Raw genomic sequence first — 136,331 nt, 5'->3', positions numbered from 1 at the left:
TTCTCTTTTTCCCTTTTATTTCTCCTTTCCCCCCTCTATTTCCTCCTTTATTTCTCTATTTTCCCTTCTTTCCCTATTTTATCTTTCTTTTCCTGTATTCCCCCTTTTTTATTCCTTCCTTTTATGTCTGTTTTTTCCTCTGTTCCCCTTTATCTTCTCTATTCCCTTCCTTTATTTCTCTATTTTCCTTTGTTGCCCTCCTTTATGTCTTCTTTTTCCTGTTTCCCCTTTTATTGCTCTATTTTGACCTCTACTTACCTTTATTTCTGTTTTTCCTTATTCCTTCCCTTTAGGTTTCTGTTTCTCCTTATTCCATCCTTTCATTTCTCCACTTTTTGTCAATTTCCCCTCCTCTACTCCTCTATTTTTGCCTTATTTCCCTCTGTCTCTGTTTCTCCCTATTTTACCACTTTCTCAGTTTTCCTTTCTTTCCCATTTATTCCTCTACTACATCCTAATTCCTTCCCTTTCTCTATTTTTCCTGTGCTCTTCCTTTATGTCTCTGTTTTCTCTATTGCTCTTTTTATTGCCCATCTATTTCTCCATTTCCTATTTAGCCTTTTTTTCCTCTATTATTTCCTCATTTCTCCCTTTTATCCTTTTTCCTTATTCCCTTTATTTCTCACTTTTCTATTTTCTGTTCCTTTTCCCTTATTCCCTTCTCTTTTCCCCTCTATTTTCTGTTCCTCTTATCCCCTTCTATTCCCCCCTCTATTTTCTGTTCCTTCTCCCTTATCCCCTCCTCTTTCCCCCCTCTATTTTCAGTTCCTTTTCCCTTATTCCTTTCCCCCCTCTATTTTCAGTTCCTTTTCCCTTATTCCTTTCCCCCCTCTATTTTCTGTTCATTTTCCCTTATTCCTTTTCCCCTTCTATTTTCAATTCCTTTTCCCTTATTCCTTTTTCCCCTCTATTTTCAATTCCTTTCTCCTTATTCCTTTCCTCCCTATTTTCTATTCCTTTTCCCTTATTCCTTTTCCCCCTCTATTTTCTATTCCTTTTCCGTTATTCCTTTCCCCCTCTTTTTTCTCTTCCTTTCCCCTTATTCCTTCTTTTTCCTCTACTTCCCCCCTTATTCCTTTTTCCCTCCTTTTTTTCTTCCCCTTATTCCTCTATTTTCCCTATCCCTTCATCCTATTTTTCCCTTCATCCTCTTTTTCCTTATCTCCTCCATTTCTTTTCCCCTTCTAGTCCCTCCCTTATTCCTCTATTTTCCTTTTTTCCTCTTTTTCCTCTACTTCCCCCTTATTCCTTTTTCCTTATTCCCTCCTTCCCCCCCTTATTCCTCTATTTTCCATATCCCCTAATATATTTTGCCCTTAATCCTCTTTTTCCTTATCTCCATTTCTTTTCCCCCTTTATTCCCTTCCTTATTTTCCTTTTTCCCCCTCTTTTCCCTCTATTTCCCCCTTATTCCTCTATTTTTCCTTATTCCCTTCTTCCCCCCCTCCCCTTTTCCCTTCATCTCTCCCTTATTTCCCCTTTTTTCCTCCCTTCCCCTCCTTTCTTTCTCTCTTTCCCCCTCTTCCTTCTTCCCCCCCAGCTCCACAAAACCACACAAACAATTTCTTTATTTTTTCAGCTCAAGTGTTTTGTTTTCTTTTTCTCTTTATTTTAAAACAATGAAACAGTGGAGCAAAGAGGTTTGTGGCCAAAAAAAAAACCCCACCAACCAAAACTAAAATAAGAATAAACCAAATCCCTCCCCCAAAAAATATCAACCTGGCCTGAAGAGCAACAGAGCCCAAACTCCACATCCAAGCCTCACGCCGGGGGTAGAACACAGATGAAAAGAGGCAAAGAGGAGAAGGAGGAGAAGAAAAAGGGCAGAAAGAAATTAGCTGAAAAGGAGGAGGAGAGGGGAACCCCAAACATCATCACAGGAAAGTACAATTAGGTTTTTTTTCCCCCCTCTGAACAGCCTGAAATTGTATCAAGGGAGCTGCAGGGAGAAGCAGCACCCTTGGGTGCACCCAGGTGCTGGGTGCTCACCACAATCCTCAAGCTCAATCCCTCCTTCCTATTTGTGCTGCCCCTAACCTGCTGCCACCATCCTGCCCCCTACATAAAGCTGAAACCAAAAGCAATCAATAACAATTTAAACCCTCTCTCCACTGCAATTCCACCAGCAAAGAAAGAATAAAGAGGGGGGTTGGAGCCCCACTTGGGGCTGGGGATATGAGGAAGGTGAAGGGAAGAAGGAAATGGCCAAGCTTAAAAAGAGAAGAAAAGGAAAGAATGGGAGATTTGAGAGTGAAAAATAGCCACACACACAAAAATCATCAGTCAGAAGCAAAGATGATGGACTGCTGGGGTGTGAAGGGGAAAAAAAATAATGAGGAAGAGGCCATGAATTCTATTTTTTTAAATTTATTTAAGAACATTTTCTTTGGGGAAAAAAAAAGAGTAATTTTAATTTTTTTTTTGGTTAATTATTTATTCTCTTTTAATCTTCCTTTATTTCCCCTCCCCCTCCCCCCCACTAAACTACAGCCTGTGGAGTTGCCACTACCTAGACCTCTTTAAAATCTAGTGTCACTAAGAGGTAGATAAACCAAAACTGAATTGGTTATATAGAAGGTTGTGCCCCCCCACCCCCTGACCCTCCACCCCCACCACCCCCTCACCCCCCCGGCCCCACATCTCCTCTTCCTCCCCAGCTCTGATGGTTGATGACCCCACGGGCACCAACCATACTCAGCCTTCCTGGGGTGGGGGTGGAGAGGGTGATTTCACCTCTGGAGACCCCTGTTTTCAACTCTGAGCTGAAGGAGGTGGCAGGGGGGTGCGGGGGGTGGGTCGTGATTTAGGGCCACATTTCCTCCTGAAAGGGAAGGAATTTGCTCCCGAGGTGAATCCGGACGCGCTCGGAACCAAGCGCCGCGGTTACCTGCTGGGTAAGGCACAGCCGCAACGCTTCTGCCCGGCTGAAGGACGACTTCCTGCCCTGATCCCAGTCAATCCCATCCACTTCCCAGGATGATCCACCCCCAGCAGCAACGGCAGAGCCCAGCACCGTTCCCTACTTCCCATCCCTGCCGCGGGGCAGCTCCAGATTCAAGGCTTCCTCATCCCAAAACATCATCCAACTTCTATCCCACTGGACTTCAGTGTTGCTGTGCAGAGACCATTTCCCACAGCCTGCTCCAGGAGAGTGGTTTCAGTTCTGTTGGGCATCCCAGCAGCATCCTGGGAGGGGGGCTTAAATTAGTCACTGAAACTTGTTGTTCAAGTACAAAAATCCCTTTTGGTGTCGGCTCATGCTGAGCTGCAGTGCCCAAAAGGCACTGCCCACGGCTCAGAAGCCAGCACCCAGCCACACCAGCAGGGATGGGTGGCTGCTGAGGGCTGCCAGAGCATCCCATCCATCACCAGTCTGGTAGAGCATCCCACCCCCATGGGTAGGGCAGAGCACCTGGTGGAGCATCCCAGTGCAGTTTGGCAGAGCATCCCACCACCATGGTCCAGAAGAGCATCCAAATGCCATGGTTTGGCAGAGAATCCCAACCACCTCCTGCCATGGGCCAGCAGAGCAGCCCACCACCACCCCCCCAGATGGGTGGATCTTCCCCACTGCTATGCTCTGGTGGATGATTCCACTGCCATGGCCTGATTAATCATCCCACCCCCATGGTCCAGTAGATGATCCCACTGCCATGCCCCAGCAGAGCATCCCACTGCCATGGTCTGATAAATCACCCCACCATGGCCCAGTTGATGACTCCACTGCCAGGCTCTGGTAGATGACCCAACCACTGTGCCCTGACAAGAGCATCCCTCCAGCACTGTGCCCCACTGCTGCTCAGAGGTATTTGTCCTCAACAAACAAAACTGAAGAATTCTGTAAGGTACAGTAAAGCAGCAGGGATCAAATGCACCCCCAAGTCAGCTGGAGGTCCAACCCAGCCACCATCCCACCCCACCCCACCACCTTCCCAGCATCACCCAGAGCCTTTCTCCTCAACTCTCCTCTTCCTCCACCACGCAGCCCTCCCTCGCTGCAGGACATAAAGCCAGGATGCCAAAACTGCCTCCCCACCAGCCAGGAGGGGCTCTGCTGAGCTCAGGGGTGCTGGGGACCAGATTGTGCTATGGAATGGGGTGAGGAGCCTCTCCTGTCCATCCCTCAGGGCTCCCTGGCAGCTCTGAGGTAGTTTCTACTTGTATGCTTCCAGCTGGCAGCACCTGCATGGTCTCCAAACTGATTCATGATTTGAGAGCCTCTGGCTGTTTTTGCTCTGCTCTGGATCTCACCCCCAATCACAAATGAGTTCCAGAAGAAAGGAAATCATAAACTAAAACCAAGCAACCAAACAAATTAAAAGGAAAAAAGGCAGAAGGCTGAATTGACCCAACAGGGCCACACCTCTCCTCCCCATCCTGTGGAGCCACCATTGGGCATCCCAAATTCATCCTAATCTATTGCCAAGAATCCACTCCCGAGGTTCACAGCCCAAGGTTTGGGTACCCAACCAGCAGATCGAAGCCTCCTGAGCTCAAGCACTGCTTGATCCTGCTCCCAACACCAGCCTCCAACCAGCAGATCGAAGCCTCCTGAGCTCAAGCACTGCTTGATCCTGCTCCCAACACCAGCCTCCAACCAGCAGATCGAAGCCTCCTGAGCTCAAGCACTGCTTGATCCTGCTCCCAACACCAGCCTCCAACCAGCAGATCAAAGCCTCCTGAGCTCAAGCACTGCTTGATCCTGCTCCCAACACCAGCCTCCAACCAGCAGATCGAAGCCTCCTGAGCTCAAGCACTGCTTGATCCTGCTCCCAACACCAGCCTCCAACCAGCAGATCAAAGCCTCCTGAGCTCAAGCACTGCTTGATCCTGCTCCCAACACCAGCCTCCAACCAGCAGATGGAAGCCTCCTGAGCTCAAGCACCACCTGATCCTGATCCCAGCAGGAATCCACAGCCAAATCCTGCACTCTCCATCTGGGCAAGCTGGGCTTACCACGGTGCAAGGCAGAGCAAGCACCTTAGGAGGATGCTGAGAGATTTTTGGGCCCTCTCAGGAGGAATGCAAGGTTCACAGGATTACAGCAACTGCATCCAAACCAAACAAAACTACAACCCCAAAGCAAGCAAACAAAAACAAACCCCAAGACACCAACAAAAAGATAAAATCACAAAGAGTACCAAAAAAGGACACAAAAAGAAAAGAACAAATGGGGGGGGGACCAACAGAAAAGGCCATACCCAAATAAAAATCAAACAAAAAATTCCCCAAGCCAAAAAAAACCCCCACCAAACTCCCAAATAATTTCCAAACCCAAACCAAACCAAGCAAAAACCCCAAAGTAACCAAAACAAACCCACAAAACCCCCCAATCCTCCCCAAAATAAAACCTGCACTAAACCAAAAAGCACGAAAAATAAGCCCGAAAAGAAGCCCAAAGAAATAAGCCCCAAAAGAAGCCCCAAAAGAAATAAAAACTAAGCCAAAACCCAAACAAAAATAAGCCAAAAACATAAACCCAAAAGCACAAAATTTAATACAAAAAATTAAGCCAAAAATAAGCCAAAAAGCACCAAAAAAATAAAGAAAAAAAAAAACAAAAAGCACCAAAAAATAAAGAAAAAATAAGCCAAAAGGCACCACAAAAAAATAAAGAAAAAATAAGCCAAAAGGCACCAAAAAAAAAGAAAAAATAAGCCAAAAGGCAGAAAAAATAAACAAAAAATAAGCCAAAAAGCACAAAAAATAAAGAAAAAATAAGCCAAAAGGCACCAAAAAATAAACAAAAAATAAGCCAAAAGGCACAAAAAATAAACAAAAAATAAGCCAAAAAGCACCAAAAAATTAAACAAATAATAAGCCAAAAAGCACCAAAAAATTAAACAAAAAATAAGCCAAAAGGCACAAAAAATAAACAAAAAATAAGCCAAAAAGAAACCAAAAAGCAGCAAAAAAACCAAACAAAAAAGCACCAAAAACACCCCCCCCCCCAAAAAATAAACCAAAGAAACACCAAACCCAAAAAAGTACCAAAAATGACCCAAAACACACCAAAAATGACCCAAAACACACCAAAAATGACCCAAAAAAGCACCCAAAAAAGCACCCAAAAAAGCACCAAAAGAAGCACCAAAAGAAGCACCAAAAGAAGCACCAAAACCCCAACCCCCAGGCTCAAAGAAAACTCCACCACCACCCCCACCCCCAAAACCCCCAAGGCCCAGAGTTCCCCAGCACAAACCCAAGCAACCAGAAAAGCCATCAAGTAAAGCCAACACAAACCCCAGCCCAGGGTGGGGTGCTGGAGCTGGATGACCTTGAAGCTCCCTTCCAACCCAACTCCGTGCTGTGAATCTCTGCAAGTCCACTGTGCACATGGCATGCAGGTTGGAGCAGATGATCTCTGAGGTCCCTTCCCACCTAAGCCAATCTCTGATGAGGATGATGATGAGGTGAAAGCCCCAAAACCAAGGCTCCTCTGTGGCTCATTTTGATGATGCTTTGCCCAGGACATGGCACTGAGGGGCACCAAATGCTTCTGAGCCATGAATTGGTTCACCCTCACACCAGCCCTATGAGGTAGGAAAAGCAGCATCACCCCCAGGGGGGTGGAAACTGAGGCACAGAGAGGTTTGGGGTTGCTCTCTTTCCCCTGGCTTGCTTTCCTCTTTGCCCCATGGTGGAGCACAAGCCCTGCCTGCAACATCTCCCCAGCACAACCCAGGGAGCAGAATTCCTTGTATGTTATTTTACCCTGGTCCCTAATCCTGCCCCTAAGCTCCCTGCATCCCCCTGCTCCAACTTCCAAACTCCACATCCTCCCTCACCCCATGGGCCAAGGATGATTTCCAGACAGCAGCCAACCCCCTGGATGGGGCAAGGCTTGGGACTGCTCCTTGCTCATGGGTGGGTGGGGGGAAACCAACCAACCAACCCACCCAGAACCAAAACCACATTAAAATGGCAAAATAAACCCAAATTCTTGCTGCTGGGATAAAACCAGGCATGGCTCCTGCTGGGCTGGGTCCTATGCTCCTCACCCATCTGGCTGCTGCTGGGCTGGATCCTATGCTCCTCACCCATCTGGCTGCTGCTGGGTTGGATCCTATGCTCCTCACCCATCTGGCTGCTGCTGGGTTGGATCCTATGCTCCTCACACATCTGGCTGCTGCTGGGTTGGATCCTATGCTCCTCACCCATCTGGCTGCTGCTGGGTTGGGTCTTATGCTCCTCACCCATCTGGCTGCTGCTGGGTTGGATCCTATGCTCCTCACCCATCTGGCTGCTGCTGGGCTGGATCCTATGCTCCTCACCCATCTGGCTGCTGCTGGGCTGGATCCTATGCTCCTCACCCATCTGGCTGCTGCTGGGTTGGATCCTATGCTCCTCACCCATCTGGCTGCTGCTGGGCTGGATCCTATGCTCCTCACCCATCTGGCTGCTGCTGGGCTGGATCCTATGCTCCTCACCCGTCTGGCTGCTGCTGGGTTGGATCCTATGCTCCTCACCCATCTGGCTGCTGCTAGGCTGGATCCTATGCTCCTCACCCATCTGGCTGCTGCTGGGTTGGATCCTATGCTCCTCACCCATCTGGCTGCTGCTGGGTTGGGTCCTATGCTCCTCACCCATCTGGCTGCTGCTGGGCTGGATCCTATGCTCCTTACCCATCTGGCTGCTGCTGGGTTGGATCCTATGCTCCTCACCCATGCCAAAGATTTTTAGGGAGAGGTGGGGATGGGGCTGGCAGCACCCACAAGGGTTAATTCACTTGATCACCACCAAATATCTCAGAGTTTTTTCACCCCCACTCAACAAAAACTCATTTTTTTTTCTGCAGGCAGGATGAAACCTAAGCAAGATGGGGCTTGAAAAACCACCCTCTCAGTGAACCTTTGAGAGCAGCATTCCCAAATCCACTTGACCACCACTTCCATATTGTTTTCAACTACCCATTCAAGCAAAGGTCCTTTTCCTGCAGGCAGGATGAAAACCAAGAGAGATTTGCCCTCATAAACAACCCTTTCCCCCTGCCCACAAGTGAACTTAGTGGAGCAAGGCAGTCGGTGCTCAGGGCTGGACTCCATCCTCTCTCTCCTCCATGTGTGTTTAGAGAGAATAAAACCCAAACAACATAAATGGGAAATTTGCTCCCATTAATTTCCCTCTCCATATTTTTTGTCATTTTTTCCCCCTCCTTTTTTTCCCCCCTCCTTTTTTCTTCCTTTTTTTTTCCCTTCCCCCCCCCCTTTTTTCCTCTTCCTTTCCCCCTCCCCCCCCCCTTTCTTTCCCCCCCTTTTAATCTTCTTTTGCTCTTTTTAAATCCCTTATCCTCAGTAAAACAGAAGCAAAACTCTGGGAGGGAAAAAAATATCTCAACAGCAATCAGAGTGGAGAAGATGGTTGGCCACTGCCTTCCCACCCCACCCTTGCCCCATGGCAAGCTAGGAGGAGGCTGATTCATTTTTGGGTTCTGGGATTTTCTCTCTCTATATATATATAAATATAAAGATCTATAGATTAGATATAGATATATGGCTTCCACAAGTGTTTGAGAGAAGAAAAAAAACCCCAAACAAAATCATTGCCTGAGCTGGTGAGGTTTAAATACCAGCAATAAAACCCCACTGTGCTCCCCCAATTTGCATAGTCAACGCTGCTGCTGCTGTTGCTGCCTCTGCCTAGGAGTCCATCCTTGCATCCATCCCTGGCAGTGGAAGATTTCTGGTCCTAAAGCTCTTTAAAGTTTTTTTTTTCTTGATGGAGTTGGATTGAGGAAAAAACAATTAAAATAAAAGAAGAAAAAAAAAAGGGGGGGAGGGGGAAAGGGAAGGGGGAAAAAAAAAGGGGGATGAAAAAATAAGCCTTGCAGCCAGTGGCAGGTTTTGGTTGGGTTGTTTTGTTTGGTGGGGGGGAAAAAAGGAGGAGCAAAACCAAAGAGGAGGAGGAGGAGGAAAACCAGGGGGAAAAGGAAAATAAGATAAAAACAGAGGGGTGAGGAGGGGAGAAGGGCGAGGAGGGGAGAGGGGTAGGGCAGAGAGGGGCAGGGCAGAGAGGGGCGAGGAGGGGAGAGGGGCGAGGAGGGGAGAGGGGCGAGGAGGGGAGAGGGGCGAGGAGGGGAGAGGGGCGAGGAGGGGAGAGGGGCGAGGAGGGGAGAGGAAAGGGAAAAGAGCAGAGCAGAGAGGAAAGGGAAAAGAGCAGAGCAGAGAGGAAAGGGAAAAGAGCAGAGCAGAGAGGAAAGGGAAAAGAGCAGAGCAGAGAGGAAAGGGAAAAGAGCAGAGCAGAGAGGAAAGGGAGAAGAGCAGAGCAGAGAGGAAAGGGAGAAGAGCAGAGCAGAGAGGAAAGGGAGAAGAGCAGAGCAGAGAGGAAAGGGAGAAGAGCAGAGAGGAAAGGGAAAAGAGCAGAGCGGGGAGGAAAGGGAAAAGAGCAGAGCAGAGAGGAAAATGAAAAGGAGAAAATAAGGGGAGGAAAGTGACAAAAAAAAAAAAAGGAGAGAGAAAAATGGGAGAAAAAAAGGAGAGGAAAAGGGGAGGGGAGAAGAAAAAAAAATGGAAAAAAAAAAAAGACAAGAAAGAAATTCGATATTTTCTAATTGCAAAAAAACCCCAACCCCAACAGAATTGGTGGGCTGCAATTTGGCCAAGGTCTCCGTGAGCTGATGACACCTGACAGCTCTTTGCCCGGCGTCGGGTCCCTCGAAGCGGGCCTTGAAGAGGGCCAACGGGAAACGACATAAGTGAAACCCCCCACCCCCCCCCAAACAAAAACGAACGATCGGCGGCCAAACAAGAACGAAAGCAAAGCCAGAAGCTGCTGCTTGCTGCTGCCGCCGCCATCTGTTCCCCCGGGCCCGACTGCAGTCGCTGCAGCTCTCCACAGAGAGCCGCTAACAACCCCGGGGGGCTGCCCCCCCACCCCCACCCCCGCCACACGCTCCTGGCGCAGAAGAAAACGAAGAACCTTAACTTTTCTCCTCTCGTTTTCCTTTTCTCCTCTCTTTTCTCTCTTTTTTTTTTTAACTATCATTAAAAAAATAAAACTATTCAAGACTCTTCAGCTCTTTTGTTCTTTTTTTTCCTTCTTTTTTTATATATATATATATAAAAAATATCAGCGAGCTCCACCCCTCCCCCCCCCCAAAAAAAAGAGCCCCAAAACAATGACCAAAAAAAAAAAGAAACAAAAAAACCAAACCAAGACCAAAATCAAAAAAAAAGAAAATTTAATTGCTGAGGTAACTTCATACCTTGAGGTAGCTTTTTTTTTTTTTTTGCTTTTCTCTTCTCTTTTAATATTTTCTCTCCTTTTTAAATAATTTGTCTTTTTTTTTCCTCCTCTCTCCATTTATTTTTCTTTCCTTTCCCCCCCCTTTAGTTTTCCTTTTCTCCGCTCGTTTTCTCTTTCCCATTTATTTTTTCCTCTCCTTTTTTTCCCCCCATTTGTTTTTTAACTCTCTTCCATTCGTTTTTCTCTCATGTTTCATTTATTTATCTTCCTCTCCTCTTTTAGTTTTCTCTCCTCTTTTAGTTTTCTCTTCTCTCTTATTTCTCTTTTTTCATTTCTCTTTTCTTCTCTTTTATTCTCAATTTCCTTTTTTCTTCTCGTTTTTCTTTTCTCCTTTCCTCTTCTCTTTTATTTGTCTTTTATTTTTTCTCTTCTCATTTATTTTTAATTTCCTTTTTTCTTCTCTTTTGTTTTTTTCTTTTCTCCTTTTCTTTTCTCTTCTAGTTTTTCTTTTCTCTTCTCTTTTATTTTTAATTTCCTTTTTTCTTCTCTTTTGTTTTTTTCTTTTCTCCTTTTATCTTCTTTTATTTCTTTTATTTTTCCTTTTATCTTATCTTTTATTTTTTTTTTAGATTTCTCCTTTTTCTCTTCTTTTTTTCTTTTCTCCTTTTTATCTTCTTTTTTCTCTTATTTTTTCTTTTCTCCTTTTTCTCTTCTCTTGTTCTCTTATTTTTTCTTTTCTCCTTTTTCTCTTCTATTTCTCTTTTATTTTTTTCTCCTTTTCTCTTCTATTTTTACTTTTGTCCTTTTTGTCTTCTTATTGTAATTTCTTTTCTCCTTTTCTCTTCTCTTGTATTTCTCTTTTATTTTCACTTTTCTCCTTTTCTCTTCTCTCTTTCTCTTTTCTCCTTTTCTATTTCTCTTATTTTTTTCTTTTCTCCTTTTCTCTTCTCTTGTATTCATCTTTTTTTTTAATCTTCTTTTCTCTTTTATCTTCTTTTCGCTTCTCTTTGATTTGCTCTTCCTTTATTTTGTCCTCTTTCCTTATCTTCCTCTCCTTTTCCATTTTCTTTCCTTTTTTTTTTCCTTTACTTTTCTTTTCCCTCTATTTGTTTCCCCTCTCATTACTCAAACACACCACAGTACTTGCCTTTCCCCCACACCTCCCTGCTGTTGCCACACTTTAAAAGACAGTAACTGCTGCTGCATACCCTTTTGACCACCCACCCAACCCTTCCTGAAGATGTTGGAACTCTAAGCCAGGTTTGGTTTACGCAGGATGGAGCCAGGAAAAAACCTCCTTGAGCTGGGGGGGGGGGGGGGGGGGCTGGTCTCCACAACATGAAAAGCATCAGTGCAAGGTTTGGGTGGGGTTTTTTTTGTGCCCCCTCCCCCTAAATTCCATCTTTTTAATCTCAAATCATATTGCTCCCAGCTCTCCTCCCACCACAGTGGGTGTGGGATCTGGAATCACCCTTCTCCCTTCAAATGAATCCCAGTTTGCCTTTGCCACCCCTTCTAATTTGCAGGGAGAATAAAATACATAACAATAATTAAAAGAGCAATGTAAAGCCAATTAGTTTTTTTTTGGGGGGAGGGGTAGGAGGGGGTTGGATTTACAGCAAAATAGTTAAGGTGCTAGGGCTGTCCCCAGCTCCACCATGAAGGCCAACCCTGCCCCAGCCCCACCATGGAGACAAACCCTTCCCCCAAGCCTGGCAGAGGTGGGTGGCAGCAGTTACTGTCCCTTTCCAAATCAGCAAGATGAGAAACCCAAAGCCTCCCCCCCAGAAAAAAAACAAATCGATCCCAAATCTCAAATCCACATAAGAGTGCTGGGAATCAGTGACCATTTTTACATCCTTTTGTGACATTTCCATGTGCTGCCTTCTGCTGAGACCACAGTGAAACCTTGCTGCAGAAAGGAGGGTGGGGGTGGGGGTGGCTGTGGCTTTCTTAAATCATGACCACAAAAATAACAATCATTTGGGGGTTAAATCTTGATAAAGTCACTAAAATTCCAAATTCCATGATTTTCTTTTTCCTTCCCCTCCCCCTCCCCCCCCACCTCAGGAGATTTGAGAGGAAGAATAAGACACAAAGAGGGCCCCCTCCCCCCCAGGGCCTAGCACCTCCCCAGTTTGGTAATCAAAAATCCCTGAAAAAATAATTCAGTCCCTGTGCTCCCCCAGAGCTGAGCCCTGGGAGGCTCCAAGGGGATTCTGGGGGCACAAACTTCTTGCTCTAGGTGGGGAAAGTGAGGCTGAAGGCAGCTGGTAGAGGATGGGGCAAAGGAGCCCGGCACAAAGCCAAGCCTGGAGCCCCCAGTCTTTGGGCAGCAATTTGCTGTGCCCCAGAACCCCTCCAGCTCCCTCTTGACTCCCCCAACCCCTCCCCACTCAGTTCTGCACACACTGAGGTCCAAAACCTGGGCACTAAAGAGGTGAAGGTTAGGAGATGAAGTTGAGACTTTCCTCCAAGCTGGAGTTGCTTTGGTCTGCTGGAAGTGGGGGTTGGGGGTGGTTTATTGCTGGTGCTTAAAGGGAGAAGGAAAAAGTCCTTCCCTGGCTCCTTCCCTTCCCCTCCCCCCCCCCAGGTAATTCCACCTCATCCCTAGGATGGGTTTGTCACCTCCCCAGGGAAGATGAGGGAGGAAAACTCAGTTGCATGTCCTACTCCTGCCATTAATTTGGAGGCTTAATTGAAAAACAAGAACTAAAAATGACCCAGGAAGAAGAAGAGGAAGAAGGAGGAAAAGATCCACAAGCCCAAACAAAACCCAACCCCAAACCACCAACAAATTAAAACCTGAAAATGAAATGAACCCAAAGGATTTGGGAGAAAAACCCTGAAGCAACAAGCAAACCAAAAAGTTAAAATAACAGTTAAAAAAAAACAACCAAACAACACCAAAAAAGACCAAAAAGCACCAAAAAGAACCCCCCCAAAAAAAACACCAAAAAGCACCCCAAAAAAAGCACCAAAAAGGCACCAAAAATCCACCCAAAAAAGCACCAAAAAGGCACCAAAAAGGCACCCAAAAAAGCACCAAAAATCCACCCAAAAAAGCACAAAAAAGGCACCAAAAATCCACCCAAAAAAGCACAAAAAAAGGCACCAAAAAGGCACCCCAAAAAAGCACCAAAAATCCACCCAAAAAAGCACCAAAAAGAACCCCAAAAAGAACCCCCCAAAAAAACCCAAAGCACAAAAAAAAATAAAACCAAAAGCACCACAATATCACCCCAAAAAGCACCAAATAACCCCCCAAAAGCACCAAAAAACCCCAAAATCCCCCCAAAAGGCACCACAAAAAGCCCCCCCAAAGCACCCAAAACCCCCCCAAAAAACCACCCCCAAAAAAGCACCAAAAAACCCTCCAAAAAAGCATGAAATACACCCCCCAAAAAAAGCACAAAACCCCCCCAAAAAAGCACCAAACTCCCCAAAAAAGTCCCCAAATCCCCCCAAAAAGCACCCCAAAACAAGCACCCAAAAAAGCCTCAAAAATCCCCCCCAAAAGCACCCAAAAGAAACCCCCAAAAGGCACCGATAAAACCTCCAAAAGCACCAATAAAACTGCCCAAAAGCACCAAAAAAATCACCCCCAAACAGCACCAAAAAAGACCAAAAGGGGAAGAAAGAAAACAGAAAGCAAAGCAAAATCAAAACAGAAAAAGAAACCCCCCCAAAAAAAAGGGGGGGAAAAAAAAAAGGAGAAATAAACAATAAAAGGGGAAAAAGAAACAAGCAAGGGAAGAGAAAGCAAAGCAAGCAAGCAAACAAACAAGGAGAGGAGGGGAAAAGGAAACTGAAGAAGCAGCAACGAAACCGACAGAAGTTGAACCAAGCAACAGGAAAACCCCAAACAAACCCCCCCAAAAAAATGCAACAAATAAAGCAGGCACCGACAGAAGCAACCCCAAAGAATCCTCTCTTGAACCTGAAATGCAAAGAAACGTTCCAAGGGCTGTGAGAAGCAGGAAAATCCTCCTGGAGCCCCAGGGGTGCTCTGCTGGCTTTAAGGCTTTGCAAGGCACTGCGCTGCAGGCAGCAGGACTCCTGACCTCCTGCTTGCCTGGGGGAGGGAGGCTGGAGGGGTGCAGAGCTCCCGTGGGATCCAAAAAAACCTTCCATTTGGTGCTCAGCTGGAGGGAGGGAGGGCATTTTAATCCTGTTTGGGGTTTGTTTTCCTTGCCCATGATGGGTCTTCCTTCCCAGCAAGGGAGGGTGAGAACCCAGTGGAGCTCATCCTCCAGGGCAAAAAGAAAAGAGAATAAGCCACTGAAATAAAGCAATAAACCCAGCTGAGGTGCTCCCCAAAAAGACAAGGCTTCTCATATGGCTCTGGGAGCATCCTCCAGCCACAAAAAGAGAGAGAGGGGAATGGAAGGGATGGAGAGGCTGGGGAGACACAGCCAAGAAGCTGGGGTGGGGGCCTGAAAATGCTACTTAAACGAGGAGGACAAATCCTGCACCCAGCCACCCGAGGGGAGCCAACGCTGCGGTGGCCTTGGCTTTGCCATGCCACTGTCCCCAGGCACCCAGTGCTGGCTTGGGCTTGGGCAGTACCTCTCACTTCATTTAAGTAGCTGTCCTGGCACATGGAGCTAAACCTGGAGGTTTTAGAGGGGGGGGGATGAGGAGCTTTGTTTGGGGTCTATTTGAATTTGTGGTAGGTTTTGGGGGGGACTTTTGGTTTGGTTTTAGGGGTGGGGGGGGTGGGGGGTTGACCCTAGCCCTCTACCTTGGAAGCCAAATCAAACTGCCTTTGAATCTTGGTCAATGAGAAAGATGAGCATCTGGTCTATGGTAACTGATTCCCAGGCACACTCTTAAGCCCAGCAGGGGCTCGGGGGGGGGGGGGGGGGGGTCCACGTTTCACAGCGCTCCTGGGGGGTTTCCTGCTCTGATCATTTCCTCCGCGCCTGCGCTTGGCCACTCTGCCCCTTCTGGTGCTGCTGCTTCACCTGAGCCAGGATGTCTCGGATCTTGCGCTGAGCCATCTGGAAAGGGAAGGGGGAAATGGAAGGAAGAGGGAAGGAGCAGAGGGAAAAGGGCTTTGACTTGGCCAAGCTGGCAGCCCCTGCCTTGGGCAGCAGCACTCCGCCCTGGGTTAGGAACTGGCTTGGAGGGCTGAGCCCAGAGAGCGGCGGTGAATGGTGCCACAGCCAGCTGGCAGCCAGGCACCAGCGGTGTCCCCCCAGGGATCAGTGCTGGGCTCCAGCCTGGTCAATATCTTTACTGATGATCTGGATGAGGGGATTGAGTCAGTCAGCAGTAAATTTGCAGATGACACCAAGCTGGGGGGGCAGGAGTTGAGCTGTTAGAGGGTAGGAGAGCTCTGCAGAGGGACCTTGCCAGGCTGGGCAGATGGGCAGAGGCCAACAGGATGGCATTCAAGAAGTCCAAGTGCCAGGAGCTGCACTTTGGCCACAACAACCCCAGGCAGAGCTACAGGCTCAGGGCAGAGGGGCTGAGAGCAGCCAGGCAGAAAGGGACCTGGGGGGTACTGATTGACAGAAGCTGAACATGAGGCAGCAGTGTGCCCAGGTGGCCAAGAAGGCCAAGGGCATCCTGGCCTGCATCAGGAATAGTGTGGCCAGCAGGAGCAGGGAGGTCATTGTGCCCTGTGCTCAGCACTGCTCAGGCCACACCTTGAGTCCTGTGTGCAGTTCTGGGCTCCTCAGGTTAGGAAAGAGGTTGAGCTGCTGGAAGGTGTCCAGAGAAGGGCAACAAAGCTGGGGAGGGGTCTGGGGCACAGCCCTGGGAGGAGAGGCTGAGGGAGCTGGGGTTGCTTAGCCTGCAGAAGAGGAGGCTCAGGGGAGACCTTCTTGCTCTCTGCAACTCCCTGCAGGGAGGTTGGAGCCAGGTGGGGGTTGGTCTCTTCTCCCAGGCAAGCAGCTCCAGAACAAGAGGACACAGTCTCCAGCTGTGCCAGGGGAAGTTTAGGCTGGAGGGGAGGAGAATGTTCTTCCCAAAAAGAGTAAGTGGCCATTGGGATGTGCTGCCCAGGGAGGTGGTGGAGTCCCCATCCCTGGAGATGGAGGTTCAGGACATCTTTAATGGCCACGGTGGTGTTGTGCTGATGGCCAGACTCGGTGATCTGAGACGTGGTCTTCAAGCAAAATGATTCTGTGAGCCTATACCCACGTGGACACAACCCCACACAAGCCACCAGAGAACCCACCAGGAGCTGCTGGGGCCATACCTGGCTGGCATAGAAGTGCCCAATGATCTTCACGATGACCTGCTCGTTCTCATCAGGGGTCTGGTCCCGTGGCACCACCACCTCTGCTGCCGTCAGGTTCTGCAGCTCATTGACCTGCAGGGGGAAGGGGCAGTGACCACCCTGTCACTGGGTGCAGGGAGCAGCAGTCCCCTCCAGGAAATCCCTGCCCACTTCCCTGGGTCCCAGAGCACTGGGAACAAGGCTGCCCAGAGAGGTTGTGGAAGTCTCCTTCCCTGGAGACTCTCAAGCCCTGTCTGGATGTGTTCCTGTGTGACCTGCACCTAGATTCCATGGCCCTGCTCTGGCAGGGAGGTTGGACACCTGGAGTCCTGTGCCCAGTTCTGGGCTCCTCAGGTTAGGAAAGATGTTGAGTTGCTGGAAGGTGTCCAGAGAAGGGCAAGGAGGCTGGGGAGGGGTCTGGAGCACAGCCCTGGGAGGAGAGGCTGAGGGAGCTGGGGTTGCTTAGCCTGCAGAAGAGGAGGCTCAGGGGAGACCTTCTTGCTCTCTCCAACTCCCTGAAGGGAGGTTGTAGCCAGGTGGGGGTTGGTCTCTTCTGCCAGGCAAGCAGCACCAGAACAAGAGGCCACAGTCTCAAGCTGTGCCAGGGGAGGTTTAGGCTGGAGGTTAGGAAGAAATTCTTCATAGAGAGAGAGATTGGCCCTTTGAATGTGCTACCCAGGGAGGTGGTGGAGTCACCATCACTGGAGGTGTTCAGGAGGAGACTTGATGAGGCCCTTGGTGCCATGGTTGAGTTGATCAGATGGTGCTGGCTGATAGGTTGGACACAATGATCTCAAAGGTCTCTTCCAACCTGGTTTATTCTGTTCTATCTCCAGAGGTCCCTTCCAACCCCTAACATCCTGTGAGCCTGTGACACCTGTCCCTGGGATGTCCCCAGGCTGTAGCATGAAGCAGCAGCCACCCTCCCAGGGCTGTCCCCAGCCCCTGGTGCTCCCCACCCTCAGCCAAGCACAGGTTCTGCTCACGGTTTTGCCGCCCTTGCCGATGACCCTGCCCGCGGCCGAGGCAGGCACCCGGATGTGAGTCTCCAGCTTCACTTCTTCCTTGGGGCCAAAGAAGTTTTCCTCCTTCAGCTTCCCATAAATCCTGCCCTGTGCCTGCCAAGAGGAGGGAGAACAGTGTCAGGCACCACCCAAAATTGTCCTGCCCCTTACATGTCCCCATCCCTAGGACCCAGTTCCTTGGGGTTTCAAACCAGTTCAAGCCCTGGGAGTGCTCTTGTTGGGTTAACCCAACCACAGATTGGTCTCCAAATCAGGGTCACCCTTCCTGGCTCCTCCCTTCCTGGCTCCATGGAGTGGCAGAAAGGGGCACCCCGAGTGCCCCACAGTGATGGCAGTGCAGGAGGAACCTTGAGCTGAGCTTCCCAACCACAGACTGGTCTCCAAATCAGGGTCACCCCTTCCTGGCTCCATGGAGTGGCAGAGAGGGGCACCCCGAGTGCCCCACAGTGATGGCAGTGCAGGAGGAACCTTGAGCTGAGCTTCCCAACCACAGACTGGTCTCCAAATCAGGGTCACCCCTTCCTGGCTCCATGGAGTGGCAGAAAGGGGCACCCCGAGTGCCCCACAGTGGTGGCAGTGCAGGAGGAACCTTGAGCTGAGCTTCCCAACCACAGACTGGTCTCCAAATCAGGGTCACCCCTTCCTGGCTCCATGGAGTGGCAGAGAGGGGGACCCTGAGTGCCCCACAGTGATGGCAGTGCAGGAGGAACCTTGAGCTGAGCTTCCCAACCACAGACTGGTCTCCCAACCACAGACTGGTCTCCAAATCAGGGTCACCCCTTCCTGGCTCCTCCCTTCCTGGCTCCATGGAGTGGCAGAGAGGGGCACCCCAAGTGCCCCACAGTGATGGCAGTGCAGGAGGAACCTTGAACTGAGCTTCTGGAGGACCAGTGATGACCACCATGCGCACTTTGGAGTCTGGCGTCTCCGGAGGAGCAATCTGGAAGGAGAAGAGAAAGGTGATCAGAGGGCTGCAGAATCTCCCCCTGTGGGGACAGGCTGAGAGCTGGGGCTGTTCAGCCTGGAGAAATCTCCTAGGAGACCTCAGAGCAGCCTTCCAGTGCATGAAAGGAGCTACAGGAGAGCTGGGGAGGGACTTTGGACAAGGGCTGGGAGTGACAGGATGAGGGGAAACAGCTTTGAGCTGGGAGAGGAGAGACTGAGACTGGAGAGGAGGAAGAAGTTCTTGACAGTGAGGAGGGTGAGACACTGCAACAGGTTGCCCAGGGAGGTGTTCAAGGCCAGGCAGGATGAGAGCTTGAGCAACCTGCTCTAGGGGAAGGTGTCCCTGCCCATGGCAGGGGGGTTGGAACTGGAAGACCTTTAAGCTCCCTTCCAACCCAACCCATTCTATGAATCTCTGTTGGCTGTACTGCAGGACTGAGCCCCCAGCCCTACCTCCTGATTTCCCCCACCAGAAGGGTTCCTTCTCAGGGAGGTGCTGGCAGGGGAGGGGTGGGTTCCCAGCAGGCCAACCCTACCTTGATGGAGGCACTTGCAAACCGGGAGAGCTGCTTGATGTGCTGCCCCTTCTTGCCGATGATGGCGCCGACCGCCTGGGCGGGGATGAAGACGTGCACCGTCTCCTGCTCTGGAGGCTGTGGGGAGCAAGGGTCACCCTGGCTCAATGCTACCACAAAGATCAAGGCTCCAAGTTCCCTCCCAAGTGATGCCCACATCCCTCCCAAAGATAGACTTAACCAGGTTGGGAAAGGCCTTCGAGATCATCGACTCCAACCTCCCACCCAACACCATCTGATCAATAAACCATGGCACTGAGTGCCTCATCCAGGCTCTTCTTAAACACCTCCAGGGATGGGGACTCCACCACCTCCCTGAGCAGCACATCCCAGTGGTCAATCTCTCCTGCTGGGAAGAATTTCTGCCTAACACCCAGCCTAAACCTCCCCTGGTATAGCTTGAAGTTGTACCCTCTTGTTCTGTCACTTGAGTACAAGCCCTACAAGGAGAGGCTGAGGGAGCTGGGGTTGTTTAGCCTGGAGAAGAGGAGGCTCAAGGGAGACCTTCTTGCTCTCTCCAACTCCCTGAAGGGAGGTTGGAGCCAGGAGAGAGTTGGTCTCTTCTCCCAGGCAAGAACAAGAAGACCCAGTCTCAAGCTGTGCCAGGGGCGGTTTAGGTTGGACATGAGGAACAATTTATTCCACAAAGGGGTTGTCAAGGCCTGGAAGAGGCTGCCCCAGGGCAGTGGTGGAGTCCTCAGCCCTTGAAGGATCTAAAAGCCACACAGATGTGGTGCTGAGGGACATGGTTTAGCGATGACCTGGCAGTGCTGGGTTAACAGCTGGACCTGATGATTTGAAAGGATCCAACCCAAATGATTGTGTGATCCTCTCCCCACAGGGGAGATGCCCAAGCAGGAGCAGTTTGAGCTACCTGATGTTCACCTACCATGAAGGAGCTGTATGGTGCAGCCCCGGAGACACTGCTTGGTGGAGGAGGTACTGCGTTGGAGGAGGCAGGGAAGAGGCCAACCGCAGCCAGGTTGAGGCCAGGGATGAGGTGAGATTGCAGCTAGGGGAGGGGCAAGAGGAGAGAAATGTTCATTGCTTTTATCAGGGCAACCTCCTAGAGAGCTCCTGAGAGCCCAGAGGCAGGACAGGACCCAACCCCACTCACGCTCATGGCAGCCACATCGTTCTCATAGGCTTCCCTCACTTTCTTCATGATCTCCTGCTCTGCCTTGCAGCAGTTCTCGATGGAGCCCTTCACTGTGATCGTCCTTTCAGGGTTGTACAGGGTCAGGTCCTGCAAGCTGATGAGAAAGCCAAGGTCAGCACCAAGACCCTTGCCCTGCCCAACCACTGCTCCCCACTGCTGGGTTCTGTTGGGGTGCTGAGGACAGAGGGCGTCACTGCCACAGCGTGCTGGGACTGCAGGGTCCAGCCAGGGAGCAGCATCAACATCTGCACTGAGAAGTCCACTCTGCTTTCACCCAAAAACATGGCTTAGTGGCAAATTCCCAGCCCCAGCCATCAAACAGAATAGCATAGAATAGAACTAGAATAGGACCAGACCAGACCAGGTTGGAAGAGACATTCAAGATCGAGTCCAACCTATCATCCAGCACCCTCTAATCAACCAAGGGCCTCATCAAGTCTCCTCCTAAGCACCTCCAGTGATGGGGACTCCACCACCTCCCCAGGCAGCACATCCCAATGGCAACTCTCTCTCTCTATGAAGAATTTCTTCCTCACCTCCAGCCTAAACTTCCCCTGGCACAGCTTGAAACTGTGTTCTCTTGTTCTGGGGCTGCTTGCCTGGGAGAAGAGACCAACCCCCACCTGGCTACAACCTCCCTGCAGGGAGTTGGAGAGAGCAAGAAGGTCTCCCCTGAGCCTCCTCTTCTGCAGGCTAAGCAACCCCAGCTCCCTCAGCCTCTCCTCCCAGGGCTGTGCTCCAGACCCCTCCCCAGCTTTCTTGCCCTTCTCTGGACACCTTCCAACACCTCAACATCTTTCCTAACCTGAGGAGAACTGGACACAGGACTCCAGGTGTGGCCTGAGCAGTGCTGAGCACAGGGCAGAATGACTTCCCTGCTCCTGCTGGCCACACTCTTCCTGCTGCAGGCCAGGATGCCCTTGGCCTTCTTGGCCACCTGGGCACACTGCTGCCTCATGTTCAGCCTACTGTCAACCACTCCCCCCCAGGTCCCTCTCTGCCTGGCTGCTCTCCAGCCACTCCGCCCCCAGCCTGTAAATCAACTGCCCCTGGACTCTGCAGCCATGAAGGGACAGAGAGGGGACACCAAAGGCATGACCCAAGATACTTCAGGAGAGCCTTCAGAAGTAAAGCAGCCACACCCCAAGCCGGCTTCCCAGCTGGGAGAGGCATCCCTGCCCAGCCTCATCACATCACCCAGCCTCTGCTCATCCACCCTGGGCTCCCCAGAGGAGCCTTACGAGGAGATGGTGATTTTTGTCTCCGTGTCCTGCTCCACCTTCTTCAAGTTCCGTCCCTCCTTGCCGATCAGGCGCCCCACAAAGTTGTTATGGGCCAGGATCTTCAGAGGCACTTCATCAGCTCTTGAGAGAGGGAACAGGGGTAAAAAGCAAACACCATCAATGATCACTGTAGCCAGAATAGAATAGAATCAACCAGGTTGGAAAAGACCTCAGAGGTCACCGAGTCCAACCTATCAACCAGCACCATCTGATCAACTAAACCACAGCACCAAGTGCCCCATCCAGGCTCTTCCTCAACACCTCCAGGGATGGGGACTCCACCACCTCCCTGGGCAGCACATTCCCATGGCAAATCTCTCTTTTTATGAAGAACTTCTTCCTAACATCCAGCCTAAACCTCCCCTGGCACAGCTTGAGGCTGTGTCCTCTTGTTCTGGTGCTGGCCACCCGGGAGAAGAGACAAACCCCCACCTGGCTCCAGCCTCCCTTCAGGTAGTTCAGGTAGAAGAAGAGGGATTTGGGACAGAGGGCTGGGGGAAGCTCAAATCCCCTTGCTTGGAGTCCCAGGGTCCTCCAAACCCAAGCTCCTGCACGCTTAGGATCACAAAATCATTGAGGTTGGAAAAGACCTCTAAGGTCACCCAGTCCAACCATCAGCCCAGCACCACCGTGGCCACCAAACCGTGGCCCCAGGAGGCAAGCCCACATGTGTTTTGAGCACCTCCAGGGATGGGGACTCCACTGCCTCCCTGGGCAGCCTCTTCCAGTGCCTGACCACTCTTGCAGGACAAACTTCTCCTCATGTCCAAGCTGAACCTCCCCTGGTGCAGCTTGAGGCCATTTCCTCTTATTCTATCACTTGCCCCTTGGGAGAAGAGCCCAACCCCCACCTGGCTCCAGCCTCCTTGTAGGGAGATGTAGAGACCACTGAGGTCTCCCCTCAGCCTTGTTTTCTCCAGACTAAACACCCCCAGTTCCCTCAGCTGCTCCTCCCCAGCCCTGCTCTCCAGAGCCTTCAGCAGCTTAGTTGCCCTTCTCTGGACACACTCCAGCCCCTCCATGTCCTTCTTGAGCTGAGAGGCCCAAAACTGACCCCAGCACTCCAGATGTGTCCTCACCAGTGCTGAGTCCAGGGGGACAATCCCTGCCTGGCTCCTGCTGGCCACACCACTGCTGATCCAGGCTGGGAGCACCCCCCAGCTCTGGGGGTTCGCAGTGCAAGGTCCATGGATGGGATACTCATACACAGAAAGACAGGGGGGGGGATCCCTTACGTCTTGGTGTCCTTGGCCTCCTTCTGCATGATCTCCAAAATCATCTTGCAGGCAGCAGAGCAGCCCTCAGGGGTGGAGTGGATGCTGATGGCTTTCTCTGCAGCTCCAGCATTTTCTTTCCGGTGAACATCAATCCTGCAGGAAGAGGAATGGCTGCAGGGGGCCGAAGGGAGCAGCTCTGCAGCTTCTCACCTCCCTCCATGAGCTGCCTGCAGCTCACCCTGGAAGGCTCTGTGCCCCCCAGGGAAGGGGAGAGGAGTTAGCTGTGGGCTTGCTAACTCAGCAGCTAGAAGCTCGGATCGCAGCAAGCCGAATAAGGCATCAGCATCAATTTATTTTAGGCAGCCATGAGTGATTAAGTGGGGGAGCAAGCACGTGCCTGGGGGACAGGGTGGGCTGTCCATTACTTCATGTCCTAGATAAAGCCTTCCCTGGGGAAGAAGAGCTGCAGCCACATGCAAGAACAGGTGGGGGAAGCCCAACAGGCTCACGCTAAATCCCCCAAGCGCCCACCCAGTAAAGGGAGACACGTGGGAAAGCGCAGCCCAGAGAGCCTGGCTGGGACAGGGCTTGAGAAGGTGGCTTCTGAACACCCTGCAAGAGTGGGAGAGCTGGAGGGGCCTCCAAAAAAGAACAACACTCCAGCCTCAGAGCGGAAGGGAGACGGCAGCTGGTGGAGAAGGGACTCACTTGGACTGCGTCTGCTTGGTGATGTTCCTGATGGTGGCCCCTTCCTTGCCAATGATGGCACCCACGTACTGGGTGGGCACCAGGAGGCGGAGGGGGATGTCCACTGGCTGCTGCTTGACTGAAGCCCCAGCAGTGACAGGGGAGCCCTGCCTGGGGGCACCCCGGGCCCCGAAGCCGCCTCGCCGCCCGTTCTCCGGCCCTGGCGCGGACTGCTCGTCGGGGATGTAGGAGACCTTCAGCGCGTGGTTCTCCAGCTGGTGGCCATTCAGCTTCATGATGGCTCTGGAACCATAGGATCATGGAATCAGTGAGGTTGGAAAACACCTCAGAGGTCATCAAGTCCAACCTATCACCCAACACCTCCTGGCTACCTAAACCATGGCTCCAAGTGCCACAGCCAAGCCCTTTTTGAACACCTCCAGGGACGGGGACTCCACCACCTCCCCGGGCAGCACATCCCAGTGGCCAATTCCTCTTGCTGGGAAGAGCTTTCTCCTCACCTCCAGCCTAAACTTCCCCTGGCACAGCTTGAGACTGTGTCCTCTTGTTCTGGGGCTGCTTGCCTGGGAGAAGAGACCAACCCTCACCTGGCTACAACCTCCCTTCAGGGAGTTGGAGAGAGCAAGAAGGTCTCCCCTGAGCCTCCTCTTCTCCAGGCTAAACAACCCCAACTGCCTCAGCCTCTCCTCACAGGGCTTGGAAGGGGAGAAGAAGTTGGGGTGGAGAATCCCTCTTGTCATGGCAGCAAGGAGGTGAAGCTCTCCTTGGAGTAACAGCCATCAAGGAAGCAGAGATGGGAGGAGACATCCTCCATGCCATGGGGACCTGGCAGGGCTTTCCACCCAGCCTAGATGAGCCAAAGGATTTTTGTTTACTGGGAACCCCTCCAAGCACCCCTGGCAAGGACTGGATGGTGCAAGGAGCGATTCCTGCCTCTCCTCATGATTTTAGTCTGGCATCTCCATCCCTCTCCTGGCAGGACTGCAAGGGCTGAAAGCTGTCGATAGATGGAGCTGGCAGCAAGAGCAAAGCTTTGGCCACCGCTCTCCGCAGCTTTCCACCGAGACAGCCCCGAGGGCAGCCCTCCACGAAGCGGTCAGTGACTCAACTCTTGCAAACAACCCAAACCCACAATAACCAGAAGCCCTTCAAACGGGCTGAGCAGAGGCTTTCCCCTGTCAGCAGCCCCATTCCTGCAGAAGGGACCCGAGAAAGATGCTTGGTGAAGGCTGCTCAGAGAGGTGGTGGAGGCTCCCTCTCTGGAGGGATTCTAAACCCACCTGGGCAACCTGCTGAACAGAGGGGTTGGACTGGGTGATCTCCAGAAGTCCCTTCCAACCCCTACCATGCTGGGATTCTGGGATCCTCAGAGGGGGAAAGAGCAGGGGAGAAGGGCTGCAGGGCTGAGAGCAGAATTAGTTGCACAAAAGCCCTTTGCTGGGTGCTTGCTGGCAAAAGAAACCCCAAATGTTTCACCTCAGGGGGTGTAAAGTGCAGGGCTGGTGTGAAGGATGGACAAGGGACAGGAGGACAAAGCAGGAGCTGGTCTCCACAGCTGGATCCTGCCCCAGGTTATTACAAAGAGCAGACCAAGGAGCAGTTCCCCCCACGAAGATCTGCTGAGGCCATGCCAGGAAGCACAGGGAATTTGGGGTTGACAGCTGGAGGATTAGCAGCAGGTGGCCATATGGAAGCTGTTGCTTTGGCAGAGTGACCACAGGTGACATCCCTGGGGATGGCAGAGGGGCTGTGGTGGCCACCATTCGACATGTGCCCACCTCAGTGAGGGAAACCTTCCCAGAAGCCAGAAACCTATCCATCAATGCCCATGTTCTTCCCAGCTGCCCTCCAAGGACAGAGCTGACCCCATCCCTTTCCAGAGCCTTTTGCTGGGGCACACAAAGGTGAAAGAAACCGAGGTGAAAACTCAGTCTTCCATTCGCATGGAGTGCAAAGCTTGACCTTCCCTGGGCAGGATGGGGAAAGGGAGCTTCAAGCCTCCCATCAGCCAGAGAGGACACATGGGGCCAGCTTCACACCAGCTCCTGTGATATTTGGGCTCATTGTTACTGTTTCTTCCTGGACAAGTATCTCCTGAAATCATGCAAGCAATCTTCCACTCTTCATTGAGCACAAAGTTGGTTTTTCCCTCTATGAGCTGCAGACAAGAGCCTTAAAAGCTCGGATGCCCACTTGAAAGTGAAGGAGAGAGAGAGAGAGAGAGCATCCTCAAGGACTTGCTGCATTTTTAGCCAGAAATTGAGGGATTCTGAGCTAATTTAACTCCCAGCACTGGAGTTTGTTTCCTGCAAGCAGGGAAGGGGCTGAAGCCACAGCTTGAGCTCCACCAGGGAAGAACTTACTGCCTGGTCTGCTCCCGGTTGGCGTAGGTGACGTTGACGACGGCTGTCTCGCTGTCTGTGTTCACTGTGAGCAGAAAGAGGCAGGAGTTAAGAGAGGCAGCACCAATGCCTCCCACCAAGACCACCCCTGAAAACCTGGGAGACCTCCTCAGATGAGTCCTTGCTTGGACAAGTCCCCTCCAGGGCTCCCCCGGATTTGCAAACGTTATTCTCCCACAAGGGAGAAGAGTGTCCAAGGGCTCAGGACCACGCCTGGGACTCAGCCCAGGCAGCAGAAGCCCTCCTGCAAAGGAGCCTGAGATGTCATCAAGCTCTCCAGCAAAGCCACCAGAGCCAACTCCATTCTGCCAGCCTGAAGAAGAGTATGACCAGCTGGTCAAGGGAGGTTCTCCTCCCCCTCTACTCTGCCCTAGCAAAGCTACACCTGGGGCTGCCCCAGCTCAAGATAGTCAGGGAACTGATGGAGGGAGTCCAACAGAAGGGCCTGGAGCATCTCTGTGAGGAGGAAATGCTGAGAGCCCTGGGGATGTTGAGCCTGGAGAAGAGCAGCCCCAGAGCAATGCTCAGCCAGAACTAAAGGCTGGGGGGCAAGAGGCTGGGGCCAGACTCTGCTCAGTGGTGCCCAGAGACAGGACAAGGGGCAATGGGCACAAACTGGAAGCCAGGAGGCTCCATCTGAACAGGAGGAGAAACTACTTTGTTGTGAGGGTGTTGGAACCCTGGAGAGGTTGTGGAGTCTCCTGATGTGGAGAGCTTCCAAACCCCCCTGGCCACTGTGCTCCTGGGCAAGCTGCTGTGGGTGCCTTGCACTAGCAGGGTGGTCAGAGTGGATGATCTCCAGAAGTCCTTCCAGACCCTGTCACACTGGGATTCTAGGATTCTGTGATCCCTCACCAGAGCCTGGAGACAGTCCCAGGAGCTCCATTTCTGGGAGGGTTATGGTAACCCTGCTCTCATTAAACATCCCAAGGGCAATATGAAACCTCCTGTCTCAACTGATTGCCATTAGAGGCTGAGAGGAGAGATAAAAAGGATCTGCTGAGCAGGGACAGATCATCCTCAGGCAGCCTCAGGAGATCATCCTGCACCTTCCCCTGAAGCAGACACTGCTGGTACCTACAGGCACCTGGAGGGGGACAGCCACCTGGGCTGCCCAAAGCCACCACGCAGGACCTGCCCTTCAGCAAGAGGGAAGGAAAAATACGAAGCCCCAGCGAGAGGGCTGGGGCTGAGACCTCTTGACATCTTTAGCCGTGGTTTCTGCTGACAAAGGAGCACCATGTGGCCCTTCTCAGCCTTCCCCCCACCCCCAAAACAGCTGGGGCAGAATAAAAAGGCTTCAATGACAGCCAAGTTTGTCTCTTCCCCCCCAACTCCTACCTTGCTCGCAGTTTTCTACTGTGCCATACTGGGCTAGCAAACCATCCAGAACCTGGAAAAGGGAGCCAAAGAACCATTAGAAATCCCCCTTTTACACTGGGCTCCTCAGGACAAACCAGGGAAACACAATCTATCAATCAATCAATCAAGGCAGCTCTCTAGGCATTCAGCTTTCACAAGCAGTTAAGATGAAGGAAGCTCCTTTCTGCCCCAAGGATGTTGGGCCAAGGGGCATCAAAGCCAGGAGGGGAGGGGGGAAAGAGAATCAGGGGAAAGGCCTGGCACTTGGTGGGGAAGAAAGGATCCATTTCTGGCTCCTTATACAACAGATAAATCATGGAACCCCGCTCTTGGTGGCAAGTTTTGGTGGGGCAGCTTACGTTGCTCCTAGCAGCTGAACCTCCTCCTGTAACGGAAGGGGAGTAAGCCACGTGGAGGCAAGGGGCTGCTGTAATTAGGCCCTAATTAGTAACAAAGAGAAGGAGAACTCAACTTTAATCCCAACCTCAGCAAGATGGAGGGGAGGGTCAGTCCTTAAACCTGATCTACCCTTCTCTGCTTGCTCCTCTTACCTCCCATCGCAGCTGGGGGGGAATGTTCCGGATCTGGATCTTCCGGCTCCTGAAAATTAAAGGGGAAGTGGTTAACAAAGCAGAGTTGGTGCCCAAAATTCATCTGTCTCACGTTGCAGCTCTTTGCAGGGTGATGCAGCTCATCAAGCTTTGCGTTTTTCACACCCCACCAGGCTTTCTGATGGCTTTTGCTTAATTGCATCCAGCCCAGTTGGTGCTGGCTCGACGCTGGGAGCTTCTCCGAGAGTCAGAAATCACCAAGAGCCAAAATCCAACCCCCACCCCCAACCCTTCAGTGCTGGTCTGAGCCCCCACAAAAGCATGGCTGGAAGTGCAGAGACTACAAGAAAAGGAGTCTTGCGTTCATGTGACCTGCAAGCTGCCCTCCAGCACTACAGGCACGAAGGGATGACCCTTGAGATGCCACCAACCGCCGGTGGAACCTGCTGGAGCATCACTGCTGCACCCCAAAACCTGGCTGAGGTTTAAGTGGGGAGAGATGATGAAGGCACACACAACCCCAGCTCCACCACCAGAGAGGATCACTGCCTGCTTCTTCACTCACATTTTTGGCTCTTCCTAGCTTGACTTTTCCCAAAATAGAAACTCCCTTTTTAATTCCCATGCCCAAATTTGCCCTGGGGGTGCTGTCCCCCTCCCACCCCAGCCCACCCCCTCACTGTGCAGCTGCTGCAGACAGCTGAGAGCAGCTGTGGGCTTGTCCAGCAGCTCTGACCATGCCACCACCGCAGCTACCAGCACCCCAATGTGCTACCAGACACCCCAAGAGCCTCCACCCTAAAGGCAACGAGACCTTTAGGTGCTTTGGAGGACGCAGCTTCAGGGGTACAGCCCAAGTAGGAGCAATGCCAACCCCTTCCCTCCATGGATGGCTTCTGTGTGTTCCCCCCCACACTCATTTGCCTCTCTCTTTCAGGAATAACCAAAATCATTGAATTTTAAGATGCCCAAAGGCAAGGAAGATGAAGGGCAGGACCCTGGCAGCAGCTTAGCAGTGACAGCACTCCCCTGGGTAAATAGCCTTGGATGTGCTCATCACAGACCTGGGCTTCAAACTCCAAGTTTATGAGCCCATGAAACAACCCAAGGGAGGTGAAAAGATAACAACAGCAACCAAAAAAAGAGCTTCCAGATCCTTATCTGCTGATTCCACACCTTCAGAAGGTGGCTCAGCTCATGTGTCAACGAGAAGAAATCTTCTCAGCATGCAATGGCCCCAAGCCAGGCATCGGATGTGGCACCACAGGTGAGGATCCCTCCCCAGCCCCTTCATCCTGTGAGGTAAATGCAGCTGCCTCCAGCGTGCCCTCTGCTCCCCCCCCTTGCAAACCCACCCACACCAAAATTCCCCCAACCTGCTGGGGTGCTTTTTCAAACAAACCCAGAACTGATGCTTCCCAGAAAAATGGCCCCAAATCTCCCCCAAAGACTCAGACCAGAGGGGTGGGATGGACAGATCTGGGGTGGCTCTCCCCTCTCGAAAGCCAAAACAGAGCACCTCGAGACGAGGTTTTCGTTGCTCCTGCCAGCTCAGCCACCAAGAAAGCTCCAAAACCCACCCAGTTTTGTCACTACAACAGATGCAAACCAGGTGGGCAAGGGGGGGGGGGGGGGGGGAAGAAACCATCTCAGCCCTTAAAAATCACAGCAGGTCAGAGGGGGCTGCAGGAAGCGAAGGCAGGGGGACCAGGCACACCAGGCTCTGAAACCAGATCTCTCCACGCTGATCCCACAGCCCCAAACCAATGGGTGAGAGGTGAAGAAATTCAGAATGCCAAGAATGTCCCTAGTCCAGGGAGGGTCAAAAGGATTTGGAAGTGGCAAGAGGAAAGCCCTGGAGGTCTCCCACCACCCACCCCTACCACGGAAACTTCTCCAGATAGCTCCAAGCATCTGCATGGGCAGAGCAAGTGTTCTGCACGTACGTGACCAGAATCGAATGTGCTATGGAGAGAAAAGAGCCATTTAATGTCCTCACACCCTGGTTCTCCTGGTGGCATCTCATTTTCTAACCCCTTCAGAAAATGACCCAACACATTCATTAGTAAAAGAATGAATGAGGTCTCCCTCTGCTGAGCCCGAGGAGATCTCTCTCCCTCCCTCTGCTGAGCCTGAGCTCTCCTTTTGCTGAACCCGAGATCATCTCTCCCCCTCTGCTGAGCCCAAGGAGATCATCTCCCTCCCTCCTGCTGAGCCCGAGGAGATCTCCCTCCCTCCCTCTGCTGAGCCTGAGCTCTCCTTTTGCTGAACCCGAGATCATCTCCCTCCCTCCCTCCTGCTGAGCCCGAGGAGATCTCCCTCCCTCCTGCTGAGCTTCCTGGAGCTCCAGCCCAGGCACAGCGTCGCCTGCACCCAGGCTGGTCGGGAAAGGTGAGAAGCTGCTCTGCACCTTGCTGGGATCGCTGGGCTTTTATTAATGTGTTAATTAATGGCTAATTCCTCCCGCTGTGACCACGCCACTGGGACTATTTGCTGCTCCTACCAGCCTCCAGCCCTGATGGATCCCCACGAGGCCACGCTCAGCTAAGTCTTTCCTCAGCCCAGCTGGGTGAGCTGCATGGAACAGCATCCTGCAAGAAGCCAGCACCCCCAACTCCTGCCTCACCTCCATCAGCACCCATCCTGCCCCAGGGAGGCAGGTGCCCATCCATCACCCTTTGGTGAGGTTTGGGCTTGACACGGAGTGGGTGGAAACCTTTCCCCCGCCTCCCTTCCGTGAGCAGCCCCCTGCTCGAATCCGGGCTGGGTCTGAGAGCCGGGCAGCGGCGGCGGTTGAATTACAGAGGAAGTCATGAATAAACAAACCCTGCTCCTTGCTTTGCTACAAGCAGGTCCTGCTGGATTGAAACCCTCGTGGCAAAGCGCCACCGAAGGCGACAGCCCCAGCTCTGCCCACTCCCACCTCCCTCCCCGCCCAGCGGCAGAGCTTCACTTCCAAAGAACTAACTCCGGGAGCCGGCGATCCCCTGGCTTTTTATTCGCCGTGTGCCAAAGGCAGGAGCGCTCCTCCCTCCTCGCCCGACCTCGGCTGCCAGCCAGGACCAACACTCGTGCCCAGCGGCTGAGAAGAAGCCACAGAGCAGCCCCAGCCACCTCCAGCCCACGGGAGAAGGCAGCAGCTCTCACGGACGCTGCTGCTCGTCGTGCGCCGAAGGCAGGAGCTTCCCAGATCCTTGGGGTGAGCTGGAGCGGTGGAGAAGGGAAAAAATACCAGTCTGGATGGTTTCTGCTCATGTGCTGGTGGCTTTTTTTTTGTTTTGATGAAGAAGAAAAGAAATCAGGGTGGAGAGGGGAGGGTGAAGAGCTGCAAAGGGAGAGAGGGAGTCGTGGGATGGACCCTGGCATCGCCCTCCTCCTGCTCTGCGCCAGTGGTGCTGCTCGGATAAAGGGATTTTAAGACCCCCACTCTGCCTGCCAATGCCCCCAGCAGATCTTCTGGTTCTCCTGCAGAACCAGGAGGCAAAGAGAGACCGTCATAAACTCTGGATGCTTTCAGTAAACCCTTCCCAGAATCAGGTTGGGCTTGCTGGGGTGGGGGGAACACCCACCTTGATGCCCCCAGAACGTAACGAGACGCTGCAATGGGATCCACATCATGGAGCCACCCCACAGATGAGCATTTTGGGGTCAGCCCCAAGCAGAGAAAGCCCTGAGATCTGCTCCATCAAAGGTTTTCCTCAGGTGTTGCTTCACTCATCTCTTTTAAAGAGTTCACTGCACCGACAGGTTAAACCTCTCCGGGGAGGGGGCAAAGCAAAGAGATTGACCACGGGGGATCCTGCAACCACGGGGATAACTGCACCAGGAGGAACCTTTTTCTTCAGAGGGGAGAAACCAAGGTGAGGCAGCAGCAAGTGGCACCCAGAAAATATCCACTGCCAGTCTGAAGCAACCCTGGAGCCAGCTGGAAACCGGTGTGTGCCCCTGACACCCTCCCCCCAGCCCTCACCAGCGGCCACATCCTCGGAGCTGTGCGCCCGTGGGAACCCAGAGCACGAACGGACTGGTACCCACTGCAACCTTCAGAGAGAACCCTGATCACCCAGAGAGACAGGAATCAGCCCTAAGAATCCTAAAGTAACTTTTGGGGGTCGATTTTTTTGTGTGTGTGTGTTTGGTTTTTACTCTTTAAATCCTGCTGGGAAACATCCAGATCCAGCTGGCAGCATTCCCCTCCGCTCAACCCTGGATGCATCCCCAGAAATCGTCTTCAAGAGGGTGGCTGAATCCTCCTGCTTCATTAAGAATCTGCTGGTAATTCCCCAGAGTGGACTGGCACGGTGGCAGTGGTGGCAAGGACCCAAGAAAGGGGCACCAGCTAGTTAGGAGCAGGCAGCCTGGCTGGGGGCCAGCAGAAGGCTGGGGCTGGCTGCTGCGAGCCAGAGCGACCGGCAAAGCCGCACCAGCCTGGCTCAAGGGTTCCCCTCTCTGCTGCAAGAGCCCCATGTGATGTTTGAGGTGACATCTGGGGGGGGCACAGAGATGATCCTCACCCCATCACCAGCACAGGCACATCCCTGTCTCCAGCAAGGAGCCCCAGCAAGACTTTCTGCCACCTCCTCCCAGTAAAGTTTGGTCCCACCCGAGACAAGAGCTGCTGCTTCCCAGCATGGGAATGCTGGAGAGAGAGGTTTGGAGGGGAGCATCCCTGCACCCACAGGCACTGAGTGGGTCAAGCAGAGGAGCTTGGGATCAAACCTGCATCACCCTGTGGAAAAGAGCACCTCCTTCCCCTGTCCCATGGAGCTTCATAGCACAGACAGGGGCTTGCCAATAGGACTCAGCCCTAGGCATCAGCAGCAGCGTGGAAGTGTCTGGAGATCCAGGGATGAGAAGAGGATGGAGGGGAGAGGAAGCTCAAGTCACCCAAATTATTGCTTTCTGAGCCTTCAACCCCAAACAGCATTCCCTGTGATCTGCAGAGACCAGACACTGGCAACCACCAGGAGGTGATCCTCTACAGGGATCATCCTCAGGAGCAACCACAGCCCCCTGCCCAAGGGTGACCCTGCCCCGACTGAAGCAGCCCAACAGTGCAGCCATCACCAGCACAGCCAGCCCCATGGATTTCCTTCCCCTTCCCCACCCCCAGGTTTTGTTGGGACAACCTGACCTCTCCTCAGCTCCAAAGCAAGAGGTTGAGTGAGTGAACATCTGCTAGGGGAAAGAACCAACCCCAGCACTGCAGCAGGAGCTGCTGGGACTCTGCACCCCACTGCTCTGGATTGGGGTCAGCAGTAAATTCACTGATTGCACTGGGTTGGAAGGGACCTGCAAAGGTCAGCTTTGTCCAACCCCCACCCTGCAGTCAGCAGGGACACCTCCAACTCCAGCAGGATGCCCAGGGCCACAGCAAGTCTGATCTTGAATGTCTCCGGGCATGGGGCCTCAGCCCCATCTCTTGGCAACCTCTTCCAGCATTTCACCACTCTCCTTGTGAAGAGCTTCCTCTGCAGTCCCCCCAGAGCCACACACACCCCAGGCACACTTTCTGTGCCACGTAGGCCACAGCATCTCCCTTATCTCCAACACCTCCTGGACCTCCTCCATCTTCCACCATGGATTTCTCAAAGCAGAAGGGACTGGAGGCATCAAGACACTTAAGGACCAGGCAGTGGCCAAGTGCAGCCCAGCTCTGGGCTCTCCCTGACCTCAAGAACCAAGCCCATCCTGCCCATCTACTACCAAAGTCATGTGCTCAGCTCCTCAGGGCTGCAGGAGGACAGCCAGAGCTAGACACATAGAGAGGACCTCCTGGAACTCTACAGCATCAATGATGTAAAATGAATGTAAAGAACTCCCCCCCCAGCATCCAACCCAAGCCTACCCTGCTCTAGCTTCAAACCATTACCCTTGTCCTACCCCTGCAAGCCCTCCTGAACAGTCCTTCACCATTTCCTTTTAGTCTTTGCTGAATTTGATCCATTTCCTGGTAAATATTTTTATGCCAGAGGAGTGGCACCACAGGAGGTGACAAAACACACAGCAATGTCCTCATAGCAAAGAGCACAGACACCCAACAACCCCCTTGGGGGGGGATCAAATCTGGGACTGGATGATCTCTGAGGTCCCTTCCAACCCAAACCATTCTAGGAATGCACTAAGAACTTCCCCCCAGCATCCAACCCTCCTCCTCCTCCATAGAATCACTGTCAGGGCTGGAAGGGACCTCAAGGCTCAGCCAGCTCCAACCCCCCTGCCACGGGCAGGGACACCTCACACCACAGCAGGTTGCTCACAGCCACATCCAGCCTGGCCTTAAAAACCTCCATCCTCCACCATGGCATCCTCAAAGCAGAAGGGATGGGCAACACCAAGACACTGAAGGACCAAAACACTGACAGCAAAGCTCAGCCAAGCTCCAGGCTCTCCCCTGAGCTCCAGAGCCAAGCCCATCCCGGGGCCACCTCTTGCCGAACCCATGCGCTCCTCTCCTCCTCGGGGCAGGAGGAGGAGGAGGACAGCCCCAGCCAGCCACATGGAGGGGGATCTCCTGCAACTGCACAACACTCCCTGATGGCTTTGGCAATCAAATGCAAATGGCATGCAAATTTGGGGGCTGAAAACACAGTGCATCCCTGATTCAATTAACAGCATTTCATTTATCTAGTTAGGCTTTGATTCAGGGAAGCACTTAATCCTGTGTTTAATGTGGTGTTGTGGTTGGAAGGAGGGGGGTGGGTTTTGTTGGTTGTTGGGAGGGGTTTTTTGGTGTTGGGGTGTTTTTTGGGGGGGGTGGTTGTTGTATCTTTTTAGTGTTTTAAACATCTTTAAAGAGGAAAATGTGGTTGCTAAGACACAAACGTTGCCAGGGGGACCTGCAGAAAAGTTGGAGCAGAAATTAACTTGCCTTTCCCCCCACCATCCCTTCTCCTTGATAAACTGATGGGGTTTGCAGTTTGCCAGCATCTCCACAAAGCAGCAATTTGAGCCCTGAAACTTCTTTCCTGTTGCCCTGCTGGACAGCAAGTTCTCCATGAACAGAACAGAATTAACCAGGTTGGAAGAGACCTCAGAGATCAAGTCCAGCCTATCACCCAGCACCATCTGATCAACCAAACCATGGCACCAAGGGCCTCATCCAGGCTCTTCCTAAACCCCTCCAGGGATGGGGACTCCACCACCTCCCCCAGGCAGCACATTCCAATGGCCAATCTCTCTTTCTATGAAGAACTTCTTCCTAACATCCAGCCCAAACCTCCCCTGGCACAGCTTGAGACTGTGTCCTCTTGTTCTGGAGCTGCTTGCCAGGCAGAAGAGACCAACCCCCACCTGGCTACAACCTCCCTGCAGGGAGTTGCAGAGAGCAAGAAGGTCTCCCCTGAGCCTCCTCTTCTGCAGGCTAAGCAACCCCAGCTCCCTCAGCCTCTCCTCCCAGGGCTGTGCCCCAGACCCCTCCCCAGCTTTCTTGCCCTTCTCTGGACACCTTCCAGCAGCTCAACCTCTTTCCTAACCTGAGGAGCCCAGAACTGGACACAGGACTCAAGGTGTGGCCTCAGCAGTGCTGAGCACAGGGCAGGATGAGCTCCCTGCTCCTGCTGGCCACACTGCTCCTGCTGCAGGCCAGGATGCCCTTGGCCTTCTTGGCCACCTGGGCACACTGCTGCCTCATGTTCAGCTGCTGTCAACCAGTACCCCCCAGGTCCCTCTCTGCCTGGCTGCTCTCAGCCACTCTGCCCCCAGCCTGTAGCACTGCCTGGGGTTGCTGTGGCCAATGTGTAGAACCTGGCACTCAGACTTGTTCATGCCCTTGGACTCTGCCCATCTGCCCAGCCTGGCAAGGTCCCTCTTCAGAGCTCTCCTACCCCCTAACAGATCAGCTCCTGCCCCCAGCTTGGTGTCATCTGCAAATGTATTGATTGGGACTCAATGTCCTCATCCAGATCATCAGTAAAGACATTGGTGATGGTCTGCAATATGCCCCTAGGGCCAAGAAGGTCAATGGTATCTTGGGGGGCATGAAGAAGAGTGTGACCAGCAGGTCTGCTCTGCCCTGGTGAGGTACTGGATCCAGTTCTGGGCTCCCCAGTTCAAGAGGGACAAGGATAAACTAGAGAGTGTCCAAGGGAGGCTGTGAGGATGATGAAGGGAGTGGAACATCAGTGTGATGAGGAAAGGCTGAGAGCCCTGGAGAAAAGACCACCAAGAGGGGATCAATGCTGACTGAGAGCTAAAGGGTGGGGAGCAAGAAGAAGGGGGCAGACTCTTTTCAGTGGTGTCCTGTGACAGGACAAGGGGCAGTGAGCACACACTGGAACCCAGCAAGTTCCACCTCAACATCAGGAACAGCTTTGCTGTGAGGGTGCTGGAGCCCTGGAGCAGGCTGACCGAAGAGTCTTTCGAGACCCATCTGGATTCATCCCTGTGTGACCTGCCCTAGGTGATGCTGCTTTGGGACAGGGCTTGGACTGGATGCCCACAGGTCCCTTCCAGCCCCTACCACTCCATCATCCTCTGAATCTATGATCCATTGACAAAGAAGCAGAAAGCCAAAGGAGGAGGTACCTGCTGGAAGCCTCCAGCAGATCCCCAACCACACCTCTGAGCACAGCCCAGCCCTCTCTGCGTGTTCCACAGGGATCTGCCTCCAAGGCTTCTTCACCCACTTCACCTGTGCTTTGCCACCTCCTACATGCCCTTCCAAGCCAACACATCTCTCACCTTCCCCACATGCCAGCTGGCTGTTGCACATGAAGCACACTGACACGTGGACTTCCCAGCAGGACCAGGCACGCGAGGTCCTCGCTGGGAAGTGCTCACACCCTGGCAAGGCAGGAAAAAACACATACCAAAACTCACCAGATGATGAATAAGCAGGACCAGCAATCCCAGTTCCCTCCTCAAGTGCACCATTACTCAGGTTTGAGTCATACTTAAGTGGAGGCAGATATGGGAGTTTTGTTCTGAATCCAGGCTTTCCTGACCCAGTTCCTCGTGGAGGTGCAGCAGGTCCAGGCTGAGCTTCTGGAGCATTTTCTTCTTCTCTTGCCCAGATCTGGAGTCCTGGGTCCAGTTCAGGGCTCCCCCAGTTCAAGAGAGATGGGGAACTGCTGGAAAGAGTCCAGTGGAGGCTACAGAGATGCCTGGGGGCCTGGAGCAGCTCTGTAAGGAGCAAAGGCTGAGAGCCCTGGGGCTGAGAGCATGGAGAAGAGCAGCCCCAGAGGGGAGCGGAGCAATGCTAAAGGCTGGGGGGCAAGAAGCTGGGACCAGACTCTGCTCAGTGGTGCCCAGGGACAGAACCAGGGGCAATGGGCACAAACTGGAAGCCAGGAGGTTCCTCCTGAACAGAAGGAGACACTTGATTGGTGTGAGGATGTGTGAAGCAGGCTGCCCAGAGAGGCTGTGGAGTCGTCTCCTCCGGAGAAACCTCCAAAGCCACCTTGGCCATTGTGCTCCTGGGCAAGCTGCTGTGGGTGCCCTGCTTTAGCATCCTGAAGAGGGACCTGGCTTGCAGCCTGCTGAGGAAACATCAGCTCCAACAATGACTTTTCCCTGCCCTCCATAAAGAAAAAGCAAAGCTCTCCCTGAGAACCATCCCCTGCCTCCAAGACACCTTCTCCAATCAGACCTCAACGTCATCAGCACACCAAACTCCTCAGCTCTCAAAGCATTCTGTGTCCATTTCAAGCTGCTGCCCTCCTTCCTTTCCCCCCCAGCGACCTCCTTGCCCTCAGGTCCCTAAACCTCCCCAAAGAAACAGCTTCTCCAGGCCCACACAAGCAGTGAAAAGCCTCCGTGGCCAGTGGCTGCTGCTCACTTGGGGGACCTGAGCGAGGCAGGAGCAGAGGGTCCCATCTGCGCCTGTGCAAGAGCAGAGCCAGAGCTGCAGGGTGGCTGATGGGAAAGAGATTTGGGGGTGGAATAAAAGAAAGAGGAGGTTGAGAAAGGAATATGCAAATATGGGTAATGACAAGATTAAAGCAGCAGCAGCATAAAGGAGAAGCAGAGAGAAAAGCAGCCCCGTCCCTTGAAGAGCAACGACCCAAGAGGCCACTCCTGAGGAGCCCAGGCCAAGCCACCAAAGTTGTTTGGCTTCTTGTGGTTGGAGGGATGTAGAAGTGAAGTGGCCAGGGGATTCTGGAGCAGCACAGCAGCCACAGGAGAGTCTCAGCCAGACCCAGTCGCCTCGGCGAGTAGTTCTCTCTGGCAAGCAAGCGGGACGTGATTAATCCTTCCCATCAATCATCTCAGCCAGCAGAATTTGATCTGGGGCTAATCAATCTGTCTAATTGGTTTCTCCCCATTAGCTCCTTTGGAAGCTCTCGAGGATCACACCGAATAATTGATGAGATTTTGCCAGCAAGCTGCCAAGAATGAGTTGTCCATCAGCATCCCTTGGAAAGCCTCTGAGAACTCATTCATGGAATCATAGAAGGGTAGGGGTTGGAAGGCACCTCTGGAGCTCAGCCAATCCAAGCCCCCTGCTCCAGCAGGGCACCCACAGCAGCTTGCCCAGCAGCACGATGCCCAGGGTGGGGCTGGAAGCTCTCCACACCAGAAGACTCCACAACCTCTCTGGGCAGCCTGCTCCAGCACCCTCACACCAAACAAGTTTCTCCTCCTGTTCAGGTGGAGCCTCCTGGGGTCCAGTTTGTGCCCCTTTCCCCTGGTCCTGTCCCTGGGCATCACTGAGCAGAGTCTGGCCCCAGCCTCTTGCCCCCCAGCCTTTAGTTCTGTCTGAGCATCGCTCAGATCCCCTCTGAGGCTGCTCTTCTCCAGGCTCTCAGCCTTTCCTCCTCACAGAGATGCTCCAGGGCCCCTCAGCATCTCTGTAGCCTCCTCTGGACTCTCTCCAGCAGTTCCCTGTCTCTCTTGAACTGGGGGAGCCCAGACCTGGACACAATATTCCAGCACAGAAAAGGTCCTAAGCAAGGATTCTCACTCAGCCACCTGCCTCCAGGAGCTACCACATCAGCCACCAGCACAGGAGATGTGTTCAGCCCAGCAGCTCTCCTGCCACCCTCCCCCAAATCCAACAGCACACAAAATAAAAGCTCAGATGGTGAGAAACCCACAGAGCCATTGCACCAACTCCCACCCTTCATTACTGTCTTCAGGAGGGTGCTGGGATGGCCAGCTGGGTGCCATCCATCATCCTCTTGCCCTCCTTGTCCTTGCCAAGAGAGGGCACCTCTGCCCTCCTCCAGTACCCAGGATGCATTTCTGACTGGTTTCCAGTGGCTCTGGTGGTGCTGCTGGCTAGGAAATGCTTTGAGACGAGCTCAGGCTTTGTAAAGCAGCCAAGTGAAGCTTGAGGCAGCTCCCACACAGCTTTGGGGAGCCCCAGATCCCATCACCAAGTGCTCCTGGGTTGGTCTTCCACCAGTCTGACGTCTCAATAACTAAGCATCGGTACCAGGGTGATTGACAGCTGTCACTCAGGGAGGGTTCAGGGAGCTTTGCCTAAAAAAGGCAGCCAGGATCATCTTTTTCCCCTCTGTATTTCCAGTGCCCCCCTCCCCCCCACTCCCAGAGATCTGGGGACTGGAGATCTCACACAGCCCAGGGGCTGGTGGCACTCTGAGCAGAGGAAGCAAGGAAAGGATCCGTTAGGGCTGAGCCCTGATAATTTCAGAGGCACAAGCAGATGGCACAGAGAAAGGAAGAGGAAAGGAAACTGCTTTGTGACTTCTGAGCAGCTTTCTGACCGAGGTGTGGGGCAGGAGGAGGAGGAGGAGGAGGAGGGTAAGGAGTGGTGGCTTTGAAGGCTGCGATGTCACCGCGCCGTGAGAGCGGAGCGGGGCTGAGGACCTTTGTGCCTGGCAGGTAGAGGTTTGTCAGGTAAGAGCAGACATAAATTGACCTGAGCCTCCATGGGGGGGCTGTGCCAGCCTGTGCTAAGCTAAACCCAGTGCAGTGGCTGCCTCAGCCCAAGCCCTCCCAGGTCACAGTGGGTTCATAAAGGGAGAATCCAGACGTTCCAACACGGATTACACCCTCTGCTGATCTTAACTCAAGATCTTAACTCTCCTTCCACCCAAACTCAAGTTAAAACCATCACTCAGACCTGCCAGACCTCCCAGCTTGGGTGGGAAGGTGGCAGAGCAGGGTCTCAGACCTCCATCAGCCTGGGCTTGCGAGCAGCACACTCGTTGCCATCGTGCTGAGCACAAATCCCAGAGCAGATGCCAGAGAGAAGCTCCCCAAACTCCTTCCAGCCCTGCCATCAGCATCAGTGGCTCCAGGCAAGGATGTCAGAGGGGCCTGGGGCAGGTTTGATTGTCACAGCCAGGGGCTGTGGCTGAGCCCACACCCCTGTGTTTTCCACTGCAAACAGCAAGTGACATCAAAATGCTTCCAAGAGAAAGGCAAGAGAAGAAACAAGCTGAGATGAGCAAGCACCAAAAGGGCTTTTTTTGGCCCCTTCCTCTTCCTTTCCAGCATAGATTTTAAACCTAAAACCCAAGTCCTCCACCAAATCTGGTTGAAACCAGTCTCACTTTCTCTTCTCACAGCAAAACCCTTCTGAGAAGGCACAAGCAAACCCCAAGAGGCTCGGGTTTCTCAGGCACAGCCCTCAAAACGACCCTTCAGAAGGAGGGGGCAACAGTGCCAACAAACCCCCCTTGGCCAGTCCCAACTGGGTCAGCCAGTGGCACCCATGAGGCACACACACAGATCATAAAATCATTAAGGTTGGAAGAGAGCTTCAAGATCAAGTCCAACTACCACAGCCACTAAAACCCCATCCTGAAGTGCCTCCTCCACAGCTTCTTCAACACCTCCAGGGATGAGGACTCCACCACCTCCCTGGGCAGCCTGCTCCAAAGCCTGAGCACTCTTTCAGGGAAGAAATTGTACCTAACATCCAACCTAACCCTCCCCTGGCACAACTTCAGCTCATTTCCTCTCATCCCAGCACTGCCCTTGCTCCTCCTTAGGCATCCAACTGGGGTTTGGAGAGGGTTAACCCCTCCATAGCTGCCTCCATCACCCCACTGGAGCTGGACCAGCAGCAGAGATGTGAAGCTTCCAGCTGGGGGAAGCCATCCTCTGTTTGTTAGTCTGGGGCTGGGTTATTTTGACAAGAGAATAAGAGAAGGGAAAGGTTGAGGCTTGAGCAGGACAAGGCAGGAGCTGGAAAAGAGCAAAACTGGGGCTTTTCAAACCCCTCTGCCACTCATCTCATTACAGAGGAGAAACCAATGCCAAAGCAAAGCCATTTAAAGCCCACCACTGCCTTGGCACGGGCAACACAAGAAAGCCAACCCAGCAAACAACACACCAAACAAATTCAACAAACCATTAAGGAAATCCAGCACAAAGCCATGGGAATATCTGATCTGGATTTCTTCCCTAAGTGAATTCCACCCCCCAGACATGTTCGTGCCCTTCTCTCCTGCCTGCTTCCAGTAAACATTCACATGGCCAAGTTTTATTGGTGCAAAACAGCAGCAGAAAGGAGCTCTTGAGAGCTGCATGGAGCCAAATATTTGGGGAAGCTGGATCTAAAATTGGCACTGGGCAAATACCTGTGCCGGGCACACAGCCGGTGGGATAAAAGGGGATGGGATAAAAGCTCACCAGGAGAAGCTCTCCATCCAAATCACAGCTTTTAAAGGCACCAATGTTGCCCTTCCTTTATAGAATCACCTATAAAAGTCACAGCCACTTTGCATCTCTGCCCTGAGCAAGCTGAGGCTTCAGATGTCAGGAGGAATTTCACAGAGTCACAGGGTTGGAAGGGACCTCCCCAGAGCTCCTCCAGTCCAACCCCCCTGCCAAAGCAGCTCCTCCTTGTTTGCCTGGGGAGGTGCAGAACCCAGCCTGGTGTTTGCCAGCTGTGGTCTGCAACCCCTTGTGCCAACCCTAAAGACTGAAGGCAGCATCTTTCACCCCAAGACATAGAATCATGGAACTGTCAGGGTTGGAAGGGACTTCAAGGCTCAGCCAGTTCCAACAACCCCCCCTGCCATGGGCAGGGACACCTCACACTACAGCAGGTTGCTCACAGCCACCTCCAGTCTGGCTGCAAACACCTCCAGGGATGAGGCTTCCACCACCTCCCTGGGCAACCTGTGCCAGTCTCTTACCACCCTCCTGGGGAACAACTTCTTCCTCACATCCAATCTGAATCTCCCCACTTCTAGTTTTGCTCCATTCCCCCCCAGTCCTATCACTCCCTGACAGCCTCAAAAGTCCCTCCCCAGCTTCCTTGTAGCCCCCTTCAGATACTGGGAGGCCACAATCAGGTCTCCTCAGAGCCTTCTCTTCTCCAGACTGAACAGCCCCAACCCCCTCAGTCTGTCCTCAGGAGAGGTACTCATAGGAGGATCACCTAGGACAGGTCACACAGGAACACATCCAGACAGAACTTGAAATCCTCTAGAGGAGACTCCACCATCCTCTCTGTGCCAGTGCTTCATCACTCTTCATACAAAGAGGTTGAGGTGGAACTTCCTGGGTTCCAGATTGTATTCATTGCCCCTTGTCCTATCACTGGAGAACACCAGAAAGAGCCTGGCCCCCTCCCTCTTGCCCCCCACCCTTCAGATGTTTACAAACATCAGCCAGATCCCCTCTCAGGCTTCTCTCCTCCAGGCTAACCAGCCGCAGGGCTCTCAGCCTTTCCTCATCACACAGATGTTCCACTCCCTTCATCATCCTCATGGCCTCCACTGGACGCTCTCTAGCAGATCCCTGGCCCTCTTGATCTGGGGAGCCCCAGAACTGGACCAGATACTCCAGATGTGGTCTCAATTTGTTGCATTATTAGTTCAGCTGGAGCTGCACACTAAACAATGACTACAGAAAGTTCATCCAAAGTTGTGTGTTTAGGCTCAAATTCAGCACATGCCTCACATTACCATCTGAGCAGCCCTGCTAACTTCCCAAGGGTGGCTTCCCTCTTCCAAAGCACCTCCTGAAGGAGTCCTTGTGAATCCCAGCCTAAAAGCACAACCTTTAGATGAGGCTCTTGGCTTCTCAGGAGACTACACCACCCCACCCCCCAGCAAACAGCTCCCTAAAAGCCTGTGGCAGCCACCAGCTCCTCTTCCTGAAGGAGCTTCACAGATTGCATTGGGTTGGAAGGGACCAGCACAGCCAGCCCCATGGATTTCCTTCCCCTTCCCCACCCCCAGGTTTTGTTGGGACAGCCTGACCTCTCCTCAGCTCCAAAGCAAGAGGTTGAGTGAGTGAACATCTGCTAGGGGAAAGAACCAACCCCAGCACTGCAGCAGGAGCTGCTGGGACTCTGCACCCCACTGCTCTGGATTGGGGTCAGCAGTAAATTCACTGATTGCACTGGGTTGGAAGGGACCTGCAAAGGTCATCTTTATCCAACCCCCACCCTGCAGTCAGCAGGGACACCTCCAACTCCAGCAGGATGCCCAGGGCCACAGCAAGTCTGATCTTGAACACCTCCAGGCATGGGGCCTCAGCCCCATCTCTTGGCAACCTCTTCCAGCATTTCACCACTCTCCTTGTGAAGAGCTTCCTCTGCAGTCCCCCCAGAGCCACACACACCCCAGGCACACTTTCTGTGCCACGTAGGCCACAGCATCTCCCTTATCTCCAACACTTCCTGGACCTCCTCCACCTTCCACCATGGATTTCTCAAAGCAGAAGGGACTGGAGGCATCAAGACACTTCAGGACCAGGCAGTGGCCAAGTGCAGCCCAGCTCTGGGCTCTGCCTGACCTCAAGAACCAAGCCCATCCTGCCCATCTCCTACCAAACCCATGTGCTCAGCTCCTCAGGGCTGCAGGAGGACAGCCAGAGCTAGACACATAGAGAGGACCTCCTGGAACTCTACAGCATCAATGATGTAAAATGAATGTAAAGAACTCCTCCCCCAGCATCCAACCCAAGCCTACCCTGCTCTAGCTTCAAACCATTGCCCTTGTCCTACCCCTGCAAGCCCTCCTGAACAGTCCTTCACCATTTCCTTTTAGTCTTTGCTGAATTTGATCCATTTCCTTGTAAATATTTTTATGCCAGAGGAGTGGCACCACAGGAGGTGACAAAACACACAGCAATGTCCTCACAGCAAAGAGCACAGACACCCAACAACCCCCTTGGGTGGGATCAAATCTGGGACTGGATGATCTTTGAGGTCCCTTCCAACCCAAACCATTCTGGGAGCGCACTTTGGGGCAAGCAGCTGCCTCTGCAAGAGGGTAGAATCACAGAATCAACAAGGCAGGAAAAGACCTCAAGGATCATCAAGTCCAACCTGGAGTGGAGGTAGTGGAGGCTGGGAATGCTGAAAGCTCCTGGGTGTGAGCTGGTGGATCTAAATCTCAAGGAAGAAGAGAGAACCCCAAGCAGTTAAAGAGTTTTTCAACCCACTTCCATGCTGGGTGCTAACTGCTTCTGGAAAGGGAGCTTAGATTTGGATGCTTGAACACAAGTTGGGAGAAACCTGCCTCCCATTGGGGGTGAAAAACTGAGGGGTATTGGTGGCATTATAGTTATCATTACTATTTCTTCCTCCCTTTAGCTCTAGATCCAAATTCTCCCCTCCTCTTTTACACTCCAGTCTGGGAGGCTGCTCCTCGAGGATCTCCGCTTTTATCCTCATTAAAAAGGAAGAAAGAAATAGGGGGGTGGGGGGTGGAAATTAAAGGGGGAAAACTCCAGCAGGCCCTCCATTGGAATCAAAACTTCTCTCCTTTTTGGTGCAAATCCATTTCCCTGGAATCTCAAGTGCTGTTTACACAGAGCAATACCCCCGGCCCGTGAGGGATTTGCATCTCGCCGTGCGCTGCGTGGAGCCCTGCCAGCTCCCAGCGGTTCCCAGCAGCACGAAGCCGCCGCTGCTGCTGCTGCTTTGACGAGAGGTGGACCACGTTCAGAGCACCTGAAGCTCAAACCTGGTGGCTTAGTCCGCCACAAGAGCCTGGGTGGACCTAGTTCTGCTAGGGATGCCCCCTTGGATTAGGGATCTGGTTGCTCCGGACCGGGCAGACAATTACGGGAGCCAGGAAAGTGTGAAATTTCAGCTCCCTCCATGTCAGGGCTCCCAAGTGTCAGTTACAACAAAATAAATGACCCATTTCCTGATGGATTGGGAGTGCTCCTCCGAGAGGGATGGACAGACTTTTCATCTCTGTTTGCTTTCCTCCCCCTCTCCCCCCCCACCCCCTGCGCTTTCTTTTCCCGTCAGGAGGATGGAAGCAGAGGCAGCTCTCACCCTTCAGCTGCTGCCCTGGCGCTGCCCTCCTGGCTGTTCCCATTCCATCCCCACCCTGACCAGCACACCTCCACCAAGCTCCACCAGCTCCTGACCCCTCGTTCCCAGCCAGAACCTCAGTAAAGTGTCCTCCTGCTCGCCAAGCTTTATTAGCTTCCTCAGGGAAGCTTCTGTGCCGGAGCAAGCGCGAGTCGAAGCAGCGGCACGGAGAGGATCAACAGCTTCCAAAAAGCACTTCCCAACACACACAGGTTCCACAAACCCTTCCCCTCCAAACAGGCATCAGCACCCAAAAGCCACAGCAAGACCAAAACACAGCTTGCTTTGCTTCAGATGCTCCTAAACCGAACCCTAGGAAAGGAGACAAAAGTCAGGCAGTGTCCCCGACGGGAAGGGCTGGCAGGAGCCAGAAAGGGGCTGCAGGACCCCAACCCTGGTGAGACCTTCTCCAGGCAGCCCCAGCCATTGTTATCCCTGTCTGGAGGAGGAACCTGAGCAGGTTTCAGTTAAAGCAGCATTTTCCACCACCCCTCCTTTTAAATCTCTATACTAAAAAGCACAAAGACAGCTCCAGCATCTTCAAGAGCTGACTGTGGACATGGGACAGAAACCAGGGGGGAACTGGTTTCCACCACCCTTCAGTGACTTGATTCCAGCAGAGCAGCAGACACACTGCTGTGCAGAAAACCACCTTAAAACAACCTTCCATTAACTCCCCCACAGCTTCCCAGGGGCACCACCAAGGCACCAGCAGTGTAAAACCTCCAGCCTGCTTTGGTCCCACACATCAGCTCTCAGCTCAGGGCAGGATTAGGGTGGGAAAGGACCTCCCAAGGTCACCTTGGCCAACCCCAGCGTTCCTGCAGCCCATTCTGGGACATGAATCTTGAGTCTGCCCAGGCAGAACATCTCACAGCTCACCAGAACACACACCAGGATGAGGACAGACAGAGAGAGCCGCGTTGAAGACACAAGGAAAACCTCCCAGCTGAGATTCCTGCAATCCCTCCCAGCACCAAAAACTCCCAGGATAAAAGTTGGAATTGTCAGGTAAAGCCCAGCAGAGGTTTTTTTTCTGAGCTCCATTCCCTGCAGGGTTCACAGAGTCGGGGGGAATGAGCAGACAACCCGGGGAAGGCATCAGGGATAAACCACCACACACAGCTCCAAGTGGACCAACTGCCCCACATGGGTCTGGGCTTCTTGTTTCCCACATCCCTTGGGAGCAGATGATTCCCTAACTGCCTCCTCAGCACTCCTCATGCCTCTCCCTGCAGCAGTTAAATCCATCCCAAGTGGCTGCAGGACGATGGAAGACACCGACCCTCTCGCTGCTGTGTTTTTTTCTCTCCTCCCACCTCCTTTTCTCTCGAATTATTTTAGCTCTTCTGGACAAGTGCAGTTCTTCCCCCACCCAGCTACTCCCTTCAGGACCCTTTCAGGTCATTTCTATGCTTCAGCTTGGGCAGACTTAAGAACTCAGAAGTGCACAAAGTTTCCAACCCATCGACCGGCAAGGAGGGAGCGAGGACGAAGGGCAGACCTTGCAAACTCCTTCTCCCAGCTCCTCCTCACCAGCCCCCAGTTTTATCAGGGGGCAGCTGGCAACCCCTCCCAGCCACAGACCCAGAGAAGCAGGCACCCCAAGTGCTCTTTCAGAGCTGGGAGCACACATCCTCCTTTCAGCTTCGAAATGCCTCGGGGTCACAGCAAAATAAAATTGAGACTTTCCACCCCAAACTTTTGAGAAGCTTCCCCCCTGGGGAAAAATAACCCAAGAACAGCAAAACCCAGGGAAGTCTCTGCAGCCTCTTTGAAAGGCTTTTTTGATCCAGAAGAAATTTGCAACATTCAGGTTTTGGCCTCCTCAATTTGATTTTTTCCCCTCCCATCTCCTACTCTACTCCTTAATTTCTGGGAAGGGGAGACACCAGCATCCATCCCCTGGGTATTTAGCTTTGTCTGCTTCAGCTTCCCACCTCTCCCCACCAAAAGTGTGCTATACAAATCAGGGATATCATTAAAAGAAGCAGAGGAAAAAAAGCACCTTCCACCTGCATCAGTGCAGGCATCCTCCACCCCAAAACCCCAGCAAGTCTAGAAGGCAGTGGGGAGAAAATGGCTGAGGCTCTGGCCAGCCTGATCTAGTGTGAGGGGTCCCTGCCCATGGCAGGGGGGTTGGCACTAGATGATCCTTGTGGTCCCTTCCAACCCTGACTGAGCTGATTCTATGATTCTGATTCTATGAAAGGAGGTGGTGCACCCCAGCAGGCAAAAAGGGGCTGGAGATGTTTCCTCCTGCTCCAGCCTGGAGCTGCAAACCCCACAGGCAACCTGGGGGCACCCCAAGCAGCCTGAATTCTGCCCCCTCCAAACCCTCCCAGTAACTCTGGCAAACATTAACACTGCTGGGGAATTGGGCTGGGAAGGGCAAAAACCTAATTCTCTTCTCTTGCGTTGTTGAGTTCTGAAAGGTTTCCACTTTCAAAGGCAGAACTTTAACCCTACCTTCCCCCAGCCATATCTCTGTTTGCTTGGGGAGGGAGAATTTAACTTAAAGGCAAAGACACAAACAAATCCCAACAGGAGAGGTGGACTCAGCCCCAGCAATTTCCACCGAGGCTCACTTGGGGAAAATTTGATTTCTTCCCTGCTCCTGGGTACTACAAAAGAAATCAGCCAAGCTCTCAGGAGAGGGCAACCCCGAAGGGGGCTGGGTCTACAAGCTCCCAAACTCGAAGCTGACAGCGAAATGGCAGACTTTGGGGAGGGGGAGGGGGGATGATGTTATTTGCCCACTCGTGGCTCCAAACTAGGAAGGGGCAACCAAAGTCTTTCTTTTTCAGGTTTTAAATTGGTGAATATATTTCTCTCCTTCCCCTCCACCCCATTTCCCCTCCAGATAAGTTAAAATGGATTCGATTATTTCCACGCTGATGAAATGATCTCCGGGGTAAAACCTCCTGGATCAAAACTTGCTGAGCAAATGATCAATGCCTAAATTTAATGACATATTTCTAGGGGGGTTTTCTCCCCCTTTTTTTTTTTTGGGGGGGGGGGGTCCTCTTCACTGAAAAACCCACAAAATATATTACTTCCCAAACGATTCCAGTTCCCAGAGGTGGAAAACCAGGAGCAAGGAGCTCTCAATTCAGAGCCGGGAAGCAAAGGGAGGTGGGGGAGGGCTCACAGGATTAAAGCAAAGCAAGCATCGAAGTTTCTTTGCCCCTTCCTGGTGAGCAACAAAAATTAGGAACAAACCAACTCCCCTTCAACTCCTCTAGGGGGAAAAAAAACCAACCCTCCTCCTTCCCCATTTTCCAGCCCCTGCTGCAAACAAGGGTGTTGCTAATTCACTTTACTGATATAAACTTGTGACCCAGAGCTGTTTTAAAGGGAGAATGAGCTTGAGAGTGGATTAAAAGCATAATTTGCCTCAGCATTCGAGACAGGGATCTTTATTTTACATGGTGGGGGGGAGAAAACAAATAGCCAAGATTTTGCTGTTGGTTTAATTCAGAGAATCCAAGGATCAGGAGGTGGGGGGGGGAGGAGGAGGAGGAGGGGGGAAAAAAGGACATTTTGGGGATTCAAATTGACAAAGAAAGCAATCACACCGGCCCTTCCCTTCATGTTTGTCAGGATTTCGTTACAAGCAATTAATGGCACAGTTCTGAACAGGCAAAAAAAAGAGCAATATTTGGTGGCGCAAAAATTACACCAAACCCCAAAGCACTGATTTGAAACAAAGGCTGGGGTAAAAATAAAAATCGAATAAAGCAGAATAAAATAGAATAAAACAGAATAAAGCAGAATAAAACAAACAAATAAAGCAGAATAAAGCAGAATAAAACAGACAAATAAAGCAGAATAAAACAGAATAAAACAGACAAATAAAGCAGAATAAAACAGACAAATAAAGCAGAATAATTAAATACACAAATTGCATCGAATTTAAAAGCCAGTTTGAAGATCACAGGGCTGGCTTGAGTTGGAAGGGGCTTTAAAGATCCGTCTAGTTGCAAAGACTTCTCCAGCCATTTCCCTGCACTTCCCCCACCCTCCCTAACACTGTCATTAATGACTTTTAATTCATTGTCACCTCCACTCCGGAGCACCCAGAGCCCCTTTCAAACCTACGAGCTGCTTGGAACCGACCTCGACTTAAAACCACCCTTTGAGCCGAAAGTCTCCAGGCTGTTATCAACCCAAAGTCCCTCTCTCACCCCACCCCCTGTTTCCCCCCCCCACCCCCTTACCACCACCACTCCAATGACTTGGTTTCATTCTCTCTGGTCGACTCACTTCCACATTCCTCATATTTGGAATGTCTGCTTGATGGATTCACTTTTTTTTTCCCCCCCTCCCCCTCCTCCTCCCCTCTCCTTTCCCCCCTCCTCCTCCTCCCCCTCCTCTCTTCATTCATTCATTCTTTTCGACTCCAGGCTTTTCAGCTTCCCACTTCCAACCCCCCACCCCAAACCAACCCTTTAATCTGAAGTGGGGGAAAATGGAATCATTCTTTTTTTATTATCATTATTATTATTTTCCAAAGCAAATCCTTTTTTTTTTTTTCCCCAACCCTTCTGCAGGATAAACCTTGAAATAATGTTGGGTTTGGTTGGTTTTTTTTTCCTTCAACTCCCTTTAACTTTCTCCCAGGTTGGTTTCCCCCCCCCCCCCCCCCCCCCCCCAAACCCAACCCTCAAACACCCAAACCAACGAAACGACACAAAACAAACCTCCAACTAACCTCGAAATTCCTCTTTTTCTATCGTTTGGGGCCTTTTTTAAACGAAACAACATCTTTATCAGCACCGATTTTTGTGCTTTCCAAGCCTTCCTGCTTCCAAAGGGGTCGGTTAAAATGGTGCACACCCCCACCCCCCACCCCGGATCCTTAACATAATTTGCAGCTCTCAAAGTGTCGAGTCGGGAGAATCGCTGCAATTAAACAGCTCTCAACCAGTTGATCCTCTCGAAAAGGGGGGCGGGGGGGAGGAGAGGAGATCGATGCAGCAGCCACGCACCGGGGGGGGGGTGGGGGGCACCTTTTTTTGGTGCCATATTAACCACAATCGGCATTTTCTCCTTTTTTTAATTATTATTATTTAATTAACTTTCTAACAGCTTTAGGGACAAGAAAGAGATTTAAAAGAAGGAAAGACACCGGGAACAGGAAAGACCTCTTTCCAGCACGGCCAAATTCAGATCTCAAACCATCTTCCCCACCCCCCCCCAAAAAAAATTAATCACTTTTTCTGACCTTTCCTTAATTCCATTTTCACACAAGCAACCCCCCCAAAAAATTCAACCCTGGGGGGGGGGGTTTATTGCTATTTTATACTTCTCTTTTCGTTTAGAAATTAGCTGGCAAAGCAACACCAAAGCTCCCACGTTTCTAAAGGTGGGGGGGGGGGGGGAAATGTGCTCTCAGGTCTAGGGGTGTGGGGGAGGTTGTTAGATCCCACCGAACCCATCGGATTTTTGCCCTCCCTGCTCCCAACTTAATTAACCATTTCCTGTTCTATAGGCTTTTAAACTGGAAAATCCAGTCTTAAAAACAAGCAGAAAGGAAAGGAGAAGCGCGGGGGGGGGGGGGGGAGGGAAGCACCAACAGCACCGACACACCGAACATTACATTGCCTTTGAAGCAGCTCCCTTATCACCTCAGCCCTTACCCCAGAGAGAAAGGGAGCCCCCCAAAAATCCACCAAATCACCTTCCCTCCCCCCCAAAAAACAAGTTCATTGCAGACCAACAACCTGCCAAGTTTCCAAGCAGCTGCCAAGAAAGTCGCCTTTTTTTTTCTCACCCCCCCCCCCCCTCCTTCTTTTCCAACTCAGAAACACAAAACTACTTCCCCAAAGCGAGACAAAGTAACCGCGGCTGCAACACCCCCTGGGGACCCCCCCCACCCCCCCCAAAAAAGCCCTGCCCCAGCGAACGCGGCTCCCGTCGCTTTAAACACGGCACCCAGAGAGAGAGGGAGGAGAGCAGAAGGGAGGGCAGGGGGCTCATTTTAACCCCTCCAACCTTCCCGCCCCCCAAAAGGGGGTTTAACGGCTCAGTGCAGGGCACAGCATGTTTGCAGATCAGGAGGAATGCAAAGCAACCTTCCTTCCACCTATTGTAAAGTTTTCCACATCCCCCCCCGCCTTCCCACTCCCAGCATTTCTTTGAAGCAGGAATATTCCCCGTTTTCAGGGAATTTCTAAGGGGAGGGGGAAGATGTGCTCCTCTCCCCCCACCCCCCATCTTATTATTGATTATCCAGCAGCACTGGGCAAAATTAAAGGATAAAAAACAATAAAGGGGATGGGAGGGGTTGAAGGTTATTTTCCTCCCCCTTCCTCGGGCTCTTCCACCGACACCCTCTCTCTGCTCATTGATAATTAAAGCAGCAGCCCCGGAATGAGCATTTATCGATCACTCACCCCCCCCTTCCCCTGCCACGAGGTGCTCGAATAAATATTTAGTGATCATAAATAAATACATTAATAGATAAATGTTGGCTAGGAAATGATGAAATGGATCTGAGCTTTGCCTTTTAGCATCAAACCCCTGCAGCCCACTCCGCCATAAAGCCAAGGCTGAAAAGTTTGGTAGCCCTTCCTCCCCCCGCAACCCAAGCCAAGCCAAAGGGATATCCCCCCTTCCCCTTCACTCTTCCCCCCCCCCCCAAAACTGGGCTCCAAACAGCCAGTTTGAGGAGGGGGTTGGTCAAGAGATGAACTAACTGGAAGAGTTTGAGGAGGAAGAGTTGGCTTCACCTCCTCCCCTCCTCATCACGTGGCCGACGTGGGTTTGGGGCTGCGCGATCCAACGTGGACTGTTTTTGGGGGGTCGGGGGTTTAACTCGCCCCAAGGTCCAAGTGGCCACTTCTTGAGGTGGGGAATTTGAAGGGATGGGGGCAAGAGGGGTGGGGGAAAATAACAATTAGAGATGAAATCATTCTTTACGTTGCCTGAGCCACAGCAGGCTTGGGGACAGCGGTGGCCAGGGGGCTGCTCCAGCCTCCCGCTCGCCAACAACAAAGGGGCCAAGGAGATGGAGAGGCCTGGGCAAGGCTGGGTGGCAGGGGAGGGGTGAAACCATTTGGCAGGGAGATGGAAAGAGGCAAAGAGGAGGAGTGGTGGAAAAAAGGGAGGTTTTACCCCAAATTAAAAGTTGCCAGCGGGCAGGAGGTGGTGGTAGGCCAGCAGCCAACGCTCACCGGGGTTTTAAATCCCACCCCGGCATGGCACGGAGAGACCAATCCCCCCATGTTGGGTTGGATTTGGAGGGTTTTGAGGTTTGTTGTATTTATTTTCCCTTCCCCCTCTTTTCTTTAAATCTTCCCCCCCAAACCTTAGGAAATTTCACTTCCGGTTGGTGAATTTTGGGTTTGTTTTGGTTGTTTTGTTTGTGGGGTGGTGGGTTTTTTTTTTTCCCCACTCCCCCTCTCTTTCCCAGTTCTGCTGGAAAACAAAAGATTTCACCTTTCTCACAGCAAAGGAACCCAAAAGAAACTGAGGAATTCTTCCAGTGCCACAAGTTTGAAAATCCCAACTCCCCACCACCACCAAAAAAAAAAAAGACAGGGAAAAAAACCAAATTCAACCATCCATCACCTTGGATTAATTGTTGAATTGTTTCTTTTTAGAGGGGAAAAGGGGGAATTAAAAGGGAAAAGGGGGGGATTAAAAGGGAATCTGAAGGGAAAAGGGGGGGAAAAGGGAATTTGAAGGGAAAAGGGGGGGAAAAAGGGAATTTGAAGGGAAAAGGGGGGGAAAAAGGGAATTTGAAGGGAAAAGGGGGGGGAAAAAGGGAATTTGAAGGGAAAAGGGGGGGAAAAAGGGAATTTGAAGGGAAAAGGGGGGGAAAAAGGGAATTTGAAGGGAAAAGGGGGGGAAAAGGGAATTTGAAGGGAAAAGGGGGGGAAAAGGGAATTAGAAGGGAAAAAGGGGGGGAAAAGGGAATTTGAAGGGAAAAGGGGGGGAAAAGGGAATTAGAAGGGAAAAAGGGGGGGAAAAGGGAATTAGAAGGGAAAAGGGGGGGAAAGGGGGAATTAGAAGGGAAAAAGGGGGGGAAAGAGGGAATTAGAAGGGAAAAAGGGGGGGGAAAGAGGGAATTAGAAGGGAAAAAGGGGGGGAAAGAGGGAATTAGAAGGGAAAAAGGGGGGGAAAGAGGGAATTGGAAGGGAAAAAGGGGGGAAAGAGGGAATTGGAAGGGAAAAAGGGGGGAAAGAGGGAATTGGAAGGGAAAAAGGGGGGAAAGAGGGAATTGGAAGGGAAAAAGGGGGGAAAGAGGGAATTAGAAGGGAAAAAGGGGGGAAAAGAGGGAATTAGAAGGGAAAAGGAGGGGGGGGAACCCCACAACAACCAACCCAAAATTCACTCCCCCCAGGAAGTTTTCCTTCTCAAACAAACAGAAATGAACTGTGGAGCCTCAAAATCGCTTCTCACCTCGCTGGGGGCGGGGGGAAAGGATGCAGCCAACACCAAATTACCAACACCTCCTATTTTACAAGGCACTTGAAAGGGGGGGGATGGAAAAGTTGGGGGGGGGTTTTGCCCCTTTTTTTCCCCCCCCTTTAATTTTTTTTTTCCCTTCCTTTTCAGCCCAAAATATAATTAAAAGGGGGGGCAGGGGGGGGAATAAAGATACCATAAAGAAAGAAATGAAACCACTGCGTTTACCTTTGCTTTTTAGGGACCGAGTGCTCAATCTCTAGCTGCTTGCCATGAAGCTCCACTTTGCCTACAACCAAAAAACGACCAAAAGCAAAACAAAACACAACACCAACAACAAAAAAAAACAAAACAAAACAACAAAATGTAGCTGGGTTGCTTAATGAGGAAATTAATTCATTCATAAGCACTAAATAAACAACCAAAAATAAATAGCTGGGTGGGGTGGTCAGAAAACTGTGGACAACATCACGTGAGGAGCAGCCAATTTAAGCCAAATCCCGACCAAACTCCATGCAAATCCATTTCCCCCGATCATCCCTTTTCTTTTTGGTCTGCTTTTGGGGTGGGTTCGAGGTTGTTGGGGGGGGGGGAGGGGTGGTGTTTGGGGGGGTTTCCCCCCACCACCACCACAAGTGCATTTTGAATTCAAAGTCTTCGGGGGCTGCCTTCAACTGGGGAAAAGCTGTTGGGAGGGGAGTGGTTGAGTTGTGTAGCTTGCCCTGGTGGACAATGTTCCTCAGGAAGATTTCATGCCTTAGTTCATCCTTGCTCTGGAGAGCAAGAACATAAGGAATCATATTTGGACACCCCCTTTCTCCCCACCACCCCCTTTTTTTTTTCCCCTGCTTTTTTTCCTCCTTTTATCCTTTTTTCCCCCCCTTTTTCCCTCTTTTTTTTTCCTTTTCCCCCCTTTTTCCCCCCTCCTTTTTCCCCCGTTTTCCCCTTTTTTCCTCTCCTTTTCCCCCTTTTTTCCCACATTTTCCCCCTTTTTTCCTCTCCTTTTCCCCCTTTTCTCTCTGTCATTTTTCCCCTTTTCCCCTTTTTTTTTTGCCCCTCCATTTTTCCCCTTTTCCCACTTTCTTTTTTTCCCCTCCTTTCCCTCCCCCCCCTTTTTCCCCCCCTCCTTTTTCCCCCCTTCCTTTCTCCCCCCCTTTCTTTTATTTCTTGCCTTAATCTAATTCTGCCTCCTTTAAACCCCTACGAAAAGTCCCGGGGATGGGGGGGCGGGCGGGGGAGGAGGTGGTGGGGTAGAGATCTTCTTCCTCTTCTCCTCCCCCCACCCCGCCTTCCCCACCCCCCCAACCCCTTAAAAAAAAAGGGCTCAAAAATTCTAACTCCACGGCAGAAATGGATTTCTCTTGGAAAAAAAAAAAAATGGAGTGGGTTTCCTTGCTTGCTGGGTTAGGAGGATGAGGAGGATGATTTATTTTATTTATGGAGGGAGGATGAAGAAAGGAAGAGCCCAAGCTGGGAGAGGAGGAAAAGGGGAGGGGGGGGGGGGGTGGAAGGGCAAAAAAAAAAAGGAAAAAAAATGCAAAATTCAACTAATTTCCCAATTCTCAGCTTGCCGGGGAGCCGAGCTTTTTTTTTTCCCCCCCTTTCCCCTCCCTCTCCCTGCGAGCAGCATGGCGACCTTCGCGCTACTCCCCACATCACATGCCCCAGGAAACCCAGTTTCAAATCAAAATGGCCAAAGTCCCAACCCACCCACCCGGGTCCCACGCCGGGACCCCCACCTCGAACCCTCCACCGGGCCAACCGCTCCGGGGGCTGCGGGAGGCGGCAGGGGACATCCCACTTTTAAGCGCCCCCCGGCGCCCCCCCCCCCCCCCCCCCCCCCCGGGATGTTCTGTGCTTTTTGTGTGCGTGTGTGGGTGCGTGAGGAGGAAGAAGAGGGGGGTCCAAGCCAAGCCGCTTGATGCGAACCCCGACGGGGCGCGACGGGGAGCGCGCTGAGCTTGATTTTTTAGGCGGGGGGGGGGGGAGGGGGGTGTAGCTTCATGGCGGGGTCCGGAGCTTTGGGGGGGGGTGGGGGAGAGGAAGATGAAGAAGGGGGGAGGAAGATGAAGGAGAAGAGGGAAGGGAAGAGAGCGCTGAGTTTTTGTGGGGGGTGTGTAGGAGGGTTAAGCCCCGAACGGGGAGTCTGGAGCTTTGTGGGGAGGGGGAGAGGAAAATGAAGGAAGGAAGAGGAAAGGGAGATAGAGATGAGTTTTGTAGGGGGTGTGTGTAAAGAAGGTTAAGATTCATGGGGGGAGTCCGGAGCTTTGTGGGGAGGGGGAAAGGATGATGAGGGCGAGGAGGATGAAGGAGAGGAAGGAAAGGGAGATAGCATTGAGTTTTTTAGGGGGGCGTGTAGGGGGGTAAGCTCCAAAGGGGGGGTGGGGGGGGTCTGGAGCTTTTTAGGGAGGGGGAGAAGAGGATGAAGGAGGGGAGAGGAGGATGAAAGAGGGGAGGGGAAGGGGAGATAACGGCGCTTACCCGAAAAAGTTTCGATGGCTTTCATGGCCCACTGCTCGTCGGGGCAATCCACAAAGGCATAGCCGGACTTGACCAGGAACTGCCCGCTGAAGGAGATCTTGTGATCGTTGAAGACTTTCTCCAAGTCGGCTGGAGTCACGTTCTCGTTTAGGTTCCCGATGTAAAGCTTGTTCATGGTGGCGGTGACGGGGGGCGGCGGCGGCGGCGACGGCGGCAGCAGCGGGCGGGAGGCGGTGGCGGCAGGGACACGCCGGGGCTCGGAGCACGGCGGTGGCTGCGGCTGCTGCTGCTGTTGCTGCTGCTGCTCCTCCCGGGGGGGCTCCACCGTGTAGCCCTCACCCTGCCGCCCCCACAGCCAGGCTTGGGGAGGGGGTTAAGTGTTGGGGGGCAGGGGGGGTTGTCTTCTTTCTTTAAACCCTTTCCTTTCGTTGTTTTTTTTTTTCCCTCCCGTTGTTTGGGTTTTTTTTTTTTTTCGGGGATTTTCTTCTTTTTGCAGCGTTTTTGCGCTTTGGGGAGGGGGGCGGCGGCTGCTGGAGTGGGGGGGGGGGGGGAAGGGGAAAGGGAAAAGGGGTGGGGGGGGGGAGGGGGGATTCTTAAGGGAAGGGGTGGCTCCGGTGGGGTGGTGGTGGGTGGTGGCGGGTAGGGCGGTGGTGCTGGTTTGTTGGGGGCGGGGGGGGGGGGGGGGCGCCCCCAAGTCGTCGGAGTGGCACTGGAGTGTCACCGGACGGCTGTGGGCAGCCGGGCACCGCCTCTAAATAAAACCGACCTGGAAAAATGAGTGAAAATGTTTGCGGGAGGAAGCCACGTGGTGATGCGGGAGGGCCCGGCCCCCCGGGGGGGAGGGGCCGACGAGAGGAGGGGGGGTGGGGGTGGGTGTGTATGGTGGGGGGGGAGGGCGAGGAGGAGGAGGGGGTGGCTGCCACTTATTTATTTATTTTAATTTAAATACTACGTTATTTACCTCCACGCACCACCACCCCACCCCCCCCCCTGCCCGCCCCTCCAGCCGAGCTGTGTCCCACCCCCGCCTTGGCCCGTGTGGGTGTGTGTCGTGTGTGAGCCGTGTCGTGTCCCCCCCTCCCCCAGTTTTAATCCCTCACACACACCCACCACCACCATCACACACCCACACCCACCCCTCCTCCGCCCATCCCCGTCCCGTCGGAGGCACTTTCCCATCTGCTGCAGCCCCTCCGCCCCCACCGCGCCCCTCCCCCCACCGCTTCCCTCCCTCCCCCCACCGCTCCCCCCACCCCCTTTTTCTCCCGGTGCCTCAATGGGAATTTTTCTCCTTTTTTTTTTTTTTTTTTTTTCCCCTCCCTGGGTGTAAAAAACTTCGGCATCAAAGGGGCCGGGAGGTCCCCTGGCGCCAGGGGATTGGGGATGGATGGATGGATGGATAAGGGATTGTGGGGGGACGACACCGACCCACCCACCCCCCCACCCCCCTCGCCGAGTTGACCCAGCCCGACGGGGTGGTTGGGGGAGTTCTGTGCCCCCCTAGGAGGGGGTATTGTCCCCGGCATTGTTTTAAGCCCTTGATGTGCAGCCCCGATGAAGCCTTCGGGGAAGGGCGTGGGGAGGTGGTGGAATTGGGAGAGGGGGTGGGGGAGGTGTTTCTCCCATCACAGAAGGGCCCCATGGTGGAGGAGGGTCCTTCCCCAACGGGGCTGGGCTGGGAAAGGGACCTGGGGCTTGGCGGGGGTTGGGGGGGGGGATGTGGACGCCCCGTCGGCAAAGCAGCATATGGATAGCCTCCCCCCTTTCCCCTTCCCCGCCTGCCTTTTCTGGAGACTTTTATTTTTAGGCACAAGATGGGTTGAAAATAGCAGCGAACATCCCCCCCCTGCCCCCCCGCCACCTAAATATCCGCCCCCATTTACCCACCCCCCTCCGCCATCCCCTTCCTGCCTCCCCGACGGAGCGAGCCGGGGGGGAAGCTCCGGTGAACCGGGGGGCTCAGGCCGGGATGCTGCCTATCGGGGAGGGGCGGGGGCGACTGCGGTGTCGTGTGCACCCCCCGGCCCTCATCACCCTCCTCTTCCTCCTCGCTCACCCCCATCCCTCCTGCAAGTAGAGGCACGAACCGACCCCTCCGCGCCTGCGATTGAACGGAACGGGAAAAGCCGCTCCCGCTTGTGTCTGTTCCCCCCCCGCCCCTACAACCCCGTGGGAAAGGAGAAAAAAAATAGCAAAAATAACAAAAATTCCCAAAGTGAGGAATTTTTTGGGCTCGAAGCTTTCCGGGCGCGGCTTTCCCGGCCAGTTCCGCGCACCCTGAGCGGATGCGCAGCCAGTTCCGCGTCGCACCCCCCCCCCCCCCCCCCGCCCCCCGCTTTCCCTTCCCTTCCCTCCCGCCCTGCCTTTTCCATCCCCCTTTTCTCCACCCCGACTTTTGGGCGGGGGGAGGTGAGGTAGCGGTCGGTGTGACCCCCGCCCCCCACGCCCCCTCCACACAACCCACCACCCCACCCCCAAAGAGGGGCTGGCAAAATCGGTTGTGCCCTCCGGTTGCCACCCGGCTGTGCTGTGGTTTGGGGGGAAGGGAGTGGGGGGCAGGAGGAGGGGGAAGGGAAGTCAATCTTTCTATTTATTATTATTATTATTATTAATGAAATATTTGGGGATTCCGAATTTATTTATTTATTTGCTTATTTATTTATTTTTCTCCTATTTATTTATTTATTTTCTCTCTCTCTCCCGGCTGAGGAAGAGCCACGTGGAGAATTTGTTAGTAAATAAATTTGCCGTTAGCCGGGGGGCTCGGGGAGCTCTGCGTGAACTTTCAAGGCGGGACATCTGCTCTGGGCTACAGCCTCCTACAAGAAAGGGGGGGTGGGGGGTAAGAAAAAAGGGGGTGGGGGGAGAGGAATAAAAAGGAAAGAAAGTGAAAAAGAGGAGGGGGAAACAAAAATCATTAAGATTAATTCTAAAAATAGCGGGAAATAAGTATTTGAAGTAAAAAAAAGGCGAAATAATAATGATAATTATAATGATAATGATAATAATAATGATAATAGTAATAATGATGGTAATAACGATAATAATAATAATAAATGGTAATAAATAATAACAATAAAAGCCTTTAGCCTTCCCTCCTGGATCCAGTCTCTTCTGTGATCCCAGGATCTTTTTGGGTTTGCTTTCAAACGCTGCCAAGATGCTGCTCACCAGGGGGAAAAGTTTTGCTTGCCCATCGTGGATGATTTGGGCTCTCCTGGAAATCCCAAACTCAATTACCCAGAGGAGTTTGGGTGGGTTGGGTCGGCTGGGGCTTGGTTGGGTTTTTTTTTCCCTCCCCCAGGAGCGTTGCTGCATGCATCCACGTGGGAATTCCTTGGCGTGTCCAGGGTGAAATCCAAGCTCCAAATTCACAGGTGAAGGGGGGGGGGGGGGGGGGGGAAAAGAGAGGAATCAAATCGGGAAATCGACATCCTGCAGCTGGTGGTGGTGGGGGGAAAGGCACTTTGAGGCTTTCCTGGATGAAAACGTGAGCGTTCACCTTCCTCCCACTGCAAAGTGCTTCCCCCCACCCCCCCAAATAAAACCCCAGCTCAAAGAAACGATCAACTATCTGCTGCAGATCTGTTTCTCATCTTGAGCAGAAGACTTTTGTTGTTGCTTTTATTGGTTTGCCCCCGGTGCCTTCCCCGTGTAACAGAATCCTGGGCAATAATGAAATGAAGGAAACCAACCCAAAAAGAGGGGGGGGGGGACGACGACGACGACAAGGGTGGGTGGGGGGGGTAAAATGCAAACAAAGAGGGAAGTCTTCAATTTAGATCTGAAACAAGAAAGGCTATCAGTCAACCTCCTTCCCCTCCTGCAGCATTCCAGATGCAAGGTATTTAGGGAATGCAAACAGCAGGGACTAAATCATTGATCTGCAGGGGGGTAAAAGCCGCCCTCGCCCCTATTCAGGGCTTAGGGGAGAGAAAACTGCTCCCCCCAAAACCTCAACTGCGCCACCCCCCTCCCCGAGCCCGGGTCGAACCAGCTCTGCCAACCCCCCCTCAACCCCCACCCCCCTTTCCTCCAAAGGAAACGGTTCTCCCCTGATTTAAATGGAACTGCAAATCCAGCGGGATTTCAGGAGCTAGGGAAGGGGCTGAGCAACAGTTTGCACCCGGGGGGTGGGGAGGGGAGAGGGCTGGCACTTGGAAAAGTTTCTTTGGCCTTTGTGCTCTCTTCCCCCCCCCACCTCCCTCCTTCCTTCACCTCCCCCCTCCCCCCCCCACCCCGACTCTCTCCCATCCCCCCCCCCACTCCCCCCACCCCCGGCAGGATTTTCTTTTAACTGGGGCTCTAGTTTTCCAGAGCCCTCCAAGGAAGCTGATTTTTGGTTCCGTGTGAGTTTACAAACAATTTCACGTTATTCTTCGGGTTTGGTGTTTTCTGTTGCTTTGCTTTGCTTTGCTTTTTTTTTTTTCACTGCCCCACTCCCCCACCGACATCAAGCTGCTTCTGATTTAAGCCATAAAACCAATCTGATTCGGGCAAAAGTTGTGCGTGCGGAGGGGGGGGAGTTGGGGGGTTGGTTTTGTTGGGGTTTTTTTGTTTGTTTGGATGAGGTTTCTCCCCCCCCCCCAAAAAAAAGAGATTTAAATCTCTGTCTCAGGCAAAAATGAGTTGGGGAGGGAGGGGGGTGTGTTATAATTTCTCTACAGGTTCAGCTCTTCCTTTTTGTCGTGGTAGTTGTTGCCATTTTGGCGGCTGGGGGGAGGTGAATTTTCTTAAGGGAGGAGGTTGCAACTGGTGGGGAGGGGGGAAAAAAGAAGTCTTCCTGAAACAGGGGGAAAAAAAGGGGGGAGGGGGGGAAAAAAGAGGAGGGCTTGATCCAAAAAGTTGGAATGAGTGCAGCTTGCTTGGATGGTGACCTGAGGCAGGAAAAAAAAAAGAGATCTAAAATAGAAACTCATTTTTTTTAGTAACAGATTAGCAGGAAAGGGGAACAAAATATTTTCTGCTCTTTTCCTGCCAGTGAGCATTTAAATCTTTCTTTAATTTGGGTGGGTTTTTTTTTTCTTGGGGGGAAGGGGGTTTGGTTGGCTTGGGAGAGGCTTTTGGGGGTTTCTCTGCTTGATTTTGGGAGGCTTTGGGTTATTTATTTCTTAATTTGGTTGGGGGTTTTTATTGGTTGGTTGGTTGGTTGGTTTGGGGTTATTTAGTTTGGTTTGGGGGAGGCTTTTTTGTTGCTGTTTTTTAGTTTGGTTTGGGGGAGGCTTTTTTTGGGGGTGGTTTGGTTTGGACAAGGGTTTTTTTTTTTTGGGGGGGGGGGTGGTTTGGTTTGGGGTTTGGTTTTATAACGTGCTTTGATTTAACCTCTGGTGATCCCACTAACAGTTCAGAGGGCAGCATTTAAAGATGCACTTTAAAAAGCACTTTAAAAACTTCGGGAGATTTCCTTCTTTAACACAAATCTTCATCTTTTCAATGTTGAAACACATTTATTCCTTGCTGTCTAATTCATATGGACTTAGGAAATCCCCCTCCCCTCCCCACCCCCTCCCCGAAACTTGGGAGAGAATAAAGATCTCTTCCTTTTTTTCCAGAGCTTAAAACCTTTTGTTAATGACTGTCTGAGAAAGATGCACTTAGGAACCTCAGAAACTTGGGGGAAGCTTTAAAAATCGTATTTTTTTCAATGCTTAAAAGCATTTATTCATCATTGCCTAATAAATCTGTGCTTAGAACCCCCAAAAAACTTAGGGGAAAATGAAAATATCTTCATTTTTTCAACGTTTAAAAACGTTTATGAATCATTGCCTAATAAATCTGTGCTTAGAACCCCCAAAAAACTTAGGGGGAAATGAAAATATCTTCATTTTTTCAACGTTTAAAAACGTCTACTAATCATTGCCTAATAAATCTGCGCTTAGAAACCCAAAAAATTAGGGGGAAATGAAAATATCTTCATTTTTTCAACGTTTAAAAATGTTCATCAATTATTGCCTAATAAATCTGTGCTTGGAACCCCCCAAAACATAGGGGAAAATGAAAATAATCTTCATTTTTTCAATGCTTAACACCATTTATTAATCGTTGCCTAATAAATCTATGCTTAGAAACCCAAAAAACTTAGGGGGAAATGAAAATATCTTCATTTTTTCAATGGTTAAAAATGTTCATCAATTATTGCCTAATAAATCTGTGCTTAGAACCCCCCAAAACATAGGGGAAAATGAAAATAATCTTCATTTTTTCAATGCTTAACACCATTTATTAATCGTTGCCTAATAAATTTGTGCTTAGAAACCCAAAAAACTTAGGGGGAAATGAAAATATCTTCATTTTTTCAATGGTTAAAAACGTTCATCAATTATTGCCTAATAAATCTGTGCTTAGAACCCCCCAAAACATAGGGGAAAATGAAAATAATCTTCATTTTTTCAATGCTTAACACCATTTATTAATCATTGCCTAATAAATTTGTGCTTAGAAACCCAAAAAACTTAGGGGGAAATGAAAATATCTTCATTTTTTCAATGGTTAAAAATGTTCATCAATTATTGCCTAATAAATCTGTGCTTAGAACCCCCCAAAACATAGGGGAAAATGAAAATAATCTTAATTTTTTCAATGCTTAACACCATTTATTAATCGTTGCCTAATAAATTTGTGCTTAGAAACCCAAAAACTTAGGGGGAAATGAAAATATCTTCATTTTTTCAATGGTTAAAAATGTTCATCAATTATTGCCTAATAAATCTGTGCTTAGAACCCCCCAAAACATAGGGGAAAATGAAAATAATCTTCATTTTTTCAATGCTTAACACCATTTATTAATCGTTGCCTAATAAATTTGTGCTTAGAAACCCAAAAAACTTGGGGGGAAATGAAAATATCTTCATTTTTTCAACATTTAAAAACGTTTATCAATGATTGCCTAATAAATCTGTGCTCAGGACCCCCCAAAACTTAGGGGGAAATGAAAATATCTTCATTTTTTCAACATTTAAAAACGTTTATCAATGATTGCCTAATAAATCTGTGCTCAGAACCCCCCAAAACTTAGGGGGAAATGAAAATATCTTCATTTTTTCAACGTTTAAAAAATGTTTATTAATTATTGCCTCATAAATCTGTGCTTGGAAACCCCAGAAGCTTAGGGGGGAAAATAAGCAACAAAATCTTGGGTTTGGTTGCAAAGTTGAAAAACATTTGTTAACAACTGGCTAAAGAAAAATATCTGCACTTAAAAATCCCCCCCAGAAACTTGCCCACCCCCCAAAAAAGGTTAAAATCTTCCTGTTTTCGAAGTTTATTAATTCTTGTCTAACAAATCTGTGCTTAGAACCCCCCCAAAACATAGGGGAGAATAAAAATATCTTCATTTTTTCAGGGTTTAAAATCATTTCATTAAGTCTTGTCAACTAAATCTCCACTTGGAAAGCCCCAAAACTTAGGGGAGAATAAAAATATCTTCATTTTTTTCAGGGCTTAAAAATCATTTCATCAATTCTTGGCTAACAAATCTGCACTTGGAAACCTCCAAAACTTAGGGAAGAATAAAACATCTTCATTTTTTTCAGGGTTTAAAATCATTTCATCAATTCTTGGCTAATAAATCTGCACTTGGAAACCTCCAAAACTTAGGGAAGAATAAAACATCTTCATTTTTTTCAGGGTTTAAAAATCATTTCATCAATTCTTGGCTAACAAATCTGCACTCAGGACCCCCCAAAACATAGGGAGAAATAAAAACACCTTCATTTTTTTCAGTGCTCAGAATCATTTTACTGAGTCTTAGCTAACAAACCTGCACTTGGAACCCCCAAAACTTAGGGGAAAATGAAAATATCTTCATTTTTTCAGGGTTTAAAATAATTTCATCAGTTCTTGTCTAACAAATCTGCACTCAGGACCCTCCCAAAACTTAGGGGAAGTAAAAATACCTACATTTTTTTCAGCGCTTAAAATCATTTCATTAATCCTTGTCTACTAAATCTCCACTTGGAACCCCCCAAAACTTAGGGAGAAATAAAAATACCTTCATTTTTTCAGTGCTTACAATCATTTTATTGAGTCTTAGCTAACAAACCTGCACTTGGAAACCCCAAAACTTAGGGAGAAAATAAAAATATCTTCATTTTTTTTCAGTGCTTAAAATCATTTCATTAATTCTTGTCTAACACATCTGCACTCAGGAACCCCCCCAAAAAACTTAGGAGAAAATAAAAACATCTTCATTTTGTCAGGGCTTAAAATCATTTCATTATTTCCTGTCTAATAAATCCGCACTGGGGGGAAGAAATTCAACAAACCTTCACTTTTGTCAATGGTTAAAACCATTTGTTAATGACTAATAAATAGGAGGTTGAAAGCTTTCAGGAAAACAAAGGTCACAAAGGGAAGGGGGGGAGGGAAAAAAAAAGAGTCAGAATTTTGTCTCCTCTTTCCTCCTTCCTTTCTTTCCTCCTTCCTTTCTTTCCTCCTTCCTTTCTTTCCTCCTTCCTTTCTTTCCTCCTTCCTTTCTTTCCTCCTTCCTTTCTTTCCTCCTTCCTTTCTTTCCTCCTTCCTTTCTTTCCTCCTTCCTTTCTTTCCTCCTTCCTTTCTTTCCTCCTTCCTTTCTTTCCTCCTTCCTTTCTTTCCTCCTTCCTTTCTTTCCTCCTTCCTTTCTTTCCTCCTTCCCTCCTCCCTTACTCCCTTCCTCCTTCCCTTCCTCCCTTCCAATCAAATCTCAAGCAGCAGAATTAACCTGAAGATGGAGTGAGCCTCTCCTTCTAAACCAGGTGAGAACTCAAGCAAATGAGGGTTAGAGTTGGGGAATATTTCCTTTTACTTAAGTGCAAGCCCAGTTTAAATCCCTCTTCTTTTTTGTTGTTCAGTTTTGATTCTTTCTTTCTTATTCTGTGGCAAACATTCACAGCTTGGCAGATTCAGCTCCTACCGAAGAGGATCCAGCTGATTAAAGCTGCCCTTGATCAATTTGTCCAGAGCCAAACTTGCTGGGAGGTGAAGAGTTTGCTTGAAAACCAAAAGTCGAGGTTTGAAGTGGCTCATTAGCAACCTTCTGCTCTGCATCTCCCCCATCCTGGCGTTTAAACCTTGGCTCGTTGGAGCCCGGGAGCAAAGGAGCATCCCCAAGCCCCAAGGAGAGGGCTAAAGGATGGGCAGTGCCCCCTCTGCTCCCTGGAGGGTTAGAGCTCCACAATCAGCTGAAGATGGAAATGGTTAAAGGCTGCAACTTGTTGGAGCGTTTGCCTCTTCCCTGAACGTTTTAGTGCTTCACTTCAAAACAAAGCAAACACTGCAAGAAACTCTGGCTTCACAAATCAGCTCCCATCCTGAACAATCCTTTCGTTCTGGTCCTCAAAGCAAGCTGCAGCCTCTCGAAAAACAAACCCCAACAGGCAAAAGAAAAAGCATCACAACCAAACAACTGTTTGCTTCTCCTCTGCATCTGCTGCTTTGCAGTTTCTGGGCTCCCACCGGGTCGTGGTGCTCAGCTCTGCTCAGGGCTTTGGGGCTGGGTTGCACTTCCCAGGTCTCCTCGCAGCAATAACCTGAATTCTTTGGTGGGGGGTGGGTTGTGAACACACAGAGAATCGTTCAAATCCCCACCAAACAAAGCTGCTTTGCCTGGGTTTGTTTCTTATCTCCTGCAGTGGGGATGGTTCAGTTTGGGGGGGGTTCTGTCTTTTTCTTTGGGTAAGTGGCAAACTTTGAGCTGGGAGGAAAGGGAAAGGGTTGTGGAACGAGCCCCTGAATGTTGCCGTTCGGATAGTCCCTTTGATTTGCAGTTTCCCCCCTGCTCCCTAAATGAATGTGCCACCACTTCTCCCCGGCAGACCTCTCTGACCTGTCAGTTCAGTTTTTCTGCCTCCAAAATCACCATCAGCAGCTGGACAGATAGCTGGGAGCAGCCTTTTCCCCTGGGGATGGCTGGAGCAGCAGGGGGGTGGGGGGAAGTGAAAAAAAAAAGCTCTTCTGCTCTTGGTACAACGATAAACTAAACCACCAGAGCTGGGAGAGCATCGTGGGGGATGCATCCTGCCGTTGCTGAACTCCCCCTGACCTTATTTCAAGTAGGAGCTGCTCTGTTGAACGCCCCCCCACCCACCCCCTGCAAACGTTTGCAGCCCTTCTAAAGCCCAGATTAAGTGTTTTCCTTTCAGTAACTGGAGGTATTTGTCTCAGATTCTGACCCCCCCCCTAGTCTGAAATAAACACATTTTATATCAGATTTATGCTCCAGGAGGACAAATTGGGGGGGGGGGGGGGGAAGGGGGCCAGGGGAGGGGGCCCCTCCAATTTCAAGGCACCACTTCAATCCCCCCAAAGACCAGCACTCCCTGCTTCCCGTCCCTCTGCTTCTTCAACTCCTCATAGCAGGAGGCACCCAAGGAAATAAAAAAGGCTCAGCCACTAATTCCTAACTCTTTCTGCCCCAAACAAGTGTATCCTCTTTTTGTTGTTGTGGGTCACTTTAACAACAGCCAAGAAAAAGGGCTGGGAATACATAAATAGGTCATTTCCCAATCAAAACCTTGACCCCCATACCCCACCACCCGTGCTGGGGCAGCCAGCACCGCTGGGCTGCTGGAAAGGTGATGCTAGGAGAGCAAAAAGGGCAGGAGAGAGAACTAATTCCACGTTACTGAGCCAGCCACTTGGGCAGGCTCCTTGCCGTGGACTGGGCTTGTCTACTTTTCTTGTCCTGCTGGTACATAACTTGGGATTTAGCAGGACTGATTATTTCCTCTCCTTTCCTGCAGCTCCACTGCTCTAATCTCCCCAGCTGCTTTAGGCTTTGCTCTGTCTTTCCTTCTTTTGGCTCCAAGGGAGGGATAAAAGTTGTTTTGTTGCATCAGGAGAGCTGGGGACAGAATCAGCATCCACCAGGTTGGTAAAAGACCTCAGAGATCATCAAGTCCAACCTAGCACCTAATACCTAACACCTCCTGACAAGTAAACCATGGCTCCAAGTGCCACATCCAAGGGATGGGGACTCCACCACCTCCCTGGGCAGCACATTCCAGTGGCAAATTACTCCTTCTGTGAAGAGCTTTCATAGAATCATAGAATCAATAAGGTTGGAAGAGACCTCAGAGATCATAAAGTCCAACCTGTCACCCAACACCTCCTGCCTACTAAACCATGGCTCCAAGTGCCACATCCAAGCCCCTCTTGAACACCTCCAGGGATGGTGACTCCACCACCTCCCTGGGCAGCACATTCCAGTAGCCAATTACTCCTTCTGTGAAGAATTTTCTCTTCCCCTCCAGCCTAAACTTCCCCTGGTGCAGCTTGAGACTGTGTCCTCTTGTTCTGGTGCTGCTTCCCTGGGAGAAGAGACCAACCCCTACCTGGCTCCAACCTCCCTTCAGGGAGTTGTAGAGAGCAATGAGGTCTCCCCTGAGCCTCCTCTTCTCCAGGCTAAACACCTCCAGCTCCCTCAGCCTCTTCTCACAGGGCTCCTTCTTACAGGGTCAAGCACAGGTAGTTTTAATGCTAGAGAAAGTCCAGATCACCTCTCCAGCCTCTGAAAGCAGCTACAGTGATCACTACCCAGACATAAAAGTGGCACTTCTGAGGGGGGGGTTAATATATATATGTAGCTAAGTGCTCCAAATAAATCTTCCCAGCTTGGATGATGCAGGTCCTGTTGTCAGCTTCTTGTCCTGGGGGGGCACAACCATCACTGAAGACCAAAGAAAGAAGCAGAGCATGCAGCAAGAAGTCCACACTCTCCTTGGGTTGAGGCTCCCCTTTTAAGTTGTTGGGGATTTGGGGGGCTTCCCCCCCTCCTCCCAAAGAAGTCACAATCAGGAAAGCTCTGAGAGAGCCACCCCAGGGAGCTGGGTTCAGCAAGAGCCACTTCTGGAGCCATAAAAGGTTTATTTGCAGTTGAAAAAGAAAAAAAAAAAAAAGGGGGGGGGGGGATATTTGCATTTAAAAACCACTTTAAAACCAACTACAAACCCGTTTAAAATACCTGCTGTTGTGCCAGTGTGGAAAACCAAACTTGGTCCATTCCTGCAAGCACTGGAGGGGGAGGCAGGTGTAAGCTCAGAAGAGAGGATGAAGCAGTTCTCATTACTCCAATGATGTCCATCCAGCTCCTCCTTCCTGCCCCCAGTGCAGCTGGAGGTGAGCACTGGGCAGGGTTCTGCACAAGGGATGGGATCAGGAGCCAGGCAGACCCCCTCTGCCTTCAGCTGGAGCCAAAGCTGCTTCCACCACGTTTTGGCAAGTCTGAGCCTCCTGGCAGAGCCCTGGCACCCAGTTTGGGGTGGGTGGTTTCCCCTCCTGACAGCAGCAGCCCTTGCTGGTACTGAGGATGCTGGACAGTAGCTGGGGATGTGGGTGGGCAGGGGGATCCCAGGCAGCCTTGGGAAGGGAGAGGAAAGCTGGACACAGGCTGTGAGGTCAAGGTTTGGGGGAAAGAATCTCTTATTTAGGACTTGTGCTGTGCAAAGGTGCAAGAGGATGGATGAGGATAAAGCACATAGGAGTGATCTCTTCTGCAAGACCTTGAGGGTGTTTTAGGGAGAGAAATGAGCTCCCAAGCAAAGCTTGGAGCCTCTGACAGCAGCAAAGCTGAGTTCAGAACAGAATGGGTCCTGAATCAGGATCAGAGTTTGAATGATGCTTCCAATGCCTGTGATTTCCCTCCTTGCTGTGACCTGAGGAGCAGAGCTAATGCCAGCACTGGTGGATCACGGCTGGATACAGTCAGGAATCTCAGCTCAGACTAAAGCTTGCCCACAGGCTGGAGCAGAAAGTGCTCTTTTTCACCTGGGACATGCAACACCTGAGATCCTTCTCTGGCAGAGCAGAGCTGCCCTGAGTGGTGCCACACAAAACCAGCAAGCCAAGAGTGCTGCTCCAGAGGGAGAGGGGAAATCTCACTCCCTGGGAACAGGAGAGAGGCTTAAACTGTGCCACTGAAGGAGAGATGTTAGAGCTGAATGCTAAGAAAGGGAAGTTTGTGGCATTTCCATTTCTGAGAAGTTTAGGGAATGGATCAGCCTCATCCACCCCAGAGGGATTCAAGTGGAGCTGAGGCTGTCTGGGAGCAGGGGAGGGAATGAGTGACCTCCTAAGGTTACTTCAAGCCTTATTTTCCATGATTACAGGGACACCTAATACTTGGAATGCTTTGCAGTCAAAGTTGCCCTTGAGACGCTTCAGTGTCTCAGAGCAGAGCAGAAGGACCATTTCAGTAGCACAGCTGTGAGCTTCCCAACACATTCCCAGATTCCTGAAACACCAAATCCTTGAGTCAGGTCTGCTGTGGAGAAGAGCAGAGCAGAGCTGAGCTCAGCACTGTGTGGATGAAGCAGGGCAGCCCCAGCTCTCTAACTTGCAGGGAGACAAATGCAGGGTGGAACTTGAGCTGAAGTGGCTTCTGGCTCAAGCTGGGACCCAGCTGAAGCTTGTGAAGCCACTTGTGTGAGCAGTGAAGGCAGCAGACCACAGATAACACCACAGGGCTGGTGCTGCTGTGGCTCTGATGGGCTGAAGCTGAAGAAGAGAGAGGTTTGCATCCCTAATGGGACCTTCTGTCACCCTGGAGTAAGATCATCACAGAATTGGCAGGGTTGGAAGGGATCCCAAAGATCAGCCAGTTCCAACCCCCACCCTGGCATGGGTAGGGTCACCCTCCACTAGATCATGTTGCCCAGAACCACATCCAGCCTGACCTCCAGGGATGAGATTTCCACCCCTCCCTGGGCATCCTGTGCCAGTGTCTCACTACCCTCATGGTGTGCTTCTCAAGGTCAGCTCTTCACCCACCACCTCTGCACTTCCCAGACCTGAACTGGCACGAAGAGCTTCAACATTTGCAAAGAATCATAGAATTACTTCCATTGGAAAAGACCTCTAGGACCATCCAGCCCAACAGCCACAGACTTTAGGCATCAATCACCCCAGCAGGATGAAACGTGACCATGCCACCTGCCACCTCCCCAGGAACAAGTGGCAGAACAAGAGGAAACAGCTTCAAGCTGCACTAGGGGAGGCTTAGATTGGACATCAGAAGAAATTTGCTCCCTGCAAGGCTCTCAAAGCCTGGCACAGGCTGCCCAGGGAGGTGGCTGAATCCCCATCCCTGGAGGTGTTTCCAAAAGGCAGAGATGTGGTGCTGGGGGCTGTGGTTTGGCAGACTCAGAGGCCAGTTGCACTCCAGGACCTTAAAGCATCTTTTCCAACCAAACCCAATTCCATGACCCTGTAACCTCTGCACTCCCAAAGCTTCCTTTTGCCTGAGAGACTCTGAGGCATTTCCAAATGCTGCTCCTGCTGCTGCCCTCCAAGCTGCATCCCCAGCAGCTGCCCTGGAATAACCAAACCTGCTGAGCCCAGGGGTCAGCATTTAATGGTGCTGGATAGTTATTTTCACTCTATTACCTTCCTATCCCTACAGAGGCACTTAATGAGAGGCAAACAAATAGGTTGCACTTTGGAGCAACAAGATAGCTGAGTTGACCAGCAGTGAAGGGCCCAGAATACATATCATAAAGGCAGCAGGATAAGCTGCTCCCTTTTTCTTTATTGATCAGCAGCTGTGCTGGGAGTGCAAATTGGTGGCTGGTAACTATTGTTGCCCTTCATTTATTGCAGCAGGCACCCAGCTCCTGCATGGGTGAAAAAAGCTTCTGGAGCTCCTGGCACGCTCGGGTTCTGCTAGCCAAAGGGCTAAGCCATGTGCTAAGTAGTTCCTGTGAAAGTAATAATTGCTCCCTAATAGCACTGAACTCTCTTAATCTGCACTAATAAAGGCCTCCTGAGCCTTTATCTTAATGGGAAATAGGTGCTGGAGAGGTTGGTTGTGCCAGGGAATGGTGGTGGTTTGCAGGCTGCCCAGAGAGGTGCTGGAGTCGCCTCTGGAAAGACTCCAAACCCACCTGGGCACTGTGCTCCTGGGCAAGCTGCTGTGGGTGCCCTGCTGGAGCAGGGGGTTTGGGCTGGGTTGTCTCCAGAGGTCCCTTCTGACCCTTACCATGCTGGGATTCTGTATAACCACCCTACCAGCTCTGCCAGCACTAGAGAAGGCTGGATGTAGTCCCTTCTCCATGTTCTTCAGGGCTCCTTCCTTCCTTCCACATCCTCCAGAGCTCCTTCTCCACCTTCTCCAGGGCTCCTTCTCTCCTTCCACATCCTCCAGAGCTCCTTCTCCACCTTCTCCAGGGCTCCTTCTCTCCTTCCACATCCTCCAGAGCTCCTTCTCCATGTTATCCAAGGCTCCTTCCTTCCTTCCACATCCTCTAGAGCTCCTTCTCCATCTTCTCCAGGGCTCCTTCTCTCCTTCCACATTCTCCAGAGCTCCTTCTCCATCTTCTCCAGGGCTCCTTCTCGCCTTCCACATTCTCCAGGGCTTCTTCTCCATGTTCTCCAGGGCTCCTTTTTTCCCCCTTTCACATTCTCCAGGGCTCCTCTTCATGTCGTCCAGGATTCTGGGGCAGGACTGGCTGGAACCAGCCTGTATCTGACTGGGTGTCCCAGCAGCACGTCTCAAAATGAGCAGAAAACCTCCACTTTTCAGAGAGGAATTGCAAAATGGGATGGCTCTGCCTGGAGACACACAGCTCAGCACCACACTGCATGTGTCCAGGGCAAGATGCACCTCATGAGGGCATGGTGCCAGCACAGTGAATCCCCCTCCCATGCCAGAACCACCAACACTCCACTTCTGGCTATTGTTATTACTACTATTATGATTATTACTACTATTATTACTATTGCAACTCCACTCCAAGGCTGCTCCTTGCTCAGCCCTGTCAACCAGAACCCCCACTTCTTGCCCACCCAAATCCCTGATGCAGCTGAGCCAGCACAAAGCTGGGAGGGTTCACTCATCCCTCCTCCACCCAGGTGTGCTGGGTTGTTGTTCCCAGCAGCTCTGCTGAACTCCACACACACACACACAAAGCCTGCTAGACCTGAGGGGAAGGTTGTAACTTGGATAACCTCCTGTAAAAGTTCAGGCTGCTTGGAGGAACCAGGCTGCAGACAGGACTGTGCTCAACAAGCTGGCACAGCCATGGGTGCTGATTCCCTCTGGGAGCGACGTGAGCAGAGCTGCGCTGAGCTTGGGGGTTAGGTTGGTACAAGCTTAATCCTGCTCTGCTCTTTCAACAGACCAAAGCTGGGTGTGAGGGGGAAGCCCAGAGCAGTGAGCACACGACTGCTAGCAGCCCTGAAATCACAGAATGGGTTGGGTTGGAAGGGACCTTGAAGATCATCTAGCTCCAATCCACTCGCCATGGACCAGGTCACTCGAGGTCTCATCCAAACTGGCCTTGGACACCTCCAGGGAGGAGGCAGCCACAGCCTGTTCCAGGGTCTCTATGGGATTTAGATATTAAGTTAATGGTTGCAGCTCTCCTAGAGAGACTCCACAGGGAAGCAGGGCAGGCAGCACAGAGAAGATCTCAGCAGGAACCCAGTCACAGCAGAGCCGACGGGAGGTGGCTTCACCCCTTGCACTCCGATGGCACAATTAACATCTGCAGAACATCTGCTCCCCTGGATCCAGCTGTGCAAGGGCAGCTTGAGGTGGTGGCCTCGCTGACCCATGTCCCCAGCAGCTGCAGAGCCACAGGCAAACACTCCATCACTCACTCAGGACAGGGGAAAAAAGCCCCAATGGGTGCTGAGGTCCCAGCTGCTACCCCTCACCCTTCAGAGACAGCTGCTGAGCCACCACCCTCCACCTCGTTAACCAATGCTGCCTCACCAGCTCCTACAAATCTCCTCTCTGCCACTCTTCAGCCTAAGTTTTTCCCCCTCTTGGAGTGCATATCTTAAGAGGGAAAGATGCTGCCTTTGGTGGTTAGGGTGGGCACAAGGGGTTGCAAACCTCAGCTGGCAAATACCACGCTGGGTCCTGCACCTCCCCAGGCAAACAAGGAAGGCTCTGAGGAGACCTAATTGTGGCCTCCCAGTATGTGAAAGGGGCTACAAGAAAGCTGGGGAGGGACTTCTGAGGCTGTCAGGGAGTGATAGGACTGGGGGGGAATGGAGCAAAACTAGAAGTGGGGAGATTCAGATTGGATGTGAGGAAGAAGTTGTTCCCCAGGAGGGTGGTGAGAGACTGGCACAGGCTGCCCAGGGAGGTGGTGGAAGCCTCATCCCTGGAGGGTTTTGCAGCCAGGCTGGAGGTGGCTGTGAGCAACCTGCTGTAGTGTGAGGTGCCCCTGGCCATGGCAGGGGGGGTTGTTGGAACTGGCTGAGCCTTGAGGTCCCTTCCAACCCTGACAGTTCCATGATTCTATGTCTTGGGGTGAAAGATGCTGCCTTCAGTCTTTAGGGTTGGCACAAGGGGTTGCAGACCACAGCTGGCAAACACCAGGCTGGGTTCTGCACCTCCCCAGGCAAACAAGGAGGAGCTGCTTGGGATGCTCAGACTTGATGGTGACAAAAATACCCACGATGGGAGCTGCTGATTTTAGCCAAGTTGTTCCTCCTGTGAGGAAGGGAAAGAGCAGATTGGATCTCCTTAAGATAGCACTTTACACTTGGCAAAAGAAAACAACAAAAAAGATGGAAATTGAGGAATTCTTTAATTTTTGGCTGTTTTTTTCTTAAACTCTGGAAGGAGATGGAACATGGAGCTAAGGTTTAGCCCAACACCATAGGATTGTTAGGGTTGGAAGCGACCCCCAAGGCTCAGCCAGTTCCAACCCCACTGCCCTGGGCAGGGACCCCAAGGCTCAGCCAGTTCCAACCCCACTGCCCTGGGCAGGGACCCCCTCACACTACAGCAGGTTGCTCACAGCCACCTCCAGCCTGGCCTCAAAAACCTCCAGGGATGAGGCTTCCACCACCTCCCTGAGCAACCTGGTCCAACCATGTGTGTGCTCTGCCCACAATCCCTTGCTCCTTCCTGATTTTTGTGATGGTGTTTAATTGCCATTAATGTAAACAGGTTTTAAAAGGTTCTTTCCCTCCTCTGGGGGGGGGGTCAATGGACCTAATGAAGCAGCTCTAAGTGGGTTTGAATTGCTTTGATTAGGTGCTTGATTTCCTGTTTACCTCATGGAAGTGGGCTTGGTCCTTCCCAGCTCAGGTGGATAAAAAGCCCTCAGGGGGTCTCCTCAGCTCCAGAAAGAGCTGGAATCCTCTGGGCAGCTTCAGAGGAGGAGAAAGGTAAGACACTCTGTGTTCATCTCTCTTTATAACTGTTTGTATCCTCATTTTTTTTCCCCTAAGATCACAGAATCTGAAGGCTTGGAAGGGACCTCTGGTGATCATCTACCACGTTTGAGGGTCAGGCAGCAGCCAGAGCAGGAACAGCCTGAAATTTTGGCTGAGTTTTTCCCCCAAACTGACTTTTTTTTTCCCTAGTAGCTTTGTCAGAAAAGACAAGTGACAGGTTGGACAGAGAAAGGCAGAAGCAGAGGAGGGTTTGGTGCATGGCAAATATCAGGTTGGGCTCTGCACCTACGCAGGGAAATAAGGAGACATTGGTTCTGAGCTGCTTTTTGGGACCTCCCAGCTGTAGATGAAAAAGGGATAATGCTTTTTGCTGTTGTTCCTTCTCCAAAGCAGGGTTGCAGAGGGGGTTGGGAAAACCTTCACACTGAAAAGGAAATGAAATGAAACTCCCCCCCCACCCCCAGCTGCTCCTGCTGTTGTGAAGAAGTCAAATCCTAGGTGTAGGGTGTCCCAAATCTCCAGCAAGCTCCTTGCTAGGCAGGGCTAGCAGGGTTTGACTGCTCCAGTGCAGTGGGCACACAGGCAAAGGGATCCTGTGTGTCGCTCACAGGTGGTTTTAAACCACGTTCTGAAAGCGTGGAGTGATTGTTGCCTCCTGTCTGGGTAAATCCTGCAGAGGAGGGAGCAGTGGCTCTGCTCAGAGAGAGGGCAAGGGGCAATGGGTGCAAGCTGGAGCAGGGGAGGTTCCACAGGAGCAGAAGGAAAGAGTATCACCGTGAGGGTGCCAGAGCCCTGGAGGAGGCTGCCCAGAGAGGTTGTGGAGTCTCCTCCTCTGGAGACTTTCCAAACCCATCTGGATGTGTTCCTGTGTGAGCTGCCCTGGCTGATGCTGCTCTGGCAGAAGGGTTGGACTCAGAGATCTCTGGAGGTCCCTTCCAACCCCTAACACTCTGTGATTCTGTGACTGCCCTCTCTTAAAATGAAGCCATTTCCCCTTCCAGCATCACAAAGAATTACCTTAAGTGGGACTAAATTATGACCCAAAGTGGGACTAAATTATGACTCCCTTTAGCTATTTTCAGAGCCCTCATCACAACCCACAATTTTATAGATGAAATTGGGGGGGGGGGGGGGGGGGGGGAACCCAAACAAATAAGAGGGAAAACTCCTGTAATGTAAACCTGATTTTCCCCCCCCCCCCATCTTCCACATTTAAAATGCTCTTCAGGGGGGGGTTGCCCTTCAGGATCTGCTCTTAACACACTCTGTAATTCCTTGTCCTTTTATGGATTCATAGAACAGGATGGGTTGCAAGGGACCCTCAAGATCATCCAGTTCCAACCCCTCTGCCGTGGGCAGGGACCCTTCCCACCAGCCCAGGTTGCCCCTTTATTTTTTGGTCCTTGCTTTAGCTCAAAGCATTTTAGGGCTTTTTAGCAGCATTGCTTTTAAGGGCTTTCCCCAGCATTTGATCTAGCTGAGGTGATTTAAGACATTTAGTGGGTGCCTTACTTAATAGGAAGGGCTGAAAAACGCTGGCAAAAGATGCCACAAGTCTCCAGATGAAAACAAATGATGGGATGCAAACAACACCCAAAAAGGGGAAGATTTGATTCTTGCTCTCTCCAAAACAACAATTGGGCTGCTTTAAATGCAGGAATAACTGCTTAGAGGGTTAAAGATCCATCCACAGATCAATCACTTGGTGAAGGATGTGGTGCCTGAGTCCTGCTCTGGACCTTTTCGTTTTGGTCCTGTACTATTCCTGCTGCTAACAGCAGCTCTCCGTTGAAATGGAGTCTCCAGAGCCAGCTGAGGGTGAGGGACAACGAAACAGATCTGTGAGGCACGATTAAACCCGGTTTAGTACAGGCTTTGGAGAGCTGGAATAGTAATTAAAAGAGCTCAAATGTCCGAGGGCTGCTGAGCTGAGCTGTGGATGTGAGGACTAGGAACAGCTTGAAGCTAATAAATCTTGGAATTCGATCCTGTCACTGCCCGTGGGATATTTGTCAGAACAGATATTCGCCGAGTGTGGCTCCAATAGCTTACAGGAGGGATCCATCCCGACAGCAAACGCCACCCCTGAAAGTAGCTCAGGCTCCTAAATCCTGCAAAACCCACGGGGTGTGGGAGAGCAGGACGCCGAATTCCCTGCTCCGACCCACGTCCCCCCCTCCCCGCTCAACGTCCTCCAGATTGAATCGACCCTTAAAGCACAATGAGGTACCCACAGGGTCAGCTTGTAAACAGGGAGGAAGACAAAGCCCTTGCCTCCAGGAATGCACAACCCACAAAGAATTTGATGGCCACAATAAAAGTATAAGGAAACAACGTTAAAAGCCACCGCGGCGGGAAAGAGGCATTGGGCATTGAAAAGGCAATTTAACGGCGGAGGGCAGGAGAGGGCTTTGTAGGATGGAGAAGGCTGCTCGGAGCACAAGGGCTGGAGGGACATTTACAAGCACAGGCACGTGCCCAGCCACCAGAGACCCCTCTGGGTTCCCTCTCCTCTCACTGGTGTCCCATCTGCCCCAGGGTTGCCCTCTGCTTCTGAACAGAGAAACCAGCCACCACGATGATGTCTTTCAAAGTCCTCTCCCTGCTGCTGGCTTCTCTGGGCTTCGTTTTGATGGAAGAGAACGTCTCAGGGTAAGTGTTTTGGAAAGCTCGCTGTGTTTTGAGCCTCTTCCAGCTCCCCACTGGAGGCAAATGAACGCTTTCCATTGGCATCTTGGTAAGGAGGTGAGAACATGAGTCCTGAGGTAGATTGCAGATAACAGACAGCCGAGCTTACAGAGATGAGCAAGTGATAAGAAAGAGATCAAACTAAAGCCCTGAGCCTTTGAGCCAGAGCCAGGAACTCCCAGGTTTTCCTTACAAACTTCATGGCTCTGGGTTAGGAGGAACAAGCTGGAAGTCAACCAGAAGAGAAGGAAGCTGGCTGAAAACTAGAAGTGAGATGTAATCATCTCACTCGCACAAGGCTAGAAGGTATCTGGTGTTGGGATGCTTCTGAAGACAGGACCAGGTACAGGATACAGAGTTTCCCCTTCCTCCCCTGACTCCTGCTACAGAATTTCCAATTGCCACCCGAGATGATCCAAAAGAATCCTCAGCAGGGCAGGAGGAGGTGCTTCAATCCCAGAGAGTCACGCCAAAAAAGAATCAGCCTTGGAATCCCCTCCTAACTTAGGAAGCCGCCAACTGTCTGCACTGTCAGACCTGCACTGATCTCAATGTCTGTCCTTGCCTTCTGCCACCCACCCCCGGGCTTCTCAAAGGCTTCCTGGTCCCCAGGGGTGCTGTTCACTGGAGGAGGTAGCCTGAGCACACTTAGAGCCTTAGCTTGGAGTCAAAGCCCAGGTGAACCAGACCACACTGACTCCGGACAATCAGCAAACACCCAGAGCTCCTCTCCTCCCAGGTTGTCAGATCCGGGTTTCAGTTGCGTTGAACAGCAAAATGTGTCCACGTTAGTCCCTTCTCTGGCCATCTCCTCCCCTTACAGCGCAGGAATGGGGTCACCTGTACCACGAGAGATCAGAAGTGCCCACCAACCCTTGCTGCCCATGCGGTCCACCACGTGCGAGCCGAGCAATACCCTCCGCGATGCCTTCTGCTGGGCTGCGCAGGTCTCACTGTCCCTCTGCTCTTACACCCCAGAGTAAGCGTAAGGACTCCCAGCGCCAGACCAGTGCAGAGACGCTACTCCGAGGCCACCCTGGCAAGCGATTACAGCCGCGCGATGGACAATATGCTGAAGAAGAACTTCGTGGAGTGGTTGCTAACCAGGCGGGAGAAGAAAAGCGAGTAAGTGCCGCGGGCTTGCAGCGATCCAAGCTCAGAGCTGTCGTCAGCCAGCTTGATGGCTGCAGAAGAATGCGGAGCCGAGGATATTTTTCTTGGCTCGCAGCAGCGATCCTCGAGGGAGTTTGGTTTCTTTTTCTCTTTACCTTTTTCTTTCGTTTCCCTGAGTCTTAGAAATGTTTCTGCTCGCACACCGCCAAACTCTTCCTCTCCCTGCCCAAAGAGCTCCGCGGCTGCTGCCGGAGGGGCTGGGAGGGAGCTGAGGGTCGGCGGCACAGCGGAGTTTTGGCGCCCTCTTGTGGCGTCTCCAGGTACTACCTTCCCGTTTCGCCCTTGCAGCAACATCATCGAGCCGTACAAGAGGGAAGCTGAGCCCCAAGCATCGGCTGCGAACGGTCAAAGTTTGGACCTGGGCGCGCAGGAAGCCAAAGAGTTCTTCGCCTGGCTGTTGAAAGCCAAGAAAAATCAGAGGTGAGTTGGGGGAGTAGGAAGTGTGGTGGCAGGGAGGGGTGAGGTCCCTGAGTGTTGGTTGAGGTTGGAAGAGATCTCTGGGATCATCAGGTTCTGAAGGACTGTGTTGGGGCAGGTGTGGATGGTAAGGAAAAAAAATGAGAGGCTTTTGATTTACAAAGGAAATTTCACTTTGTGCTACTCTGTTCCATGAGTGAGGGAATGAAGAAGGATTAAAAAAAACAAAACCAAAACAAACCCTCCCTGATTCTGGAATTCCTTCCAAACCATAAATTCAAACCACCTGGATGACTGGGCTCATCTTTTTGTTCAGCAAATGCCAGCACACCACCTCATCAACCCCCAACACTTTGGTAAGGTTGAAGCTGAAGTTCATCCCCTCCCAACATCCCCTTGGCAGAGCAATCAGAACCAACTGCTTTGACCTAGTAAGAACCAAACCCTCTCAAAAGAAAACTCTCAGACAAAACAAAAAGAAGATAAAATCGATGTAGTTCTGCAAAACATTTTGATTTGAGCAAATCAACCCACCCAGGGGAGGAAGAATATCCCTCCCCGGCTCACACTCTCAGCATCTTGGCCACTTCATTTTTAAATGAGTCATAGAATGGGTTGAGTTGGAAGGAACCTTTAAAGCCCATCCAATCCAACCCCCCTGCAGTCAGCAGGGACATTCCTCAACCACAGCAGGTTGCTCACAGCCCCAAACAACCTGACTTGCAGTGGTTCCAGGGATGGGGCAGCTCCCACCCCTCTGACCAACCTGGGCCAGGCTCTCATCACCCTCAGCACAGCAAATGTCTTCCTTCTCTCCACTCTCAATCTCCCTCTTTCAGTCTCAAACCATCACCCCTTGTCCTGTCACAGCAGGCCTTGCTCCAAAGTCTACCTAAGCCTTCTGATTTGACCTCTTTAATTCCTGAAAGGCCTCCAGAACTTCTCCCTGGAGCCTCCTCTTCTCCAGGCTGAACAACCCAAACTCCCTCAGCCTGGCCTCACAAGGCAGGATCTGCCCTGGATCTGCTCCAGCAGGTCCATGTCCATGTATTGGGGGGGGGGGGTGTCCAGAACTGGCCACAGTACTCCAGGTGAGGTCTCACCAGAGCAGAGCAGCACAGGAGAATCCCCTCCCTTAAAGAAACAAACTGATTCTTCCCTCCTATTGCTGCTGCAAGCTCCTGCTGTGAAAAGCTGGTCAGCTAAATGTGAAGCCATGCAGGGGAGATGCTGCCTGACCCAGGAGGAATTTCTTGGTTGCTTTCTGGGGTAATGGGCACAAACTTGAGCACAGGAAGTTGCATCTAAGCATCAGGAGGAGTTTCTGGGTTTGTTGTGAGGGTGGTAGAGCACTGGAGCAGGCTGCCCAGACAGGTCTCTGTGCAACCTGTGCTGGATTCTATAGTCCTGCTCTGACAGGGGGGGATTGGACTTGATGATCTTCACAGGTCCCTTCCAACCCCTAACATCCTCTGATCTCCATTTCTGGAGTCATTCAAAACCCACCTGGCCACCATCCTGTGCAACCTGCTCTGGGTCAACCTGCTCTAGCAGGAGGGTTGGACTTAGATGAACTCCAGAGGTTCCTTCCAACCCTGTGATTCTGATGTCTCTGAGTACCCCTTGTAAAGGCTAGAGATACCTTTTGGGGGGGAGGTTGGTTTTGGTTCTGTGGGTTTCATTGAAGGTGGAGTCACCATCCCTGGAGGTGTTCAAGAGGGGCTTGGACGTGGCACTTGGTGCCATGGTTTAGTCATGAGGTCTGTGGTGACAGCTTGGACTTGATGACCTTGGAGGTCTCTTCCAGCCTTGGGGATTCTGTGATCTTAAAATCATCCTGATCATGGTAATGATGTCAGTAAGAGCTTGCTGGGCCCAGGTACCTCTGGGGCAAGGTAACCAAAGCCCAGCTGGAGTGTTCCGTTGCAGCATCATTTCCAGAGCCATCTGGCCCTGAGCACACTGAGTGCATCTCAACCCTGCAAAGGCTTTCTGCTGTGTCAGCACATCCCCAGCCTGTCAATAGCTTGCTTCACCTCCCCTCCCCCCCCCACCCCCCCCATCTGAGCTTATGTCACAAAATGTTCAAAGAGCAAACTAAACACAAGGGCAGGGGAAGAAAACAGTAATACAATCTGTTTCCAGGCATTTAAAACAACCCAGCACCAAAAGAGGGAGGCAGGGAGGGAGGGAGATGGTTCTTCTACCATCAAACCTAACAGGTTGTTGCTGTTTGGTCTTAAAATGATGGAAAGAAAGGGGGGGGGGGGGGGAAGATAAAAAGAGAGAAGGAACTTACCACACACACACACAGCCTCCACCTTTCAGGCACGATCTCAGCTCTTCTGACCATAAAAAGAACCCCAAAAGAAAATGGAATTCCTAACTCCAGGGAGTCCTGGGACCCTCAGCCAGAGCAGGGATCTGGGGGCATTTGTTGGCTTTGCCAGCCCTTGGATGAAAATTGCTTTGGAAAGCAAAAGGGTGTGGGGGATGACCCTGGCCAGGGGGAAATGAGCTGAGCTGTGGTTCACAGAGGTGTCTCGGGCCCAAGCACTCAGAGAATCAGACACCCAGAATTGCCCTTCATGCTGAAAAGACCAAATCAAAGGGAGGAGGGCTTTGAGGGATCTCCAGGGGTCAGGCAGTCTGACCTCTGCTCCAAAGCAGGATCAGCGTTGCCCTAAACTGTTCCTGACAGATGTTTGTCTAACCTGTTCTGGAGGGGGTGGGGGTGGAGGGGAGAGAGGGGGGGAAAGGGAAACCTTTGATGCTGGAGATGAAGCAGCTCAATCAGCTTCTGTTTTTTTAAAGAGAAATGTTTTATTATTCCCCCACCCCCCCCCCTTAATTGCTTAAAAAAAAAAGATGTGGCTTGCAGGGGAAAGTCCTTGGGAACAAAGAGTTTCTTTTGTGAGGCTGGAGGGTGGATGGATGCTGCTTCACCCACACTCAGCCTTTGTTTTGGATGCCTGCTTGGGTCTAAGAGGATGGTGGGGTGAAAGGGAGGGGAGGAGGAAGCCTGACAGACATGGGCACTGCTGGGCACTCCAAAGGTGCCCAAGGTACTGTTGTGTGCAAGGTGCTCACCATGTCTAAGAGGTTAAAGGGGTTTGTGGGTTTGGCAGAGGCAAGGGTGTTAGAAATTCTTTCCAGGGAGGGTGGGGAGACGCTGGCACAGGTTGCCCGGGGGAGGTTGTGGCTGCCCCCTCCCTGGAGGTGTTCAAGGGCAGGCTGGATGAGGCCCTGAGGCCACCTGGGCCGGTGGGAGGTGTCCCTGACTATGGCAGGGGGGGTTGGAACTGATCATTTGTAGGTTCATAGAATGGTTTGGGTTGGAAGGGACCTTGAAGGTCATCTAGTTCCAAGGTCTCTTCCAACCCAAAGCATTCTATGAATCTATGAGAAATGTCCCTGTGAACTTTTGAGGGGAAGGGGATACCAGGCTGGATCAAAGCTGGGGAGGGGTCTGGGGCACAGCCCTGGGAGGAGAGGCTGAGGGAGCTGGGGTTGCTTAGCCTGGAGAAGAGGAGGCTCAGGGGAGACCTCCTTGCTCTCTATAACTACCTGAAGGGAGGTTGTAGCCAGGTGAGGGTTGGTCTCTTCTCCCAGGCAAGCAGCCCCAGAACAAGAGGACACAGTCTCAAGCTGTGCCATGGGAGGTTTGGGCTGGAGGTGAGGAAGAAATTCTTCCCAGCAAGAGAGACTGGCCATTGGGATGTGCTGCTCAGGGAGGTGGTGGAGTCCCCATCCCTGGAGATGTTTAGGAAGAGCCTGGATGGGGTGCTTGGTGCCATGGTTTAATTGATTAGATGGTGTTGGATGATAGCTTGGACTCAATCTCAAAGATCTCTTCCAACCTGGTCTGGTCTATTCTATTCTAATCTCTCTTTCCTGGCATGTTTCTTGCAGCTTTACTTGTCCAGAAGGTTTGAAGGATGTTTTGAACCAGGAGTTCCTGGCCTGGCTGATGTTGACTGATCTCTGCAGACCAACGTGAGTGCCTCTTCTACCTCTCCCTCTTGTCACAAGCATCCCTTACAGCTCCCTTCCCAGCCCTTGGCCCCAGAGGTACTTTCTGCAGTGCCCAATCCACGAGTGAAGGATTTCTTCAGATGATCCCTGGCTGCTGGCACAGCACAGCCCAGCTGGATTTGATTGGAGGGTTCAGAGCTCTGGCCACAGTTTGGTTCCACAAAAGTACCTTCAGACCATCCACACAACAGGGGTGGGCAAAAGACATTTCAAACACTTAGTGTGCAGAGAAAGGGAGGTTGGTCAATCCCTTTCCTCCCCCATGAGCATCAAACCACTTCCATTTTTATTTTCCCTGTGCACTGTATGCTGCTCTGAAAGGCATCCAGAAAGCAAGAGAAGAAACTGGGATGCCAAAGGTGCAGGGGAGGGTCCTGAAGGGACTTGAGGGGGGGTGTGTGTGTGGGTGTGTGTGAAAAGCTCATCCTGTGCTTAGCTGATGAAAATGAAGGCTGAGAGAAACAAAGTCACCATCTATTAGACAAAAAAAAAAAGGGGGGGCAAGAAAAGAGCTGTTTATGCTAATGGCAAAAGTTGGCACCAGAACAAAAAGGGATGAACTGGCCCTGAATAAATCTAGGTTGGAAATAAGAGGCAGCTCTGTGCTACAGACAATTCCATGCAGCTCAGTCAGACAATGTGAGCCCAGCAGCCAGGCAGCAGAGAGAGGAAAACAAACAACTGCTGAGCTCACACCACAGCCTTCTCCTGCAAACATTGATTTGCATCTTCCCCCTCCTCAGCAGTTGCTGGTTTAGCTCCAGGCTTGTAGGTGCACCCCACCAGATCCCAGCTTTGCTATCTGTCTTGCTATCAAAATGGGTTTGCAAGGTGTCAAGAGGAGGGTGGAGAAGGCAATCAGCTCTGCCCCTCGTTCTTCCACAGGAGCCAAATGGAAATAGGTTAAGTGCAGCACCAAAGGAATTTTTTTTTTGGGGGGGGGTTTCAATCCCTTTTCTGCTTTGTTAGGGCTGCATAACTCCAGGACCTCCCCCCAGGGGCTCCATTTCCATCCTACCAAGACAGAAGAAAAGGAGGAAAAGGTCTTACACAGAGAGTTCTGTGCATGCTGTCTGTTTTACTTAATGCAAGCAATAAAGAGTTTATTCTGAAGCTCAAATAAGGTTCAGATGAGAATTTATTTGGGGACTAGCTATAAAATATTGCTCAATTGCTGAAAACCACCAAATGAGTCCTTCCAAATGAGGCTTTTAAGGGTCACAACACAGCTTGTGAGTGCCAGTGAACTGCAGCTGATGAAGCCATGGGATAGAACCATCCTGACCCAGGTTTCCAGGTGCCTGAGCCCTGCCACTGGGTGATGATTGGAAAGTAGGTGCTGGCAGCAGCTGTGGGTGGTGAAGTTCAGCCTGGGCTGAGGGAAATGAACCCAGCCAGGAGCCAGTTGAGCTACCAAAGGATTCCTAAGGACCTGCCTTCCCTAAACCAGGGCTCCACTGCACCCTGTGGAGGGCACCAGATGGGACCCAGCCCCATAAGGAAGTCCTCACCTCCCTTGGGGGGTGGGGGTGGGTCACCCCTACCCAAAGTGGGGCTCTTCTCACCCCTGGGGAGATTCAAACCTCCTCCAGTGACAGCTACCCTCAGCCCAGGGTGGGGGAAACCACCCCAAAAAGAGACTTATCCCCACCTCGAGGCAGTGACCCCCCAAGCCAAGTTGGGGCTCCCCTCACCCCCGGGGAAGCTAAAACCCCTTCTAGTAACAGCTACCCCAGCCTCGGGGATGTAACGCTGCTGCAGAGGGGACCCACCCCCCGCCAAGCAAGGACTCACCCCCATTTAGGGGTGGGCTACCCCTACCCAAACTGGGACTCCCCCTCACCCCCTAGGAGGGGACCCCCCCTAAACAGGACCTCACCTCCCGCTGGGGGGGGGGGGGGTGGTCACCCCACCCCGGAAGGACTGAACCCCCCCCCCCAAAGTGAGATCTAGCCCTCACCTGGGTGGGGGCGACACCCCCCTGCGGAGGGCACCCACCCCCTACGCAGCGCTTCTGCCCCCGCGGGGGTGGTCCCAACCCCCTGCAGGGTCCCTCCTGCCCCCCATACACACACAGAGACCCTCCCGAGGGACCTGAGCCCCTCAGCGTGTCCCCCAGCCCCGGGGGGGGTGTCCCCGCTCCCCGGGGGGGTGTCCCCGCTCCCCGGGGGGGTGTCCCAGCTCGCCGGGGGGATATCCCCGCTCGCCGGGGGGGGTGTCCCCTCTCGCCGGGGGGGTGTCCCCGGTCGCCGGGGGGGTATCCCCGCTCGCCGGGGGGTGTCCCAGCTCGCCGGGGGGGTATCCCCGCTCGCCGGGGGGGATCCCCGCTCGCCGGGGGGGTGTCCCCGCTCCCCGGGGGGTGTCCCCGCTCCCCGGGGGGGTGTCCCCGCTCCCCGGGGGGTGTCCCCGCTCGCCGGGGGGGTGTCCCCGCTCCCCGGGGGGGTGTCCCCGCTCGCCGGGGGGGTGTCCCCGCTCCCCGGGGGGTGTCCCCGCTCCCCGGGGGGGTGTCCCCGCTCCCCGGGGGGTGTCCCCGCTCGCCGGGGGGTATCCCCGCTCCCCGGGGGGGTGACCCCGCTCCCCGGGGGGGTGTCCCCGCTCGCCGGGGGGGTATCCCCGCTCCCCGGGGGGTGTCCCCGCTCCCCGGGGGGGGTGTCCCCGCTCGCCGGGGGGGGTATCCCCGCTCCCCGGCGGGTATCCCCGCTCCCCGGGGGGTGTCCCCGCTCGCCGGGGCGGGGGGAACAGCCACGTGCCGCCTGCGTCACGCCGCGCGTCGCGGTCTGATGACGTCAGAGGGAGCGCGGCGGGCAGTGGGGCCGGGATGCACCGGCGGGGGGTGGGCGCGGGCGCCATCGCCAAAAAGAAGCTTGCGGAGGTGAGGAGGGGTCCGGGATACCGTCGGGGAGGGAGGGCAGGCCCCGGGCAGGGGCAGCGCCAGGGCCGTGAGCCGTGGGGCCGGCCCGGGCTGGGGTGTCAGGCCCGTGGGAGGGGAACCGGCACCCACCGGGCTCGTCAGGGAGGTTCCGGGCCCAAGTGTGGGTTGCCAGACCCGGTGTGGTGGGTGTAAGGCCCCGGGGGAGGGGTGTCAGACCCAGCAGGGGAGGTGTCAGGGCTGTGGGAGGGGAACCGGCACCCACTGGGCCCGTGTGGGAAGTGCCGAGCCCGTGTGGGGGGTGTTGGGTCCGTGGGAGGGGCAGCAGGACCCACCAGGCCCAGGAGAGTGGTGTCAGACCCTGCCGGTCTCGGCCGAGGACCTGCCCCAGGGTCCATCGGTACCGGGTGAGAAGGGCCAGGCCCTGTGGTGGGAGATGCCAGGCTCGGTGTGGAGCCATCCCAGCCAGAGCCTTCCGTGGGCTCCCTGGCAGCCTCTCTGCTTGCCTGGGGTGCCAGGCTGGATGTTCTCTTGGTTCATCCATCTCCCTCATCCAGTGCTGGTTTCTGGTCCATCTCTCCTTCAGCACTGTCTCCATCATCCTGTTTCCTTTCTGCAGGCAAAGTACAAGGAGCGAGGGACGGTCCTGGCTGAAGACCAGCTGGCCCAGGTGGGAATAACCATGGCTGTGAGCTTGGATTTCTCCTCTGCTCTAGTGTCTGGAGCGTTCTCCATGAGCAGTGTGGATAATGATGGCACCCAACAGGCTGCTTTTCCACAGGCCTCCTCTGCCTCCCTTCTCAGGATCTCAGCAGCACCTCATTCCTGTTCCTGCCACACATACACCACAGAGTAACTGCTGGACCCCTTCTGAGCCTATGCCCTGGCTCAGGACAGCCCTTTCCCTTGGCTTATCTCCACTGTGGGCTGATAGTGGCTTGCATTCAGTGTCAGAAGCATGGAGAGCTCTGACTTTGTGGCCAAGAAGGCCATCATCATCCTGGCCTGTATGAGGAACATTATGGCCAGCAGGACCAGGGCAGTGATTGTCCCCCTGTACTCAGCACTGGTGAGGCCACACCCTGAGTTCAGTTTTGGAGTCCTTACTCCAAGGACATTGAGAGGCTGGAGTGGGTCCAGGGAAGGGTGACAAAGCTGGGGAAAGGTCTGGAGAACAGGGCTGGTGAGGAGCAGCTGAGGGAACTGGAGGTGTTGAGCCTGGAGAAAAGGAGGCTGAGGGGAGACCTCAATGTTCTCTACAACTCTCTGAAAGGAGGTTGGAGTGAAGTGAGGCTTGGTCTCTTTTCACTAGTCACAGTTGATAAGACAAGAGGAAATGTCCTCACATTGCACCAGGGGAGGTCTGGACATGAGAAGAAATTTCTTCACTGAAAGGGTTCTCAAACATTGGAACAGGCTGCCCAGGGAGGTGGTTGAATCTCCGTCCCCGGAGGTGTTGCAAAGAGGCAGAGATGTGGTGCTGAGGGCCATGGTTTAGCAGCAGCCTTGGCAGAGTTGGAGAATGGTTTGCCAGGATGATCCTGAAGGTCTTTTCCATCCAAACCAATGCTGTGTTTCTATGATTTCACTGAGTGACTTTTGTTTCCTTCCTTTTAAAGACCCCAAGCAGCACATCGCAGAGCTGAGTGTTTGAGGGCTCTGCTCCCTTAGTGCCTGCTGGGGCCTGTTTGGGGGGGGGGGGGGGGGGGGGGGAAAGGAAGAATTCACTCACTCTTAAGCCTCTGTTAACACTTCTCTGCCATTCTCTTTCAGATGTCCAAGCAGCTGGACATGTTTAAGACCAACTTAGAAGAGTTTGCCAGCAAACACAAGCAGGAGATCCGTAAAAACCCCAAGTTCCGGGTCCAGTTCCAGGACATGTGTGCCACCATTGGAGTGGATCCCTTGGCATGTGAGGAGCAGGCACTGGCCTTCACCAGTCCTTAGGTCCCTCTCACTCTTCACCCTGTACACAGCTGGGGAGGAAGCTGCTGGAGGTTGTTCTCGAGGGAAAGCTGGCGGTGCTGTGACTCCTGGAGCCTGTGAATCGCTGTGACCGACCTTTGGGTGTTGTGTACTTAAAAGGGAGAGGGGGAGGAAACGGTGATGAAAACAGGGGCTGCGTCCCTGGGGACTCTGTCCCTGGGGGCTGCGTCCCTGGGGGCTGCATCCCAGGGGGCTGCATCCCTGGGGACTCTGTCCCTTGGGGGCTGCGTCCTTGGGGGCTGCGTCCTTGGGGGCTGCGTCCCTGGGGACTCTGTCCCTTGGGGGCTGCGTCCCTGGGGACTCTGTCCCTTGGGGGCTGCGTCCCTGGGGACTCTGTCCCTTGGGGGCTGCGTCCCTGGGGACTCTGTCCCTTGGGGGCTGCGTCCCTGGGGACTCTGTCCCTTGGGGGCTGCGTCCCTGGGGACTCTGTCCCTTGGGGGCTGCGTCCCTGGGGACTCTGTCCCTGGGGGCTGCGTCCCTGGGGGCTGCATCCCAGGGGGCTGCATCCCTGGGGACTCTGTCCCTTGGGGGCTGCGTCCCTGGGGGCTCTGTCCCTTGGGGGCTGCGTCCTTGGGGGCTGCGTCCCTGGGGGCTCTGTCCCTTGGGGGCTGCGTCCCTGGGGGCTCTGTCCCTTGGGGGCTGCGTCCCTGGGGACTCTGTCCCTTGGGGGCTGCGTCCTTGGGGGCTGCGTCCCTGGGGGCTCTGTCCCTTGGGGGCTGCGTCCCTGGGGGCTCTGTCCCTTGGGGGCTGCATCCCTGGGGACTCTGTCCCTTGGGGGCTGCATCCCTGGGGACTCTGTCCCTTGGGGGCTGCATCCCTGGGGACTCTGTCCCTTGGGGGCTGCGTCCCTGGGGACTCTGTCCCTTGGGGGCTGCGTCCCTTGGGGGCTGCGTCCTTGGGGGCTGCGTCCCTGGGGGCTCTGTCCCTTGGGGGCTGCGTCCCTGGGGACTCTGTCCCTTGGGGGCTGCGTCCCTGGGGGCTCTGTCCCTTGGGGGCTGCATCCCTGGGGACTCTGTCCCTTGGGGGCTGCATCCCTGGGGACTCTGTCCCTTGGGGGCTGCGTCCCTGGGGACTCTGTCCCTTGGGGGCTGCGTCCCTTGGGGGCTGCGTCCCTTGGGGGCTGCGTCCCTGGGGGCTGCGTCCCTGGGGGCTCTGTCCCTTGGGGGCTGTGTCCCTGGGGACTCTGTCCCTTTGGGGACTCTGTCCCTTGGGGGCTGCGTCCCTGGGGACTCTGTCCCTTGGGGGCTGCGTCCCTGGGGGCTCTGTCCCTTGGGGGCTGCGTCCCTGGGGGCTCTGTCCCTTGGGGGCTGCGTCCCTGGGGGCTCTGTCCCTTGGGGGCTGCGTCCCTGGGGGCTCTGTCCCTTGGGGGCTGCGTCCCTGGGGGCTCTGTCCCTTGGGGGCTGCGTCCCTGGGGGCTCTGTCCCTTGGGGGCTGCGTCCCTGGGGACTCTGTCCCTTGGGGGCTGCGTCCCTGGGGACTCTGTCCCTTGGGGGCTGCGTCCCTGGGGACTCTGTCCCTTGGGGGCTGCGTCCCTGGGGACTCTGTCCCTTGGGGGCTGCGTCCCAGGGGGCTGCGTCCCTGGGGACTCTGTCCCTTGGGGGCTGCGTCCCTGGGGGCTGCGTCCCTTGGGGGCTGCGTCCCTTGGGACTCTGTCCCTTGGGGGCTGCATCCCTGGAGGCTCTGTCCCCTGGAGGCTCTGTCCCCTGGAGGCTCTGTCCCCTGGGGGCTGCGTCCCTTGGGGGCTGCGTCCCTGGGGACTCCGTCCCTGGAGGCTTTCAGTGCCCACCTGGACACGTTGCTATGTGATCCTGCTCTGGCAGGGGGGTTGCACCGGGTGATCTTCAGAGGTCCCTTCCAACCCCTACCGTTCTGTGGGTCCAGCCATCAGCCCAACATCACCGTGGCCATTAAACCATGTCCCCAGGTGCCACGGCCACGAACCCTGCCTGCTCCTCACGCCTGCAGGCAGCGATGCAGGGGCTTCAGAAGTGCCCTGTGCTCCTGCCTGCGCCCAGAGCTCCCAGCTTGGGTGTGTAGGATGCCTCAGGATGCCTCAGGGCTCAGCATTCCCAGGAAGACCAAACCACGCTGGTCCTGCTGGGTAAAATGGCCCTGGCTGGGGGCAGCTGGCTCAGAGGGGGAGGGCAGGCATGTGAGAGGGTCCTGGCAGGGAGGTTTGTGAGCAGCCTCCTTGCCACCAGCAACTGTTAAGAGTATTTTGTTGCCAGTGCTTCAACCACTTTCCCCTTTGTCCCTTCACAGCTGGGAAAGGATTCTGGTCAGAGATGCTGGGAGTTGGAGACTTTTACTATGAACTGGGTGTGCAGATCATTGAAGTTTGCTTGGCTCTGAAACACAGGAATGGAGGTGAGGATCCCACTGCTGTCTGGGTACTCCTAAAACTACCTGAAGGGAGGTTGTAGCCAGGTTGGGGGTTGGTCTCTTCTCCCAGGCAAGCAGCACCAGAACAAGAGGACGCAGTCTCAAGCTGTGCCAGGGGAAGTTTAGGCTGGAGGTGAGGAGAAAGTTCTTCCCAGAGAGAGTTGTTAGCCATTGGGATGTGCTGCCCAGGGAGGTGGTGGAGTCCCCATCCCTGGAGGTGTTCAAGAGGGGCTTGGATGTGGCACTTGGAGCCATGGTTTGGTTGTCAGGAGGTCTTGGGTGCCAGGTTGGACTTGATGATCTCTGAGCTCTGTTCCAACCTTATTGATGCTATGATTCTATCCAGAGACCTTTTCCCTGTGGCAAGTGAGTCAGGGTGGCTGAGGGGAGGGTGCTTGACTGGATTCCACAAGTCAGTCAGGTGGCAGTTTTGTCTTCATGGTCCCTCAAAAAGCTTTGGTTTGTTTCTCTGACGTTCCAGCCACACCACTGGGTAGCTGTGCTGTGAACTGTTAATTAACTCAGTGATTTAGTGATTCCCACAGAAGATCAGCCCTGGGTGAGGCTACAAACCCATCACTTAGGATGCTGGGGAAGGAGCAGGGATCAGAGCCTTGAAGGAACATGAAACTGCCAAGTGTCTGCTTTGAGGCAGCTGGAGGATTGTCTCTGAAGGACCACAGCAACGCTCCCAAAGAATTGGAATACCACTCTTAAGTCCCTAATTAAAAGATAGATGTTCCTCACTCCACAAGGGCAACCTGACACCAGGAGTGGGCTCCAGCAGAGCCAGCTGAAACTTGAGGCTGATCCATCTGTGGGAGAAGGCAACAGCTGACTTCTCTGGGAAGGGACTGGGAGCTTATCTCACCCAGGGCTGGATGCTGGGGACAATGAAACAGGCAGGGCAGAGGCAGTGGCAAGCACACAAAGGACCTTTGACTGCTCTTGCTGGAGTGAAGCTGGAGCTGTGCATTAATGCTTCCCTCCCCCCTTGTGTTGCCTCCTAGGTCTGATAATGCTGGAAGAACTTCACCAGCAAGTGCTGAAGGGAAGGGGGAAGTTTGCACAGGATGTCAGCCAGTGAGTGTCTGGATGGTACTGGGAAAGGGGAATCAAGCAGCATTTGGGGAAGAAAAGAGGGTGACTGATCTCAGGTGGTGCTCTCTGTTGGTTTTAACTTGCAGCAGTGGAGCCAGTGAGCCACAAAGAGCAATCCCACCACTTCTGGAAGGCCTGAGGCATAAAGGGCCTCTTGCCTTGAGCTGGAGGCAATGAAGCTCCTGCAAATTCTCTTCTCTTCCTGCCACAGTCTGCTGAAGCTGCTGTGCTGTCCTGAGCTGTAAGGCAGGGCCTGATGGATGTCATTACAGAAGAGTTTAGGGCACAGCTCACAATCACTGACTGGGGCTGAAGCTTCAAGCTTAGCACTTGCAGCTCAGCTGCTACATGTGCCTCAAGAGGCTGGGGCCAGACTCTTCTCAGTGGTGCCCAGTAACAGCACAAAGAGCAAAGGGCACAAACCAGAACCCAGGAGGTTCCATCTGAACAGGAGGAGAAACTTGTCTGGTGTGAGAGTGCTGGAGGCCTGCCCAGAGAGGTTGTGAAGTCTCTTTCTGTGAAGAGCTTCCAACCCCCCCTGGGCATTGTGCTCCTGGGCAAGCTGCTGTGGGTGCCCTGCTTTAGCAGGGGGGGTTGGGCTGACTGATCTCCAGAGGTCCCTTCCAACCCCTCCCATGCTGGGATTCTGGGAAGTGTCTCTCTAATGCAAGGCTGCACTTCTGCAAGGCAGGCACAGAGACAAACTCATTCTAAATTGCTTTATAAAACCATTCCTCAGCTCTTGGGTTACCTGAGGCTGCAGCAAGCTCCCAGGGGCTGTCACTGCTCATGGCTGCTGCACATCAAACCTTCCTCATTTCCAGGATGTAAGGAGCAGCTTGAGAGGCTCTCACTTTAAAGCCTTACACTGACTTCTGCTTCTCAGGGACGACCTCCTTCGTGCAATCAAGAAACTGAAGGTCCTGGGGAATGGCTTTGGGATTATCCCTGTTGGAGGAACATACCTGATCCAGTCAGTGCCAGCTGAACTGAACATGGACCACACTGTTGTCTTGCAGCTGGCAGAGGTACTGAGCCAGGAGGTTTTAGAAGACAACCACCTTGAAAGAACTTCATTGCTTCCATGATGAGGAGCTGTGATTAGACCAGGCCTGTGGGCAAAACTCTCCACACTCTTCTGAACACTCAGGGCTGGTGAGGAGCAGCTGAGGGAGCTGGGGGTGTTCAGCCTAAAGAGAAAAGGAGGCTGAGGGGAGACCACCTGGCTCTCTCCAGCTCCCTGAAAGGAGGTTGGAGGCAGGTGGGGCTTGGTCTCACCTCCCAGGGAGCAAGTGATGGGACAAGAAATGGCCTCAGGTTGCACCGGGGGAGGTTTAGGTTGGACATCAGAAGAAACTTCCTCACTGAAAGGGTGCTCAAACCATGGAACAGGCTGCCCAGGGAGGTGGCTGAATCCCCATCCCTGGAGGTGTTTCAAAAAGGCAGAGATGAGGTGCTGAGGGCCATGGTTTGGTAGCAGCCTTGGGGGAGTTAGAGAATGGTTGGACTGGGTGGTCTTAAAGGGCTTTTTTCCTTCCAACCCAGATGATGCTATGATTCCAAGCTATGGATTTAAGCCTTGACTCATGCCAGTGTGGTGTTTTTTCTTCTCATTGCAGAAAAAGGGCTATGTAACAGTCAGTGAGATCAGGACCAGCCTGAAGTGGGAGACAGAACGTGCAAAGCAAGTGCTGGTAGGTACAGAGGTCTCAGGGGCACAGCAGAGTTGAGAGACAGCAGACACATTGCTGGGGCTGTGTTACCACAGCATGCCATGCTCAGGGGAGCCTACACCAGCTGGTAAACTGAAGGCAGGCAGAGTGCACACTGTGTGAAGATGGAATGAGGCTCCCAGGAGCTGCAGAGATTCCTGTGGCTTCACTGCTCTCCCTCAAAACTTGTAGTGATAGGACAAGAGGGAATGGATTGAAGCTTGAGGAGGGCAGATTGAGACTGGAGATTAGGAAGAAATTCTTTCCAGTGAGGGGGATGAGACACTGGAACAGTTTGCCCAGGGGAGGTTGTGGCTGCCCCCTCCCTGGAAGTGTTCCAAGGCCAGGCTGGATGAGGCCTTGAGCAGCCTGGGCTGGTGGGAGGTGTCCCTGCTCATGGCAGGGGGGTTGGAACTAGATGAACTTTAAGGTCCCTTCCAACTCAAACCATTCTCTGACTCTATGAAATAAACTTGAAGCTTGTTAGTTCAGGCCCTCCCTAAACACACAGGGTGGGCATGGCTGGATGGCTGAACTATACTCTTTCCCAATCAGACTGAGTGAAAAATTATTGTAACCCCCTCCCTTAGCCTCCAATCAGTGTGGGGACAGGACTGGTGTGAATGGCTTCTCAGCCACTGCAGTTTCACTCACAGTTTCCACTCTGTTTGTACTAGGAACACTTGCTGAAAGAAGGAATGGCCTGGCTGGACACACAGGCAGCAGGAGAACCTCAGTACTGGCTGCCTGCTCTCTTTACAGAGCTGTACTCTCAGGAAATCACTCCAGAGGAAGCCAAAGAGGCAATACCTTGACTGCTGCATCATGTTCTGTGCCTCTCTAGAGTTCTTTTGGGGAGGTTATTTGCATATCACCTGAAACCCAGGGGCAGTGGGCTTGAAATAAAAGGTTTTGTAAGTAAGAAGTAAGTAAAAGTTTCTTGCAAAGGAACAGGAAAGCTGGGAAGGGACTTTTGCCAGGGGCTTGGTGAGACAGGATGAGGGGCAAGGGCTTTGAGCTGGAAGAGGGCAGACTGAGACTGGAGATCAGGAAGAAATTCTTTCCAGTGAGGGTGGGGAGACACTTGGCACAGGTTGCCCAGGGGAGGTTGTGGCTGTCCCCTCCCTGGAGGTGTTGGAGGCCAGGCTGGATGAGGCCCTGAGCAACCTGGGCTGGTGGGAGGTGTCCCTGCCCATGGCAGGGGGTTGGGACTGGATGATCTTTGAGGTCCCTTCCAACCCAGCCCATTCTGTGACTCTCTGAGCACGTTGCCATCTTCAGTGAAGAGAGAGGCCCAAGGCACTGTGCTGCAAGTCCTCTTCTCCTTAAAATTCCTGCTGTGCTGCTTTTTCAACTAAAGCCCAGCAAACTCTCCAGCCAGGGGTCCTGACAGGCAGCTGTTGAACTTCATCCTCTGCCTGGGGATAATGAACTGGGGGTGGGGTTGTAGCTTACTGGGATTCATTCTTTTGGTTTTCAAGACAGCAGAAGTGGGGGAAATTCCTCCTAGAATTACTTCCTCATGGTCAGTGCTGTTAAGCTAAGCCCTGTGTTTCAGAACCCCACCTCCTCTCTTGAGGATTTGCTCTTCAGTTGATGTTTTTCACCTTTTTCTACCACTTAACCACCACCCTTGGCTTGTTTTGTTATTTGGTGGGAGGTGTCCCTGCCCATGGCAGGGGGGGTTGGAACTGGATGATCTTGAAGGTCCCTTCCAACCCAAACCCTTCTGTGAATCTCTGAGGTGTCCAGCTTGAGGAGGTCCACAGGACCAACTCCTCACAGAATCAACCAGGTTGGAAAAGACCTCAGAGATCATCGTCCAACCTCTCCCCCTCTGCTGTGCCACTGTTTTGTCCCAGCTAAAGGAAAATTCTCTGAAGCTGCTGTTTCCAACTGCAAACTGTGACTCTGCCTAAAGAATCATGTCAACTCCACCATCACCTAGAAAGGTTGGACCAGATGGATCCTGGAGGGTGGGAGGGGAAGGGGGGGGCAGGGAAAGGGGTTCCCTTCCAACCTGGCATCTTGTGAATCCTGAAACCAGCAGCAATGAACACACTAAGTGTTCTTCATGTTAGTACTGAATAGAGTTAACCAGGTTGGAAAAGACCTGAGAGTTCAACCTATCACCCAGCACCATCTAATCAACTAAACCATGGCACCAAGTGCCTCAGCCAGGCTCCTCTTAAACACCTCCAGGGATGGTGACTCCACCACCTCCCTGGGCAGCACATCCCCATGGCCAATCTCTCTTGCTGGGAAGAATTTCTTCCTCACCTCCAGCCTAAGCCTCCCCTGGCACAGCTTGAGACTGTGTCCTCTTGTTCTGGTGCTGGGTGCCTGGGAGAAGAGCCCAACCCCCCACCTGGCTCCAACCTCCCTTCAGGGAGTTGGAGAGAGCAAGAAGGTCTCCCCTGAGCCTCCTCTTCTGCAGGCTAAGCAACCCCAGCTCCCTCAGCCTCTCCTCCTAGGGCTGTGCTCCAGACCCCTCCCCAGCTTTGTCGCCCTCGTCTCTCTCTGGCAAGGGAAGGGGGGTGGGGGTGGTGGTGTTGTTCCACTAAGGAGTTAACCACAGGCTGGATTCTGCCAAAACAAACTTTATTGCACCAAAAAAAAAAAAAAAAAAAAGAAGGAAAAAAACCCAAAACAACAAAAAAAAGGAAAAAGGGAAAAAAAAAACCCTCTTATGTACAATAAGTATATAAACAAAGTATCTTAGAGTGACTCTTGTGCATATATATATATCATTTGCTTGCTTGTTTGTTTCTCTCTCAACTCAGTCAGGTTTAAGAATCCGTTGCTAAAACATCTCTCTCTCTCTCTCTGCCTAGAGCAGTCAGCTGAGGATTGTCACTTTGAAAGGGGAGACATTCAGACAGGGGGGAGGGGAAGGAGGGGACGCCACTTGAGAGCTGGAAAACGACGAACTTCTCTGTTGCAGCCACATGCGAAGTGCTGGGAGTAGTGTCCACAATAAGGCATTGTCCTGTTCCGTTGTTCTCGGTGGGTGGGGAGGAAGGAGGGGAGGAGGGGAACACCACATGCATCACAAACAAGACTGCAGAACCAGCTCTGCCTTGGGAAGGCGGCAGAGCCACACAGCTCTACCCCACGATGCTACTGGATGGGGGTTGGGGGGGGGGGGGGAGGGGGGAAACAACCCAAAACAACAAAAAAAGAACCAACCAACCAAAACCAATGTGATGTTTTCACGATGGGATGGAAAGGGGTGGGGGGCAGGTGAGCACACAGCTCAACGACTTCCCCACACACACACACAGACACACACACACTGCCTCCCCAAGACCTCGTTTGGAGGTGAACACTGCTTTGTTTGCTCTCATCTGCTGTGGGTGAGTCCTGTGGAAGTTCAGCTTTCCCTGGAGGGGAAGACAGGGTTGAAGTCGAAGTCTAAATCAAAGCCAAGGGAGTTTGCTTGCTCAAGGGGAACACCAAAAAAAAAACCCCGAGGTCCCCAGGCCGTTAAATGGCACCTGAAATTCAGCACCATTTCCACCTTCCAGCTTCACAGAGCTGCTGAAGCTGCAGGCTCCTGGAGTTCTGCAAGAGCTGATCTTCCTCAGAGAGGCTGAAAAGAATCCAGCGGCACACGGAGGGCATTGCCTTCCCCCGCAGGGCACAGCAGGGGGCTTCTGCCCCCTGCTTTCAGAACAAAGAGAACCACTGGAAGCTCTCTCACCGCCATCAAGGAGCCTGCAACTGGGTTAAGCAGGTGGGAAGATGTTGAAAAGGCAACTGGGAGAGGGGTCCAGGGTAAATGTGCAACTTTGTGCTTAGCTTTCTCCTCCAAGCTCCCCTCCAAAAGAATCATTGAAAAAAATAAAGGGGAGGAAGCTTTTTATCCACCAAAATCTCTACTGCTCCAAGCAATCAGCACCAGGCTCAGGGACCTGGCCATGTCACCTTCCACCCCAAGTTCCACCCCAAACACATCTTGGAGACAATGGCACTGGCAGCCAGCAGGCACCTCACCTCTGCTCACAGTTTCCCCAGTCCAAAAGCAGCTCTGAACTGTTCAACTTTCCTCCTGCTCCTGGCTCAGCCAAGTTTGGCAAAGGAATTTTGTCACTCCCAAGATGTTCACCTCTGGAGATCTTCACCCAGAAAAGAGCCTTATAGCTAGGAGCTGCTCCTTCCTCTCTAGTGGTTCAGTTTGCTGGAGCAAGGTCGAGGTGGGGAGGGAGGAGGGAGGAAGGAGGAAGGAAAACTCTCAAACTGTTACATTGAATTAAAAAAAGAAACACCCAAAACAGGTGGAGAGCAGAAAGTACTTCAGGGACCAAAGCAGCTCTGTTCAGAGCAGCCAGGATAAAGCATTGCCAGGATGCTAAATTCAAATCAACACTGGAAAAAATAAAGCTAACACACAAGGTAGGCTGAATTTAGGTCCTTCCCCCATCTCTGACTGATGATTTCCTGGTCCCTCCCTTCCCCCACAACACCAAGATGAAGAAACCTGCAGTCAACTGAGGGCTTTTCCTGCCCTCTCCACTTCTTTCATCTGCCCCTTTGCACCCAAAGTCTCAGCAAGCCAAAGTCCCCCAGGGCTCGAGTAAAGCTTTCAAGAAAGGAGCCCAGATTCCACCACTGCCCTTTTCTCTTTGGTCTGTCTAGAACAGTGTCTAGAAGAAAGCCATCAGGGTAGGTGGGCTCCACAGAGAGGCTCCATCTCTCCCAACCCACACTGGGGCACACACAACACACACACACACACTAGGTTCTGCCATACCCTGGGACCCCTCAAAGCTCTCCCACAGCTCCACGTTCAGCGCAGGCCCCAGGGAAGGGCTCCCACTGACTTGGGAACAGAAAAGCTGTCAAGAGGATTCTCAGGCTGGATCTCATTCTTTAATCAAATGGAGGGGGGGGGGGGGGGGGGGGTGGTAAAATAACCAACAAAAAAAAAAAAGGTAAAACCCAACAAAACAAACCAAAACAAACCCTCCCCCCCCCCCAAAATCAAAATGAAACAAACCAAAAGGACAACAACCAGCGTTGGTGTTTCCAAAACATAACCTGATGCCACATGCTCCAGCTGGTCTAGCATAGGAAGTACCTTTTGAAGAGTAGACTGTCACAAGCTTGGCTTTTTGTCTAGCAGGAAGTCTTCTCATTCAGCATCATCCACCAGAGCAGCACAAGGAGACAGAAGAGAACCCTGCCAGTTTCCTCCACTCTGGGCATTGGTTTGGTTGTTGAGTCTGTCAGGGGTACTCTAGAGCGTGAAGACAGAAGATTCCCCCCACGGCTTGGCCTCTCCCACTCGTGAATGTGGCTTCTAAGCTTTAGAGCAACCTTGAGTGTCTGTCTCTGTCTCAGAGGAGCTGCTCTCAGAGTCTATTTCTGTGTTCTCCTGCTGGTGTTTCTCTTGCACCTTCTGCCGAATCCCTTGCAAGCGCACTAATAGGGACTGGTAGTCGAAGTGGCCTCGCTTCTCACCAAAGGGATCCTGCAAGACAAGCAGGGAGAGGCCTTCAGTTCCCACAGAGAAGCCATCAGGTTGGAAAAGACCTCAGAGATCATCAAGTGCAACCTGTCACCCAGCACCTCACTACTACTACTAATCCATGGCACCAAGTATCACAGTATCAGTATCACCAAGGTTGGAAGAGACCTCAAAGATCATCGAGTCCAACCTGGCACCACAGACCTCATGATCATGGCACCAAGTGCCACATCCCATCCCTTTTTGAACACCTCCAGGGATGGAGACTCCAGCACCTCCCTGGGCAGCACATTCCAATGGCCAACAACTCCCTCTGGGAAGAACTTTCTCCTCACCTTCAGCCTAAACCACCCCTGGCACAGCTTGAGACTGTGTCCTCTTGTTCTGGTGCTGCTTGCCTGGGAGAAGAGACCAACCCCCAGCTGGCTCCAACCTCCCTTCAGGGAGTTGGAGAGAGCAAGAAGGTCTCCCCTGAGCCTCCTCTTCTGCAGGCTAAGCAACCCCAGCTCCCTCAGCCTCTCCTCCCAGGGCTGTGCTCCAGACCCCTCCCCAGCTTTGTTGCCCTTCTCTGGACACCTTCAAGTCTCTCAATGTCCTTCTTAAATTGAGAGGTCCAGAACTGGACACAGGACTCAAGGTGTGGCCTGACCACTGCTGAGTACAGGGCACAATGACTTCCTTGCTCCTGCTGGCCACACTGTTCCTGATGCAGGCCAGGATGCCCTTGGCCTTCTTGGCCACCTGGGCACACTGCTGGCTCATGTTCTGCTGCTGTCCACCAGTGCCCCCAGGAACCTCTCTGCCTGGCTGCTCTCAGCCACTCTGCCCCCACCCTGTAGCACTGCCTGGGGTTGTTGTGACCAAAGTGCAGCACCCAGCACTTGGACTTGTTGAATGCCATCCTGTTGGACTCTGCCCAGAAGCTCATTCTCCCTCCTGGCAAGAGGCAGAAAGGCAAAAGCTGCACAGCAGATGGGCAACAAATGGGCAAAGACTTCAGGGTTAATTCCCACCTCATGGTGGAGAAGGCTCTTAGCTTCCTTCCCCCTGTGGGGGCAGAGGGTGAAGACTGAGGAGAATTTCTCTTTGGAGGCTCTGGCAAACCCAAGCCAACTTCTAAAGCAGATGAAAGGCCAAGCAGACATGGGGTTGGATTTCTACTGCCAGCCTTGAGGAAGTAAAACCATTGGCCAAGAGTTGGTCTCAGGACTACAGCTGGGAAGCAGAAGAAAGATTACAAGTGGAAAGTCTGCAAAACCCAGAGGCCAAAGACTTGACCACCAGAGTTTGTCCCACTGAAACTGTCACTGTCACCACTTTAAATCAAGATTTAAATCAAACCATTTACATCACCTGAGATGCAACCAAGCCAGAGGCAGAAAGAGTGGAGGCTATTTAGTATTTGCTGCTTTTATCCCCATCCCAGGTTGAAGACACATTGCCAGGGCTCTGTGAGGTGGTGGTGGAGTTTACACTGCCCTGTCTGGTTTCAGCACCCAAAAGAGGCTTTCCAGTACCTGAAAGGGGGCTACAAGAAAGCTGGGAAGGGATTTTTTACCAGGGCTTGTAGTGATAGGATGAGAGGGAACAGATTGAAGCTTGAGGAAGGCAGATTGAGGCTGGAGATTAGGAAGAAATTCTTTCCAGTGAGGGTGGGGAGGCACTGGCACAGGTTGCCCAGGGAGGCTGTGGATGTCCCCTCCCCAGAGGTGTTCAAGGCCAGGCTGGATGAGGCCTTGACCAAGCTGGGCTGGTGGGAGATGTCCCTGCCCATGGCAGGGGGTTGGAACTGTATGAGCTTTCATCTCCTTTCCAACCCAGAACTGTTCTGTGAGTCTCTGAATCTTTGGTAGAAGCCACCATGTGGCCCTGGAGTCAACAAGGCAGCACACCTGGCAAACACTCCACTGATACTGAGCCTGGAGTGACCTCATTTTAAAGAGGATGATGAGAACAAGCCCCCAGGTCTCCAGCACCTGTGCTCATGCCTCCTGCACAAGTGAGCAGAAAGCCAAGCAGAGCAAGCCCCTGCCTCTGGGAACTCAGCACACCCCAGGGACCTTCACAAACCCTGCAGAAAGCAACTGAGCCCTGGCTCCTGGGAGGAGAAAGGAGTGGGCCACAACTGCCCATCCTCTAATGCCACCAAACTTCACTAGAGAGCCCTCAGTCCTGCCCTCCCTGCAGCTGGAAGTCAGGCACAGATCTTCCTTATGGGAATCTCTCACTCCAGATACCAAGTCTCCAGCTTTGGGAATGCCATCAGTTTATGAATGACACAGGCAGGAGAAAAAGGCCTCAGAGACACAAGGATCATTAAATCAACCACCTCCAGCTTTTCTCAGCAGTGGAATTTCTCAATGAGTCAGACAAGAGGTGGCTGAGGTGGGAGGAAGAAACATCTGTTCCCATGCAAACAGCTTGGTAATCTATTCTTTCAAGTCTGCTCTCCCCCAGAAACAAGCTCCTGGATGTGTCTGCTGTATTGTCACTGCTCCCTCAATCCCATCCTCCCCCAGGAACTTTTGACTCAGCTCCTTTCAACCTCATGTGACACAGCAAGGAGCCAGGCACTGATGATGCCCCTGTGCTGAAGCCACACATTGAATCCTGGGTTCAGTTTTGGACCCTTCACTCCAAGGACATTTAGCAGGTCCAGAAAAGGGCAATGAAGCTGGTGAGGGGTCTGGAGAACAGGGATGCTGAGGAGCAGTTGAGAGAACTGGGGGAGTTCAGCCTGGAGGAGGCTGAGGGGAGACTTCAATGCTCTCTACAGCTCCCTGGAAGGAGGTAGGAGTGAGGTGGGGGCTGTGCTCTTCTCCCTAGGTGATAGGACAAGAGGAAATGTCTTGAAACTGTGCCAGGGGAGGCTTAGGTTGAAGATTAGGAACATTTTTCTTTCCTGCAAGAGTGGTCAGGGATTGGCACAGGCTGCCCAGGGAGGTGGTGGAGTCACCATCCCTGGAGGTGTTCAAGAAAGGTGTGGCCATGGCACTTGGGGCCATGGCTTGGGGGCCATGGTGGCATTAAGTTGATGGTTGGATTTAACCTTAGAGGTCTTTGCCAACCCAATCCATTCTTTGAATCCATGAATCCAGGTCCACTTCATGTACCTCTAAGTGCTGCACACTGTCACTAAGCACATGCCCTCATCTAGACAAGAAGGTTCTCTGCCACCCACCTGCATGGTCTGTCCTTGTAGATAAAGTCTCTCTTTACACACCCCCTCATAGAAGTCGTAGTATTCCATGAAGGATTTCTCCATCACACCCCTGAACACAAGGAGAGAGCAAACAGTCACCACCAAATGAGTGCCACAAGTCTCACACCACCCAGGGTCACCTCCTCCCACTGACCAGGTTTGCCCAGGGAGGCTGTGGATGCTCCCTCCCTGAAGGTGTTCAAGGCCAGGCTGGATGAGGCCTTGAGCAACCTGATCTAGTGGGAGCCCATGGCAGGGGGGGCTGGAACTGGATGATCTTCAAGTTGCCTTCCAAACCAAACCATTCTGTGTGTCTATGAACTCCAGTTTAAGGACACCCACAGAGGGTGACCTAAACAACTAAGAGGGGACAGCAAGGGAAGACACAGAGCAAAACGAGCTCCAGCATCACTGCAGCTGAAGAGCTGCTGCACACTGCTTCCACAACAGCTGGGGCCCCTCCCTCCAAGAGCTTGGGGGTTTTTTTTGCCCCCCAGAGGACAAGGAACATTTATTCTGAGACACAAGCTGGAGGATGCAGCCATTGTGCACATCCACACAGCCTCTGCCAGGGCACAGCTCCTGGGCACCACGCAGATGCAGCCACCCGCTTCAGGGGACACAAAACGACCCTTGGCCGCACCAGGAGCTCAGGAACAGCAGGCAGAGAAGATTCTCCTCCCTCCACACCCCTTCTTTTTTATGCTCCCTGCTTTCTGATGCTTCCCCCCCATGCCTGTTTTCCATACCTCAATGGCTCAGGACAGGGACACTTCCCTTCCAGCATGTCACACACCGCTACTCGGATGGTCTCGTGCCGAATGCACTCGTTGTAGTTCTTGCTGTCCCCAGGGTGCCTCTCCTGGAAAGAGAATTTGGGCCACTGAGTCCACATGACTGCAGTGGCTCTTCACCTCTTCCTCCTGGGCCTGATGAATTTCACTGGTGCATGAAGCCACCGTGGCTTTGGTCAGCTCTGGGTACACTGAGCTGATTTACACTGCCGCTGAGAAGGTTTCACATCTCCAGGGCTTTGGACTCACACAGGTCAGCTGCTCAAGGTTAGCTCACAAGCCTGCCTCTCCCTGAGATGCTGAAGGCCAGGAAAAGCTGAGCAGTTGGGCTCCTGGGTGACAACACAGCCCAGGGAGATGATTTCATGTCTGTCTTGCATGACTCCTGAAGAGCCATTCCGTCTCCTGTGCCTTGCATGCAGATGTGACAGGGATGGGACTTCACAATGGCCTGAGGTCTTTCAGCTTGAGGAGGGGAGATTTAGGCTGGACATGAGCAAGAAATCCCTTCCAGTGAGAGTGGGGAGACACAGAAATAGGTTGCCCAGGAAGGCTGGGGATGTCCCCTCGCTGGAGGTGTTCAAGGCCAGGCTGGATGAGGCCTTGAGGAACCTGATGTGTAAGGGTGTAAGGGAGGTGTCCCTGCCCATGGCAGGGGGTTGGAACTGGATGATCTTTAAGGTCCTTTCCAGCCCAAACCATTCTGTGATTGTGTTACCTTACACACACCTGAACTCAGCTCAGAGCTGGCTTCTGACTCCCTCTCAAGCTCTGACTAGAGGCAGAGCAAGCTGGAAAAGAGTCAAGTGACACAACCTACTTTTGTCCCCACTCCCACAGTGAGGAGCAGCTGAAGGAACTGGGGTTGTTTAGTCTGGAGAAAAAGAGGTTGAGGGGAGACCTCATTGCTCTCTACAACTCCCTGAAAGGAGGTGGGAGTGAGATGGGGCTTGGTCTCTTCTCACTGGTAACAAGTGACAGGAGGAAATGGCCTCGAGGTGCACCAGGGGAGGGTTAGGTTGGACATCAGAACAAATGTCTTCACTCAAAAGGTTCCCAAAGACTGGAACAGGCTGCCCAGGGAAGTGGTTGAATCCCCATCCCTGAAGGTGTTTCAAAGAGGCAGAGATGTGGTGCTGAGGGCCATGGTTTAGCAGCAGCCTTGGCAGGTTGGCCTGGATGATCCTGGAAAAGTCTTTTCCAACCAAAACCAATTCCGTGGGCTATGCCAGGAGGAGCAAGAGACAAAGAGCTGCAGAAGCAGAGCTGAGCCATGCCAAGGTCTCACCTGCTCAAAGCCAGGTTCATTGTGATAGGGGTTCTCAGTCATCAGGGACTGGATGGAGATGAGGACTGAAGAGATACTCTGTGCTGGGCTCCATGCAGGCCCGGTCCAGGTGCTGAGGCATCGAAACAGAAAAGCATCAAATAAACACCACAGGACTGCTTGGGTGAGCACCATCCCTCCAACCACCACAGCTCAGGAAGCCTGGGAAAGCACAACTCCACCTCACAGAAACCAGACAGGAAGAGAAACAGCTGCTGCAGATACAAAAAGCACTGGACACCGAGGAAGTTCCCAAGGTCAAAGTCATCTATTCTCTATTCTCTCCACCGAAGGAGCGCTTGAGTAACACAAAAGAGGCTGGGAAACAACACAGAGCATCACACGTCAGCTGAGGGGGAAAATAACACTGCTGAGTGTTTGCAGGCAACTTTAAAGCTGTGGTTACCTCCTCACGCTGCAGCCTGGAGCTACACAAGCTGCCAGGACTACCAGAAGTCAAGCCCCAACAGCTCTCAGGAACTGAAAGCTGGTTTTCAGATTGCTGCTGCTGCTGCTGCAGCCACTCAGCACAAGGACTGCCCCTGAAAGCACCAAGGGATGCTCTGCCACAGTGGTAAAACACTGGAACAGGCTGCCCAGGGATGTGGTTGGAGCCCCCAGCCCTGGAGGCATTCAAGATCCAACTGGAAGTGGCTCTGGGCAGCCTGATCTAGCTGGGAGGTGTCCCTGCTGAGTGCAAGGGGGGTTAAACAAGATGCCCTTGGAGGGGTCCCTTCCAACCTGATGCAACCTGTGTGAACAAGTTGCCCACTTCATACACACAGAGCAACAAAACCCCAACAACCCTTGCACAGAACCAGCAAGAAGCAGGGAAAAAAAGAAGCTGTTTGTGCTGCTTGCCTTTAATATCCTAGCTCCAGATACAGCCCTGCCTCCCTGTGAGCTGAGCAAGGATGTGCTGACCCACATATACTCCTGCTAAACCCTTCCCCTGGCAGCTCCCTCTGTCTTCCCCATCTCTGCTAAGGCTGAGGCTCTTTCTTCCCTCTTCAATAATTCAGCTGCCCTGATGGGGCTGCAACTGCAGGAGCAAGAAGGCAGCTGGTGTGGGAGCTGCTGGGCACTCAGACCCCTGAGACACGGACATGCCCTGCACACCCCAGCGCTCTGCAGGCATCAGCATCCAGCTCACTGGACCAGGAAGGCTCTGGTGCCAAGGAAGATGCTTCCCAGCACACTGAATCTCTCTGCCAGGCCTAAACCAGCACCTAGCAGCTGATGAGCATCAGCTGCTTGGAGCAGCATTGGTGTAAGCAGCACAGGCACAGCACTGCTGGAATCAGCTGCTTGGAGCAGCATTGGTGTAAGTAGCACAGGCAGAGTGCTGCTGGTATCAACTCCTTGGAGCAGCATTGGTGTAAGCAGCACAGGCACAGTGCTTCTGGTATCAACTCCTTGGAGCAGCATTGGTGTAAGTAGCACAGGCACAGTGCTGCTGGTATCAACTCCTTGGAGCAGCATTGGTGTAAGTAGCACAGGCAGAGTGCTGCTGGTATCAGCTGCTTGGAGCAGCATTGGTGTAAGTAGCACAGGCACAGTGCTGCTGGTATCAACTCCTTGGAGCAGCATTGGTGTAAGTAGCACAGGCAGAGTGCTGCTGGTATCAGCTGCTTGGAGCAGCATTGGTGTAAGTAGCACAGGCACAGTGCTGCTGGTATCAACTCCTTGGAGCAACGTTGGTGTAAGCAGCACAGGCAGAGTGCTGCTGGTATCAGCTGCTTGGAGCAGCATTGGTGTAAGCAGCACAGGCACAGCACTGCTGGAATCAGCTGCTTGGAGCAGCATTGGTGTAAGCAGCACAGGCACAGCACTGCTGGAATCAGCTGCTTGGAGCAGCATTGGTGTAAGCAGCACAGGCACAGCACTGCTGGTATCAGCTGCTTGGAGCAGCATTGGTGTAAGCAGCACAGGCACAGCACTGCTGGAATCAGCTGCTTGGAGCAGCATTGGTGTAAGCAGCACAGGCACAGCACTGCTGGAATCAGCTGCTTGGAGCAGCATTGGTACAAGCAGCACAGGCACAGCACTCCTGAAACCACCCCACCACATCAGTGCTCGGACTCCTGCTTGCTTGAACAACTCCATGGAACAATTCAAGCTATCACTGCCCCTTCCTCACCTGCCTGCTGCTGTTCCTACCCCCCTGCAGCAGAAGGAACCACCTACTAACACCCCCATGGCCCCAGCCCAGAGGCCCAGCCAAAACCTTTCTTTCCTGGCAGCTGAAACTGTCACAGCTGAGGCTGTCCCACCACAGCCAGGGTACCATGAGAGCTGTTCAGCCAAGCAGGACTTTCCCATGTTGACCTCAAGCAGGAGGAGAAGCAACATTTGGAGCAGTGGAGCCTGTTTGAACAGGCAGCACAGGAGCAGCACTTGTAAATCATTACACCCACTGCTCAGTCCCACTTAATACACGGAGGTGGAAGCCCAGAGCAGCCAAATGGCTCTCTCAAGGAAGTTCTTAGTGGCTTTTCATTTTGATGTATTTCTTTTGCAAGCTCCACACAGAGAGAGGAAATTAAAACCACAAAAGCCTACATTGAAATAACATTTAAGGATCAGGCTGCAAAGCACAACAGCAGAAGCAGCAAAGTGCTTGGTCACAGGCTTTGGAAGGGGAAGTAGGAGACAAATGGCAGCAGGAGAAGAGTGTGCCAGGGGAGGGTTAGATTGGGTATCAGGAACAATTTCTTCCCTGCAAGAGTGGTCAGGCTTTGGAAGAGGCTGCCCAGGGAGGTGGTGGAGTCCCCATGTGTGAAGGTGTTCAAAAAAATGTGTGGCCATGGCACCTGGGGCCATGGTTTAGTAGTGGCCGTGGGGGTGCTGGGCTGCTGGTTGGACTGGATGATCTTGGGAGGACTTTTCCAGCTGAAACAATTGTGTGATAGTGGCAGCACCTACTGAGCTTTGTGCTTCCTCCTGCTCTGCTCTCAGGTGCTTTCAGAGACAAGTTTGTGCTACACAGAATCACAGAATGTTAAGGGGTTGGAAGGGACCTCCAGAGGTCATCCAGTCTGACCCAAGCAGGATCACCTAGAGCAGGTCACACAGAAACACATCCAGGTGGCTTTTGAATGTCTCCAGAGTGGAAGACTCCAAAACCTCTCTGTGCAGCCTGCTCCAGGGCTCCAGCAGCCTCACCATACAGAAGAGCCTCCTGATGTTGAGGTGGAACCTCCTGGGTTCTACTCCCTGCTCTCTTTGCTGCTTCCAACCTGTGCTCCCCCTGCTCTCTTCTCAGCTGCTTCCAACCTGTGCTCCCCCTGCTCTCTTCTCAGCTGCTTCCAAAGACTCAACTTCAGCAGAGGAATTGGTTCTGCTTTATGACCCTGACTCCACACACAACTTCCCAGAAGCATCAAGGTGCATCCAAGCACATCTGAGGGGCAGGGTGGGGGCGGGCACGATGAGGGCACCAAGCACTGAGAAGGATGCAGGAGGCAGCACACAGCCTGCAGCCACCTCCTTGATCTTTTGTTGCCTTCCCCCATCAAAAGAGCCAAGGCCTCCTGCTTACCCTAGGATACTCAGGCAGACTTTCCCATTGCGGTAGAAGTTGGGGTTAAACCTCACTGTGTTATTTCCCGTTGTCATCAGTTTGACCCTGGGTGGGTGGATGGGATAATCTGGAGGACAGCGAAACAGGAACAAGAAGAAACCCCCTTCATAAGGCGTGTCAAATGGGCCTGTGATCAATGCATGAATCTGCAAAACAAAAGCCCATCCTGCGCACCACTTCGAGACTCCGCGGCACCCCCCTCCCCCCTCCCCCCAGTCCTCCACAGAGCCAGCCCCGAGGCAAGGAAACCTCCACCCAGGCAGCAGCCAGAGGCAGCGTCCTCCCCAAGCGCGCACACACACACACCATGTGCAGGTCATGCTCAACCCTCCCCATCCTCCTCCTCCTCCTCCCTTCTTCAGGCAGAGCTGCTGCTGCACATTTCTCTCCCCCCCCCCCCCGAACGCTGCTTGTTTTTCTCCCCTCTGAATATTTCTTTCTCCCTTCCCCATTCCTCTCCTTCCCCACATCTCCCTCTCCCTCCCTTCCCCATATTTCTCCCCTTTCCCTTCCCCACACCTCCCTCCCCTCCCCATACTTCTCCCCATCTCTCCCCATACTTCTCCCTCCCTTCCCCCCATACTTCTTCCCCCCTCCCCCCATACTTCTCCCCCCTCCCCCCATACTTCTCCCCCCTCCCCCCATACTTCTCCCCCTTCCCCCCATATTCCTCCTCCCTTCCCCCCATATTCCTCCCCCCTTCCCCCCATATTCCTCCCCCCTTCCCCTCATATTCCTCCCCCCTTCCCCCTCCCCATATTCCTCCCCCTTCCCCATCTCTCCCTCTCTCTCTCCCTTCCCCACGTCTCTCTCCCCCCTCCCCTCTGCCACACTCAATGTGCAAAGCAGGTTTCCAACATCAAGGTTTGGCCAGAGTCCACAACAGCTGCCTCCCATCTAGCTCTACCACAGTCCAAACCGGGCTGAATCACAATTCAGCTGGTGGGCTCTGCTCAAAAACCAAAACAACAAACCCTTCCTCTGCACCCCCCCCCCCCCCCCCAAAACAAAACCCCAACCCAAACTTCTCTGAAGTCAGAGTTCAAATATGAACAAAATTAAAATCAAATCTAATTTTAGAAAGAAAAAGAATTTTAGAGATCAGAATTTCTGCCCAAACTGAAACATTCCTTTCATTTTATGGCCTCCTGCTGATTTTGCTCTTATTGAAACCAATCATTCCATCTCCCCTGCCAGGATCTGAAATTAAGATCCCATTCTCTCCATGCTAATTACCCTCCAAGAGCCCAGTGGTAGAGCAGGGAATCTATTCCCCTTGGGCTGTTAGGGAAGTTGACTCCCCAAGAGATCTGAGCAGCCTCCTGTAAGGATCCCCCCCCCCAGAAGCCTCAGCACTGGTGCTCTCTGCACCCTTCCTCCCCTTGAAGGGCATTTGGGCACTTGGGAGGCTCCCAGCTGAACTCCCAACAGAGCTGCAGCGAGGAGTTGCCTGTGGCAGAGATCTTTCCCCCTTTAGTGCCACCCCCAAAAACCCAGGGCCCCTAAATCAGGCAGGAGCTCACATTTAAGGGAGTCCTTTGGCAGGGGGGTTGTGGAGAAGTGTGCAGCAGAGGTTAAATAAACAAAGCAGACACCTCCCACCCACACACACAGAGCTCTGGGGACACAGCACAGAGCAGGTGACATTGGCTGGAGGAAGGGCAGCAAAGGAATACCAGAGGAAGAGCACAGCTGGAGCAACATCTGCCTCCCAGCTCACTGCATTCTGTCATAATGGGAAATTCCCAGTCCTGGAGAACCCTGAGAGCCAGGAGAGGCCACAGCCAAGTCTGCACACCTAGGGAGGAGGTCTGCTGGAGGCATCGCGGTGGCAGAGGCTGCGTGGGCCAGACCTGGTAGCGACAAGAACCCAAGAGGGCAGCTCCCCAGCGGGGCAGGGTTAGGATGCAGGGACACATCTCCACCAGCAGCCAACAATTAACCATCCCCAGTTTCCACAGGTGGGTTGCAGACACTCCCAGCACTGCTTGTGGTTAACAGGGGAGCCTCTCAGGCAGGCTGGAGATGAGCTTTCCATGCAGCTCTCTCTTCTTCGAGCTGCTCCTCCAGTGATGGTTTTGAAGTATCAAGTAGAGTGAAAGGAGCTGGATAAGCACCCAACCAGCTCAGAGAGCTACTAGAGCAGACTTGGCTTTATCTGTGGCAGCCTCTCAGATCCAGTTTCCTCAAAAGCCTCCTCCCATTTTACAGGCAGCTCAATGTCACCAAGCAAACTGCAGCCTCATTATGCTCTCGTGCAAGGCTCCCTCTGACTCCTCTCCAAACATGCAGGGAACGCTCTGCTTGGGCAAACCCTCACAGCAGCCATCTGCAGCAACATCCAGAGAAGCAGGAAAAGTGGAACCAGCTCCAAATCTCCTCTTACCTTGGTCATGTCGTGGGGATCAGGCACAACAAACATTCCCGGGGGCGGCTCCTTGTAAATGGACATGATATCCCTGAACAAAGGAAACAGGAATTAGCCATCATCTCCCTGGGGCTCATCAGCCCTCCAGCAAGGAAGGTTCTAGAGGAGAAATCCCTGCACAGATGCAAAGGGAAGCACTTTCAAGATGGAAATGATCAATCCAGACTGGAGGTAAGGTGGGATTTCTCAGCAGGGAGGGTGGGGAGGCACTGGGACAGGTTGCCCAGGGAGGTTGTGGATGCCCCCGCTTCCAGGAGGTGTTCAAGGCCAGGCCAAATGGGGCCTCGAGCAACCTGAGCTAGTGGAAGGTGTCCTTGCTCATGGCAGGGGGGGTTGGAACTGGCTGATCTTGGAGGTCCTTTCCAAGCCAAACCATTCTGTGAACTCATGAACTCATACAGAGCTAAGCCATCTTTCTTTTGCCTCTGACTGTTTCCTGGCTGACCTCTTTCAACTTATCCCCCAAGAGACTGGGGGCATTTCAAGAGCACAGACAGCACTCGATGAACCCACCAGACCAAGCCCATCCTAACTGCTTCAGATTTTCACTGAATGGTTTGGGTTGGAAGGGACCTTCAAGATCATCCTGCTCTGAGCCCCTGCCATGGGCAGGGACACCTCCCACCAGCCCAGGCTGCTCAAAGCCTCATCCAATAGTTTCACCACAGATTGGCTCAAACTCCAACCACAAACTTCCCTGGAGGCAGCTGTTTAAAAGGATCCCTCAGGTGGGTTTTGTTGTGTAAAAGATGCCTGCCCACCCCCTGCTTTCCTCCTTCACACTCAGACCATTCACAGGACCTTTATTTGTACAACCCCAGCCAGTTGTTGTCTCCAAACACACCATGACTCAAACTGCCTTTGAGAACTTAACTGCTCTGACAAATTGAGGTTTAATCAGTGGGTTCAAGAGTAGTTAGGCTGCACCTACACACACAGACTGGCTCACAACGGGCTGCTTTCCTTTGGAATGTGGACTAAACGAATGGAAAAGCAACAAATCACCTACAGCTGGTTACAGATAACCTGAACAGCACCTTTCAGCACCAAAAAAACACCTCCCTCCCATAATCAGAGCTACACCAAACTGCCAAGACAAGCTCACAGATTGCATGGGGTTGGAAGAGAGCTCATCTTGTCCAACCCCCCTGCAGTCAGCAGGGACATCTCCAACTAGATCAAGATGCTGAGGGCCACACCGAGTCTGATCTTGAATGTCTCCAGGGATAGAGCCTCAACCACACCCCTGGGCAACCTGTTCCAGTACTTTCCCACTCTCACCACGAAGAACTTCCTCCTGCTGTCCAGCCCTGCTCCAGTTTCAAACCGCTGCCTCTTGTCCTGTCACTACATGCCCTTGGGAACAGCCCTTCCCCAGCCTTTCTGCAGGTCCCTTCCAGATATTGAAATGCAGCCAGAAGGTCTCCCTGCAGCCTTCTCTTTTCCAGGCTGAACAACCCCAATTCTATCAGCCTGCCTTGGGAAGCAACCTGAGTTCAGAGAGGTTTCAGGGTGGGAAACAAGGGAGAGCAACAGGAGTGCCTTGCTCTCCTGCCTCCTGTTATGAAGTCAACACTGTTGGCTTTTGGATGATTGGAAGGTGCCCAAATATCTGGTGCCATCTTTGCAAGACATTATACAAGCCCTAGAACATGGATGAGCAAGAGCCTGGCAGGCAGTGATACTTGCTCTGAAAGGAAGAGGAAGGACTTGTTGAAACAGTGCCAAGCAGGTCTAACAATACAAGCTCATACTGCTCAAAATATCAAAGGCTAATGACAAGGCAGCTTTAACCCAGATGAGCCTTGAAAGAGTCAGAGCCACCAAACGGGTGGGCATGGGCAGGAAAGGAGGATGGCTACAGGCAGGTTTGGCAGAAACATCAGAACTCGATCACTGATGGAGATTTGAGAAGCCTGCTCCCCCCTCCAGCCAGCCATCCCAAGGGCAGGATGAGAGCCGTGCAGCAAGGAGCTCTGCTGCCAAGCAGCTCTACATGGGTGGTACGGGAGTCCACAGCTCCAGGGCAGGCAAGCCAAGCACCTGGGCAAGGAGAATCCCAGGGCACAGTGAGGTCCGGGGTCTGCCCACACGACAGCATCAGGACGCTGGGAGGGACCGAGGACTGTCCCCAGACTCAAACCTAAGTCTCCATTGCCGTTGGTGAGGAAATGGTGAGGCCCAGGGGACCGTTGCCGTCTCGGGGGTACCGAGGACGAACCAAACCTCTGTGCTGCGTTATGAGCCCGGGCAGTACCCCCCCAACAGACACCGGGGCAGGGAGAAGGGGGCTCCCCGGTCTCCAGCTGGCTAGGCCCGGGAGAAGCCCCATGAGGCCAAGCAGAACGGAGTACCGGAGCCACCCCCCCCCCCCCCCCCAGGCGGTTAACGGCAGCCGGCAGCGCCCGGGCCGTGCTCTCACCGTTTGATCCGCAGAAGGCAGGCCGGGCTGGGCCGCTCGCTGTCCCAGTCCCCGCTGACCGTGGGGTCCCAGAAGGCGGAGTGCGTAAGGAGCGCGGCCCCCGCAGCCGCCGCCGCTGCCGCGATGGGGGCGCCGCCGCTCCCCGGGGCGACGCCAGCGCCGGGCGTCGCAGCGCCGAAACCCGCCGCCGCCCACAGCTCGGCGGGGATGAAGACACCGGGACTCCCCGCGCCGCCTCCCGGGCTGGACGAGGAGGAGCCGCCGCCGCTTCCCGCCGCCGCCGCTGCCGCCGCCAGCACAGCGGCGGGGGCCGCTTCCTCAGCGGCCGGACTCTCCGCCATTCCGCGCCCGGCCTCAGGGTACGCCGCTTCCGGGACTCCGCACCAACGAGCCCGCCGGCCAGAGCGGCCTCCGCCGCGCTCCTACACCACCGAGCGGCGGCCAGAGCGACACCTCCCCCGCGCCCCCCTCCCACCCCCGGCGCAAACTCCCCCCAGACACCATAGAGTCGTTGCCCCCCCTCCCCGAATTACGCCAGAGCGGCCCCTCTCAGAGACACGTCATAGTGGGCTCGAGCGTCCCGCTGGGAGCAGAGCGCCCCCTACTGGATGGAGGTCTCCTGGGGATGGAGGCAGCAGAAAGTTTGGGGCTTTTTTTTTGTTCGGAAAAAAGCTCTGTTTGGAAGCGGCTGCTGCAAGCGCAGGGTCGCGTTTCAGCCCGGATCTCGGCCTCAAGCCCTGCCCAGGGTGCACAGCTTCACCCCACCAAGCCCCAGGAAACCAAACACCCCCCGCCCGACTAGTGTGAAGGGGTGGAAGCCACTACCCCAGCTCACAGGAAACCATCAGCTCTGATGGTAGCACAAAGATCTCATCCCTACACCACCTGCCAGAGGGTTTGCAGTAACCCTGTGTCAGCTGTGAGCAATTCTAGCTCCAAGGTCACTTTTGCTTCACCACCAGAAGAAATTATTTGTGCAGTTTCACATCTGCAAGGCAGAGTAAATGGAACTCACTGAGAGGCAGAAAACTGTTGCTTTCCTGAGAAGGTATCAAGCGTTGAGTGTCTGACACACAATCACCCACTTCCTACCCTGGGAAGATTCCCCAAGCACAGTATGGCTGTTGTAGGGTTTCTTGCCTGTCCCTAGGAGCCACCCTGGCTGCAGAAGTAGGATTTCCCCTCCCTAGCTCAGCCACTCTCCTTCAAGTTCTTTTTGGTTTCACAGCTGCATTTCTCCAACTCATAGGAACAGAGCTTTTGAGTCAAACTCTCAGCCCCCTTCCCCTTGTGGGGTGTAGCAAACAGAGCAGTTCATGTACCCCATTCATACCCCCAAGGAGATCACAACCCTGTTCAGAGGCTTTAAGGACACACATTAGCTCCATTAATTCAATTACCCAAAGCAGATAACAAGGGAAGCTCCCCCAGTGATCCACTTCCTACCTTCCTTAAAGGCACAGCTCTTGCCACAAGGTCCAAACCTCAGGTTAGGTTGGAGCATTTCTCCTCCCTATCTCATTTCTCCTCCACTCTCTACAACAGCTGAAGCAATTAACTGTCGAGGGGAGAAAAGAAACACAACTTAGATGTGGTCCTTTGTGTACAGGGATGCACTGAGGAGGCAAATGAAGAGTGTGACCTTGAAACCAGTCCTTTGTGAAAGGAAACTCTGTTCTTACACTGCTAACTTAGTGATGCCACCATTAATCCACTTCTAAGGCACTCACCTCACGCTCTTCCAGCTGTGAAGAATAAAGGCACGGCCTTTTCAGTAAGGGCATGTGGAAAAAACACCACTTTGGCAGCTCCTCTAGAAGGATTTGCTTGACTAGGGCCATGCTTGTTGGGATCTCTGCACAGATTGGAGCTGTTCAAGGACACTTCCTCTTATCTAGCCTACTTCACATCACTTTTCCTCTGCTCCCAACATCATTTTATATCTCACTTCTTTACCAATGGGTAGCTCTACGGCTGGGAGATTTCCTCTCTTCAACCAATCTCCCCCCCATCACTTCAACCAAATAAAGGGGAGGGGAAAAAAAATGGGGAGGGGGAGGAAAAAAAAAAATAAATAAAAGCCACCAGTTTATTTAGAGAAATCTTTTCTTTAATTGTCAGTCTGGAAGGCTGTGATGGAAGCAGACTTGAACCGCAGAGGACAGAGCGATGGATGCCGCAGCCAGGACCACAAGTTGTCACATAGCAAAGAGGATAAGGAATGCCACCATCAAACAGAAGAGACCCATGGCCTCAGACAGGGCAAAGCCCAGGATGGCATAGGAGAAGAGCTGCTGCTTGAGAGATGGATTCCTGTGTGTTGTACAAGGAGGGGAACAAACCAGAGAGAGAAGAGGGGGGGGGGTGGAAAAAAAAAAGATTAACTGTGAGAAAATGCCCCAGACCACAGCTTAGAGCACAGAAAACCAGGGTTATGTCACACAGGCAATGGACTCTGGAGCACAAACCAGATTTAGGGCAGGTAGCCACTGGTTGGAATGAGGAAGCCATGATTTTTAGCCCTGGTTTGAGGGATGAAAACATGTTGAACCCCCAAGGCTAGTTTCACCTGCCTTGGCGGTACCAGACAGCAGCTCCTGCTTACCAACCAGTGCTTAATTTCTTCTGGGACTAAGCAGAGCTCCACAGAGCAGCTGCACAGTTCAGAAGTACAGAGTGGAGTCAAACAGTTCAGGAATCAAGGACTCCAACAACCACTTAATATCCCAAGCACTGCTCCAGTTAATGCTGTGCCTGCTGATCCCCACTCCCCAGGTAGAGCTGGACAGAGAAAGCTCTACTCATCAATTCAGTTCAGTGCTGGGAGATGGGAATCTATTCAAGCCAGCCTAGCACCTTACTCACCTGGCATAGCCAATGATCAAGCTGCCAAACACCGTCCCAATACCTGCTCCTGACCCAGCCACCCCAACCGTGGCAGCTCCAGCACCAATGAACTTTGCAGCAGTGTCAATGTCCCTGGAAACGGCGCTGGTTTGGAACTCACGGCGGGTCAGCTGTGGGTGGGAAACACCAGCTGGCTGTGGGATACAAGAGGGGGGGAAAAAAAGCACCAAAATAACATTTTTAACCATAAATAGAACTATTTCCTTAGTAAAACATTAAGAACATTTAACCTCAAAGCAGAGGAAGATGAGGCAAGCTTATTAAACCAGCCCAAATGTGGGCTAGAAGCTGTGTCCTTGTATGAGCCACTCTCCTGAGATACAAACTTACTACTTTACCACAGGAGCAGCACCATCTACCATAGGCAAGCAAGCACAGCAGAACAGAACCAACTTTACCAGGTTTGAGTCTCACCTGTACAGTCTGGATCTCAGGCCTGCTGAAAACAGACACAGAAACTGGTCTGGCCAGAGCCCTGGAACAGCACCGGAGCTGGAGCAAAACACAGACAATTAACTCCTGGAACTGGATGTGTCCACACTAATCCTTGGAAAAGCACAATTATTTTATGAAGAGCAGTCACAAAAGAGTGTTTTTAAAACAACTCAAGAATGAAACAAGCCTAAAAAGCAAAGGCATGTGCCTTAAAGTATTCCCATTTTAGCCAGCTGGATCATGTCCATGAGTGATGATACCACCACAGACCACACAGTGCAGCACAAGGAGTGTCACATCTGCTCCAGCTGTTCAGTCATTACCACAATCCTATGCATTGTATTCCTAATCCATACCTTGAAAGAAAGGAAGGAGTGAATGTCTCTGTGGGTAGTTAACTTATCTTTGGAGAAGCCCTTGGGCCTGCAGTTCAATGTACACCTACTAAGATGGTAGGAATCACCCTCCGGTCACCAGAGGTCACCTTGTTTCCCCTCCTCCTGAAATCCTCAGTAAAGCAAACCCACCCCAATCCTACCTCAACTGCATTTTGGGCAACCAAACATCACACAGAGAGGCTCCACAATTGTCTATGCCCACTAAATATCATTAAACTTCTCTGAAGAAAGACGACTTACCAGAGCTGGAGAGCTGAGGAGAGCCAACGGAGCCTGCATTTTGCTTAATCTGTTATAAAACAGAAGGAATTGGAAATCCCAGCTCTGTAACCACCACTCAGCATTCCCCCGCCCCACGACTGATACACAATCCCTCTATCTATAGCCACGTCCCCGAGCTGTGCCCGAAGGCTTTCCTCACCGCCCCCACACACAGCTCCGCGCTCTCCCGCCGCCCGCCCTTCCCCCGTTAACCACAATTTGGGTCCTGCCCAGGGCAAACTCACAGCCCCACATTTTACCCTTCCCTGACCCGCTCGAAGCCCCCACCAAAGCCCAACTCAGCCCGCCCGACCCCGGGGAGGTGCGTGGAGACAGAGGAGGCGCCGATCCCCGTCGCGTCCTCCGTGGCTACCACTTCCCAGCGAAGGGCACGGTACGGCCGCATACCGACCCTACCGCCCGCCCGGGCTCAGGGCTGCTCCTTGACCAGCAGAGCCTCCCCCACTACCAGCGGGTGAACCACGGTGGCCGGAGAGGGGCAGCCGGAGAGGGGCAGCCGGGCCGGGAGCGGGGCCCACCTGCGCAAGGTCCGCTCTGGGCTGCGGCGGTGGCGGCTGTGAGAGAACCGCGGCGCCCCCGCCCCGCTCACCTTGCCGTGTCCCCCCGCGTCCTCCGCGCTCATTGGCTGCTGCCGCGCTTGGCGCGCTGCACCCTGGGACAACGTCCGCGCTCCCTATTGGCTGCGGCTGAGCAAGCCCCTCCTACCAGCATCCGGGACAGTGCAACGCGGCAGGAGGGCCGTGTCGCGATCTGGGTTACCATTGGTTGATTATTTCCCCTGCCTGCTTGCTGATTGGCTAGAGGGCGTAGCGGTCTCCCAGGGAGCCATGGGGCGCTCTGGGCAGTTCCCAGCACCATAGAGGTGACCGTAGAGGCGGGGCGACAATCAGGGCGGGAAGGGTCAGCCGCTGGCGGCTGCTGCATCCCTGCTGGCACTCGCCCTCTTCTGGTCTCGCTCCCAAAAGTTTTGAACCTTTAGACCTTTTCCTGTCGTTTATTAAAGAGCCCGTTTCATCCGTGGCTGGAACCGAGGTTTAATGCCGCTGCCCTCGGGAGGGAAAATTGCCGGCCGGCCGTGGTGCAGGGGCACGGCCTGGCTCCTTGTCACGTTACCGACAGCCTCAACTGTAGGGCACCGCCGCTTTATGAGCCGAAGGGAGGCGGGCTCGCCCGAGGCCACCAGTGTCCCGCCCACTGGAGGAGGAGAGCTGTTGGAAGGACCCTCCCAGGACCGTAGCTTGTTACCAGGAGGTTAAGTTCCCGCTTTGCCAAACAATGTGAGCTTTTAAGCACCCCCTTCCCGAGCCTGGCAGCCCAAGATCCTCGACAGTGGTGCTCCCGCTTTCTGCCCTCCCCGCAGAAGGAAAACGCCGACACGGAAGGGCGCTACCGTGGCTGAGGGTCACTCCCGCACCCAATTACGGGTCCCAGCAACGCGGTCGGGGCCGCCCAGGGGGAGGTTTCCCGGGCGGGGCAACAAGGGAAGGGTTCCGCCTTTTCCTGGTTCTCCGATTTGTCCTCGCAGTGCCGGAGGTTTCCAGCCGTGCCTCTCGGTGAGTGAGGCGGGGGGGCGGTGGTGACGGGGCCCGGTATACCCCTCTTGGAGTCTGATGTTTTCCACTGGGGGCCGTACGGGAGGCCAGGCCGGGGTGGAGGAACGGAATGCGGAGCTGCCCTCCTGCGAAGCGGTGGCGACACTTTCACTTTCATTTCGTGGTTCGGGGGAGGAACAGCCGGGTCTACCCGGGATCCTACGCACCCCAATACTAACGGGGTCCCCCGTGGCACGGGGTGCATCGGGGGTGCGGTGTCCTAGTGTCCGATCGCGGCTGAAGTTGATGTCATTTTGGGTGGGGCGGTTTTCTCCATCACTGGGGCGCTGCCGGTTAATGAAAGAAGGAAACGGCACCAGCGAGAGAAAAGATAAAAGCTCACAAGGTCCCCGGCGAGAGGGTGGCCCGTGAACACCGGAGGAAGCGGTGACTGATTCCGTTTTCCTCCGTGTCAGCTGTACCGATCCCTCATGAGCTCGGCCCCAGCAGCAACACCCCGGAGGAGTGCCTGTCCCTGTCCCCTCGGGCGACAGCAGCCCCACGGGGCCCCTCCTTCCCTTCTCGATGACTTACGAGGTATTGGGTAACAAAAATAGGAGCGTTAATCAGATGTCCTCCCCGCCTCTACGTCCCGGCGTCGTTTCCTCTGCCATCAGCAGGCTTGGCATGGTTTGTTTGCATTCCAGCTCATTATTTTCTCCCAAAACATCTCTTTTAATATGTTTTTGGGTTTTTTTTTTGCAGCAGAATACATTGTGTTGTTGCCTCCAGGCATGGAAGTGTTGAGGACCAGGCAGGATGAGGCTTTGAGCAACCTGCTCTAGCAGGAGGTGTGCCTGGCCATGGCACAAGGGTGGAACTTGATTTTAAAGGTCCCTTCCAACAACTTCCTTGTAACCCTTGTCCCAAAGTGATGCAATAACATGGTTAAGATGCTGTCCTTTGTTTCTCTCTGGTGGCTATCAAGAGGTCCATGAGCATGTCAGGATAGAAGAGTTTGATGTCAGGCAGATAGAGTGAGGCTGAGATGATTCACATGCTGTTTTCTATGCTTTACTGAAACAACTGGAAGTAAAACTGCAGCTGTGGATGTCCCAAGGAATGGACCATACCCTCTCTCCTGAGGTCAGCCTTTGCTCATTGCTGCTGTCACTGAGATCAGCTTAGAAGGTTCTGCTTTGGATTCCTGGAAGTAAGCTCTCCAGGATTGGCAGCAGGGTTTTCTCAGCAGTGATGTGCCCCTTGACAGACTGCCAGGGCTGGAGCTTGGCTGCCTGCAGGACATAGTGGCAAAGAGGCTGATTTAGTGCTCTGATTCTAGCCCTGCTTCAGCTCCAGGCAGTGTGGGCACTGTTCTGATCGATGCAGCCACTTCAGATCCCACCAGCAGACAACAACATCTTCCTGCTGCTGTGAGGCACCATTGCCTCTCCTCAATACAATCCACTGCTTCTTTCCTCTTGTAGACTGCCATGATGGATGAGACCTCTGATGAGCCTCCCACTTCAGCTGTCTTCTTAGACAACTGCAACTTCACCCAGGTCATCTTTAACAACGTGGAGAAGTTTTATGTTCCTGGAGGAGATGTCACCTGTTACTACACCCTCACCCAGAACATCATTCCTCGTGGGAAGGACTGGGTGGGCATCTTTCGGGTGAGTGAATCCTGGGAATCCAGATGTGCCAAGTATGAGAAGGCAGCAGCAGGCAGAAGCAAAGAGCTTGGGCTTAGCTAGAGGGAGAAGCAAAGAGCTTGGGCTTAGCCAGAGCGAGAAGGAAACAGCTTGGGCTTAGCCAGAGCGAGAAGGAAACAGCTTGGGCTTAGCCAGAGCGAGAAGGAAACAGCTCGGGCTTAGCCAGAGCGAGAAGGAAACAGCTCAGGCTTAGCCAGAGTGAGAAGGAAACAGCTCAGGCTTAGCCAGAGCGAGAAGCAAAGAGCTCAGGCTTAGCCAGAGCGAGAAGGAAACAGCTCAGGCTTAGCCAGAGTGAGAAGGAAACAGCTCAGGCTTAGCCAGAGCGAGAAGGAAACAGCTTGGGCTTTGCTAAGGCAAGGTTGGGGAATTATTTTAGTAGTGTCCTTGTGTGATGGAACATCTTTAATGTTAGGACAAAGTGCCAGGCCTGTTGTCCCTTCACCAGCTTCAAGACCAATCAAACACTCTGATTGTCCTTTCCTGCACAGACCACAACTCTCAGAAGTCAGGATAGTGATGCAGAAGTCCTGATCCAGGTGGAAATGCAGTCCCATTACCAGAGGATAAACGGGAACTGTGTGATGTTGGTCTCAAGCTGCACCAGGGGAAGTTCAGATTGGATAATAGGAAGAATTTCTTTTCCTGCAGGAGTGGCCAGGCACTGGCACAGGCTGCCCAGGGAGCTGATGGAGTCACCATCCCTGGAGGTGTTCAAAATCTAGTAGATGTGGCAGTCTGGGACATGCTCTGGTGATCATGGAGGCATTGGGTAGAAAGTTGGGCTTGATGATCTTAGAGGTCTTTTCCAGTCTTAGTGATTCCATGTCATGTAACAATTTTGCTGCTGCAGGTGGGATGGAAGACGACCAGGGAATATTACACCTTCATGTGGGCTCCTGTGCCCAGTGACACCCCCAGGGACACCAGTGTGCAGCAACAGATCCAGTTCAAAGGTGAGTTGGGAGCGTGGATCCCTCAGGGAAGTGGCCTGGAATTGCACCAGGGGAGGTTTAGGTTGGACATTAGGAAGAATGTTGTTGCTGCAAGGGTGGTCAGGCGTTGGAAGAGGCTGCCTAAGGAGGTGGTGGAGTCACCATCCCTGGAGGTGCTCAGGAAATGTGTGGCCATGGCAGCTGGGGACGTGGTTTAGTGGCCATGGTGGTCTGAAGTTCATGGTTGGGCTTGATGATCTTAGAGGTCTTTTCCCACCAAAAGGGTTGTATGCTCCTTTGATTCTAGGGGTGTCTGTGCAAGTGCACACCCAGGGGCACACACACAGAGCCCACCCCACCTTTGCTGGCACCACATTCAGGATTAGAGGACAGCTGCAGAATCATGCTTTGGGGGAGCCACATTTCAAATCCCACAATCACCACATTGTGAATCTGCTCGATTCTACCACCCTGGCTGATACTGTTTGTGGCCTGCAGGGACAACACTGAACTGGGAGGTCTCTGTTGTCTTACTTTGATGCTGAGGCCATGAACAACCTGGGCTGGTGGGAGGTGTCCCTGCCCAAGGCAGGGGGTTGGAACTGGCTGATCTTGAAGGTCCCTTCCAACCCAACCCATTCTATGAGTCTATGACTGATGACTTGGATAATGAGTAGCTGCACATGACGGGGTGGTTGTGTTTGCCTGAAGCTTACTACCTACCAAAAGATGATGAGTACTACCAGTTCTGCTACGTGGACCAGGATGGGGTGGTCCGGGGAGCCAGTGTCCCTTTCCAGTTCAGAGCAGAGACTGAGGATGATATCCTGGTGGTCACCACACAGGTCAGTGTCCCCTCTGTCCCTGCTTTTTGGTGCTCTGCTTTTACTGGTGTGCCCTCACTGCTGATTGGGACCTCTCCTGTGAAGATAGGCTGAAGGAGTTGGGGCTATTCAGCCTGGAGAAGAGAAGGTTCCATGGAGACCTTAGAGCTGTGTTTCAACATCTGAAGGGGACCTACAGGAAGGCTGGGGAGGAGCTGTTCAGAAGGGCCCTGTGGGGACAGGACAAGGGGCAATGGTTTGAAACCAGAGTAGGGTGGGTTTAGGTTGGACATCAGGAAGAAGTTCTTCACAATGAGGGTGGTGAAACACTGGAATAGGTTGCCCAGGGATGTGGTTGAGGCCCTGTCCCTGGAGACACAGTTTAACACCAGCCTTGGTAGAGTTAGGGAATGATTGAACTCCATGATCTTTTCCAACCAAAACAGTTCCATGATTCTGTCTCCAAAGATCAGGGGCAGTATGTGCTGAAGGTCCAAGAATTAAGCTGATGGTCAGCACTGGACAGACTGGGCAGAGTGAAGCAGCAGTCTGGTCTGTGTTAAGAGTGAAAGCACAGGGAGGGGTTCCCTTTTGCAGAGCTCATCTTTCTTTACTCTTCATGCTATGCTATTTGAAATGTAACATTTCAGTGCTTCTGTGATGAGCAGACAATGTCATTGCTTGGCAGGGAGAAGTGAAGGAGATTGAGCTACAAAACAAAACTTTGCTTCAAGAAAATGAGGACCTGAAAGCAAGTTGTACAAGTCTCCAGAAACAAAACCTTGGTCTGCAGGAAGAGCTCCAGAAGACACAGGTCAAAAACCCCAGAAATTTAACATAATTAGTCAGAAGCTTTAAGTCTGAAAGATGAAGAGGGACTCAGTCAGGTCTTGTTCCAGGAGGAAATGAAGATGATCAGAGAGCTGGAGAGCCTCCCTTACGGGGACAGGTTGAGAGAGTTGGGGTTGTTCAGCCTGGAGAAGAGAAATCTCCAGGAAGACCTTAGAGCAGCACTCCAGTACCTGAAGGGGCTCCAGGAGAGCTGGGGAGGGACTTTTTACAAGGGTTTGGAGTGACAGAACAAGAGTGAATGGATTGAAGCTTGAGGAGGGCAGACTTAGACTGGAGATTAGGAAGAAATTCTTTCCAGTGAGGGTGGTGAGACACCGGAACAGATTGCCCAGGGAGGCTGTGGATGCTCCCTCCCTGTAGATGTTTGAGGCCAGGTTGGATGAGGCCTTGAGCAACCTGGGCTGGTGGGAGGTGTCCCTGCCCATGGCAGGGGGTTGGAACTGGAGGATCTTGAAGGTTCCTTCCAATCCAAACCATTCTATGAATAAATGAAGTCAGGGTCTGAAAAGAGCCATCATGAGGCAAAGGAGACCTTTTCCTCCTTCAGATGGGCTGAGGTGAGGGTTTCTGCAGTTCCAGCTCAGAGCAGGACTGCTGCTTGAACTCTGTTTCCCTCCTGTCAACCTCACTGTGATTTTTTTTTTTAGGAGCTGAAGAATAGCTTAATCTCTCTGAGGAGCAAGACAGAGATGCTGGAGCTGGAGCTGGATTCCCTGAGAAAGGAAAATAAACATCTAAAGGAGCTGGATGACTGCAGAGAGGCAGAACTGAGCCAGTAAGTGTATTTCCAGCATGACCCACAGCAGGATTTCATGTAAGCACCTTGCCTTCATGGATGACATTTCCATCCATGAAAGCAGGGTGTGTTTTGATTTGTTGTTGTGAGCAGACTCAAAGAGCAAATTCAGAATGTGACCTCTGAGAAGGACCACCTGGAAGCCAGACTGAAGACAACCATGGGTCGCATGGACCAGCTGCAGGTAGCAAACACAGAGGTGTCCTCCTCCTCTGCTTCTAATCAGCTGCCTCTGATGGAACCAGCTTCCCTCTGAGAGAGCACTGAGCAACCTTGACAGGAGAAGCATCAAACCACAGAGTCATAGAAGGGACTGGGTTGGAAGGTACCTCTAGAGGTCATCGTGTCCAACCTCCCTGCAGCCAGCAGGGACATCCCCAACTAGAATCATAGAATCAAAAAGGTTGGAAAAGACCTCAGAGATCAGCAAGTCCAACCTGTCACCCTGCACCTCATGACTAACTAAACCATGGCACCAAGTGCCACATCCAATCTCTTCTTGAACACCTCTAGGGATGGTGACTCCACCACCTCCCTGAGCAGCCAATCTCTCTGGGAAGAACTTTCTCCTCACCTCCATCCTAAACCTCCCCTGGCACAGCTTGAGACTGTGTCCACTTGTTCTGATGCTGCTTGCCTGGGAGAAGAGACCAACCCCCACCTGGCTACAACCTCCCTTCAGGTAGCTGCAGAGAGCAACAAGGTCCCCTCTGAGTCTCCCCCTCTCCAGGCTAAGCAACCCCAGCTCCCCCAGCCTCTCCTCACAGGGCTGTGCTCAAAACCTCTCACCAGCCTCATTGCCCAAAGATCAGGTTGCTCAGAGCCCCATCAAGCCTGACCTTGAATATCTTCAGGAATAGGGCCTCCACCAGTTCCCTGGGCAACCTCTTCCAGTGTTCCACCTCCCTCATAGTAAAGAACATCTCCCTGATGTCCAGTCTACCCTTTTTCTAGTTTGAACCTTTAAGCCTTTGTAAACAGTCCCTCCCTGGCTTTTATGTAGCCCCCTTCAGGTACTGGAAGGCCACTCTAAAGTCTCCCTGGAGCCTTTTCTCTTCCAGGCTGAACAACCCCAGCTCTCTTAGACTGTCTTCAAAGGAGAGGTGCTCAAAAATTGTCAAACTTTGATCTGATTTGACCTCCAGGGAACCTCAAGAAAGCTGCAGTCTGGAAGGAAGGGTTAGAAGGGGGTTGAGCTGAGAGAAACTGTAAGGATTTTCTTCCCTATAAACATCTTCTTTGCATGCTCATTGAGTTAACCAGAATCAGATTCTTGTTTACCTCCTGCTAGCTAAGGATCCAGGCAGGAAACAGCTTCTGTTTGGAGAAACATTCTAAAATGATGGCCAGTAGCTGAGTGAAAACAAGGCTTGTAGCTGGGAGGTATGTGGAGGGAGGAGGTAGACTGAAAATAGCTTGGTTGTTAGGTCTGGGACATGGGAAACCCAGAAGGATAGGCTGCAGAGTCTGTTTTTCTCTTTGTTCTCTGACTTCCCAGACTTCTAACTGTCCTCTTGAAACATAAAAAGCTCTTCAGAGAACACAGGGAAGGATGAATGCTGTGTTCTGATGAGCACACCAGCTCTGCTTTATCCCCATGGAACTATTCTCAGTTCCTGCAAAGGTTTTAATGGGAAAATGTTTGCAGAAAATCAGTTCAAGCAGCTGGGGGGTTCCAGAGCTTTGCCTGCTGCCTGTTTTCCTCACCTGTGGCTGTTTGGTTGTCACTTATTGCACCTTCCTCTTTCTCCCTAGTCTCTAGTGTTGAATTATGAGAAGGAAGTGGAAAACCTGTCTCAGATGGTTCGTGACAAGACAGAGCAGCTTGAAGGTTTAAAGGAAGAGAATCACCGGTTATGCATGACTGGAACTCACCAGGTAAAGACTTCCTTGAGTGCTTGGGGGAGCCAGGGTGGAGAAGCTGAAGCATCTTTGGCAGTGAGCAGGTACAAATAACTGCTCAGCATTAGGAGAATTGCCCTAGGGAGGCTGCATCTGGAATACTGTGTCCAGTTCTGGGCCCCTCAGTTCAGGAAGGACCTCAGGGAACGCCTTGAAAGAGTTCCATCACAGAGCCACGAATGGAATGGAATGGAATGGAATGGAATGGAATGGAATGGAATGGAATTGACCAGGTTGGAAAAGACCTCAGAGATCATTGAGTCCAACCTATCATTCACCACCATCTAATCAACTAAACCATAGCACCAAGTGCCTCACCCAGTCTCTTCCTAAACACCTCCAGTGATGGTGACTCTACCACCTCCCTGGGCAGCATATTCCAGTGGCCAATCTCTCTTTCTGTCCTGAAACCAGCCATATTAAGCATCTAGCAATCACTGAAAGTCAATAATTCATGTCTGAATAGTATTTTGAGATCCATTCTTTCTCAACAACACTGGTTTCACAGTCTTCCCCCTTTTCCCTCTCAAATCCCAAAGCACCTGGGCTCTGTTAGAGTCTCCTCCCACCCCAGGTGTGGCCACTTTGCCCTCCCCACCAGCTCCCCTATTTAATCACCACCAGGAAAGGCAGAAGCCCTAAGCTGAGCCCATCTGGGCTGGAGGATCCTCCTCTCCTCACTGGTGAGTGCCCCTGGAGCACACTGGGTGATGGTGGTGGTGACAACAAAGGCCGGGGGGCCTGGTGGCCCCCCGGTTAGGTAGGAAACAACATTGATGACTGCTCTAACATCATCCACGGGTGCTGGCTGGGCCTCTTTACTGGGGCTGAGCTCCTCTGGGTGGTATCTTGGCTGGTTGAAGGTCTGAAGGGGAGCAAAAATGGTGGTGTAGAGCAGGAGCTGTTTAGGCAGGGTGGAGCATGGTGTAGAAGGAGCAGGAGCTGCGTGGGGAGATGAAGGGAGGGTATGGTGGGGGTGGCAGGGGGGTTAAACTAGATGATCATTAGAGGCTGCTTCCAGCTCTGGTGAATCTATGCAAAGATGCTGAAGGCAGTGGAACATCTCCCTTGTGAGGAAGGGCTGAGGGAACTGGGGCTCTTTAGTCTGGAGAAGAGGAGGCTGAGGGTTGACCTCACTCATGTTTATGAAGATGTGAAAGGGCTGTGAGTGACCTTCTAAAGATAATTCTCTCTGTATGTGCTACTCAGGAGGCTTTTGGAGGTTCTGCTCTTAGTTGGGCATTGAAAATGAGATGCCTGAAATAGATGATGTGATTACCTCTGCTGTGACACCAAATGTTCAGGGTTCTTAGAGAGATACTTTGAGAATGGCTGCAGAAGCCCTGAGTACTCCACCTGATCTAATTTACCCTTTAATTCAAGAGTCAGCTCCCAGATTAATTCCTAAGGATGTACTTATTATCCACCATCAATGCAAGTCTCACAGCACCAGGAAACCTGGCAGACTGGGGTAGCTCTCACCTGCCAGGCTGGATTTTTCCACTGCCTGTGTTGTTTTTTTCTTCAGCCTTGCTCTTTCTTTGGGCTGCCATATGTCCCTTTCAGAGGTCATGCTGCAGTGAGAATCCAGAGGGTGAGTGAGTGGTGACATGGAGATATCCTAGGTGACAAAGTATGGAATGGTGAAAGTGAAAGGTTATTTGCTGATAGGAAATGCAGCATGAGGCAGCTTGTATTGTGACAGGTCCAGTGTGCAGAGCTTTTGTTATTTGCATTTTATTTTGATTACAGAATTGGTTTATTTGCCAGTTCCTTGTGATTTGCTGGAACATGCCCAGAGGAGAGCCACAAGGATGATTAGAGGGCTGGAGCTCCTCTCCTATGAGACAGACTCAGAGAGTTGGGGCTCTTCAGTCTGGAGAAGAGAAGGCTCTGAGAAGACTTAATTGTGGCCTTCCAGTACCTTAAGGGGGCTACAAGAAAGCTGGAGAGGGACTTTTCAGGGTGTCAGGGAGGGATAGGACTTGGGGGGGATGGAGCAAAAATAGAAATGAGTAGATTCAGATTGGATGTGAGGACGAAGTTTTTCCCCATGAGGGTGGTGAGACACTGGCACAGGGAGGTGGTGGAAGCCTCATCCCTGGAGGTTTTTGAAGGCCAGGCTGGAGGTGGCTCTGAGCAACCTGCTGTAGTGTGGGGTGTCCTTGCCCATGGCAGGGGGCTTGGAACTGGCTGAGCCTTGATGTCCCTTCCAATCCTGGCAAATCTATGATTCTAAATTTACTAAATGACACCTTTGCTTCCTAGCAACAAAAGCAGGACTTAATGAAAGAACTTGAGGAGCAGAAGCATTTGGTTCAGATTCTGCAGGCCAAAAAGAATGAGGCTGATGAAGAAAATCAGGTGAGAGCTTGGCACAACTCCCTCATGTTCTCCTGTATTGAATATGATGCTAAGCTCTCTGTCCAGTGCTCACTCCCATTAATCCTTCTACCAAAAGATCACCAGCTGTGCCCTGAGGGAGCTGGATCTCTTTAGCTTGGAGGATCTGTGTTAGAGCAGAGTTTGCCTGACAATGGTCTCCTGAGCCTCTGGAAATTCATTCTGCCCCCTTGCAGAAACTAAAGGAAGAGAATGATGAACTCCTGAGGCATCTTGCCCCGGCTGAAGAGGTTTCTTCCTTCCCTGCTGTTCCTCAAGCTCCAAATCCTGAAGCTGGAAGCCTTCTCTTTGGAAATCCATATTGTGGTGAGCAGATTTGGCCTTCTGTCTGAAACCACAAACACACAGCAGTTAAAGCCTCAGCAAATTATCCTCCCTCTGAAACTGAATGCTGCAGAAAAGCCATCATTCTAGCAGCACCTCTGGGCAGATGACTTGGCAGCTGCCAGCTGCTGCCAGGTGTTGAGTTCACTGAAGTCATCATCTGTCTGCTCATTTTCTGCCAAGAGACGACTGTTAGCTTGGAGACAGCTAAGTCTGTGGCTGATGTCCAGTTTCCATAATACTAAATAGAGGGATTTAGATCCAGAGCCACATCCTGATGTTGCAAGAATTCCTCATTAGCAGCACATTACTCAGTTAATTGTTTTGCTGTGGCTAAACTGACCTCCTTCTCTTCTTTTTCCAGCTGCAGGAGCAAACCTGGGGGCAGGAGCTGCGGGCGTAGTAAGTAAAATGGACACAACTGGAGGGGAATTAGTGACTTACGGGTATGAATTAGTGGTTGGAAGTATAAAAAGCTCCAAGCTGAGCTCTGTAGCCTTACTGGTTGAATCCTGGTAAGGTAGCAGACAACAAAATGAGGCCATTTGTTGAATTAATGGGTTACTGTGTCGCAAGGAAACTTTAGTGACCTTAAAGGATCAGCTCTTGGCAGCATCTGAAGGTAGAATGAGCAGCAGGTAGCTGCTAAATACCTTATCATAGTATCAGTGAGGGTTGGAAGGGACCACAAGGACCATCTAGTTCCATCCCCCCTGCCATGGGCAGGGACAGTCCATGCTAGATCAGGCTGGCCAGAGCCTCATCCAGCCTGGGCTTAAACACCTCCAGGGACAGCACCCCAACCACCTCTCTGGACAACCCATTCCAGGGCTTCACCACTCTCATGGTGAAGAACTTCCTCCTCACCTCCAGCCTGAATCTCCCCACCTCCAGCTTCATTCCATTCCCCCTAGTCCTATCACTACCTGAGATCCCTGAGAAGTCCCTCCCCAGCCTTCTTGTAGGCCCCTTTCAGATACTGGAAGGCCACAATTAGGTCACCTCTGAGCCTTCTCTTCTTCAGACTGAACAGCCCCAACTCTTTCAGTCTGTCCTCATAGGAGACATATTAAAAGACATGGACATATTAAAGACATGGGCAAGTGCTTTGCAGGATGGAAGGCTAAAGTGCCTCTCAGAAGCTCTTGGTTTTTAAGTGTCAAAACACTTACTTGGACCAGCCCAAAGATGGTTGAAAACTGAAGTGTCAGGAGTCGGAAAGACTTGTCCAAAAGTAGTGATGATATCTGGCTGCTAAACTTTCCTGCTTTTTCCTCTTTAAATATTCTTTTTTTGGTAACTGGTTTTATTTGCATTTGCTTTGGACTTCAGGCTTCCCTAAGGATCTGCCCCATCTGCAATGAGGTGTTTCCTGAAGATGTTGAGACCAGTCAGTACGAGGCCCATGTGCAGAGCCATCTTCTGGAGTGCCCACTCTGCAAAGAGACCTTTGAGAAATCTGACAAGCAGGTCTTTGATGACCATATTTATTGCCATAGCCTGGAATAATTCTCCATTTCTATCTGCTCTGTAGAACAGACAGCAGAGGCTGCAGGATAGAGTAAAGCACAATCACTGTGTGAGCTTCATTCATGCTAAGATCACCCAGACAGGACTGACCCTGCCTCTACAGCTGTAATGCTGAGCTGCTGTTTCATGCAGCATTTGACCAACACATGGATCAGGTTCAGACATCCACACCCTGAAACTGAATCACTGTCATCAAACTGTAATCCTCTGTCTTGGATCAGGATATTTGCTTGTGAAACCAAACCCTGTCACTAGTGATTTAGTTGCAGGTTCTTTAGAGCAGGGTTGGCCCTGTCACTGCTGTGTACTTTGAGGCAGGGATCCAAGTAATGGGATCAGAAGTTTCCTGTCCTTGGCTGATCTCTATTTAATGGTTTTATTCTTTAATAAAGCACTGTGATTGCTAACCAAGGACTGGAAATGTTGTGTCAGCTTTTAGCATCACCCCTTCAGACCTGCTCTCAGCTTCTGGAATGCAGAATAAGTTATTACCAAGTTTGAAAAGTCTTCACTAAAAAGGCATCTCTTCTTTCACATCCATGGTAAAGCCAAGTGAAAGAGGCACACTGAGGCTGTCTTTGCAGATGTGTAGGGGTCTCAGGCTTGTCCTTCCAGTAAAGCAGGCAGCAAGGCTCATTCCATGGTGAGGCACATGCCCTGTCTTCTCCATTCATCTCAGGAGAAGGAAAGTCTGAAACTTCTGGAAGAGGGAAGGTTGGTGTGGAGCCTGAAGGAAAAGCAGGAGCTGAATGGTCTTGGCAGCACAGAGGAGAAAGGGCCTCTTGGGGTGTCCTCACTGAAAGGAAATTCTGGTTGTTTCTTTGGAGTTTCTAAACCTCCTTGATTTAACAAGAAGAGCCCAAAACATTGTGACTGAAAACTAAGTGCCTTGGGATGGTACAATGCTTTGTCCACCTAACTGTTTTCACTTCTGCTTCAGGATTCTCAATTTATCAACAGCTTCTTTTTCTTCAGATCTCAACTGGGAAAGGTTTCTGATGCAGCTAGGTGAGGCTACTCCCTGCTGAGTCTCTGAAGGAGCCTGCATCAAGTTAAAAGAATTACTTGAAGCAATAAAGACTCCAAAGGGTTTTGCTGTTTTGATTCTGCACAAACTTTTTTTATCAGTCTAGGTTTCACTAGAGTTCTTTCTGTCTTTGTGATGTATTATAGGGGTAAGCTTTATTAAGAGAGAGGGGGAAAAAAAGAAACAGAGCTGTTAAATTAAACAAAAGCACAGAAAAATAAAAGCTATATGGAGGAAAGAGGGAGAAAAATGTCTGTGTCTGTCTGTTCTTAAAGGAATAAACTGGCCTGGAAAAGAGCAGCCTGAGGGGGGATCTGATCAATGCTGATCAAGACTTCAAGGGTGGGTGGCAAGAGGATGGGGCCAGGCTTTTGTCAGTGGTGCCCACTGACAGGACAAGGGGCAATGGGCACAAACTTGATGATAAGAAGTTCCATCTAAACATGGAGAGGAACTTCTTGAATGGAAAGATGGTGGAGCCCTGGAACGGGGTGGTGGAGTCTCCATCTCTGGAGCCATTTAAAACCCACCTGGATGCCTTCCTGTGTGTCCTTCTCTAGGTACCCCTCGAGGGAAAAGGAGGCAGGGTGTGGGGCTGGGGGTGTCCCAGGTTGGACTCGGTGATCTCCAGAGGTCTCTTCCAACCCCTTCCCCTCTTCATTCTGGGAATTGCTGGGGTCTTCAGGGAGCTATTTGCAGGCTTTCAATTGCTTGCTGAAGCTTCTAACAAAGTACTTAAACGCCTCTCCGAACAACTTCGAGCAGGCAGCAGTGCACTGTGGTGTCCCTGAGGGTGAGAAGATTGTTGCTGTTTAACAGAAAGCAGCATCTCTAACTGGCTGACCCTCAGTGGCTCCTTGCAGCACGGGGACCTAGCACGAAATCCTCACCAGGACAGAGCAGGGAGGTCCCAAGGATTTCCCACTTGCCTCCTCCTATCGTTTCCACGGATATCAGTGGCCCCGTTGTGGTGCCAGCCCTGGGACACAGGCAGCGAGAGGGTGACCGGCAGAGGGGGTCAGACTGCCATAAATCTCCGGAGGCTGGTGGCCTCTGGAAGTGTTCTTTAAGGTTTGTTCATTTCTTTAATAACGCCGCAGACTCGGACTTCCAGCACTTCCAGCCACATCCTTGGGCCTGATGCAGGTCAGATCATCCTTACCCTGGCTAACCAGGGACCAATTTACCCCCCTGAGCACAAATTGCGTCATATATTTTCTGACCCAAGTTTTTCATTTTGCTTGTAATTTACAGCATTATTTATGTTGCAGCTGCATTTGGCCTTTGGAATCCATAAGAGGCTTCAATCCTCTCTCGATTTTATGGTTTAATACAGAAGTAGCTCAAATGGCTGATAATTAGGGATAGTTACTCTTTGGATGGGAGCCAATATTGCATTGCTATGGATTGGATAAGGACCTTGAAATCAGCTGTCAGAAGGGGCAGTAGGGGTTTGGCACAATTTATGCCCCAACTCGTGGAGCATCTGAATGGGCATTCATATCTCAAAGGAAGAAGTGGCACTGGGTGGGACACACATCTTTTTAAACCCTTCCAGAGGTTATTTTAGTCCAGCTTAGGAACTGGCCCAGTTTGCTTCCCAGCAGCAATCACTGCTCTGATGCTGTGTGGCATTTTCTGTTCCCTCATCCAAGCAAACCTCAGCTCTCTCTTCACTTGGTCCTTCTGCTTTCCCCTCATTTTTGTCAGATCCTTTGCCTTCCCTTTCCAAGAAGCTGAATCCTCTCGTGGGCTTTCTTCTTTACACAGAGTTTATTTTGAGTGTATCACAGAATCCTCAAATCCCAGCATGGTGGAAGGCTGGAAGGGACCTCTCCAGATCATCCAGTCCAACCCCTCTGCTAAAGCAGGGCCCCCACAGCAGGCTGCCCAGGATCGCAATGGCCAGGTGGGGTTGGAATCTCTCCAAAGGAGACTCCACAACCTCTCTGGGCAGCCTGCTCCAGGGCTTCATCCTCCTCACACCAAAGAATTTTCTCCTCCTGTTCAGATGGAACCTCCTGCATTCCAATTTGTGCCCACTGCCTTATTCTGTTGCTGGGCACCACTGAGAAATGTCTGGCCCCATCCTCTTGCCCCCCACCCTGTAGCTCTTACTGAACATTGAGAAGATTCCCCTCTCAGGCTGCTCTTCTCCTGCAGAATAATTTGGCCCTTCAGAATCTCCTCCAAAACCATGGTGCTAAGATTTAGAAGAGGGGGAGGAACTTCTTTAAGGGTGACAGAGCCCTGGAATAGGTTGCTCAGAGAGATGGTGAAGTCTCCATCTCTGGAGACACACAAAACCTGCCTGGACGAGTTCTTCTGTGACCTTCTCTAGGTGAAGCTGCCTTGGCAGGGAGGTTGGAATCGAAGATCTCCAGAGGTCCCTTCCAACCCCTACCATTCTGTGATCCTGTGAGGCAGAGGCATGGAGCAGAGTCCATCTGGCAGTGCTGCTGCTTCACCTTAATGAGGCTCCCATGGAGAGCAGAGGAAGCTGAAAGGAAATAAAAACATTCCTGACAAAAGGAATGGAAACAGACAAGGTGCAGGTGAACAAAGGAGGAAAAGGAAAGCTGATGGAGTGGTTATTCTCTGCAATCACTTTGTCGGGTTGATTTTAAGACACAGCAGAAGAGATCAGTAACTCTTCACAGCAGCACAATGCCTCGTCGAGGGCTCAGAGTGGTTTGGCCATCAAAGTCCTTGTCTGAGGGCTCAATCTTGTGGTCACTTGGTGAGCAGAGGTGCTTCTGTATTTGGCCTGTCATGGTGGGAAGAGGATGAGAGCAGAGAAGGGAAGGGGGAAAAAATGTTCAGCATTACATTTAAGCCACACCAGTCTCCACCTGAGGTAAGTCCAACCATGGAGCTACCACCACCGTGGCCATCAAACCATGCCCCAGAGTGCCACATCCACACATTTCTTGAACACCTCTGGGGATGGTGACTCCATCACAGAATCTCTTTGGTTGGAAGAGACCTTCAGGATCACCCAGTCCAACTGCAAGGTCACCGCTAAACCACGTCCCTAAGGGCCAGATCCACACACCATTCAAACCCCTCCAAGGCATGGTGACTCCACCACTGCCCCGGGCAGACCATTCCAATCTTTGATAACCCTTTCAGTGAAGAAATATTTCCTCATCTCCAGTGCACCAGCAGAAGCAGAGAGGGTCAGTACAAGCAGAGAGGGCTGTGTGGGTACAGAACAGCATGAAACCCAAATGCTGCTGTTTGTCACCCTCTTTGTGCCGAATTAAATCACCACATGCAACGCACGGAAGGCTCCGAGGCTTCATTGTTGTGTTGGTTGAAGGGATTGGGTCCCAGAATTACATCAGTTGTTTTTTCTCCAAGCAGCTATTAGCCTCCTCCATTATACTAACAGAACTGGTTTCCATCCTCTGCCTCATTTATTCCAAAGCAGCATTATTGAAGTGAATGGGGGTCTAAGCCCTGGATATTAGAAGAGCTGTTGGGTCTCCTCATAAATAACGAGTTGTCAAGGATTTTAATGGAAACCCTCAGAGTGCTGTAAATCTGTGCAGTTCTGCCTGCATCCCCTCCCTCATTTCCATCACAATATCACTCCGGTGGGACTGCGGCTTGCAGCATGTGCCAGGCAGCCGAGACTGGGAGGACATGAGGTGGGGGAAAGGAAGGGAGCCGCGGGGGGGTGGGAGGGAAATAAGAGGCTGGAGATGGGGTAGCGGGGATTCAGAACAGTTGGCACTGCGGAAGCATCTGCTGGGTGGCCAGTTTTGGAGTCACCTGGTCTATTCAGAACGGAGAGGGGAAAGGGTTATGCATCCAGGGGGAGCAGAGAGGGGAACAACAGAAGCAGGGATGCTTGTGGAATAAAGACGGATGTGTTGTGGTTTACAGCGCGCTCCGCTGGGCTGTGAAGCAGTAAATCTCAGCAAGGAGAGGGGTTTGGTAGGGTCTGATCACATTTTAAGTGGGAGAGCAAGTGCAGGGGTACTGCACAGACCATCTGGGGATGCCCCCTCCCTGGAAGTGTTCAAGGCCAGGTTGGACAATGCCTTGAGCAGCCCTGTCTAGTGGAAGGTGTCCCTGCTTATGGCAAGGGGGTTGGAACTGGATGATCTTTAAGCTCCCTTCCAACCCAAACCATTTTATGAATCTGTGACCTCTTGCAAAGGTGATTTCCCTTTTCAAGATGAATTTGGCTTAGGTTGGAAGGTGCCTTAAAGATCATCTACTCCAACCTCCCCACCATGCACAGCCTGCTCCAGAGTCTCACCACCCTCATACTGAAGAACTTCTTCCTAAGATTGACTCTAACCCTGCTCTCCCTCAGCTTCAAACCATTCCCCCTTGTCCTGTGTCTAGACACCCTCAGGAAAAGACCCTCTGCAGCCTTCCTGTAGTTTCTATTCATGTATTGGAAGGCAGCTCTAAGATCCCCTCAGAGTCTTCCCTCCAGGCTGAACAATCCCAGCTCCCTCAGCCTGTCCTCATAGCAGAGCTGCTCCAGCCCTTGGATTCATCTTTGTGGCCTCCCCTGGCCTCCCTCCAACAGTTTCATGTCTGGCACTGGGAGTCTAAAATCTAGCAACACCCATCAGCAACTCGGATCCTAAATTAATGATGTTAAATAGAGCTCCTTTCAGATGGCAAGCTCTGAAGAAGTCAGCCTTAGAGACATGCTCTAATTAAATGTCACCCCTAGGTTACAGCCAGGGAAACATTTGCACACACACGAAGGAATCTGGCCAAAGCAGCTCAGAAAATTTGTGGCATAATCCCCCCCACCCCCGCCCCTGCTTTTTCCCTCTCCAGCTTTAACATTCATTTGGAGCAAAGCTGAACAGCACAAGAAGTGAGGCAGGATGGATTAAAAATGGATGGCTGCCAAAAGGGATTGATGCCCTTCAGACTCCAGGGAGTTTTTAAACCCTTCCCAGTGGTTTTCCCAGCCAACCTGGTGGGGTTCATCAGGCTGTACTTCTCCTCTAGTGATCCATGAGAGATTCGCCAGTGGGAGCAGCTGCTTGGAGAGCGAGCTGATAACTCAAGCCCTGAGGCGCTTACATCTGTACCTCTCATCCCCTGCCTGCTTCCCTTTCCCCAGTAACAGGATGAGCCTGGAATATTGCATGGGCTGTTATAATGTGTATTCCTCTGGGGGCCCTGGGCATGATTACAGCCTCTAAATGCAACGGGGAAACAAACAGTGACAATGACAAAGACAAACCCACGACAGTCAGCCTGAAGATGCTGAACCTCTTTTTTTTTTGCACACTGGATCTGTTTCTATTTAATGATAAGGCTCTCCTTCGTACTAAGGGGCTATTTAATAACGAGTTTCATAAGCCCTAAGTGGAGTCAATGCCTCTTTGGACTAAAAGCTGTAAGGCTTCTTCTGAGAGCAGCTGCTGCACGTGTTCTGTGGTACAGCTTGAGAGAGCCATATGGATTTTTAATTCCTAAGAGTTATGACTTGGTTGTAGCAGTATAGATGAACCCACGCTTGCCTTAATGGACTCATTAGACCTGACAATCCTTCCTTAAAGAGGGCTATTGTCAGGACTGACCTGATCCAAAATGTGGGAAAGGTTTGGAAAGGAGGCTCTCCATTATGTGAGACAGGGGATTTCAGTATTATTCCTGGCAGCTAAGGGTTCACCTTCAGGGAGTTCCTTCGCTGTTCATATAAGATCATCTCCATGAGATGTCTTCTGTCCTTTCAGAATTATAGCTAGAAAATGTGTTTTGAGATGTTAAGAGTTAGGGTTTGTAATAAAGGTCCCTCTACAACTACCTGAAAGGAGGTTGGAGTGAGGTGGGGGTCGGTCTCTTCTCCCTAGTGCCAGGTTATAGAACGACAGGAAACGGCCTCAAGCTGCAGCATGAGAGGTTTAGATTGGAGACTAGGGGGGGTGTAAAATTCTTTGGTTGGAGATTAGGAACAATTTCTTTCCTGCAAGAGTGGTCAGGCTGCCCAGGGAGGTGGTGAAGTCACCATCCTTGGAAGTGGTCAAGAAATGCGTGGCTGTGGTACTTGGGGACGTGGTTTAGCGGCCATGGAGGTGTGCTGGGTTGGTTGTTGGACTCAATGATCTTAGAGGTCTTTTCCAAGCCAAACAATTCTGTGATTCTTTGAAAGCAGGGAAAACCAGGGACACAAACTCCCTTGCAAGCTACCTTCCTGAACGTCCCTCTGCTCCCAAATGAAGAAATGTTGTCAGAATATTCAGAGTTACAATCCTAGGAACAGTAACTTGGAAAGACATATTAACTCATATTTCTCAGCACACCTCTCTAAGACAAACCCTAACCCTGAGATCCTTGGAAAGGATATTAACTTTGAAAGAGACACTAAATCCAGCCCAAGGCCTATGAGGAGAGGCTGAGGGAGTTGGGGTTGTTTAGCCTGGAGAAGAGGAGGCTCAGGGGAGACCTTATTGCTCTCTACAACCTGAAGAGAGGTTGTAGACAGGTGGGGGTTGGTCTCCCAGGCAAGCAGCACCAGAACAAGAGGACACAGTCTCAAGCTGTGCCAGGGGAGGTTTAGGCTTGAGGTGAGGAGAAAGTTCTTCCCAGAAAGAGGAATTGGCCATTGGAATGTGCTGCCCAGGGAGGTGGTGGAGTCCCCATCACTGGAAGTGCTTAAAAAGAGCCTGGATGAGGCACTTGGTGCCATGGTTTACTTGATTAGATGGTGCTGGGTGAGAGGTTGGACTTGATGATCTCTGAGGTCTTTTCCAACCTGGTTGATTGTGTGATTCTATTCTATGAAATCCTATTTCTCAGCAAACCTAAGACGAACCCTAAACGTGAGATTCTTGCACTTCACCCTGCATGGCCTAGAGAAAGAAAGACCAAAGCTAAACCAGATGCATCACTGCAGGACCCTGAATAAGGTAAAAATCCTTTAGTCCCAGTAAATGCTCCAACCCTCGTGTTTACAAGCAGCAGAAGAGGAGAACCAAGCTGCTTTAATGTAAAAGTTATATGTACCTATATATCACTTGAATGCATCGTATTGAGTATGCCACAGATTGCTCAAAT

The 136,331-nt window shown here is 52.2% G+C and overlaps 6 protein-coding genes across 9 annotated transcripts; 3 read left to right on the top strand and 3 right to left on the bottom strand.

Annotated features, from left to right (window-relative positions):
* Positions 1 to 15,095: 15,095 nt before the first annotated feature.
* Positions 15,096 to 55,909, bottom strand: IGF2BP1 (insulin like growth factor 2 mRNA binding protein 1). Of its 3 annotated transcripts, none has more exons than XM_054176895.1 (15): positions 55,735 to 55,909; positions 53,482 to 53,542; positions 27,642 to 27,690; positions 27,070 to 27,121; positions 25,690 to 25,753; positions 23,327 to 23,608; positions 22,637 to 22,771; positions 21,360 to 21,482; positions 20,077 to 20,212; positions 19,834 to 19,971; positions 18,921 to 19,037; positions 18,305 to 18,379; positions 17,401 to 17,532; positions 16,394 to 16,507; positions 15,096 to 15,188 (listed from the first exon to the last, which is right to left on the bottom strand). In XM_054176895.1, exons 1-15 carry the CDS (start codon positions 55,907 to 55,909, stop codon positions 15,096 to 15,098), a joined length of 1,746 nt encoding a protein of 581 aa, XP_054032870.1. The 3 variants fall into 3 exon arrangements, with proteins under 3 accessions (XP_054032870.1, XP_009898430.2, XP_054032872.1); XM_009900128.2 differs by having other exon boundaries at positions 19,849 to 19,971; XM_054176897.1 differs by lacking the exons at positions 22,637 to 22,771; positions 23,327 to 23,608.
* A 20,511-nt stretch (positions 55,910 to 76,420) lies between these two features.
* GIP (gastric inhibitory polypeptide) lies at positions 76,421 to 83,189 on the top strand. The gene is made up of 5 exons (XM_054176986.1): positions 76,421 to 76,494; positions 77,509 to 77,655; positions 77,992 to 78,123; positions 82,033 to 82,116; positions 83,125 to 83,189. The coding sequence occupies exons 1-5, from the start codon at positions 76,421 to 76,423 to the stop codon at positions 83,132 to 83,134; spliced, it is 447 nt and encodes a 148-aa protein (XP_054032961.1). The 3' UTR covers positions 83,135 to 83,189.
* A 1,741-nt stretch (positions 83,190 to 84,930) lies between these two features.
* On the top strand, positions 84,931 to 93,146 carry SNF8 (SNF8 subunit of ESCRT-II). Its single transcript, XM_054176818.1, has 8 exons — positions 84,931 to 85,027; positions 85,644 to 85,694; positions 86,798 to 86,936; positions 89,273 to 89,377; positions 90,403 to 90,475; positions 91,380 to 91,521; positions 92,113 to 92,187; positions 92,883 to 93,146. The coding sequence occupies exons 1-8, from the start codon at positions 84,974 to 84,976 to the stop codon at positions 93,018 to 93,020; spliced, it is 777 nt and encodes a 258-aa protein (XP_054032793.1). The 5' UTR covers positions 84,931 to 84,973; the 3' UTR covers positions 93,021 to 93,146.
* A 4,036-nt stretch (positions 93,147 to 97,182) lies between these two features.
* Positions 97,183 to 111,816, bottom strand: UBE2Z (ubiquitin conjugating enzyme E2 Z). The gene is made up of 7 exons (XM_054176985.1): positions 111,432 to 111,816; positions 108,968 to 109,040; positions 106,540 to 106,727; positions 102,960 to 103,071; positions 101,627 to 101,739; positions 100,857 to 100,947; positions 97,183 to 97,678 (listed from the first exon to the last, which is right to left on the bottom strand). Exons 1-7 carry the CDS (start codon positions 111,770 to 111,772, stop codon positions 97,508 to 97,510), a joined length of 1,089 nt encoding a protein of 362 aa, XP_054032960.1. The 5' UTR covers positions 111,773 to 111,816; the 3' UTR covers positions 97,183 to 97,507.
* A 1,703-nt stretch (positions 111,817 to 113,519) lies between these two features.
* On the bottom strand, positions 113,520 to 116,090 carry ATP5MC1 (ATP synthase membrane subunit c locus 1). The gene is made up of 5 exons (XM_054176739.1): positions 115,972 to 116,090; positions 115,412 to 115,460; positions 114,753 to 114,830; positions 114,297 to 114,472; positions 113,520 to 113,744 (listed from the first exon to the last, which is right to left on the bottom strand). Exons 1-5 carry the CDS (start codon positions 116,073 to 116,075, stop codon positions 113,630 to 113,632), a joined length of 522 nt encoding a protein of 173 aa, XP_054032714.1. The 5' UTR covers positions 116,076 to 116,090; the 3' UTR covers positions 113,520 to 113,629.
* Positions 116,091 to 116,608: 518 nt separating this feature from the next.
* Positions 116,609 to 129,456, top strand: CALCOCO2 (calcium binding and coiled-coil domain 2). Of its 2 annotated transcripts, XM_009899914.2 has the most exons (12): positions 116,609 to 116,730; positions 118,473 to 118,661; positions 119,551 to 119,653; positions 120,344 to 120,477; positions 121,145 to 121,270; positions 121,956 to 122,083; positions 122,198 to 122,288; positions 123,860 to 123,982; positions 126,275 to 126,370; positions 126,586 to 126,715; positions 127,098 to 127,135; positions 128,066 to 129,456. In XM_009899914.2, the coding sequence occupies exons 2-12, from the start codon at positions 118,479 to 118,481 to the stop codon at positions 128,240 to 128,242; spliced, it is 1,329 nt and encodes a 442-aa protein (XP_009898216.2). In that variant the 5' UTR covers positions 116,609 to 116,730; positions 118,473 to 118,478; the 3' UTR covers positions 128,243 to 129,456. The 2 variants fall into 2 exon arrangements, with proteins under 2 accessions (XP_009898216.2, XP_054032877.1); XM_054176902.1 differs by lacking the exon at positions 128,066 to 129,456 and having other exon boundaries at positions 120,362 to 120,477; positions 127,098 to 127,419.
* The last annotated feature ends 6,875 nt before the right edge of the window (positions 129,457 to 136,331 follow it).

This window comes from Dryobates pubescens, chromosome 36, assembly GCF_014839835.1.
Source record: "Dryobates pubescens isolate bDryPub1 chromosome 36, bDryPub1.pri, whole genome shotgun sequence".
Lineage (NCBI taxonomy): Eukaryota > Metazoa > Chordata > Aves > Piciformes > Picidae > Dryobates > Dryobates pubescens.
Note: the sequence above shows the minus strand (reverse complement) of the source record. Positions and strands in the feature narration are given on the sequence as shown.

What these genes read in the sequence shown, in the direction of transcription:
- SNF8 (XM_054176818.1), top strand. Translation starts at nt 84,974, where the DNA reads ATGCACCGGCGGGGGGTGGGCGCGGGCGCCATCGCCAAAAAGAAGCTT. An exon ending in TTGTCTTGCAGCTGGCAGAG is followed by an intron (nt 91,522 to 92,112) that starts GTACTGAGCCAG and finishes TTCTCATTGCAG; the next exon opens with AAAAAGGGCTATGTAACAGT. An exon ending in AACGTGCAAAGCAAGTGCTG is followed by an intron (nt 92,188 to 92,882) that starts GTAGGTACAGAG and finishes TGTTTGTACTAG; the next exon opens with GAACACTTGCTGAAAGAAGG.
- UBE2Z (XM_054176985.1), bottom strand. Translation starts at nt 111,772, where the DNA reads ATGGCGGAGAGTCCGGCCGCTGAGGAAGCGGCCCCCGCCGCTGTGCTG. An exon ending in TGCCTTCTGCGGATCAAACG is followed by an intron (nt 109,041 to 111,431) that starts GTGAGAGCACGG and finishes TCCTTTGTTCAG; the next exon opens with GGATATCATGTCCATTTACA. An exon ending in CCCTGTCCTGAGCCATTGAG is followed by an intron (nt 100,948 to 101,626) that starts GTATGGAAAACA and finishes CCTTGTGTTCAG; the next exon opens with GGGTGTGATGGAGAAATCCT.
- CALCOCO2 (XM_009899914.2), top strand. Translation starts at nt 118,479, where the DNA reads ATGATGGATGAGACCTCTGATGAGCCTCCCACTTCAGCTGTCTTCTTA. An exon ending in GCAACAGATCCAGTTCAAAG is followed by an intron (nt 119,654 to 120,343) that starts GTGAGTTGGGAG and finishes GTTTGCCTGAAG; the next exon opens with CTTACTACCTACCAAAAGAT. An exon ending in TCCTGGTGGTCACCACACAG is followed by an intron (nt 120,478 to 121,144) that starts GTCAGTGTCCCC and finishes ATTGCTTGGCAG; the next exon opens with GGAGAAGTGAAGGAGATTGA.
- IGF2BP1 (XM_054176895.1), bottom strand. Translation starts at nt 55,909, where the DNA reads ATGAACAAGCTTTACATCGGGAACCTAAACGAGAACGTGACTCCAGCC. An exon ending in AGCCATCGAAACTTTTTCGG is followed by an intron (nt 53,543 to 55,734) that starts GTAAGCGCCGTT and finishes TTTTGGTTGTAG; the next exon opens with GCAAAGTGGAGCTTCATGGC. An exon ending in CTCCAGAAGCTCAGTTCAAG is followed by an intron (nt 17,533 to 18,304) that starts GTTCCTCCTGCA and finishes TCCTCTTGGCAG; the next exon opens with GCACAGGGCAGGATTTATGG.
- GIP (XM_054176986.1), top strand. Translation starts at nt 76,421, where the DNA reads ATGATGTCTTTCAAAGTCCTCTCCCTGCTGCTGGCTTCTCTGGGCTTC. An exon ending in ATGGAAGAGAACGTCTCAGG is followed by an intron (nt 76,495 to 77,508) that starts GTAAGTGTTTTG and finishes CTTACACCCCAG; the next exon opens with AGTAAGCGTAAGGACTCCCA. An exon ending in AGGCGGGAGAAGAAAAGCGA is followed by an intron (nt 77,656 to 77,991) that starts GTAAGTGCCGCG and finishes TCGCCCTTGCAG; the next exon opens with CAACATCATCGAGCCGTACA.
- ATP5MC1 (XM_054176739.1), bottom strand. Translation starts at nt 116,075, where the DNA reads ATGAGCGCGGAGGACGCGGGGGGACACGGCAAGGTGAGCGGGGCGGGG. An exon ending in TCCTCAGCTCTCCAGCTCTG is followed by an intron (nt 114,831 to 115,411) that starts GTAAGTCGTCTT and finishes GTTTTGCTCCAG; the next exon opens with CTCCGGTGCTGTTCCAGGGC. An exon ending in TTGATCATTGGCTATGCCAG is followed by an intron (nt 113,745 to 114,296) that starts GTGAGTAAGGTG and finishes TACAACACACAG; the next exon opens with GAATCCATCTCTCAAGCAGC.